Below are 144,179 nucleotides of genomic sequence, written 5' to 3'. Positions count from 1 at the left end.
TTCTCAATCATTCGTTTGGTTTATTTACGTTGAAACATATTCCAACTAGAAGACAGTTATAATTTTCTATGATCAATGTAATTTCAACATCGAAACATTGTTATTTTAGTTCGACAATGTATTTATTCATGTATTTTGACTTCTGATATATTTGATACGTCTCTCACTCAAACATATTCGTCGTAGAACTTCACGAAAACAAAATTCAATTTACTTTACCTGATACCTATGCTTCATCCAATGGTGTCAAAATCAGACACGACCCGCCAACACGAAACTGTTCAACCCGAAAAAATCAGGTTTGAGTTTGAGTTTTTCATGTTCGGGTAAGATCGGATTAGACCCGATAGCTGACCAAAAAAAAATGATCGGGTTGGATTGGGTTCGTCGGGTCGACACGAAAATTTTAATTTTTATAAAAAAATTAAAATTAAAAAAATATTACCTACATTTTTATATATTGCACGTCTGAAAAAATATTTATTGTATCTTTATATCATATAATTTAGTATTTATTTTGAACATTTTTTATTTTTTAAAAATTTGTTTATTTGATTTCGTAAATATACTTTATTTTTATATAATTAGACTTTCAAATTTAAATCATATACGAGAGAGATTTTGTTATTATGTATTTATATTAAAATATTATTATTATTTTTTAATTTTCTTTTAAAAAAATTAAAAAAAAATCAAAATCGAGTTAATCGGGTTGATCGTGTTGATTCGAGTTCAGGTTCGGGTTGAGAGTTTTCGTGTTAGCTCGGGTTCGGGTTGAACAATTTTTGAATAGTATTATTGCTCAACCCGATCCAACCCACGTAATTCACTCGAATTGACACCCCAACTCCATCTGGTACGAAAGGAAAGGAAATCATTGAATGTTTCTGTAGTCTTATTTCATCGAATTTTTTAACCAAATTGTGCAATTAACTACTTTTTAAAAAAAAATATAAAATATACATTTTCCCCCCGAAATACGTCTCTCCATAACACAATATTTTATTGGAATAATTTTTCAAATGAGCTTAAGGCGTTTTTGTTACATTTATTTTTTATTATGAGTTGGAAGAGAGATTTTTTTTTTTATATTTGAGTGTTAAAACAGAAAATTCGTTCTAAATCCGAGATTATGATATCAAATATATTATAAGCATTCTATAAAAAATATATATATATATACAATTTTGATTTGTTGTTCACTAACCGTGCTCAATGTCTATGTCAATAGACGATGTGATATAACCTATTGGACATATATATAAATATCATCTCATTAATATAGACAAAAAAATGATTAAAATTGAAAAACATGTCAAAAAATATATATATCTATACTATATTTTTAAGTTTGAGATATCTAGACTTTTAAGCATAGTTTGTTACACATGATAGAATAAACATGTGATATATAATATAATGATAAGTTAATGATAAATAAGATGTGTGATATTACATTTAATGTTTGATATGATTTTAATAAGAGTGATTAAATTTATATATTAGATTGTAATGACAAAATTAACCTTATCATAATAAATTTTATAATTTCAAAATTGTTGCTTGAGTTCATATTTTTTAACTGTTCATGCGTCGATAGTGCTTGCATTATTTATTTATTTTTACCTAATTTTATATATTATATAATATGATAATTGAGCCCTTGATTTTGTGAGTCAAGTCAAATATCAATTTTTAAGGTTAATCGAGTGATACTAATAATTTTATTGATATTTATAAAATTATTTATTAAATTATCTCGAATCCATTTATATAATATATAAAAATAAATAAAAATATTTATTTGATTTTAATTTCTAACTACTAGCATAAATTTATAAAAATCATTTATAAATTGAGGGCAATTAAATCATTTGTAATGTATTTTATCATTAAATTAAAATTATCACACATAATAGAAGTGACATTTTATCTTTCTAAAAAATTATTTATCAAGGGCTTTTTAAAAAGGTACCAAACATGGGATAAGGAGGATTATTTATCAATCTCTCCCTTATCCATGTACCAAACTATGTCTTAGTGTCATGATCTGTTTAATAATTTTATATATAAATAAAGTGTTAAAATTTTAAAACAAGTAATATGTAACTCAATGGATAGATCATTAATTTTCTTAGCATTAGGTTGTATATTCAATTTTTACTAGAATCTTTTTTTCTTTTTTTTGTAGCATAGTTTCTCACTATTTTCTATAATTATATTTTAATTCTCATTTAAATACAAATAAAATAAATTATAAAAAATATTATATAAACACAAATATCAAAATACTAATATATATAATTAATGAGATAAGTGACGGGCCCGGAAATTAATGTAGGTCCATCTTAGGAACAACGACATACAATTCAATATATCTATATTATATTATTAAGTTGACAAAAACTTATGTGAAACGGTCTCACGGGTCATATTATCTGAGACGAATATCTTATTTGAGTCATCCATGAAAAAATATTAATTTTTATGCTAAGAGTATTACGTTTTATTGTAAATATCGGTAAGGTTAACCCGTCTCATAAATAAATATTCGTGAGACCGTCTCACAAGAGACTTACTCTATTAAATTTGAAACATTTAAAATAACTAATTTTTGGTGTCATACTCTCTTTTAATAATTAGATATATTAATAAAGCGTTATAACTTTAATATAAATCACATGCAGCTCAACGGCTATAGTTTTTGCTTCTTAAATATCAAGTTGTAGGTTCAATTCTTACTTGAATTTTTTTCTTTCTTTTTCTCATTTATTTTTTTAATTTATATATCAAAATTATAGTATGATCTCTCACTATTTCTTTTAATTACGTTTTGATCTTTATTTAAATATAAACCAAATGAATTATAAAAAATATTATACAAACACACAATGCGTACATCAATATAATAGTACAACTAAAAGAATTTACAATTACTAAAATAAAAATAATATAGTTTATTTTTAATTGATTTCAGTTTTTTATAATATAATAATTTTAAATGAGATTTGATATGATCATTTGATTTGGATACAATTTCAAGAAAATTCAAATAATTTGTTTGTTGTTAAATTTACGAAACATTGGATATTAAATAAAATAAAGATGAATTTGATATCGAAGAAAAAATTACACACATTATTATCAGTAAATTCACTGACATCTGAGGTTTGGTTACTATTATTCTTCTTCAAATTATTATTATTAAATTAATAAAAACATGAATAAATTCGATAAAACTTATTTAGACAGACTATAATGTACATGGGAACATAATCCATACTCGTGATCTAAGTGAAATATGCGGCTTCTAGTTCCCTGGCTTTCTTGCCACATCCTTCAGCTTCTTCTCCCTTTCCCAACATTAAAAAAGCCTTCTCCTATATCACGAAATCGACGACGATAGAAGATAGCACATGTTTAAAGGAACTAAATGCGAAAACGTCACAGACGACACATACCAAGAGGCACCACAAGAATGGCGCGCCTTCCCGCCGCTTCAATTGTTTTTCAATAGCTTGGATTGCTACAAGGAACACAAGTAAACCAGTCAGGGGCGTAATCAGGAGTTTAGAAACGGATGAGGAAGAAGGTTGAAATGATATTTCAAGTACATGTTATTTCTTTTATGGAGTCAAGCTCTCAACTCGTACCTTTCGTGGGTTCCCCGGTATTAAGTAGCAAACTGATATATACTTCAGTGAATACCTCAAGCTGTTCATCAGACGCCCCGATTATCTAGCACAACAATGATCGATTGATATCTTCCCAACCGGGATACATTAGAATATGGCGAAAAATAAGAATTCAGATGCATTTGTCATGCTACCTTAAAGTTCACAGCATCGAATTCATGTCCAAGGGATTCCCGTGCCTGCTCATAGTCTCCCTTCCCATACTTAAAGAGACATTCTGCAAGCTAAAAAGGTGTGTTTATATCATCAAGACTCTCCATTTAAGACGAGTATTCAAAGTTCAAAGCTAGCTCAAGATGTCTAAACAATCGTTCATCAAGTCAATGTCGAATTGAAAATAGATAGTTAGCAAGAAACAACTACTGATTGCAATTTTCAGGGCAGTGTAGAATTGGACGCGTTTCAAATGCACAAAAAAAAGAGAAACGAACCGAGAGTCCCCTCAGCATTAATTGTCGTTTCTTCTCACTCATCACAGAAATTCTACACAAAGAAGTGCACATCAAATCAGATACTAGATTTCTGTGCAACAAAAACCATGGGAGAGAACAATAAGATCTCCGCACCTCGAATTCAGGCCCTTGAGAAGATCTTCAGCTTTGGTGAATTCTCCAGTAAATGATAGAGCCCACAGTGCCAAGATATCGAAGTGCCAGTCCAAAAACCAAAATGCCTAAACCGATCATGTTCGAATAATCAGACTATCAGAGTACCATATCCGACTTACTTATATGATGAAGTCTCAAATACAAAGCATGATTAGCGACTTCTGTCCAAAAAGTGCAGGGGACAAGCCTCTTTTGTTTCACCCTTCTCTTCCATTGATGCCTTGTATTTTTTCCCCCAATGAAAAACTAACTAATTTGTACAGTTTTTCAAATGAAAGAGAGAAAACGAGAGACAAGAAGATAATGGCAACTGGTTACTCACTTGATTTGTTAGATTATTGGCTAAAACCCTTAGGCGGTCACCAAATGCATGAAGCTCACCACGGACATATACACGCAGTAACAGGCCAACAGCGTTTAAGTAGACCTGCAAGAATCGAACACAATTGTATATTCTAAACGACGAAAAAATAAACTGCGATAAAAGAAAAGCATGATGTATACCTCAGCAGCCACGGCATCACTTCTTTCCAGTTCTTTCAAGATACAATGATCATAAACATCTCGTATTTTAGTCATAGGAGCCTTGCCTTCTAAATAGCATAGAGCAACATGCCACCAGTTGTGTGTCAACCTAATAAAAATGCATCTTTAAAATCTGAATGGAATAAATAGAAAGTAACAATGCCGTTTTTTGTGAATATCTACAAACATAAAAGACGATAAAGAACTCCATGATCTTGCACAGTCCTCCATGAATTCCACCGCTTCCTTGAAGCGACAATCAAACTGGTAAACATGGCAAAGCTGCATAAAGAAAATACCACGATCATGTAAGAGTCCATCAAAGTACAAAGCTTTTATTGGACAATCAAGCAATTATTTACTTCTTGCCACCAGTAAAATTTATCAATGCACGAATGTCACACTCCACATACAAAAGCTAATAACGCTTCAAGTTGAGCCACAAAGTATGAAAACTGGTGCATTAGGAAAGCCAAAAGAATTTTCAATGACCATGATTAAATAATGTATCCAAAGAAAATTGGAATCTCATGTTAAAATGAAAAAATCATTCTATACTAAAAGGCTTTCTTTTTTTTAAAAAAAAAAAAAGTTAAAACGAGGATAAGTGATGATGCATTCTAAATTTAGTGCTATAAACTGAATAAAAGAATATGAATCCAGGCAAACTTACGGCATGTTGTGACCAAGGGTCATCCTTGTTGATCTCATATCCCTTCTTTCCAGCTTTCTCTGCATCTTCCATTCTGCCAAGCTCTAATAAAGGAAAGGCAAGCATGCTATATATATAATTTTCATTCCCGTTAATTGGCAGGACCTGTTCCAAGAACATATTTTTCAAATCTAGGAGGTTCGATTTTCATCTCTTATTTATCTGTTTCTGAAACAGTTGTCATTATACACAAGAAGATAATCTTTGAAATACTGTCACGGAAATGTAAAAGCCATGACGAAATCATAACTTGCAAAGAAGTCACACACGAGATTTGTTCAACCACAACTTCAGTAAGTACCTGTTCTACAAGTTTCAGAGATAGATCCGGTTGGCCCATATAAAAACATAGAATTTGAGCTCTCTTAAGTGATACAAGATCTCTAGGAAAATCTTGTAAGAGCTGTAACAAAGCCAATAGAAAGAACCTTAAATCATGATCACAGAGTACATGCAAGATATTTAAAATTTTGAATTTCACCATCCATAGGAGTATGAAAACTTCAATAATGTTCCCACCATACTAATAATAAATTGAAAAAAATCTCAACAAAAGAAAAACAAGATATAAACTAGATCAAGAAAAGGAAACAGAGTGTCAAAATTGGGACTTGGACCTAACTCAACCCCAAAAATTAGCTCAAGGGGAGAAATGTCCAAGTCCATATATGTAACTCCCAGTGATTTTTATCCAACCGATTTGGCACAACTAACACATGACTTGAACCTAACTCAACCCAAAAAAGTTCAAAAGTGGAGGATTGTCCAAATCCATATATACAATTAGGATTTTTATCCAACCGGCGTGAGACAACTAACCCAGAGTAATCAATATTCAGTAGTAACCTTGGAATGCAACTCCACAGCTAGATCATCATCTCTATTAGGAGAAATGAAATACAGCACAACATCAAACACGGCCTTCTCATACGAACTAGCATGCTTCTGTCCAAATTCAAAAAATCCATCCATTGTCAAGAAGATAAAAGAAAGAATAGGCACCAGAAAGAAGGAGATGCTGAATTATAAGACCCTAAAACCGAACCCATTAATAATATTGAATCAACAAAATATATACGAGACAAGACTTGGCCGCATCAATGAACGGCGAAGCGCGAGATGAATCCCCGGAGCAGAGAAAATGAGCAGCCAAAATGTTTCCAAGAACACATTGTGGATCGCTTCTTGGAGCATCCAATATTACAGACCTTTTTCTGCCATAACTAAGCACCTAAGAAAACCGCAATTCAAGAACTCATTCATAGAAATCTATCAAGCAATCAAATAACAACACAATAAATAACATTTCAAAAAGTGAATTTCGAGGAATCCAAGAACTACACCACGAGTAGCATCTAGAAACCATCTTTCAAGAAACCAAAGAACTAAACAATAAACAAGAACCATAAAATATCTTCCAAGAAATTAAAGAACTATATATCAAACAACACTTAAGAAAATAACCCTCAAGTAATCAAAGAACCACACAACAAATAAAACATCATGAAAACATATCTCAAGAAATAAAAGAAGCCTACACTAACATTTTACCTGTTGATAGTATGAATCGATGGCAGACATACAAGCATCTGAACAAGTTCTAACTTCGTAACCCCACCTGTCTAATTTCATTTCAACTTCCATATCTCTAAATTAAATAATGGGTTTCGGTGAATGTCACTGGAAACCTGGGATTTGTTGATTAACTTTTACATAGTTGGAGCTCGAAAATGCAACATTCTTTCCCTTTCACGGGCTTAATAAAAAAAATTTTGGGCGTTTTCTCCAATTATCCAATTGACATAATTTATTCGAAGTCCAAATGCCACGTGGCCCGGGGCTCGAGAATTCCAAAACTAACTTTCTTTATTAATAAAATACTAATACACCGACGTTGTATTTATATAATATTTTTTATAATTTATTTAATTTATATTTAAATAAAATTAAAATATAATTATAAAAAATAGTAAAAAACAACATTGTCATTTTGATATATAAAATAAAAAAATAAATAAAAAAAAATTCAAATAAGAATATAAGCGGCAACTTAATATTTCAAAAATAAAGACTTTATCTATTGAGCTACCATAATTTACAATAAAATTTTAGCACTTTATATATATATATATATATATATATATATATATATATATATATATATAAATTATTAAAACAGACAATGGCACCAAAAATTAAGTATTTTTAATTGATCAAACTTAATAATATAGTATATATATTATCGCTTATGTCCTACAATTTTTTAATAAGACATAAAAATTTATATAAGACAATTTCGTTTTACTAAAAATTATACTTATTGTTGGGTACAATAATTGTTTATGTTTGGTAGAGCAATCGAACCGTGGTGCTTGAGCTGCTGTGCAGTTTAAAAGATTTGAGTTGCATCATTACTACTAGCTATAGGCTATAGCTTTTGGTAAAGCGGTAAGCACTCGATCCTACAATTGGTATCAGAGCCAAGATCACGGGTTCGATTCTCATGATTGCAAGGAGTGCGATTATTGGGAGGGAGATTGTTGGGTGCAATAATTGTCCTTGCTTGGTAGAGTAATCGAACCGTGGTGCTTGATCTGCTGTGCGGTTTAAAATATTTGATTTGCACCATTACTACTAGCTATAGCTTTTGGTAAAGCGGTAATCACTCGGTCCTACACTTATTAGTAATAGTGTAATTTAAATATTTTCAATTGTATAATAGTTGAAACATCAGGTTTCGATTATTTTATTCAACAAAGACAATTATTGTACACAATTATCTCTTAATAATTGTATTTTTTGCAATCAATGAAAATCGAATCCATGACATTGATTTTGATACCAATTGTAGGATCGAACACTTGTCACTTTATCAAAAGAGCCGGTGATAACAGTACAACTCAAATATATTTTAAATCGTATAACAGCTTACTAATCATGTTTCGATTGATATATATTCAGCATGAATAAAATTATTTTACCCAACAATTTCATTTGATCTTATCAATCGATTGGGATAATTTAAGTTAAGACAAAAACTTGTGTGAGACGATCTCACAGGTCGTACTTTGTGAGACAGATATCTTATTTGAGTCATCCATGAAAAAATATTACTTTTTATGCTAAGATTATTACTTTTTATTGTGAATATCGGTAGAGTTGACCCGTCTCACAGATAAAGACTCGTGAGACCGTCTCACAAAAGACCTACTCATAAGATAATAGTTTGATTGCTTATTATGATAACTTGATTACTATTTTTAAACATATTTCTCAGTTAATCTCGATTCTTTATTTATTTTTTAAATTTTGGATATCTGAACATGCTAAATGAATTGAATTTTTGATAAATATTTCCTTTACGTATTTTAATTATTGAATTTTTTCGAATTAACTTCTATGTAATAACAAATAAATTATCTAAACTTAATATTAATTTGATTATATTAATCTAGTCAATTGAAAATAATTAGTTATCATTTTTAATCTAAATATTAACAAATTTATAATATTTAAAATAAAATTTAATATAAAAAAGAAGTATGTAATTTCGTTTTTGTGTGACATTAATAAGAGAAGTAATATTTTTTATTATTTTGATGTGTAATAGGGAAACGACATGTGGTGAAATAAAGTGACATCTTCTTATCAACTTATTATATTCAAATAAAAACATATTTTAAACTAATTAGATGACGAATGAAGTTAATCTTCGTTCATTTATCCTCTTAATTCACTAGCCGAGGCCAAGATATCATTCATTATAATTCGCTATCCAACAGTATCAACATTCATAAAATTAAATCATGTTTTTATAATTGATTAAATCATGTGTTTTATAATTGCAATGCCTTGATAAACTTTTAGTTTGAAAATATCTTAAGTTTTGGTGATAATAAACAATATCGAGTTGTTTCGTGTTCTAACTATTATCAGCATATGTTTATAGGTATCTAGCTGGAATCTATGAAGTCAACTCGGGCGGCGTTCTCATCCAGTTCAAGATTGAACCGCCTTAGTCAAGCTGCAATAGAACTCTAACCGAACCGCATCAGAAGCTCAGTTCTAATTGCATTCGCCTAATCATAGAAAGACCATCTATTAGCATCGTCTCATGATTCCCTAGGTATCACTGTCTTTCAACTCATATATCTCGGTTGAATTTGCAATCAATGGTAAATCGAGAGTTGTAAATGAATTTGATAAAGATGTGATGTATGTTGAATAATCATAGTGCATTCATATGTGTAACTTGGGAAACACATTTCTTTAAAGCACATGTCTTATTCTAGCCAGTGATTTCTCGCACCTTTAAAGCACATGTTTTACTTTGGCCAGTGATTTCTTGCACTATTAACTCATCATATCATGTAGAATATCCATACCCATAAGGGAGCTGTCAATCCCCGACTACAATGCATCGGCTTCTAAGAATGTCGAAACTACACCCAACCTCACCACTGATGACGCTTGTAGAGTCGGTAAACGAATCAAAGTACAACACTAATATGAAGAGCCTCCATGTTTTCTTGGGTCAAATGACTAATGATGTACAACCATAACCATAGACATATATGTTCGATAAGTGATAACCATTTGAAAAGTACGAGGGAGAGTTGTTCAGTACAATCATCATATGATCACCTACAAATGATTGGACATTTTCATGCCATACCAATGAAACATTATTTTAACATCACATATGCTAGTCTCGAGCTCGAGCGGACTTTAACCTTATTTTAGGCGGCTGAATTGACTAAGAACGAGCTTAGAATATGCGGTACACGTCTAATGAATTTCATGATATACGCGACTTGTGGGCATCATGGTATTATAGTATATTTACGAACTTTATATATGCAGCTTGCATGGATATTCATACAAAGTAAATTCCACAGTTTGTATAAATACATAAAAAAATTATTAATAAAAGATTATTTTTAAACAAGAGTCAATAAAGTTCAAACAATAAGTTGACTTCCTGGGACATATTCTAACAATCTTTCACTTGCTCTATATCCTACTACTCGTTGATTCCAAACACATTGCTTCACTATACTTTTCAAATAATGGTCCTGTCAGGGGCTTCATTAGTGGATCAACAACGTTATCTGCAGACGTGTCTTTCTCAACCGATATGTCTCATTTTCCCAAAATCTCCCGGATGATATGGAACTTCCTCAATATATGTTTGGATAACTCATCGGACCTAGGCTTCTTTTCTTTCGCAAAAGCATCGATGTTGTCGCATTACATCGGGACCAGATCAAATCCATTAGGAATGACGCTCAACTCTTGGACGAAATTTCTCATCCAAACAACTTTATTTGTTTTAGCTGATGTATCTATGTATTCTGACTCAGTGTCTTTTTTGGAACTCTTCCAATAGACAACACCGTTGAGCAAGAATAAAAATCCATAGTTTGATTTTGAATTATTCACATATGATTGAAAGCTAGAATTAGTGTAGCATTCCAATTTTAATTCTCCACTCCCATATACCATGGACAAATGTTTTGTCCTCCTCAAATACTTAGGAGTATCCTTCACGGATTTTCAGTGAAATGGACTGAGGTTTGTCTAATACATGCTTGTAACAATCAGTGCAAAGGACATATCAGATATTGTAGATATCATACCACGCATTATACAACCAATGACAGACGCATAGGGAATGCGTGTCATGGTTTCAATCTCCTCATCACTCTTAAAGCACATAGACTTAGATAGAGTTACACCATAATACATTGGTAGAATTCCTCACTTGAACTACTCTATAGAGAATTTTCTTAATATTGTATCGATATAAGTGACTCGTGTGAGCCCTAACATCCTCTTTGATCTATCCTTATATATCTGCATTTCTAATAGATATGACGCTTTATTCATGTCCTTCAGAGAGAATTTACTTGCTAACCATACTTAAGTTGATTGCAACAATCTTACATAATTTTCAATTAGTAGTATATCATAAATATAAAACACTAGGAATGTCACTGCACACCCACTAACTTTTTTGTATACACGTGAATCCTCAGGATTCTTAACAAAATCAAACTCTTTGACAGTGTTATCAAATATGAGGTCCAAACTCCTAGATGTCTGTTTGAGACCATAAATCGATCTCTTAAGTTTGCATGCCTTACGTTCGCTTTCCACTGATTTGAATTCTTCAAGTTGAGACATGTAAATCTCTGCTTTAATTTCACTATTAAGGAACATTTGTTTTCACATCCATTTTCTTTGAATTTATCTTTTTGCTATCAATCTAACTTTGAAGGTCACCACCTTCCCATCCGCCCCAATATTTCTTTTATAAATTCATCTCGTTATATCCCTCATATGGATCTACTAAGTATCATACTTGGTTCGAATAATTAAGTCCATCCCAGAGTACATGTTTTCAATCCATTTGGATGAATTAACATAAGATAATAATTCTTCGAAGTTCATTGGATCACATCCAGGATTGAGGTCATCTTGGACCTCTTCAAGAAGCATGCTCATCCTCATAGATGACCTTGAGTTCCTTTCAAATCTCCTAAGAGCATGTATCTATTTGACTGGCTATTGGTGTATGGGTTCCACAATTTAAGGTGTGGATGTTTTTTGAATCTTCTCGAGATCTATCATCTTATATTTTCTATTTAACATAAACTCAATCTCGAAGAACGTATCATTATTAGAAACAAATATTTTTGTTTATTTGGGATCATAAAAGTAATATCCAACAGAATCTTTAGATATCCCACAAAATAATATAAAATAGATATAATATCAATTTGTCTTTTATTGTGTGCTTTACATAAGCAGGATAACCCCATAATTTTAGAAAAGAATATTTGAAGTGCTTTATCAACTATCTTTGTGTAGACATTGTTCAACAATATTGTAGAGATCTCAAGAGAAAATCATTAAAAGGATGACTTTGTGTAGACATTGTTCAACAATATTGTAGAGATCTCAAGAGAAAATCATTAAAATGATGACTACAATTCAATTTCGTTGTTTTTGTTGATTTCAATACTCGATATTGTATAATTAAAATAAGAAATTTATATATATATATATTTTTTTGAAAGAAGACACAACTTCTTGCAACATTTCCCTATTTTTTGAAGTACTTATCTTTAAATATTACTAAAAGTATTTTTATTTTCCAGAAAAGATAAGGAGAAATGGGAACAATTTGTCCCTGGTACAAATCAAATGTTGGAGTTAGACTAAAAATCATTAACTCATGTGCGAGCACTTGTTAGCATTATTTCATGTAGCAGATTCTAGTTTCATGGCCTTGAATTTCTTGAAAATCTCCAACAATGTCTTAGGATTCAACGTTTAAATGAATATAATTTATTCCTTAAGTATATTTTTCTTTTTGATAATAATTTGCATATTAAGTATAGAGTTTTGATTTTCTAGACTATTGAGATACTTGATAAACTCTAGATATGATAAATTTATTTAAAAGAGTTTATTTCCTAATGAAAATCTTGTTCTGATATCTCGTATGATTCTATTAAATGGATAAACTCTATGATAAAAGAAACTTATAAATAATCAAATACAAATATTGTGATTGACAGAGGAATATAGACATCGCAGGAGAGCAAACACGAGAGTTGATGATTTACTTCGAAGAGATCAAGTGCTCAAGATAAGGCGTATTGTTGTATTGTCGTGAATTGTTGAAGACAAGCATGCACAACACCTAATTCACATTGCTGATTAGAGAGTTGTCCATCAAACATAATTTCGGCTTCACAAACATTTTATTAGTAGTTTTGGTTATTTGGTTTGACGTGTTTTGGATGCGCTTTGCTCCATTATTTTGTTGAGGGAGTTAGCTTTTCTTTATTCACTAGTATTGTTTTTGTAAACTGACAAGTTTTTCTAGTGAATCTTTTACCCTGAGGCAACATACAAGTGCGTAACTTGTGCATTATTAATTATGTTTTATTTTATTAATCAAAGTTTAATTATGTGATAAATTATATTATTCCGCTGTATGTTGTGTTAAGGTGTTACAACACAACAATCGATGCCTACATCTGATTCACACAATCTCTATCTACTTAGTACTTTTGTGGGAAACAACTCTTTCAAACATAACATCCTTAACCAAATTCTCCGAATAAATCTTATCGATTCATCCCATCAAAAGCAAAGCCTTTACCTCGTCGAATATTATTTGTCCGATCAAAGTTTCTGCGAGCTTAACCCATCCGGCCATCCCACTTTGCTCCCTGATAAAATATCTAGATATCTCACATTTTCTCCTCCGAGAAAGGTTTCTCTTTGTTGCAATCATGGAAAGCTTTTTCCAACTGTTGATATACCGTTTTCTCGCACCCAAGATGCAATGAAAGTTTCAAAATTTTTGTTTTGACTTTCAAAGGTGTCATATGCTTTAAATATACATTTATAAGATGTTATGTTTAGTTATCATTGCGTATATAACACCGACTCAACTATTTCTGTTTTTAATAAGATATAACCCTTCTTAGAGCGAATCTCTTGCTTTGTTCGATCGTCTAGTCAGGTCCACGACCGGAGACTGGATTTCTCGTATAGATGTCACTAGAGATCTAAACAAAATTTGTGTCGAGATTGGATCGCCGAGATTTCATAAATCCAGGGCCGGTGCGGCGTCGTGGTGGAAAGATGGTTGTTGAAATTTTTTACCTCAAAATATGAGGTGGGCGAAATTTTGTGAGAAATAGATAAGAGAGTTTTTGGTGTAAAAGTTATGTTATGTAAAAGTTATGTTATTTCATATAACCATTAATGTAATATTTATAAGTTTTAATTTATGATCAAATCAGAAATCCTTCTTGAATCAGGGTATGCAATTCCATTATTCAAAATATATCATATATGTATTTTCTATTTTTGAAAATATCATTCATAATTAAATTATTATCAACTTTTGATAATACATTATATATCAATCCATACACATACACACAAGCACACACACACACACACATTTATTTATGCTTTAAATTAAATAACTTTTATTTAATTGTTCAATTAATCTATTCTAGACTCTTCTAGAATGTTTCATGAATTTTTTTCACTCAGTAGTCACCATTACTAATATTATTATTTAATTAGCATATTCTAAATTTATTAATTAAATAATGTGAACTCATTATAACCTCGATCAATAATCAAACAACGTCGATGTATCGAGGGTACAAATCTCGTTCATATATTGAAAAATGAAAACTCAAAATTTTCCACTGACCCATTTTTTACAACTGTCAGTTTTGTGAACTCCTTCGTTAAAACAAGGAGTTCCACTTTCTAACTTAATTAGCTGTTAAGAAAACTTCCACATCTTTTATTACATCGAATTAACTTATAAACTCCTATATAAGCAATATATTTGATCTCCATCAAACTACAATCGTCAAATTAAACTCTTTGAATCTGACTATCTCAACGGAAACACATAATCCAATACTTGTGTTATCCTTAATAGTTCAGAGATATAGCTAGCTATGGGTTCCGAACTTCATATGATTCAAAATAACATTTATTCTTAATCGATCTTACCCTAATTAGCCTTATTCTTTTCATCAACCCGTTGATCAAGAATGTCTTAACTCAATTCTGATTGCACCCATCAGATTCATGGTTAGAGCGTCTAGTAGCATCGTCACATGCTCTCCTAGGTATCACTGGTAGTCCTTGCAAGAAACTTAAATTATGGTTAGCATATAGTACGATCTCTTCAACTCATATATCTCGATCGAATCTGCATCTGAACACAAATTTATTGAGCATATGGGCCAAAGACTGCCTGAGACCATCCCTTGTTTTCTGTGATGGAGATTTAATAAAATTAAATTTATAAATCATGTGATTAAATACATATATCACAACATGCCATAAATTCATGTCAAATTATCAGATAATATAAATAACAATAAATACGTACCATAATCTATTGATAGATCTAGCGTCAGGGTTATGGCTCTTCCAAGGCAACAGATAATCGATGGTGTGCTGTCGTTGCCACCAAACTTAAATTCATATTGTCTAAGTAAAATGAGTGTAATATTGAGCAGGGCAGTCAAGGGAAGGGGAGATTATTTCTTTCAAGGAAAAATACATAACATGGGTGTTTTGTTGGATAAGATCAAAATAAAATATTAAAACTAAAATTATAAAGCAATAAAAAATAATAAATCTAAACGAGAATTAAATTACCAAACTCTAATTCGAGAGGGTTTTCAGTATTCAATTGTATCACTGTTTATCAGTTTAACATATTATTTATTCATGTAGTTACAAGTAATTACCCTTAAAATTATAAGGATAGCCGCTAAAATCCTTGTGTTTTCCTGATTTAATTGACCAAACCCAACATCCAGTTAAAACTTATTAATAACTAACGGGCACGATAGCGTTCCATATTAATTAAAAATAGCATTTCCGTTTTGTGAAAACAGTTAATTCTAAAATCTAACAACCGAGATATATGCAATTGATAGATCCAGTTTTGTTTATTTATTTAGACTAAATATGCTATGATAGCACAACATACTTAATCTATAGCTACTTAGGTACCGATCATTAATGATAATTACGGATCACTGAATTCATAGATAACAGTAAAAAATTATATATCAAATTAAATTGTCAGATTAACCGACATATAACTTTCATATAAATAAATTATAAACCAACAAATATTTGAACAAATAAGAATATTAAAGTGAAGCGCAAAAAGTCTCACTGTATAAATTGGAATACCAAAAATATCCATTGAATCAGAAATAAAATTTAGCCAAGAGTTGTGGAGAGAAGATGAAAAATTCCTACTACGCCTTCATCTTGTTCTTCACATTGAAGATGTAGAGGGAGAAGAGATAAATCTATATTTTCAATGGTGTGCCTCTTTCTTCTTTTGTACACGTAGTTCTTATTGGGCCAAGGAGAAAAGCCCACCAAAATTAAGGAAAACCTAATGTACAGAAAATTCTACAAAAAATATGATAGAATTTTTATGAAATAAAACTCTATCTTATATTTATCTCTCTCAATAAGAAAAATATATCTCCAGTTATTTTTCACAAATCAAATACCATAATTAAGAGTCTAAAATTTGATTTTATCTTTACAGTTTTTGAAATTCAGACTCAGTTGTGCCGACAGTTGAGGAGTAGTCACAAAGCATGATCACGTCTTGCAGAAAGTCTAATTCTGAAATTTTTCTGCTTCAAGTCCTCCACAAGGTTCACATTGAAAACTTTAATTGTGATATAAAATCGTCTTCTTTAGCCCACATTTATCTCAAGAGCAGAAAAAATCATCATACAACAAAATAACACAAAAGTGTACCAATTAAGCACGTAGGAAGTATCAACGATGGGAAATATGGCAACAAAAATATAAACTATTATAAGTTTATCAATCGACCACCTTATTCTTGCCTTAGATGGGAGAAAGAGAGAGATCTAGAATATGTGTGCCATATATATTTTGTGTTATTTTCTGTGCCTCGAGGACCAAAACCTTATCAGTCTTCAATCCATTATAGAAGACTTAATTGGGCTGAATTTCTACAAATAAGGTGGATCGTACCAATTTATTTAATATTTTTGAAACTCATAATTAATTAGATCACTTTATTGGGTTATTTATTAGATAGTTTGTTCATGTACAATTAATTAATTTATGTGAGCCCACAAAATCATTCCAACATTTTGCCCTACCCGCTGTGGCCAGCACAGTTTCGCGCACAAGCAGCGCATTGCCTTGCGCGAACAACCGAAAGTGTTCTGCCCAGAACCGTTCAGGGAATAACACGAATAAAATAATTTATTTTTTTGTTTTGAAAAACTTTTAGGGCTTCTGATTTTGGATCTGTTATCTGATTAGAAACAATTCATTCAACATGATTTAGTCAACAAAAATCGTACGATTGAGAAAAACTGGCTCTCGTACCACTCTTGGTGTATCATCTTCTCACACCCAAGACGCATTGAAAGTTTTAAAATTTTATTTTGACATTCAAATTTTCTTGGGCGTCATATGATTTATATAAATATTTATAGTGTGTTTAGTTTAATTTAAATTTACGTATATAACATCGGCTCCAACTATTCCAATTTTTAAGCAGATATAACTCTTATTAGAAATCCCTACAAACGGATATTATCCTATCTTTGATTGTCTAATCATGACCGGAGACTGGATTCATCGTATAGATCTTACTAGAGATCTAAACAAAATTTGCGTCAAGATTAGATCACTTGAATTTCATAAAATTCGACGTTGGGGCGGTGTCGCGGTGGAAAGATGGTGGCCGGAACAACAGATATCATACTTTCTTCGATCGTCTAATCATGTTCACGACCGGAGACTGGATTCATCGTATAGATTGTGCTAGGGATCTAAACAAAATTTACGTCGAGTTTGGATCACTGTAATTTCAGAAATCCGATGTCGGGGCGGCGTCGCGGTAGAAAGATGGTGGCCGGCATTTTTTCCTCCAAAATATGTGGTGGCCGAAATTTATTGATAAAGAGATAAGAGAGAAAATTTTGGTGATGTAAAAATTATGTTATTTCATATAACTCTTTATTAAATACTTATAATTTTTAGTCCTCATCAAATCAGGTATCAATTTTTATTTAATTAATTAATTAATCTATTCTATATCCTTTTAGAATGTTTCAAGAGAATTTTGCACTTAATAGGCATCAATATTAATTTTATTATTTAATAAGTAGACTCTAAATTTACTTAATAAATAATTGTGAACTTATTATAGCCCCCATAGACGATCAAACAACGTCGATGTGTCAATGACAAATCTCGTTCATATAATGAAAAATGAAAATTTCGAATGACAAAATTTTTCTTTGATTCTTGGTAGCTGCCAGTTTTGTGAATCTCTCACTAAAATAGACAATTCATTATTGTCACTTAACTAGATATTAAGTCAACTTTCACATTTTCCATTACATGAAATCACCTTATAAAACTCCTTTATAATCAAATTTTTTTATCTTCATCAAACTACAGTTGTCGATTCAATTTTTGAATTTGACTATCTCAACGGGAACACATAATTCAATACTTATGTGACTCTCAATAGTTCAAAGATACAACTAGTCGTGATTCCACACTTGATCTATGTACCGAACAATGATAAGAGATTCACATATCGATTTATCGCCATGGATAAGAACCGGAATTTTCTTGTGTACGGGATTGGCTTTAGCAAGGATATCACTTTTTTCGTGTGGATTAATTTCAACAAACTCATAATCAATGTATTTAATTTTCAAAGCCAATACAACAATGTTAACATATGGGCTTGGAAGTGCTCCTAAAAGCTTTACACCACTTGTTTCTGTTGAGTGAAGATTGATGTATCTCAAAATAGTTGCTACAGATGATAAGTCAATGAGAGTCACAAAACCGTTGATTTGGCAACAAGTTGGGTTCTGTTAGTTGAGGGAGTTAGGAGCCGTTATGATAGGAAGTTGGATGAGCTGGAAATAAAAGCATGCAAGTCAGCTCCTGCTATACATAAGAGAAAAAAGAGAATTACAAGAGGCAAATGCACCAGAGAAAGAAAAGGTCAAGGAGATTAGGCTTGATCTGTAAAATTCTAGTGTGCAGTTCATATTTCTGTAAGTTGTAAAACTCCTTGGTGGTTAATAAAAGAGTTGGTCGTCTTTCTCCCCGTGTATGTAGGCTATTCAAGGCTGAACCACGTAAACTCGTGTGTTGGTTTATTCTTTATTCCATTTTCGTGAGTGCTGGTACATCAGAGAGTGAAGTAGGAATGCTTTTTCCATCAATCTTGATTGTTTTGAAACCGACTATTAACAAGTGGCGCCGTCCGTGGGAAGCAATCAACAAAACGATAGTCAAATAAAGAAAACGGGCTCCATGAAATATGACATCGAGAAATTCACAGGGAACAATGACTTTGGGCTATGGAGAATCATGATGCGTGCTATTCAGATTCAACAAGGGATAGTTGAAGCTCTGAAAGGTGGAGAACCAACAACAGAAGATTCAAAAGAACATGTAGTCATTGCAGCGAAGGCTCAAAGTGCCATAACCCTATGCTTAGGGGACAAACCACTTCGCGAGGTCTCCAGAGAAACCACTGCAGCTGCCATGTGGTGCAAACTTGAGAAGCTGTATACGACCAAGTCTCTAGCCAATAGGTTATACCTGAAACAGAGATTATACTCATTCAAGATTGGTGAAGGCAAGGGGATCCCTGATCAGATAGATGACTTCATCAAGATTCTTGATGATCTTGAAAATATCGAAGTGAAGTTGGAAGAAGATGACAAGGCTCTGATACTGTTGAATTCCCTCCCAAGTTCTTATGAACATTTCATAGACGCTTTATTGTATGGAAGAGAACAATCCATCACCCTTGAAGAGGTCCAATCTGCCATCAAATCCAAAGAATTACAGAAAAGCATTCAGTCTCAAGGGCACTTTCATGGTGAGAGTCTAAACACTTGAGGAAGGACTGAAAGAAAACAATACAAGGATAAAAGAGGCCGATCAAGATCCAAAAGCCATACCAAATATAAGTGTTTTATATGCCACAGAGAAGGGCATTTTAAACGTGACTGTCCAAAAAGGAAGAAAAAAGGTCCTGAAAGAACAAATTATGATGGTGAAGCATCAGTGGCCTATGATGGGTATGGATCGACTGAAGCCCTTACCATTTCAGAACAAGATACAATGAACGAGTGGATTCTAGACTCAGGGTGCACATTTCACATGTGCCCTTCAAAGTCTTGGTTTGAATCCCTGCAAGAATCAGACTCAGTACTGGTTATCTTAGGCAACAACAACTCATGTAGAGTCAAGGGTATTGGAACTGTAAGGCTAAGGATGCATGATGGTGCGGACATAATATTGCAGCAAGTAAGGTATGTTCCTGAACTCAAGAGGAACCTCATATCACTAGGCACTCTTGAATCAAATGGACATGCTTTCAAATCTGACAATGGGAACATGAAAGTACTTAAAGGGTCTCTGGTTGTCATGAGAGCTGTTAGAAAGAACTCCTTGTACACTCTATTAGGAAATACAGTGCTAGGAGGATCTTCATATATTGAAAAACAAGATATCAAGTCTAAACTTTGGCATTTAAGACTTGGGCACATAAGTGAGCAAGGATTAGTTGAACTGTCCAGACAAAATCTTCTCTGTGGTGACCATATACAAAGTCTGGAAACATGTGAATTCTGTATATTGGGAAAGGCAAAACGAGTGAGTTTTTGAATAGGGAGTCACACTACAACTCAACCTTTTGAGTATGTACATTCAGATGTGTGGGGACCTTCAAGAACAGTCACACATGGAGGTGGGAGGTACTTTATGACTATATTGGATGATTACTCAAGAAGGCTGTGGGTGTATGTATTGAATTCCAAGGACGAAGCATTCTTAAAGTTTAAAGAATGGGTGATAATGACAGAAAATCAGCTAGAAAAAGGGCTCAAATACCTTAGGACTGACAATGGCCTTGAATATTGTTCTGAACAATTCAAAGAATTTTGTAGAAACAAGGGGATTATAAGGCACAAGCCTGCTCCTGGAACTCCACAACAAAATGGATTGGCAGAGAAAATGAACAGAACTTTCCTTGAAAGGGTAAGGTCCATGATACTAAATGCTGGTCTACCAAAAACCTTCTGGGGAGAGGCAGTAGCTACTACCTGTTACTTGATCAACAGAAGTTCATCAAGTGCTTTGAAGTTCAAGACACCTATGGAGTACTGGTATGGTAAACCAGCTGATTACTCAAGCCTAAAGGTATTCGGGTGCCTGGCATATGCATATGTCAAGCAAGATAAACTAGAAGCAAGAGCTCTCAGGTGTATATTCATTGGCTATCCCTCGGATGTTAAGGGTATAAGGTATGGAACCTAGAACCAGTTGGCCCAAGGTGTATCATCACAAGGGATATAACTTTTGATGAAACCAAGATGGGATACTCCCATATCAGGGGTAGCACTACTATAAACCAAGAGGAATTCCCCTCTCTGCTTCCAAAGTTGAGGTGGAGAATTATCTGGGACTCTGTGAGATTACCTCAGGACCAAAGTGAAACATATAAAAGAGTAACAGATCTGGAACAAGAATCTGAATATGAGGCCGATGAAGACCAATACATGTTATCCAGAGACAGAAAAAGAAGACAGATCAAACCACCTCAGAGATATGCTCAAGCAGATATGATATCCTATGCACTTACAATAGCCGAGCAGGTGGATACCACTGAACTTACAACATTCAAGGAAGCCATGAGGTGCAAAGACAGAAATAAATGGTTGGAAGCAATAAATGAGGAAATGGAATCTTTGAATAAAAACAAAACATGGGACCTAGTTGACAGACCAAAAAGGCAGAGGGTAGTAGGATGTAAATGGATTTATAAGGTGAAGGAAGGCGGAACAATAGACAATTCTAATGCAAGATATAAGGCAAGACAAGTGGCAAAGGGCTATACACAACTAGAAGGAATTGATTTTAATGAAATCTTCTCTCCAGTTGTTAAACATGGTTCCATTATACTCATGTTAGACCTTGTCACTCATTTGAACCTAGAATTGGAACAACTTGATGTTAAACCGCCTTCCTTCATGGTGAACTTGAGGAAACAATATTCATGGACCAACCTGAAGGATACTCAAGGGAAATAAACAAAGTGTGCTTGTTGAAGAAGTCCCTATATGGTCTCAAGCAGAGCCCGAGGCAATGGTATAGGAGGTTTGATGAGTTTATGTCACATATACATTTCACAAGAAGCAAATTTGATAGCTGCCAATATATGAATGAAGATGGTCCTCAACCAAATACATTCTTGTTGATATACGTTGATGACATGTTAATAGCAAGCAAGAAAAGAGGAGATCTGGAATCTCTTAAAGTGTTGCTGAGTTCTGAGTTTGACATGAAGGAATTGGGCGAAGCAAAGAAAATGCTTCGAATGAAATAAACAGGGACCAAGAAAGGGAAACACTCTTTCTGAGTCAAAATCTGTACATCAAAATGGTACTCAAATGGTTCAGAATGCATGGAGCTAAGAGAGTTAACACTCCATTAGGACAACACTACAAACTATCAAGTGATCAGTCTCCAACAGATAATGAAGGGAAGAGTCTCATGGAGAGTGTGCCTTATGCTAGTGGGGTGGGCAGCTTGATGTATGGGATGGTCTATACTAGACCGGATCTGTCATATGCCATGAGTGTGGTTTCAAGATTCATGTCAAATCCTGGGAGCACACATTGGTAAGCCTTAAAGTGGATTATGAGATATTTAAAGGGACTGCCAAATCAAGGATTGCTGTTCAAGAGAATAAATGAATTAACTCAGCCCTTGGTCGGTTTTGTTGACTCTGACTACGCTGGAAACCTAGATACAAGGAAATCCATGACTGGACTCATCTTTACCTTGTATGGAACTGCCGTAAGCTGGAAAGCCTCACTTCAGTCTGTGGTGGCTTTGTCCACTACCGAAGCTGAATATATAGCTTTAACTGAAGGAGTAAAGGAGGCAATGTGGCTGAGGGGAATTCTGACAGAGCTTGGAGTTAAACAAGAGACTGTATCAGTGCATTGTGATAGCCAAAGTACAATACACCTAACCAAACATCAAGTGTATCACGAAAGGTGTAAACATATTGATGTAAAGTTACATTTTATACTGGATGTCATTGCAGAGGGGCATATTAAGGTGGAGAAGATTTCAACACATGACAATCCGGCTGACATGTTGACAAAAGGTCTGCCACAAGCCAAGTTCAAGAAATGTTTGGACTTGGTAAGCTTGGTGACAATGGATTAATCCCATAGGGGGGAGGAAGGAAGATGACATGCTCTTTTGTGAGACAAGGTGGAGATTGTTGAGTGAAGATTGATGTCTCTCAAAATAGTTGCTACAGATGATAAGTCAATGGGAGTCACAAAACCGTTGATTTGGCAACAAGTTGGGTTCTATTAGTTGAGGGAGTTAGGAGCCATTATGATAGGAAGTTGGATGAGTTGGAAATAAAAGCATGCAAGTCAGCTTCTGCTATACATAAGGTAACTCTCGGATACATAAGAGAAAAAAGAGAATTACAAGAGGCAAATGCACCAGAGGAAAGAAAAGGTCAAGGAGATTAGGCTTGATCTGTAAAATTCTAGTGTGCAGTTCATATCTCTGTAATTTGTAAAACTCCCCGGTGGTTAATAAAAGAGTTGGTCGTCTTTCTCCCCGTGGATGTAGGCTATTCAAGGCTAAACCACGTAAACTCGTGTGTTGGTTTATTCTTTATTCCATTTTCGTGAGTGTTGGTACATCAGGGAATGAAGCAGGAACGCTTTTTCCATCAATCTTGATTGTTTTGAAACCAACTATTAACAGTTTCCATGGCCGAAATACTCAACAGCCTATAAATTAAAGGGCATTATTAATTGTTTTTCTTTTTTGATAATATGAAAAACTTAGGTTAAGGTTGGATTGATAAATTTCAAATATATTTTTGTTGTTTAGAGAAATAAGACCATAAACTTAAAAAATTAAGAAATATTTCACTCAATAATGATTTCATGCTAATTAAGAAGTATTTCAATTTCACTCGATAATGATTTCATTTTAAATACATTCTACTTTGTATTATTAATGTACAAAAAATTAAGGTGTTGATTTAAAATTCTATCTATCGTTTAATTACAAACAAATAAAACTAAAATCTATCGATTCAAATACAACATTAAAGTTTGATTACTACGAATGATTATTATATGGGCTTGCAGAAAATGTTTTATACTTTTATAACTTGAAATTATCGCACAAGTACCATTATTTGGCCGGCTGACAGATGAATAAAATAATCGGATCATACAAGTTATCTTTAAATTAAAAACTTTATGGTAAAATAAATTATAATGAATGCTTATGGTGTCTAGTGAACTTCTTTACAAAACCAAGGCAGGAAAGCATCTTATAGCTTCGCAATTCATGGAAAAATAGTAAAAGGTTCCACTTTGACTATCTTTAATATTGTAAATATTTAAATTTGAGTTTTGATTCTATTGTGGGATGTGAGATAGAAAAATGTTGATGTAGCTTTGAAAAGTCCGAAAAATGCTGATGTAACTCCAAAAATGCTGTAAATTATAGGTTAACTAAAACTTAGATACCAAACTACTTTTTACTTTGAGACTTCGAGTCTCACCCTTCTATTACAATACGATAGGATGTAAATGATTCGAGCCAAACCGAACAATATAATGCTCGAGATCGGCGCATTTAAGGTATATGTAGGCTCGAGCTCGATTCGAGCTTTTATAATGAGGCTCGAGTTTGGCTCATTTTAAAATTATCGAGCTCGCAAATAGCTCGAGCTCGGCTAGTTAATAATTTGTTTTTGATGTTTAACGAGTCTGGCTCAGGCTCATTTTGTTAAGAGAGCTCGTTAGCCAAAGGAGCGACAGAGATATGATAATTTAAGTGGTATGTTACTCAGTTTATATTCTTTCAATTACTTTCCATACACTCAAATTTCTATGTGAGATAATGCAAGTTATTATTGTATACTCAAATCCCAACAAATAGTCGAGCTCGAGCTCGATCTATATAAACGAGCCAAGGTTGAGCTCACGAGCATGCGAGCCGAATATCCTTAAGCTTGATCAGTTCAAATCGATAAAATTGCCGAGCTTGACAGCGTAACGAACAATCAAGATCTGAATCAATCTCAATGTATCTCAACTCCAAACTAATCAACTTGTTGGAATCAATCAGCTCGACTAATGATTTAATTTAGTTGCCCGAAATTTTCGCTCAGATGATGTAATTTTACATTGAACATAATATTAAAATGGGCAACTGAAGTATTATTAATTATAAATTATGAGAGTGGTAAATGCTAGTAACTTGAGCTATAATTTTGTATAGCGCTTAAGAATCATAAGTTTTTGTATCTCAACCAAATATTTTCTCGTGTAATTCTCATAAGTTGAACGAAGAAATTTTGTCATTTTGGTGCAAAACAAACACTAAAATAGAATTATCGGTTGAAGATATCCTCAGATATTACAACACTGAATTGTCGACAAGAACATTAAATGAAGTTTGACAAACTTTGTGAGTTGGCAAATTGGACAGAAATAACAAGTGGTGGTTGGCTATTTGTACAGAGAAAGTTTCGGACAATTCAAAGAATGCGTTTTTCTTACGCGGTTTCACACTCGAAATTCGACTATAAATAGGTGCCACATTCCTTCATTTCAAATCATCTCTTCTTCGAGTTTTCTCTCATCTTATAAGCATTTGAGTGCTTAGTTCTATAATATTTGTGAGGTGTTTTGTTCTCCTTTATTAAGAGAGTGTGTGATCTCTTTGGAAAGACAGTGAGTGAGTTGTACACCACAAAATATTATATTGAAATTCTTTTCATCTTGCCCTTGGTTTTTACCCTAATAATTTTTAGGGGTTTTTCACATAAATCTCGGTGTCCAGTTTATTCTTTATTTTCGGGTTTTATTATCTCAAATTCCACACGTGAGACCAACAAGTGGTATCAGAGCCTTGGTTTAAAATTTCTTAAAATTCTGAGTATGCTCTGTGGTTGCAACCTAGACAGATCTTCCACATCAGAAAAGATTTTTTGAGATTTTTTATTTAAGGCGGGATTATTTTGTCCAGTCTACTAAAATTGTTGTACACATAATGGCGGGAAGGTACGAGATAGCAAAGTTCAATGGAAGCAATTTTATGCTATGGAAAATAAAGATACAAGCAGTTTTAAGAAAGGAGAATTGCTTGGCGGCTATTGGAGATAGACCGGTGGAGATTACAGATGATGGAAAGTGGAATGAGATGAATGATAATGATGTTGCCAATTTACACTTGGCTATAGCAGATGAAGTTTTGTCAAGTATCTCTGAGATAAAAACAGCCAAAGTTATCTGGAATACTCTGACAAAGATGTACGAGGTCAAGTCGCTACACAACATGATTTTCCTAAAGAGAAAGCTTTATACTCTTCGGATGGTGGAATCTTCATCGATGACCGACCATATAAACACAGTAAATACTCTATTTGCCCAACTCACTTCAATGGGGCATAAAATAGGGGAAAATGAACGTGTGGAGCTTCTACTTCAAAGTCTATCAGATTCATATGATCAACCTATCATCAACATTACCAACAATATTCTTATGAGCTTTCTAAAATTCGACGATGTCTTAACTGCGGTTCTCGGAGAAGAAAGTCGGCGCAAGAATAAGGAAGATAGGTTGGTAACATCAAAGCAGGCAGAGGCTTTGCCGATGGTAAGAGGAAGATTTATGGACCGTGACTCCAGTGGGAGCCAAAGGCGAGGTAGATCAAAGTCAAGAAGTAAGAAGAAAAATATTTACTGCTTTAAATGTGGTGGTAAAGGGCACTTCAAGAAAGAGTGTACGAGTATCGATAAAAGTTCTCAAGGAAATGTGGCCAGTACTTCAGGCAGTGATGAAATATTATTCAGCGAAGCAGCAAAGTGGCAGAAGGCAGGAAAAAATTTATTGACACATGGATTATGGATTCAGGAGCGACGTGGCACATGACGTCTCGGAGAGAATGGTTTGATCATTATGAACCAGTCTCAGGAGGATCTGTATTCATGGGAAATGATCATACCTTGGAAATCGCTGGTGTAACGCCCCGAAAATTTAAAGGTCCACGCGAACCACATGCATGCAATTATTAAATTCTCTTGTATTTTAATTAAATGTTTTCATTGCATGAATTTATTATATTGTGCATATTTGCATGTTTAAAATATATTTTTCTACATGGTTGCATTAAAATGTATTTTTAAAGGTTATTCGAGTTGCGATCGAGGAACGGAGACCGAGGGCTGAAAAATAGAAAACATTTTTATTGGTTAATTGTTTTTAATTATTTAAATTAAGGGTGATGCTTTTTAAGTATTTTTGAAAATAAAGGGTTTTGAGGTGATTTTATACGCCGGGACGTAAATTTCATCGGTGTTGGTTTTTCAACTAAAATACGAGCTTTTTGGAAACCCGGCTAATAAATTCACATATTTAAAGAAAAAACTTTGTTAATATTTTATTTAAATCTTAATTAGACTAATGGGCTTAATTTGGAGGCTTAATAGGCCTAAAAGCCTTGAGGTTGATTAATTAGTATTTAAAGTATCAATTAATCAAAAACCCTATTCTAGAAACCAAAAACAATCGGCCACTCTCTTTCAAAAATAGGAAAACTCTCCCCACCCCTCTCTCATACGCACACACGGCACATATACAATTTGGGAAGGATTTTCAAAGGTGCTAGCAAGTTCAAGCCAAGGTGTCCCTCCGTTCTTCGTCGTCAACGTTTATTCGAGCGTATATAATGCAAAGGCACGCCATAATTCTTCCTTTTCTCATCTTTCACACCATAGTATTTTATTTAATTGAATTTTTGCATGAAAAACAAGTACAACATGAAACAATTTCGTTTTTATAATATATATGAATTTTTGAGGCATGAAATTGTTGCAAAAATTATGTTAAACATGTGTTAAGGGGCTGCCATGATTAGGTAAGGTTTATGGGTTGTTATATGAATAATTATTGATTAAAATATGATACAACTTGTTAAGAAAAGAAACTGGAACAGCCGAGAGATACAAAAGGGGGCCGAGAGAGGTTTATGTGCATGTGAGGGACAAGTGGTTCGGTCCTTGTGCATGGGGTCAAGGGGCTCGATCAGGGTCAGGGGTGGTCTTGTTCTAGGGCTGGGTTGGGTCCTAGGGTGGCTAGGGTTCGAGGTTGGGGCTGGGGAAGAGTCCACGTGAAGTGGGACTCTCCCCCATGAGCTGATCACGACCAGCTGATGTACAAGAGGTTTGTGGCTCGGTTTGGGGCTGGGCTAGGGGTCCATCGGGGTCTTAGGATGAGGGTCAGTGGTCGGGCTAGGGGCTGGAGTGGCTTGGTCGCTGCTGGTTGAACAAAAGTGAGGAAGCGCAGGGCAGCAAAAGGTAGCGCGCAGGTTGCTGTCCAACTTCAGGCGGCTCGTGCGCGGGGTACAGGGCTTGGGCTGGTCTCAGCATGGTCTGGTCGTGGCACAGGGAGGGTTAGGGTGTGCTGGGTTCGGTAGTGGCTCAGCTGGTAGAGTCCTAGGATAACTAGGAGTCCTAGAGCAACTATGAAACTCACACACACATGTACAGATTTTGGGTCAAGTTTCAGGAAGGTTTTGAGCGGGCCAGGGGTTGTTTTACGGGCTGGGCTTGCACAGTAGGGTCCCTAGATGGGTTGGCTAAGTTTTGGCTCAAGGTGGCTCGGGCGTGGCTCGGGTAAATTAGGAGATGGCTCGGTGTGTTCGATAAGGTGTCAAAAACGAAATTAATAAAGCTAAAAATTGATCCAAGGGTCCACGGGGGTGGCTCATGACTTGGAAGGGTATAATAAATTTTAAAAATGTTATGTTTAAAATTTGAGATCAAAATAACGAGTTTTAGATTTATTCGAGATTTAATCACCGCACGAAACACTAATTAACGAGTCAATCGAAACGTCTAGTTTTTAAGCTTTATAAAATTATGAAAAATTAGGTTTAAGCTTAAATAATTATTTTAAGTCTAAGTTCTTAATTTGGGAATTTTATAGTAAGGTTTGGTTTAATTCGTGATTAAAACGCATTAATATGTTACATTTAAAGATTAATTTAAAAGTCATCGAATTATGCTAAATAAAAATATGAGAAAATTCATGTAAGCTTAAATAATTATTTGGGACATGTTAGAGTCAATGAAATTAAGAAAATGTCAAAACCGGGAAATTTTACATCCAGGGGTAAAACGGTCTTTTTACACTTAGAAATTAGTAAACGTCATGGCAGTGTCCTAAATGCTATTTTATATGCTAATATGATTATTTTCCATGATTATGGATTTTTATGAATTTTTATATGATAATATGTCAATTTTAAATGGTTATGAATTTTTAAGATGTTAAAACGTTTATTTTAAATGCTCATGGATTTTTATGGTTTAATCTTTGACATTTAAAAGATATGTTGCATGCTTGATTTCAAAAATAAAACGATATGCATGTACATGATTTTTATTAAGTGGTGATAACATGTTGAAGGACGTGAAGGGATTGTGACTACTACATGTTGGAAATATCGTGAGGGTTATGGTCCCAGTTGGAGCCCGACGATCGTGTTTCCTTGGATACGGATACGAATACGAATACATGATACGGATACGAATATGTTAATACGTAGGCCATGGCCCAGTTGACCGGTGAGAGTGTTGCTGGTGTCCCCGCCGCCCAGTACTGTGGTTTTCTCTAGATGGATCCATCGCCCAATACGTTTAAGAATACGAGTCACAATCACGATCTGAATTCAACAAACACGAACATGAATATGAATACGAATATGAATATGGATACGAATATGGATATGCATACGAATATGAATATGAATATGTTTATGTTTTTATGAAAATGTTTTTATGCATCATGAAAATGTTTACGAAAATGTTTATGTTTATGCATCTTCATGAAAATGATATTTTAAGTACAAGTATTTTTCACTGTTATATGTTAACTGTATTACGTATTACTCGTTATCAAGGATATGACGTGTTGAGTCTTTAGACTCACTAGGTGTGATTGATGCAGGTAATATTGATTATGAATATGATAATGGAGGTCTTGATGGTTGATCTGACCGGACTGGAGGTGCACATAACCCGAGGACCGACGCTAGTTTTCCGCACTAGTTATTATTTATGATTTTAAGTAATGTTAAAGATATTTTTACGTCTTTTACTTATGTTATGAAAGATTTTGAGAGGTTATAGTATGAGCTATACTTTTCGAATAATGTTTTTAGGTTGGTAAAATATTTGACGATTTTATGCTTTAAAATATTTTCCTTTGGATTTTTAAATGGCAGTTGGATGTTTATTTTTAAAATGATGTCAAAAATATTTTATGGTTCGGCCGGTGCTAAGTGAGGTTCTTAAAAAAAAAATTTCTAGCACGTTTTAAGAAAACGAATAGCAGACGTCTCAGCTGGGGTCGGTACTATCAAAATTAAAATGTTTGATTGCACCATTCGCACCATACAGGAGCTATGACATGTGAAAGGACTGACAAAAAATCTTTTGTCCTTGAGGCAATTGGATGACATCAGGTGCAAAACACGTATCGAGAACGGGATCATGAAAATTGTGAAGGGTGCGCTTGTGGTTATGAAGGCGGAAAAGGTTGCTGCAAATATATATGTACTTTTGGGAGAAACACACAAAGAGACAGAACTAGCTGTTGCATCAACTGGTTCAGAAGAATTAACAGTGTTATGGCATAGAAAGCTCGGGCATATGTCAGAACGGGGGTTGAAAATTCTCTCAGAACGGAAGCTGCTGCCAGGACTTACAAAAGTGTCACTACCCTTTTGTGAGTATTGTGTTACCAGTAAACAACACAGATTAAAGTTTGGCACTTCTATTGCCAGGAGTAAAAGTATATTGGAGCTGATTCATTCGGATGTTTGGCAAGCACCGGTTGTATCCCTAGGAGGAGCGAGATACTTTGTCTCGTTCATTGATGATTTCTCTAGGAGATGTTGGGTGTATCCAATCAAGAAGAAATCAGATGTTTTCCAGATCTTCAAAGATTTCAAAGCGTGGGTTGAACTTAATTCATAAAAGAAAATCAAGTGTCTGAGGACTGACAATGGAGGAGAATATACCAGTGACGAGTTTGATGCATTTTGTCAACATGAAGGCATCAAAATACAATTCACGACGACTTACACACCTCAATAGAATGGAATGGCGGAGCGGATGAACAGAACCTTGTTGGACAGAACAAGAACTATGTTGAGGACTGCAGGTCTAGAAAAGTCATTTTGGGCAGAAACAGTCAAAACCGCTTGTTATATTATCAATCGTTCTCCTTCAGTGGCGATTGATCTGAAGACTCTGATGGAGATGTGGGCCGGGAAGCCGACAGATTATTCTCATTTGCATACTTTTGGAAGTCCGGTGTACGTTCTGTACAATGAGCAAGAAAGATCGAAGTTGATTCGAAATCCAGATAATGTATCTTCTTGGGATATGCTGATGGAGTAAAGGGGTTTCGCTTGTGGGATCCTACTGTTCACAAGCTTATCATCAGCAGGGATGTTATCTTCGAGGAAGATAAAATAAAGGGAGACAAAGCCACACCGAATTCAGAAACTACTATTTTTTAGGTGGAAAATAAGACAGACGAAGATCAAGTTTCTTGTGAAGCAGTACGAGAGCACGAAGAACAAGAACATGTTGAGTCTGAGGTTTCCAATGTGAGGCATAAACTCGAGACAGAAGACCATCAGGTTGGTTTTCAGATTATGTCACTGAAAGTAACATTGCACATTGTCTATTATCAGAAGATGGTGAGCCATCTAGTTTCCACGAGGCTACTCAAAGCTCGGATGTATCTTTGTGGATGATAGCAATGCAAGAAGAGTTGGAGGCACTAGATAGGAATAAAACTTGGGATCTTGTTACACTACCACGAGGGAGGAAAGCCATTGAAAACAGATGGGTCTATAAGATCAAGCGTGATGGCAATAACCAAGTAGAGCGGTATCGTGCTAGATTGGTGGTAAAAGGGTATGCTCAGAAAGAAGGCATTGACTTCAATGAGATATTTTCTCCTCTGGTTTGGCTTACAACAGTCAGAGTAGTGTTGGCATTGTGTGCAGTGTTTGACATACATCTAGAACAGCTAGATGTGAAAGCGTTTCTTCATGGAGATCTTGAAGAAGAAATCTATATGCTCCAGCCAGAAGGTTTTGCGGAAAAATGCAAAGAGAACTTGGTTTGCAGGTTGAACAAATCTCTGTACGGTCTCAAACAGGCGCCGAGGTGTTGGTACAAGAGATTTGATTCCTATATCATGAGCCTTGGATACAACAGACTGAGTGCAGACCCTTGTACGTATTTCAAGAGATCTGGTGATAATTATATCATTTTGCTGTTGTTTGTGGACGACATGTTGGTAGCAGGCCCCAACAAAGATCAGGTCCAAGGATTGAAGGCACAGTTGGCTAGAGAATTTGATATGAAAGACTTGTGACCAGCAAACAAGATTCTAGGGATGCAAGTTCACCAAGATAGAAGTAACAGAAAGATTTGGCTTTCACAGAGAAATTATTTGAAGAAAGTCTTGCAACGCTTCAACATGCAAGATAGTAAGCCAATCTCAACCCCTCTTCCTGTTAACTTCAAGTTATCCTCCGAGATGTGTCCTAGCAGTGAAGCAGAGAGGATAGAGATGTCTCGAGTACCATATGCATCAGCAGTGGGAAGTTTGATGTTCGCCATGATCTGTACAAGACCGGACATTGCTCAAGCAGTGGGAGCAGTTAGTCAGTATATGGCGAATCCTGAACGAGAGCATTGGAGCACTGTTAAGAGGATCCTTCGATACATTAAAGGTACCTTGAATGCTGCATTATGTTATGGAGGATCGGATTTTACACTCAGGGGCTATGTCGATTCAGATTATGCAGGTGATCCTGATAAGAGGAAATCTACTACAGGTTATGTGTTTACACTTGCAGGGGGAGTAGTAAGCTGGGTTTCAAAACTGCAGACAGTTGTGGCATTATCTACAACAGAGGCAGAAAACATGGCAGCTACTCAAGCTTACAAGGAGGCAATATGGATTAAAAGGTTATTGGAGGAGATCAGACACAAACAAGAGAATGTTCCTTTGTTTTGTGACAGTCAGAGTGCCTTGCACATCGTAAGGAATCCAGCCTTTCATTCCAGGACTAAACACATTGGAGTCCAATTTCACTTTGTACGGGAAGTAGTAGAAGAAGGAAGCGTGGATATGCAGAATATCCATACGAAGGACAACATAGCTGATGTTCTGACCAAGCCAGTGAACATCGAAAAGTTTGAGTGGTGTAGATCCTCAGTGGTCTAGCAGAAACGTAAGCAGCAGGAAAATGCAAGATTGAAAAGATGTGTGGAGATATGTTTGATTCTCAATCTAATATCCAAGTGGGAGAAATGTCGACAAGAACATTAAGTGAAGTTTGACAAAACTTTGTGGGTTGGCAAATTGGACGGAAATAACAAGTGGTGGTTGGCTATTTGTATAGAGAAAGTTTCGGACAATTCAAAGAACGCGTTTTTCTTACGCGGTTTCACACTCGAAATTCGACTATAAATAGGTGCCACATTCCTTCATTTCAAATCATCCCTTCTTCGAGTTTTCTCTCATCTTATAAGCATTTGAGTGCTTAGTTCTATAATATTTGTGAGGTGTTTTGTTCTCCTTTATTAAGAGAGTGTGTGATCTCTTTGGAAACACAGTGAGTGAGTTGTACACCGCTAAATATTATATTGGAATTCTTTTCATCTTGCCCGTGGTTTTTACCCTAATAATTTTTAGGGGTTTTTCACGTAAATCTCGGTGTCAAGTTTATTCTTTATTTTTGGATTTTATTATCTCAAATTCCGGACGTGAGACCAACATGAATATCCTCATTGCATGGTTATGGCCGCGATTACGTCTACACCGACCTTCCTTGTGGCATCGCATCGCATCACATCGATTTCATCCCTCAACACTCAATGGTGGGGCATTTTCAGATAGCTCATGTTAGCTGTGTCTGTATCCTTTTTTGGTCCTTAAATTTCACTTCAAGTTTAATAATTTGAATTTCAACATCAATCTCGATTGCAGTTGGCAGCATATCTCACATCAAACTTTTCAACAACTCAACCATTATATAATTAAAATCTTGCTTTTTGTTCAATTGGAACAAAGAAAAATTGTTTGTGGGTATAGGAAGAAAATATATTTAAAAGTCTACATGTATAATGTTTCCAAAAATTAAAATTTGTTTATTTTTCGAACATATTAAATCTTACGCTCCTTCCATCGCGACCGTATTCGAAAAATGCTTAAAATAGTCGCCAATTTTTTGTGATATATACACTTTTGAATAATATTAAATAAAATAATAAACTTTATAACATCTTAAATAGGGTCAGTAATAATATGTAGGCAAAAACTTGTGTGAGACGATCTCACGAGTCGTATTTTGTGAGACGAATCTCTTATTTGGGTCATCCATGAAAAATATTACTTATTATTACTTTTTATTTGAATATCGGTATGATTGACTCGTCTCACAAATAAAGATTCGTGAGACCGTCTCACAATAAACCTTACTCTAATATATAAATGCATATACAACTTTGTAGTTGAAGTTAATTTGTTAGATGCAGGTACAAAGCCGTACTTCGTGTAGCGGAAGAACGGTTCGTTCGATCTTGGGTGTGGGGGCAGTGCCCACACCCCATATGAATGGTTGGGATTCCACTTCATGGGAAAAAAAAATTGGGCCACAAAAATTCCGGCCCTTGGTTGTACCCTTGCAGACAGTGCCTGCAGAGGTGGATGGAATAATCCCGGAAGAACTATATTCCAACCGTTTGATCCTTTGATGGGACTGCTAAATCCTCTCTCTTTCAATTTATTTTTTTTTAAAAAAAAAAATATATAATGATAATAATGATGATAATGATTTTTTAAAAACAAGAGTCTATTTTAATAAAGTTTTTTTGATAAATCTTTTATAATTCTCAATTAATCCCTCACATTTTCTTGAAAAAGTTGGAACTAATAGAAACTACTTAAAAACCACCTACAAAAGCTACCTACCCAGAATTTAAACTCATGATTTATTTTGAATTTTGAAACATAAATTTAGCATTAATTATTGAAAAATTTTATAATTAAAAAAATATTGTAGATTTATTTGAAATAACACGTATTATGCACATGTGATGTATGCGTATGCTCCGACGGCTAATTTTATGTATAAAGTGTGATATTTTTAATAATATGAATTAGTAATTAACACCAACTGAATTTTACAAACATGTCCCAATTAACTTAGAAAATTAAAATATAAAAAAAAAACTTAGAAAAGTAATCTTTCGTGATTATTAATAAAACAAATACTACAAAACATATTATAATAAATATATAACTTACACACAAACAGTGACGGAGCCAGAAATATGGCTTTGTCCAGACTGAAATTATAAACTCTAAAATCTTTTAATATTTTAAATTGATTTACCCGGGTTAATATCATATTATTTCAAATTTATACAAAATTTACATATATATTTAAAAAAAAATTTGGGTCATCCGAGCTAAAGCCCGAGTAAAGAATCATATGGCTCCGCCTCTGCACACAAACATAATGATCATATTTTATCACTCTTCGAAATTCAAAGATTCATGTATTATCCATGCAAATTACAAGTAATATATTTGTATAATGATTTTTATTTAAATTATCACACATTATTCAGCGAATAATTTAAAACTCTAACAAAATAATCATAAATAATTTCATACAATTTCTTTTAGAAATTAACTAAACTTTAAAAACAATTACACAAAAGAAATCAATTGTACAAGTGTACAACACATCCATAATGACACTAACATGTTCGTTTGTAATTCACACACTGTATAATTTAATGAAATATAGCTTTCAATTTCCTTATTGCCTCATCACTTTCACGATGTTATTATGTCACGCTTTATGTTGCCGTATCTCCTTCGAGATAGCATTTACCGTTGAGCTGTATCTCTTTCGAGATAAGCTATATCTTGTGGGGCCGCTCAGTCCTGTCTTTTGGATGCATGGACACCGAGAGTACACAGTGACCGACGGGTCAGGAGGGCTTCGGTGACCCGGGATATTTCAGGTCCACGTCTGATCTTGTAGTGGATGTAGTGACCCAGAGTAGTACCGCGCGGCACTACTTGGCGCCTCTAGACTAAGTATGTTGAGATCTTTTGTGATTCCTGTTTCTTGACTACCCTGATATTATATCATATCATAGCATGTGCATGTCATATAGGTTTGTATACTCATGCTTTGGTACTGGGCGTTTTTATCGCGCACGTCCTCGTTTTTGTTTATATCTTGGACACCTCATTCCCACGGGGCATGCCTCATGTTGGATGGCTCAAGAGGAGGAGGAGGACGTTGAGTAGCCGGTTGATTTAGTTTATCAGTACTATGTTGATTCGATATGGTTGTACCGTATATTTTGGTTTAAATTATTATGGACTTCAATTGGGTTGTATAACTATTGTTTATTCATCGTTTTCGCAATTATATCTGATTATTGTTATTTAGGTTAATTGCATGCTTAGCTCTTGTTTAGTAGGTGATTCTAGAACGAGTCACTACATTTGTGATATCAGATGGTATTTAAGCATCATCATATTTTTGTTATAAAAAAATTAAAATATTTACGAACTCATGTAAGACAAACACTTACTATTTTACTAAAAATTATAGATCACGTTAAACATAGAAATTATATTTTTTAAAATCATCTAGCAGCTCAAAAACTACATACCCGGCCACTTTTTAGCTTGGATAAATATTACTTTCCAAACACGGCTCAATTTTGAGTAGAGAATTGATTATCAAATAATCAAAACAGGTGAAACTTCCAGATCCATTTTGTTGCTTCCAGATCCCAATTCGACGGAAAGACAATTTTCCCCCGTTCATGTTCTTGGTGGTTAAATAAACCGACATATGACTAACTACAAAAATGAAAATCATGCAGCAACTTAAAGAAATTGTATGTAAAAATCAAGATTTATGTAAACAAAATGATTAGTTATTCTAATTTTAGCCGAGTCTGTTGTCGGGATCGTGATGAAATAAACATAGTTTTTTTATTTTTTTATCGATGATATGTATTATTTTATGAAGAATGCGAATGTAAAACGGTTAATTTTGCTATTCTAATATGTCGATTTTTAATACCCAAAGTGTCTATGTTTCAATAACTATTTCATGGAACAATAATTTACTATACAATCATAGGTTGTTTGGTGTGTTTTGTTTGACTTGTTTGATAAGATCTTCATTGATTACTCAACCCATATTTAATATAAACGTCGATATTATATAATAATCACACTACGTAAATTATATATATTTATTGATTTTTTTATCGCTAATATTATTTATCGATATTATTCGATCATCTCATATCACGTACCAAACAATACTTAAAATGATAAATTAATCATACGATTAAAAGTAATTGTATCTAATTATAAACGATTAAGCAATTATTGAAGGACTTGTTTGGCAATGCATACTATTTTGGTGCCACTCCAAAACTCACTCAACTTCAGAACTATCATTATCACTAACCTTTCTACCAAATTGCTTCCTTAATCATAATCAAGACATCATTAAACAAAGACAACTTTAATCCAACAGTGCTTAATTACTATCCTGAGCAAACCAATCAAAGAAAGCAATTGATGTCTCCCATCCAATATGTTCTCAGACATGACTTCTTGTTTTAGGAGCAATAATTATATTCTTTTGCGTGGATTATATTTAATTTGTAGTTTAAGTTTGTCCTTTATTAATTCATCCGTTTATCATTTATAAAAACACTCAATTTTAAGTTTTTATATAAATAAGCGTTTAATACAAGTGAGGGTAATGTTTGTTTTCTAGGATTTTTTAAATCATTTTCTAAAACTGAAAAAAATTATTAGTACAAAAATCGTGCATTTTCTGACAACATCGATAAAAATAAAAATGTTCAAGTTGCATAAACAAACTATATATGACAGGATAAACTCACACAAAATTCGAAACTTCGTAATAAAATACGGCAAAAACTTGTGTGAGACGGTCTCATATTTTGGTCATCCATGAAAATGTATTAGTTTTTATGCTAAGAGTATTAATTTTTTATTGTAAATATCGGTAGGATTGACTCGTCTCACAGATAAAGATTCGTGATATCGTCTCACAAGAGATCTACTCATAAAATACATAATTATAAAACAAAAAATAGCTATTTCATTCACGTATTTAGTTATGGAACGTTTTTATCATAAATAGATGTTATATTATATGTTATCACTAGTGCCTTGTGCAAATAATACAATGGGTTTTTTGTGATAGTTATTTTTAGATTTAAGTCAATTTTTATATGAAAATATTTATTGTTAAAGAATAATGAAGGTGATTTAGCGGACTACAATGGTTAGGGAGGAGGGAAAGTGACTTCAGCAATAACAGTTACTAGCGAATTGAATACACGTATTTTGTTTTTCAAATTTTGATTTAGTAGTTATATTTTTTAAATTAAATATGAGATTTAATAAAAAAAATTCAATAATCGTGTAATAAGAAATATTAAGCAAACTCTATTATACTAAATAAATAATAATAATTTAATAAATACAATGCTTTTGTTTTTTTTAAGAGTCAAATTCAAGAAAAATATTAGCGTATGTCTCTTGTGAGACGGTCTCACGAATCTTTATCTGTGAGACAGATCAACTCTACCGATATTCAAAAAAAAAGTAATACTCTTAGCATAAAAAATAATATTTTTTTTATGGATGACCCACATAAGAGATCTGTCTCACAAAATACAACATGTGAGACCCTCTCACACAAGTATTTACCAAAATATTATATACATTAGAGTAAAATGTACGAGGTTAATTTTGGAACTAAAAAAAATTTCAAAAAAGTCGGTGAAATATCAATGTCTCTCACTTAATAATATACTGACCTTTATGTGCACGTGTTGTTTCAGTCTTTTTTTTTTTTGTAAGTACTCTTTTTACAAAAATGAAATTAACTGAAAAATAGAAAAAAATTAAAATTTTCGATTTTAATAAAATTTTTAGTTTTTTTCCACATAATGTAATTTTTCATGCGAATAACAAAAACAAAAATACGGGGCTAAAAAACGTAAAGGGACTTTGTGATCTTTTAAAATTATATAAAGATACTATTTTGTTTTTACTATAGCTAAAATATTATATATAATATTGATATATAAGTTATGAATATGTCTCTTGTGCAACAGTCATATAATTATATCTGTGACACGATCAGACCAAATTCATATCTTTTACATAAAAAGTAATATTTTCTACTCAAACAAACATTGTTATACAATATATTTTTGACATATAATTTTCACTCAAATTAGAGTATATTATGTAATATTTCTTCGTAACAAAAAAAATTTTACTTTTATATAAAAATAATACTTTAATATAAAAAAAATATCGAATATATGTGAAAATTGAAGTTCAGATGAGTTTTTGTGATAAAGTATTAGCTTAATTTGTATGTTTACTGGGACTGATCCGAACAGTTTGGTCCACGCGAGCCCGCCGCAGAGGAAAATACTCGGCTTGCTGAAGGCATCAGCGCTGGACGCTCCGTATAAATCTCGAAGTCACTTCCAAGATCTCTCTCTCTCCCCTGCTACTGAATGCTGCCGGTGCTTGCAATTGTACGCCACTGTGCGCATTACGCACCCCCCACCAAACTCCACTGTTGAAGGGTGGGGAGATCCACTGCTTTCCTGCCCCTTTACACGCTCCTCTCCTGTGAATGATCTTCCGTTTTGCGTGATTCCGGCCGGGAAATAGGAGGGAATGATAAGCGGGGGAGGAGTTTACTACTCGGACATCTGGCCGGGCTTCCAGATGAATGCCGATGCCGCGCAGTATGACTTGGATCCGATGGTGGTGGACCACGTTCCGTCCAGCCATAATTCGAGGAAGCGCCGCGAGGAGGATGAGTGTGGGAGAGGAGGAGCTTCCACCAGCAACTGCTTTGGCAACAACAATGATCTTTCGGTAGTGTTTCAGATGAATATGAAATCGTTATTGCAAATGTAGATTTTATAGTGAGGGTGATTGTGTTTTGCTATGTAATTTAGGGATTATTCATCTTTCTGTGGCTTTGATTAGCTAATTCGGATGCTGTATTTTTTGCTTTCAATATATTCCGGCAACAGAAAAATACTCCGAAATGGCTATATCCCTGCCAAAATCCTTTGATTAAACCATGATATTTCTTGTTTCGGTTTGTGTTTGACTGTGGTATACTTTTGGCATTGAGCAGTATGACAGTGAGAGTAAAAGGCATAAGGCTGAGAGATCAAACGAGGATAATGAAGACAGAGTAGATACAGAGGGAAATTCAGGAAAAGCAGCCGATCAACCTCCGAAACCAGCTGAGCAGCCGAAGCAAGACTACATCCATGTGCGAGCAAGACGGGGGCAAGCTACTGATAGTCATAGTCTGGCTGAAAGAGTAATGATTTTATTGTAAATGAATTGGGTTTATATGTAGAGATTTTGTCTTTCCTGGATTTCTCAGCATATGACATTATTAGTGAAAAGTAAATAATAATATTTCCATTGTTTCTTTTGCCTTTGTATGCAGGCTAGGAGAGAAAAGATTAGCGAGAGGATGAAGATTCTCCAAGATTTAGTGCCTGGTTGCCATAAAGTGAGTATTGGCATCCTTTAAAATTCATTACTACAGAAAAGTATCTGATTATTTTTTCATCTAATATTGCAAAAGTGAACTTGCTGTTTCCTGCAATGCCTAAAGTTTCATCTGAATAGACATTTTGAAGGGTGGAAAGCTGAAACATAAATCTGAGTTTTTAAATGAGCTGCTTGTATTTACCATATAGATGCTTGACAATTCCATTTTTAACTCTTTTTCTTGGAACTTGGAAGTAGTGCATGCTAATTTTTATGTAACTTTATAGGCCAAAAGGTGCATATGCTGTAATCATAGTTCCGGGCTTCCGGCTCATGTAGTAGAATGCATGGCCTGTGGTGTAAGGCCTCGATACGCCAATATGCCAATTCGCTCCACAATCTAATAAGGACCAAAATGTTGAGGTGACAACTTATCCCGACATCCAAAACGCATTGTCCCACGGAATGGTGATACTTTAAAAAATACTAGGTCACCAACTTGGAACTCTAATGCTTAATTTGGGAGTTTGGAAATGGAAGGAAAAGAAAAGGTTTGGGTGGAAAAATTTTAAAATTTTTTGTTTGAGAGTTTTTTAAGGAAGAGAAAAGAAAGTAAATGGTGGGAAAAATTTCCTTCTCCGCATTCAATATTATTTCCTTCCAAACATGGGAGGAAACACTTAACAAAAAAAAAGTTTTCAAAGAAATAGAGCTTATTTTCTTCCTTTTTTTTCTCCAACTCGGAAACAAAAAAATAAATTATTTCTCCTCTTCTTTTTTATTTTCTCATCCTTTATTTTCCACTCCAACATCCAAACCAAGCCATAATGGTCTTCTCCTCTTGTTGGCATAGTTGGCTTACCCGTCCTGAACTGCTGTCATTCTTTTTCTAAACAATTCAGCTCTTTTCATTCGTTTATTCTACAAACTCAGGCTATGCCACCTGTTTTCCTCCAATCTCATTCCAACATGTTGGTGATCGACACCTTCTGCTACACAAAGCCTCGAATAATGCCATTCCAATAGTCATTTGGCAACTGTTATTATGAGAAATCAATTGTTTATTATAAAAGTTAATATATTTTTTATGTAGTTTAACCTCGGTTTTGTAAAATGACATCGGAAGGCGGGAATGGAAAGGAACAGTACAAGAATCTGGAGCTAGCGGTCTAACAACTAATCATGGGCCACTGAATTTTGAGAACGTAGGCGTGGTGGTCATGCAAGGCCGGCACCCCAAAATGTTGAAGTGGAGGTTAAACAGTTAGCTCAACAAACAAACGACATGGAATTGGTAGTGGTCTGATTTCAAAAGTTGCATCCGTCAAAGTTCTCTGGTACTGAAGGAAGCAAGTGAGTTGAAGGATGGTTGAAACACATGAATTCTGTTAAAAATTACCAGCTGCGAGATGGTGTATGGCGGCAGGTTGCTTCTAGAGTCTTGCATGAAACTGTTAGGCCAATCAATTGTGAAGTTTTTCGTGATCATTTCATACAAGAATACTCCTCGCCATCCTATCCAGCCAAGGAATCAGTATATAATCGATTGGTTCAGAATAATATGACTGCTAAAGTATATCCTCGAGAACTCTCTTATCTCTTTGCCTATGCACCGCATGTGGCCGTGAGTAACAAGACCAAACTCTCAAAATTTATGTAAGGGTTGGACTATCCGATTTACCTTTTGGTCACGGTTAGTTCGTTTACAGCTTACGCCGAGGCCGTGGATAAAGTGATATGGTCGAGGGGTATAAGGTGGTCTATTCAGTCGAAGTCCTACCTCGATCCCCATTGCCTTATCCAAGGCCTCGACGTAAGCGGTAGGCAAACCAACTCTTCCATAAACTTTGAGAGTTTGGCGTCGTCTCTCACGTCCAAATGTAGTACATAGGTAAGGAGAGAAGAGAGTGGTTGAACATATTCTTCACTAGTCATTTTGCCATGAACCAATCGGTTAAATTCTGACTCGCTGGTTGTATAGTAAGATGGCGAGGAGTAATCTAGTATGAAATGATTACGAAAAAGCTTACCAAGTGATTGTTGTATCTGTTTAATGCAAGGCTCTAGAAGTAGCCTCCCACCAACGTTGTGCACTTGTGCACTATCTCGCAGCTGGAAAACTCCCAATTTCAACTTTCTTTCTGAATTATTAGTTACCAAATTAAAGAGATAGTCCAAACGTTTCAACCATCCTTCACCTCATTCGCTTCCTTCAGTACCAGTGAACTTTGATGGATGCATATTCTGAAATCTAGCCACTACCAACTTCATCTCGTCCACTTGATGAGCTAACTGTTCTACCTATACTTCAACATTTCTGGGATGCCCCACCTACTTTATCTTCCAGTCTCTTGGTGACACTTTACGAAACCAAGGTTAAATTTCCAAAATAATATATTAAACTCAATAAAATCCAAAGCACTAAAATAAAACCCAAATCAATAATTATTCTTAATTTTTGCTAAATACTGGGGACTTAGGTACATGTGGTTTGCTTCTGAATCGAATTATGTAATTTACTTACTCTTTTGGGGCCATGTCTTCTTTCTCTGATCCCATGCTTGTCGAGATAATTCTGTTTCCTGATTTTAGTGTTAATCACCATCTATTCCGACTTATCTACTCCTGAATTTATTTTTTTTCCCTTTCTGGAATAGCAAATTGAATGAATGGTTCATTGGGCTTCAGGTTATTGGTAAAGCACTGGTACTTGATGAGATAATTAATTATATCCAATCATTACAACACCAGGTCGAGGTAAATTTCCTCCTCTCCTCTCCCCAACTCCCCCTTTCCCCAGTAGACGCAGTGTACATGCACATTTTTACCCCATATTTTTTTTATAAATAATTGCTCTTTGAATCGCATTTAATCATATACAATTGATGGTGTCTCACAGTTCCTGTCAATGAAACTGGAAGCAGTTAATTCAAGAGTAGGCCTTGACGGGTATCCTTCAAAAGATGTAAGTTTTTGAAATGCAATTATCAACTCCCAATGTTCTTACTGAATGATGTTCGGAAAACCTTTATCCATGTATTAAAGTTTCCAACTTGTGTTGTATCCTTTTCGACTTTGCAGTTTGCTCAGCAAACTTTTGATGCTCCTGTTATGACATATGATTCCCAAGGTGCAAGAGAATATGGAAGGAGTTTGTCTCAGGAATGGCTGCATATGCAGACCGGTGGCAGATTTGAACGAACATCATGAAATCAATTCCAAACGCTGTGTATCTTCCTCAAACTGCAACAGTATACTGATTACTTGAATCATAATATAATTCCATAAACAAAAACCATTAACAGTGTGGAAGATGGGTTACATCTTATAAGCAGGCTTCGCCTTCTCGTCCGGTAGATTAGAAGATTCCAAGAATCAGGGACCTGGTGTAAAGCCTCTGCCAAATTCATGCTTGCGGTATGTCTCTGTCAAAGCTATTTGTTGTAATTGGGATGTATTTGACGTCCAGTAAAGTTCAAGCTTTATTTGCAGTTCTGTTCATCCGTTGATATTGATCAAAGCTGATGTTGATCCGAGTTTATGAAAAATTCGAGACAACCATCTAATAGACTCGTTGATTCTATCATTAATATTTGAGAGAATTGCGCCAAATATAACTATGAAATTTTCGATGAGCTAATATTCTCTCTATAACGAGTTGAGTGTTCCATTCTTTCTCTTATAATTTTTTTGAGCATGCAGATTTTGTCCGTATGATTGTGAATACACGAGCTAAAAGATGCAACTTGTTATGTTCAATTTTCACATTTCGATTTTGAGCATGCAGATTTTGTCCGTATGATTGTGAATGCACGAGCTAAAAGATGCAACTTGTTATGTTCAATTTTCACATTTCGATTTTTCTCTTCAATCCCCGGTGTCAATTCAGATGAGTTCGAGTCAAGTTGAACTGTTGAAGCAAAAGTATTACAAAAAATCTCAACCCCAACCCAAAACAACACAACATGAAAACTCTAATCTTGAACCCGAAATCAAGCAACCCGCCAATCCGGTTTTATTTTATCAATAATTTTAAAAATAATAAAATAAAACTTTAAAAATTCAAACGATATAATCATAATAAAAATTAGATTTAATCACATTATAATATAATTATATATATAAATATGATAATCATGTTTCATGTGTTTAAATATTAAATTTAGTAGTCCAATTGTCTAAATGATTATTTACTCCAAAAATAATAACTGTTCAGAAAATTAAAATATTTCACAAAATAAATATTATACGTTTAAAAGTTTTTGATTTATGATATTAATATACAATAAAAGATCTTCAAACATAAAAAAATAAATTAATTTGATCTAGCATCGTAATTCATGGAATTTTTATTTTATTTTATTTGGGTCCAACCAGTAAGATTTGTCTGCATTGATGTATGAACTCGTCAGTATCATTTGATCTAAGCTTACTTTTAATTTATTCGTATTTGCAAAAATCTTGTGACTCTCGTGTTCTAAACTAACCATTGTTCAAATGGAGCTCACTCTCCCCAAAGTTCTTAGATTGGAGAGTTCAATTTTCAGGGACTTAAAAATCCATTTCATTTTCCGAGAATGGAGAGAGATTATGGTTAAATGAAGGACTTTTTCGTTTTTCAATAAATCCATCAGACGAAAAATAAATTTCGGGGAGAAAAAATATTAGAGAAAGACTGAGATTTTCAAATTCGTTACTGATAAATGTATTTGCTCATCTAGAATTTTACTGGGATATTTGACGCCTTTTTCTCCTAATATTTTTTTTGATATACTATATGTGTAACATTGACATAGAAAATCAATTAAATAAAAGAATAGGTAATTCTGTAAATGAAGTTGGATTCACGAGTGACGAATTTACATATTGATTTAATTTTTAACATTTACCACTTTTCCCGTTAATCCAACCACGTTGCTTTGTCTTTTACCGTCTTAATTAAAAATACAAAATATAAATAACTGGCTGATCTTATTAATAAAAAATACAAAAGGAGTTCCAAGAAAAAAAAACGTGTGTTACACGTCTAATAATGATATAAATCTACATCAATGCTGATATCTCGGAAAGAGCTTGGATCATTATAGAACTCAAGCAGGATGATAGATCGGGATGATGAGGGAAGCGGGGGTAAAAACCAGCACGGGTAAAAGAAGTGCTCTTTTGTAGAATATACATGAGTTTGCAGCAATTAGGAACGCTGACCACGAACAAGCCTAAACTATCAGCTTAACCCGAGCTCTCAGCTTATCCCGAACATTATAAGAAGACTCAGTGAATCGTGTACCCTGTCTGTGTCCTCACATCGAAATCACTACTCAAGCACTTCGGAACATGCGTCAATCCTGGACCCACATGCATGGAGGGCCATACTCCGATATCATTGGCATATCACTCAGCGCACGTATAGATGGTATGAAAAGACTAGGGACAATATGAGTTGTCAGTAGTGACGATGCCAGGAGGGTAGGGCATGAGCAACCACTTGATCACGAGGAATAGCCGAACACTGAAAACAAGGTCATAATTACTTTTTCCAGTATAAATACTCATGTTTACTTAATCATAAACAATCAATTTCACTTAACATTTTCTACAAACACTCAACATATACTCTCTATACTACACTTTTTTTTGCATAAACACTTGAGTGACTTGAGCGTTAGAGTGACCACACGAGAAAACCCTTCAGCACCTCACTAGCGTTCTTTGCTCTTAAAGTGTGCAGTTTATTCAGCTTGGGTATCATCAGTCCTGTCTCCAGTGTGCCCAAGAAGAACTTACCCGGCCCCGTAAATCGCCCACACAACTCACCCGATTTACTTGGCCATCATCATTGGCGCCATTTGTGGGGAGTCAGATCTGTAGACGTAGATATTGTTTCCACTCGAAAATCCGTTCGAAGGGATGATTCCGGAAGGGAGACCACATAATCAGAGTTCCCCCAAGGAAATCCACCCTTTCATCAAACTTTTTCAATCGATCCAGAGCAGCTGACCCAGTGGATAACAGTGGCTATAACTTAATGTATTTACATAAAGTATTTGTGTACTAAAATATTTATTCCGCTGTATGTTGTGTTAGATATTACAACATCGCACACAACATCTATATCTCAAACACACAATTCTCATGTTATTTAGTACTTATATGTTAAACAATTCTTTCAATTGGTACCAGAGCGAACATTTGACGTTACTAAGTGATATTATTTTATTTTTGCTTAACAAAAAAAGTACTGTGGATGTGCCACTTGTCAACAATGCATTACAGCTATCAATTCGGATGTATCCAACTACGCTATGTGAAATCAACAAGGCGTGAGACATCACTAAGCTTGGACCGGATGCCTTGATAAGTTCCCTTTTAACATTTGAGATGAACTTGGACCTCAGAAGAAGGAGAAAGATAATATTATCGCATTTCAAGTTCTCTAACGGCTCTTACAATGATCTATTTCAACTTTCTCAGGAAGTCAATGAGTCTGACCTGTGTGAAGACTCCATCTCATTGATCACAAAACAGTTTGGAGACTACCTGAATAACATAAGAGACAAAAAGAAAACTGGCAGCAACCCAAACCTCCAAGTATAGCTGCTCGAAAACTCATAGGATGTTACCCACTCAAGGAAAGTTTCAGTCGAGGAATGAATGAATCAGTTAGATGCCAAGATTTCGACTTTGTACAATGCAGAGAATGCAATGATTTTGGACATTATTCAAATGAGTGTCCAAACAGATTTTTTAAAAACAAAGGAATGAATGTTTCCTTAAATGATAGAGAATCTGACGAAGAAAAAAAATCCGGTGAAGAGAAAAACCATACCTTCTTGTTTGCACTATTGGAGGAGAAAAGTTGGATGCAAGTTAGCCCATTGAGTGTTGCGTCGGGGATTGCAGCACCTGGTAGAAACATTTATCCAAACTCATCGAGCCTAATATGCCTCAACGCAACAACCTCTGTTGATACAAGTAATTTGGAAACCCAGGGAGTAGATGAAAAAAAGTCACATTGGAAAATGTACAAAAATTACATGATGAACTATATGTTGATTGGATCAAAAAAAATAAACTAAACTCGAAAAGAGAATATCGAGTTGAAAGGTTATGTGGCCAGACTTAAGGTGATCCTAAGTAAGAAGGACTTGGAGATCATGTGCAAGATCAAGGTTGAACTTAAAAAGGCAAAACAAACCCTTGCTAATTTCAACTCGAGCTCAACTAAACTTGACTCCATACTGATGATGGGAAAGAAAAGAAAACTGGTATGACATTCAACAACGATGTGTTTGAAATTGAAGAATTGTCCCACTCTATATCACAATCAATTGCATTCATGAAAGAGAGTATTGATTCATCTATCTCACCAACATCAGCCCTTACGGTCAAGAGCCGTTTAATAGAGAGGCAATATTATGTGCAAAAACCGAAACAAAGGAGACTTCGCTTTGTATGTTACTAATGTTTTAAACCCGGTCACATCAAACCTTACTATTTCAAGCCGAGAGAATATTACATGAGCTGGAAGGCTAATCGGATGCTGCACGAAGTGTAATACAACATCAACCGCAAAACCTCCAACAAGAAACTTTCAGTATAGAAGATTTGTGTACCTAAGGCTGAAGTTCATTACACTGTTATCTCTAACTCTTTAAAAACTAACATTGTAGGTCTTTGGTATTTCGATATTGGGTGCTCACATCACATGAAAGTTTTGAAAGAACACCTCACCGATTATGTTGAACAAAAATTTTGTCGAGTCACTTATGGAGGTGATGCGAAAGGAAAAATTGTTAGTAAATGGACAATGAATGTGGATGGACTTCCAAAGATTCACAACGTGCTTCATGTCGAGGGACTCAACTCCAACTTAATAAGCATTAGTCAATTATGTGATGATGACTTGCAAGTTAAGTTTGACACAAAAAATACTTGTGAAGTATTTGATAAAGCTAACACATGTGTTATGAAAAGTACAATATATGTCGACAACTACTATCAACTGGGAGACAAACACGCCTGTAGACATACGAAAGTAAGCGAACTAGATTTGTGGCATAAAAATTTGGAACATGCCAAATTCAAGACATTGAAGAATTTGGAAAGATATGATGTGCAAGGTATGCCTAATCAGAACTCAAAAATATTGTATGCTTATCATACATGTCAAAAAAGCAAGCAAACTCGGGTGCCACATCAAGTGTTGCGTCACTTTGGCACAAAAATGCTACCTTGAAATCTTACATATGGATATTATGAGTCCAATGAAAGTGGAGAACTTGAAAGATATTATGAGTCCAATGAAAGAGAAAGTGGATTACCGAAAGATGATTTGTTAGTATGCATGACTTCCGCATACTTACATGTAATACATTCATGCTTTGTTTCCAACATTGAACCAAAAAACATTAATAAAGTCTTAAAGGATGAATTATGGATTAATGCTATACATGATGAACTCGAACAATTTTTCCGAAATAATATGTGGTATTTAGTTCCACGACCTGAACATGGTAATGTTATTGAACCAAATGGACTTTTACGAACAAAACCGATGAGTTAGGGAATATTGTCATAAATAAAGCTCGGTTTGTTTCTCAAGGGTATATACAGGTTGAGAGGGTTGATTATGATAAAACCTTCACTTCTATAGCCCACATTGAGTCATTCCGGCTGCTACTTGTTATTGCATGTCACATGTGAATTAAGCTTTATCAAATAGATGCAAAAAGTGTATTTTAAAATGGCATTTTAGATGAGGAAGTGTATTTGAAACAACCAATATGATTTGAAGATCCACATCACTTGGACTATGTTTACAAGCTAAAGAAGCCACTATACAGAATGAAGTATGCCCCACGTGCGTGGTATGGTAGATTGACTGAATATCTACTCAAGATAGGCTTCAAACAAGGTGAGGTCGATAAAACCTTTTTCATTCAGAGGTTGAAGGATGATATAGTTATATTCAAATCTATGTGGATGATATCATTTTTGGTGTCTCATCGCAGAAACATGTTGATAACTTTGTTGAATATATGTCTTCCACGTTTGAAATAGTATTGTTAGGGAATTAAGTTTCTTTCTTGGACTAAAAATCAAACAATTGCAAGATAAATTTTTTATGTCAAAACAAGTATGCAAAAGTTCTAGTAAAGAAATTTGGCAATAAAATGAAAACTCCCTCGGGGTCTAGTGAAAAATTGGGTTAGCAACCAAATACAACAATATGTATATATCAGTTCTCTTCTGATAATCTTACCTCTGATCAAGAATTGGTTCTGATTCAATCTCAATAATACACATTACCATATCAAAGTCAGATAATCAGGTAAACATATATTAAAGCAGTAAATCATGCTAGCAATCAAAAGCAAGGAAGAAGAACCCATTCTACCCCGCTCACTAGCTTCTATCTCAATATAAAGGATCTATCGCTCTGATACCACCTGTTGTGGGGACCCGGACGCTAATCATATTCTTAATCATCATTGGGACAATTCAATTCATTATAATAAACAGGGTCTAAATTTTTTTTTTTTTAAATGCGAAATGTAATGGAATTCAATTTAATATACATATTAGTATAAAGGTACAAGTCTTGTACAACAAGCATCAAACTCAAACTAAGGTTCAACAACTAAATGTCAAGTGTTGAATCCTATTTACAGCAAAGTCAAAGTCCGTAGTCTCCACTCTAATCACGATCACTCATCATCTCCTCGACCCTGATCATGTCCCACCTGTTGCCATGCACACATACAAACACGACAACAGCCGGATAACTCCGGTGAGAATAAAATCCCAGTATAAATCAATGAAACATGCAATCATATAAACAATGTAAAAGCATGTAAAAATATCAGTAATATGTATCAAATCTGAAAACATAATCAATATAAAACTGTCAATCAGACTCGTGACTCTACGTCTCAGACTAGATTTATTCCTAGTCTAGGGATCCCGGTTTCCAGACGTTGGTATTCCATATCGAATATCAGTAATAGAAGAAACTCCAATTCTATCCACTTCGATATAACCAAACATCCGGCGTCTTGACCTATCCGTCACAGACTTTGGCACTCTCGCCACATCACTATCCTGTGACAATGTGCAATGTGCCAGTGACGATTCCATCACTATCCGGCACCTATGTCACAAGATCACTCATCTAATACTCGTCTAATACATGCTTTCTATAAATCAATAGAGCAAGCATACCAATTCAAATCAATACACATAATAACAATAAGTATGTGATTTAGGGAAACTCAAGTATATCCTACACGAGTCGTTCTCCCGGTACCATATTGACTTATACCTTTCTTTCTGTAAATCTGATTTTGTCGAAGTCTCGAATTCAAAGTCAGTCAATACTCAATCTGGCAATGACATATCAAGAAGTATAATATCAATATACTGCTCAAATCAATACCAAATCTAATCAATCTGAATCTAACTCAAAATCAACGGCATAACGCAACAATCTGAATATCCCCGTCAATACAATATCAACAGATATCAATTATCCCAACTCATAATCAATAACAACACCAATCTGATATCAATCTCAATCAAATCAACTCAGAAAATCATAACAATTCTATACGGTATCCGTTCTTTAATCCGGTTTCGATTATACGATGTCTAACATATCGAGAACACCATATATGAATCATATCTGATTCTGACAATATCATAATTTCAAGACATAACAAAACTTAATAAAACTTACGTCCAGTTGAAGCCTGCGTCGATAGGAACACAGTACTGAAGTCGGATTCAAAATCTAACGGGCGGATTGAAATATAAAGGCGTAAGGATTTCTGAAATATTCTCGATTCCTTCTTTCTTCGTTTCCTTCCAAATCTGAAGAAGGAACTTATATATATATATAAATATCCTAATGTATGTTAAGGCAACGTGTCAAACCTTTCTTCAATCTTGGTTGGCGCTCGGGCGGACATAAATTTCCGCCCGGGCGCGAAATGTTCGGCCCTCGCATAATAGACAATCGCGCTCGAGCGGACAAAAACTTCCGCCCGGGCGCAAAACCTTCAGCCCTCTTCTTTTATCATGTGGCGCTCGGGCGGACAAAAACTTCCGCCCGGGCGCAGAACTTTCGGCCTAACTCTTCTCTTCTTCTTTTTAATTCCTATACTTTGTCCAATATGATCTCGGAATGGCCCAGCTATAATAATATCAATTCAAAATCAATAATTTCAGATTAACAGAATCAAAATCTCGGGCATTACAGAAGGTGTTGACAATACCTTGTATAGCAGCATCATTAGCAGTCTTCTCTATTTAACCCACCAGTCATCCTGACATAATATTTAGTATATGTTTATGTGCAAGGTATCGAGCAAATCCTAAGATCACTCACTTGAAGACAGTGAATCGAATCTTGAAGTACATAGCAGGAACTTTAGATCTAGGATTGTGGTACACTAAGAAAACAAACACCAACTTAGTAAGGTTTAGTGATGCCATTTACCGGAGAGTTAGATGATAGGAAAAACACCAGCGGAGGACGCTTTTACTTAAGAAATAACTCGGTGTCATGGTACTATAGAAAACAAAACTATGTGTCTCTCTCAACTATTGAATCAGAGTATGTGACAGCTGAGAGTTATCAAATGGTATAGGACTACATCTTTCATAATGAGATATCGTTGTATGTTGTTACAATTCGAGTTCGATTGATATTTCAAAGAACTCAGTACAACACTCTCCCACAAAATACATTGACATTATCCATACAATACTATCTCACAAAATACATTGATATTAGACATCATTTATTCAAGATTTGTTTGAGAAGAGAATAATCCACATGGAATTTGGCCCGCTCACAAAGAAAAATATAAATACCTCGTAATTTGTAAGGACCGACCCCGAAGCCAAAACAGTTCAACCTCTACAAACCATGCATTGATGGTATGAATTATAGTTACGTCTACAATTTCGTAGCTTTACATGTTTGATCCACTTAGTGGTTAGTTCTCTATTATTATTCTTTTAAAATAAAAAATATTGAAAATAGTAGGTTTGTCACTTTCCTATTTTGAATATAAATATGATGTGAAATTTTAATCTTAATTTATTGTATTTGTTTATTTGTTTTTATAATTTTGGTTATTTTTTCGATTTGACCTTTATGTGTGTAGTGCCATATTAATACTTTCAACAAAAAAAAACGACGTAAATTATAAAAATTTTAGAAATACAATATCAAAACCCAATTGGATAACTTATAAAACCAGAATTACAAGAAGGTAAACATATACAATGAAATTACCCAAAACTATATTCAATAAATAAGTTCTAATAGTTTTTGGATATGACTTTTCCCGAACATCAATCAATAGGATTGTTCGTTTTGACTTTTCAAACTCAAAATGTCCTTATAAATTTTTCCGAGCACACACTTCACAATAATTCTTCAATAAGATGACATTTGAAGGAAACAAGGCATATCGGCAAGGAGACATTTAAAAAAATACGTCATTTCGATAAATATTACTTTAGAATGGTTATACGCTAAATGCTTAGGCAGTAATAATATTTGACTAAATAATAAATTCATGTTGATCGAATATACTAATACAAAAATATGATGATGATATAGAGAAAATTATAGTTTTAGTTTTTTAAGTTTATACGTTTTTGGTTTTAGTCTTGTAACTTATCAATACTTGATTTTCATCAAATAACTTGTAAATCTTTCGGGTTTTGGTCTATTTTCGTCCGAAAACAGTAAATATATCAAATATTTTTTATTTAAAATGATGTCTCCAACACGACTCATTTAACAAGCACAAAACTTATACATACACGTTGAAATATTGTGTATTGTTTTACTTCATATTTTTTTACCCTTTTTATATTTATTTTGATATATGTAATACATCCAGGTATTTACTTCAAAAAAATATCCAGCGTTATATTCATAGTTAGCACATTCATCATACTTAGCAGTTCCAACTCCGCATCTTTTTTGCCGAGAAAATTTGTCTTTTTCAACATTGGATTTTCGTTGAAAGACGTTTCTTTTATGTAGGATCTCTATCTTTTTTTTATTAAAAGTTTGTTTCTCTCTATGCTCACCCTCGTCCCACATCCAAATGTAGTCCATAGTGGTCGATACCTCAGGAAGGAATTACATTCACATCAACATGTTATGTTCACGTAGTGATATATCTATATATACGAAAATGATACACTGCTCACCCCTTGGTGAGCGTTCGTGAGCGACAGCCCATGTGGCTGTACACCTGGAAATTTTTTTTTTTTTAATTTTTTAACTTTCTGTGTGGACATTAATATACTATATCCCAGCACAGAAAAAGCAATTCCCAAAATAAACTCATCGCGAAGCCTTAATTTTTGTGGGCGATTCACCAACCCTGTTCGGGTTACTCCACCGGACATCCGACGCCAACACCGGACGTGAGAGTGCCACCATTTGCCGACGCCAGAAAAGGGGATCCCAGGAAAATCGTGCGGTGTCACAACATTCAATGGTATTCTGAATTTTTTCAAATTTTTTTTTTCAAACTTTATACAATTATTGTTTTAAAATGAGTTTGTTAGTTTGTAATTGATGTTCGGATGGCAACAATTTGAATGTAATTCTGTGATTTGTGTTGTTTTGTGTACAATTGGGATGGACTTGCTGAGCCACTGTGTAAAGAGAGATTTCGACGAGTTGGGGAATATAAAGCGAGCAATTAAATTAATTATGGGCTTCTAGTGCTGACTATAGACCTATACAATTGCTCATCCTTTACAATCTTTAAAATTTTCGTCTCAGCAGTCACATTACGGAGCTAATAATTTGTAGACATTTGTGCCAGCATCCTTCGCATTCAAATTGCTTGCCATAGCGTACTCTTATGATACACAGAGAATGAAGATTGACTTAAAACTTCCATTTTTTCAAGGGAATGGTGGAGGACCATGAAAAACCCAACTAGTCTTTATTGTCATTGGCTACTTTGATTATTAGATCTCCTGAGAAGTTTAAGTTGTGGCAGAGATCTCATGTTATGGAGTCTGTTAATTCTTGGTCAAGAATTGAAATAATATAATTTTTGGTTTAGTTTATTTGTATTCACATTCTCTGTTTTTGAAACAATTTGCGTTACAATGTAGGGCAAAACATACTGTTGTATTTGTTGGGCGTACATATGGCATTTATGACATGTGGGCAGAAGCAAGCTCTAATGTTATCGGGTATAAGGGTGCTGTCCACCAATCATTCAGAACCAGAGAGGAGGCCGAGAAAGCTTACAATGCCGCATCGGTGAAACAATCTACGTCGACGTCCTCCCAAAATACAATAAATGAAAGTTCAAGTGCAGGTTCAAGTTCAAGAGGCGAAGTATCCCAGACCGAAAAATTAGATGAAATATTGAAGTGCTTGGAGGTGATACAAGAAAATTTGAAAGCACTAAAATTGAATAAAGATGATTAGATAAATAATTGTAATTTATTGACAGTAGTTGCAACCGTTGTATTTGTTTTGGTGAAGATAATATTTGACAGATGATTGTATTGCAATTCAAAAAATTTATTGTGCAGTTTATAATATTTGATGAATGTTAGTTGTATTGTTATTCAAATAGTTAATATGAGTTATTCAATTTAAGTCAAAAATTTTGTATCCTTTGTTATTCTGGAAATGGCTTCGTCTCCATAGTTTGAACTAGTCGGTTCTTTTTGTGGTGTATGTATCGATGAATTAAATGTCCTGTTAAAAGCAATCTCCATTTTGTTGTCTTCCTATTTAGTTTCCAAGCATGTCATTTAGACAATGTAGTGGAAGATTTAAAAAGCAAAAGCTATCTCCATTTTTTCTATGCGCATGGCTACTAAGTTCTGAGTAACCTTGCTCCATTTAAATTCTGCAATCTGTTATGCAGACTAAGAAATTAGTGGCAAGCAGCATACAAATTTTAAGTGGCAAGCAGCATACAAGCAGCATATCTGTCATGGACTCCTGAAAAAACCTTACATTGTAGATGTCTACTGTATTACATTCAATTGTTTGTATTTTTAAACACCCAAGAAAACAGTAATCAACTTGGAACTGAACTTCTTATGCTTTGTTCATTTGCCATTGAGATATTCTCCAGTGAGATGACATTGGCGTGTGCTTGGATCCATTTGTTGACTGTAGAATTTTTTTGCAGCAAGGTTACTTCTATCTTCGACACAGATATGAAAAATCAGAAATATGAAACCAAAAAGAGAAAACGCAGATATATAAAAACCATATATATCAAACAAAACACCGAAAACACAGATATATGAAATTTCATATATATCAAACCAAACACTGAAAACACAGATATGGGAACTCAGATTTATGAATATTTATATATATGAAACAAAGCACTATAAAATGGTTACCCCTTCGCAGATATACAACTTGATAAAATAATAACCTTTATCAAATCCAGTTGTTAGAACCTACAAAATTCAAAACAGTTATTAATAAAATAAATATTGATGATTAACCACATATATTTAGAGATTTAAATTAGCATATATCGATCCAAAATCTTCGTCATCTGAGCTTTCTTCTTCGTTTTTATTATTAATAGTTGACCTGAAGAACGTTGAGTATGCCAACATATATTAATTTTGATGATTAACCAAATATATACAAAAATACTAAAAATATACATTGGTGATAAACACATACCCGTCTTGCAAATTTGGACAGTTACGCTTGTCATGCTGCACACCTCGGCGTCCACACCCACAACATTTTCTTCCCTGTTTGGTTGTCTTCTCATTTGATGACTTTAATCTCTTCCCACATCCCTTTGTTCTAATTTTTTGAGGATCAATGATATCAATAGTCCTATCTGTGGCTCTTCTACATTGACTTCAACCGCTTACTGTTGTAGTGATATTCAAATCTTTCATTTTGTTGTCAATATAATCAAACTGTGCATTCAAGAAATTTGTTCCCTCAACAGTCAATGATGCAATATCAACTAATGCAGAAGCTTTATAGGATAACCTCAAATGTCTTGACATCAAACATCTTTCTGGAGTTTCAACCACATTTTGCTCATCTGTAGGAAAAAATTCTACATTCTTTGCAGCTTGCGTCCAACGTTTCTGTATATATTTATCAGGCAAATGAAAGACTTGGTTTATACGAAAAAATGCTAACATATGCCTGCATGGAATGCCCTCAAACTGAAATTTCATACAACTGCACAATATATCATCCCCTTGTATGACATGTGTAAGCACTTTTGGTTTCGAAGAAGAAGAAACTTGAAAATTCATCACCTTGTAAATCCCAAACTCATTTCCCACAGATTCTGGTTGCACGTAATAACCATGACTCTGACTCATTTCTTCTTGAAACTCCAACCATTTCTTTTTCGTGTAAACCTTCACCATCTGAGATTCCATTGGCCATTTGGACTGTAGCTTGGGACGCTCATTCATATCAATATGATCTGCAACTAACTCATTGTGTCTTTGGTGCCGAAGTGCCTTATTAAAACGAATGATAAAATCCATCAATGAGTTCTTGCTAGATATATATCTCTTGAAAAAAGCATGTGAACTTTCGGACCGCTGGCTACTTGACATACCTGCAGAAAATACATGATAAAAATATGTTGGTACCCATTTATGTCGCAACTCAAACATCAACGACAGCCAATCATGTTGTTCCAAGTTAGCATTATACATAGCAGCTTCCCAGGAACTCTCAAATTCCTCATGTGTTGAGGAATGTAGAATGGCATTCCTTATGCTTTCGTAGTGATCACGGAAAGTCACTGGGTTTAATTTATCAGAGAATTTGTTCAGTATATGCCACAAACAATATCGGTGTGTTGTTCGAGGAAAAACTTGTGATATGGCTTTCGTCATAGCAGGATCTTGGTCAGTGATAATCAAGTTTGGGGCACCTTGACACATGGCTTCTAGGAATTTATTAAGCAACCAAACAAAAGAATCCGTTTTTTCGTCAATCAACAATCCACAACCAAAAAGAATGGTATGATGATGATGATTAACTCCTACAAATGGTGCGAAAATCATCCCATATTTGTTGGTGTTGTATGTAGTATCAAACACAACTACGTCACCAAAAGGCAGTGTATGCCCTTCTTGACACATGATCAGTCCAAAAACACCTGGTAAATCTGTTGTCCGAGTCAGTCTCATAATCAAAAAAGAACAATGAATTCTTCGCTTTCCCAGATTCGAAGAAATCGACCAATGTTTCTGCATCAATACCCTTATGCTCATCCCTAACACTTTTCTCATAGTTTCTCATATCTCTTTCTATGAAACCTACATGTTCAGGCCCTCCAGACTCTATCTCAAATAATCTCATTTGTTGACAAGTTGACACATTGGCTTCTACAAATTGTTGACTCAACATTTTTTTTGATGCAGAAATACCACGATGCGAGCGTAACAAATGCACCTTCGACGGAGTCGATAATGGATGATTATGACTTTCAATGAAGGTACTGACAACCCAACCTGGACCTGTTTGTTCCTTCACAACTGAAATCTTGGACAAACATCCGGTTCTAGTCTCACCACGAGCTCTTTCTTTTCTTGGTTGATCATTTTTTGTGTGTTTGCTCCATCGAATATCATCTGTATGCCCTTCTTTAAAGCATACAAATTTCTTCCATATAATTTCGTTCGTTTTCTTACTTTTCTTACTATTACTCATTCTCGCGCTAAAACCGGATTCTCGGGCATATTGGTTGTAGAATGAGAATGCATCCTCTAACGAATCGAATCTCATACCAATCTGGGGTTTCTGATCATCACCGACTTGGGGGATGTACGATTGTTCATCTCCACTATATTGATCCATTTCATCTACAGTGGCGCTAGGCAGATGTGGGGTGGTGCTCGAAAATCTTTGCGGGCGGTAAGGTGATGGCGAGGATTGTCTGGGTATTATCCGAGCACGGTGGTGTCGAGGGCTTACTTTGGCCACGCTAGGACTATTGTGCAGGCAGTTCGGTGAATCTACGTAGATCTGGGGTGATTTTCTGTTTCAGTTGGTCGGAGAATGATGCACGATATTCACCTGGAAATATTTGGAAGAAGATGGAAATTTAATTTTCAATTAAATCGCAGGCCCACACACACAAAATTATTCAATTTAAAAAATCAAAACACAAATTCCAGGCTGGTAGCCTTTAATATATCACAGGCCACACATGAAGTTAAAAAATTTAAAAAAAATAAACAAATTCCAAGTGTACACAGCCACATGGGCTGTCGCTCACGAAAGCTATATATATATAAGCAGAGTTTTTGCCAAAAATAGTAATTTCCCGTCAAAATGTCATTTCTAAAAAAGAAAAGATTTACATGAATATTGACACATGTGTACTGCAATAAATGATCACTTCAATTATTATTTTCATTGATTACATCAATTCATTTAATTCAATTTTGAATTCAATTAATTTTTATATTAATTCAAATTTAATTTATGTATTATATGTTTTTTATTTTTTTTTACTCAAATTAAAACTAAACTCTATTAAAAACATAAACTATATTAAACATTTTGCATTGGTTATATCAATCAATTTAATTAAAAACTGTATATATAAATTTAAAATATAAATGATTACAATGTTCAGTATCACTCATGAGATAAATTATTCAAAAATAAATTTTTCTATTTTAAGTAATTTCATGCCCAAATTACTTGCTAAAAAAGAAATACAATATTTTATTAGTTTATTTAATTTTTCTAAAAATAAAATTGGTTGAGCGTAAAAGTTATCACTACAACAAGGTTTCCAATGAACATTAATTTATCATTTAATAATCATAAATTTTTTTATCCCAAAGATATATTATTTCGAAATTACCTTAATTTGAAAGAATTAATGCGTTGTAGTTTTCTTCCAAAACTATATGTATATTGTATATCTTGAATTGTCTTCTTAAAAATTAAAATAAGAGAGCACAAAAAAATTAAAAGATATATATTCAAAAGAGTTTTAAATGGACATTAACTTACTCTCAATAAACATGTACATTATCCCTCAATAATCAGAAATGTTTGACACTCAATGCATGCAATTCGGGATTTCCATAATTTGAAAGAGTTAATGTATGGTATAATTTTGTCAAAAGCATACAATGTATAATTTTTGTCCCTTGAGATGTCTTATTTGAATTTTAAATTATAAATAATGCAATATTGCATATTATATTAGAAGTCAATTTTAATCTATTTATCTTACTAAATTTATCTACTCCAAAATTGGATTCTGAAATGACTCCTCTTTTCAGCACCATATATGAGTTGAATCCTTCCAAGATATAATGTTCGATTTGTTAGTTGTTATGAACTACCTACATATGGAAACAACGAGAACAACGAGACATTAAGTTTGAAATATGTCTTTCATGATCGAGAGTAAAAAATATTATTCATCTATTTGTACAAAATTTTAATTATTACGTATTACTAATGCGATAATTTTCTTCTGTATTACAAAGTTCATGGATACATGATAGTATAAAATTTCTCGTATGGAAATGATTAAACCAATTCTAAAGAAAGTAAGCATCTTATTAGAAGACACGTTATAAAATTTATTGACATTGTTTTGGAATACATAATAAATGTGAATTAAATAACTTTTCTGATTTATGCATAATTTACTTAGGATCACATGTTTCATTTTTCTTTGAGAATAATAGGTTGTTGTGTATATTATGAAGAAATTTTGTAAATAAAATCACAACCTATTTGGAAAAAGATATTGATGAAACAATTATTGTTATCATTCAAATGTGTCAAACATGTGTCATATCACAAAATTAGTTTGTGAATATGGATTTAGACGAAATTACTGAATTTTTTAAAAAATATTTCTCAGTTAATTTTATTGAATATGATTTAAAAATATTTTTTTATCAAATGTTAAAAATATAATAATATATAACTTCTCGAAAATTAAAAAATTAAATATGTTTTAAGATTGGTGGCCGACATCAATACACTAAACACGATAAGCATCATGTCATTGCCTTAAACTAACACAATCTAAAATTTTGATATATGATAGTGATTATTAGCAAAAAAAATTATCGACATGCGTTGTATTAAGAATTTTTTTGTAAATAATCGAAAAAATAGTTTTTATTTTTATTTTTAATATTATATTATTTTTTTCAATTTAAATATCTATTCATTTTTTACTAATTTTTAATTTAAATACTAGTTATTTTACAAGAGGACTACTTGCTTATCGTTTTTCTTCATATGATTTTGGAATGCTCGATTTTACGAAGATCTCATCGTATTTCGGAAGCTCTCTGTCCCATTGTAAGGAATCCTCGAGAATAGGGCAGGGTAAAGAGGAGTGCCACCCCACTCCGGAAGAAAACAATGTCCGCCTATTTTCAGTCTACTTTTTTTTTTTATTTCCTTTAATTTCTTTAGGTAGTATAACTAATCCTCTTTGGTGTGTTTGGTATAAGTGATGAGATAAATAAATGATTGATTGTGCTATAGATAACAAAGTTGATATATTATTAATCAAACATTATGTGATACTATTAAGATTGTTTGGTTCAACATTTTGAATATGTAATTAGCTTTTACATATTAATAAATTTACTATTATACTCTTGATAAGTTTATTTATTTGTTGTACACATCTAGAAGCAATACATAATATTAGATAATAATAATAATAATGTTAATATAAAGATATTAATAATCTTTGAATTAATAAGTGTAGATATCATAAAATTAAATATAATAAAAATAAAAATATTAATGATAAGGATAACCAACATTAAAATTTAGTTTTTATTATTTTATTAAAATATATATAAATAAATTATTTTTTCAAAATAAAAATATATATTTATATTTTTTAAAGTTTAAATCAAATTAAATAATAATCGTATATATTAAATATCAGGATCGACATACAAATAAATTATTTTTTCAAAATAAAAATATATTTTATATTTTTTAAAGTTTAAATCAAATTAAATAATAATAATATATATTAAATATCAAGATCGACATCTAACGTACAACACTCTAAAATAAACTTTGTATTCAATAAATAACTTAACACTCTAAGAAATAAGTGGAGAAAAATGTAATTTATTGAGTTTTGATAGTGTATCCCACTTGATTATTTAGATTAATAATCAAATAGTTATCCACAAAATTGGATCTTAAATCGGGTCAAATGATTATTAAAATATCTTAAAATTTTAACCAAACGTTGGATAAGTGTTTGACTATTAATCTCATTATTTAATCCACTCAATCAAACACACCATGCTTACTTAGCGAACACTTGGATACACTTGGTAACTTCTTAATATTATTTTACATCCAAGATAACACACAATTTTACTATTACAAATTTTATATGTTGTGCACATATTATGATATTATATATATAAATCAAATATTATAAAAATATTATTACATCATATAAGCACACATAATATTATTATTTTTTGGAGTGTTTTAATTGTCTCTGCTAAAAAAAATCGAAAAAAATGATGTTTGACTTGGCGTACGATTTAAAAATTAGAGTTTGGTTGTTACCATTAATTATAACTTGTGACAAAACAACAAACGTTTGATCTTACAATTGATATCAGTGTTAAGGTTAGGATTTCAATTCACATTGATAACAAGAAATATAAATATTGAAATGAAATTATTAAAGTGCAATAATTGTCCTGGTAGGAAGTAGGACTACTCAAATCTTAAGATCAAGGTTGTTCGTTACCAACGACTATAAATACATGAAATAAATATAAAACATAAAAATATAGTAATTTAAATTAAAATTTTATAAAATATTATGTCCCAAATTTCTTAAGTAAATGCCCGCACAAAACACACACTGGGCGTGAAATAAAATAGCTAGAGAACTCCGACTTTATCATCTTTGCATTTCGTTTTGAGTTACATTTGGCATTTTACCATTTCTTCTCTCATTTTATTCCCTCCGCCAAGTTTTACCGCACGTAATATCGGCTGAAAATTTTCTCCAAGTTTTATCAATAATTCTATAGATTATGGAGGATTGATTCTTCTATGATAGAGACGAATCTCGATTACTGAGACCGATGATGAAGTTTTGTCATAATCTCTCAAATCTAGATCTGCGGTGATCTGGAGTCCTTTTTTGTGTTTGTATTTTTTAAAAATTTGAATTCAGTTCAAGCTCAATTTTCAGATCTAAGGGTTTGAAATTCGAGCAACGGAAACGAAGTCTGTGTTTTTTTATAATAATTATACAGGAAAAATGCCGGGTCATGGGGATTTGGATAGGCAAATAGAACAGTTGATGGAGTGCAAGCCGCTATCGGAGGCGGATGTGAGGACTCTGTGCGAGCAAGCTCGAGCAATTTTGGTGGAGGAATGGAATGTGCAGCCGGTGAAATGCCCCGTGACAGTGTGTGGCGATATTCACGGGCAGTTTTACGATCTGATCGAGCTTTTTCGAATAGGTGGAAACGCTCCCGACACCAATTACCTCTTCATGGGGGACTATGTTGGTGAGATTTACATGGATTGTGCTATTTTATGGAAGAGAAGCTTATTTTGGCTTGTGTTATTTGTTTGATCCATATGAACTGGATCTGGAGGAAGTTTTAGCTAATGTTTGTAATTTGGATGAATAGTAGATGAGTTTCTTCTTGTTTGTAATTGTCCATCTTCGGTATTTTGGGGAGATGAGTAGTTTTTTTTACTTCATACTTGATGTTTCTAGTCTGGGCCAGAAGAAGGAATTGGATAATTTGTATATTTGATTGTGGGAAGTGAACTGAATTATGGGCATTAATTGTGATGCCTAGTTTATTCCGGGGATATATATTCTGGAAGAAAAACCAATGAGGTGTGAACGAGAGCTGATTCCTTGGCACATTTTACCGAACTTCACCTTGCTTTACTACAGCTCTTTAATATAGACTGAAATTTTTAACACCTATCCTCGTCAACATGTCCTTTGTTAGGCATTTGAATTTTCTGAAAATTATTGAATCATGCTTCACTAATGTCTAATAATGGATTCTGTCTTGTGTGTCCCTGTGGTATCTCTTGCATCTTATTGATCCTTCGCACTGTGCAATATTTATGATTTCTTTAGATAATATATAGTTTTATTGATTAGCTGGCCTGTTAGAAAGGGCATCTTAGCAGTTCTCTGATAATGCATTTCTTGTACTGCAGACCGTGGGTACTACTCAGTGGAGACCGTTACACTTTTAGTTGCTTTAAAAGTTCGTTATAGAGATAGGATTACTATTCTTAGAGGGAATCATGAAAGTCGGCAAATCACTCAAGTGTAAGACCTCTACTTTCTTTCATATGCTCTTACTGATTGATATCCTTTGAAGTGGCATAAATTATCCTCATCTGCGAACCAGTTTGCTACATTGTCTTTTGCTTGTACTGGATATAATATGTTACTAACACAGTAGTGCTGTATGAAGCACATTGTTCATCCTTTCTGTATGTTAAAAAGACACTGCCAAATATTATCTGTATCATTAGCAAAATATGTTAAATGCTTCAGTTGGTATTAACACATAAAAACCTAATGAAAAGCTGCACAGTTCGGACTATAACCCAAATTGATGGATAAAATGGGGCATCATTTTAGAGATCTTAGATGAAAAGAACTTTTTCTTTGATATCAGATTTGCTCATGGAATGTTTTTAGATGGAAAATTAAACTTATCTATGTTCTCGAGCATTTCCAAATTTTGAAGACTATATTCCTCTTAGTTTGATCACTCCCAGGTTTACTTATTCACCTCTTTTGCTTGCTAGATATGGTTTCTATGATGAATGCTTGAGAAAGTATGGCAATGCCAACGTCTGGAAGTATTTCACGGATCTTTTTGATTATCTACCCTTGACTGCACTAATTGAGAGTCAGGTGTGGATTATAAGTTGCCATACTCCTCTATTTTGATTTTGTCAATGGAATAACTTTATGTCTGATGTCTTGCATTGCTTCCTTCCTTGTAGATATTTTGTTTGCATGGAGGTCTCTCGCCATCTCTTGATACACTAGACAATATCCGAGCTTTGGACCGTATACAGGAGGTACAGTGTCTTTTTCTTGTCGTTTGCCTTTTTATGTTTCTCTGATACATCATACATGTATTGTATTTCCTGTTTTTAGTATATCTTGTCCTTGCTTGTACGAGGCGATGGGGTGATTTGGGTTGGAGTTGATATTTTGTGAGCTCATGGTGCCTTCTCCTTAGCTGTATTGCTATTTTTGTTCTTAGCTAAGAGAATGCCTCTGTATCGTCTTTATGCTCCTGTGTATTGTGTCTCATTTACCAAAACATGTTATTGATCAACGTGCTTGTTGATTGGCTTGTAGGTTCCACATGAAGGACCAATGTGCGATCTCTTATGGTCTGATCCGGATGATCGCTGTGGTTGGGGCATCTCACCACGTGGCGCTGGATACACTTTTGGACAAGATATTGCAGCTCAATTCAACCACACCAATGGTCTCTCCCTAATTTCAAGAGCTCATCAGCTTGTCATGGAGGGCTTCAATTGGTGCCAGGTATGCTAATAATCTGAATCACAGAAGCACATCACCCTTCATTTCTAACAACTGTTTCATCACTAGTTTATCTCTTTCATGTATTTGTAGGAGAAGAACGTAGTAACAGTCTTTAGCGCTCCAAACTATTGTTATCGTTGTGGAAATATGGCTGCCATACTCGAAATTGGGGAGAACATGGATAAGAATTTTCTCCAGTTTGACCCAGCTCCTCGGCAGATTGAACCTGATATGGCTCGCAAAACTCCAGATTATTTTTTGTGAACCTGAGACCTCTTTTCAGCCATCTGTAACGCTCATTTGCAGTTATGTCACTGTTGATGCACGTTAAGAGACTAGTAATTGTATTTTGGGGAGTGATTTTCTTCATCATTCTTCTATCGGGAGTTCACTCGAGTACCTCCACTCCAGAGAAGTAATGGTGGCAGGGGATTTTTTGGGCTGTATATTCCTTTCTTTCCCCCTCAGAAAATAGAAGCAAAAAATGACATCATGATAATATTGCCGTGTTGTGTAATTTAAAAGGATGGAGGAAGTAGTTTCCCATTTTATTCTGACGACTGATCATAATTTCATTGAACTGAATTTGTGCCCTTAGACATTTAGACTTGACTTCTTTGGGTTAGACTAGAATTGATAGCACTAATTATTTTGTTGTCCAACTTATTTCATTCTTATTTTTTTGACCCTAATTGATTATAGTTAGGGATGTCAACGGTCTAGGTATAATGGGTATGCGACTTAGTTAGCATTGAAGTTATTTTGTAAATTATAAATTGATTGAAAAAAATATTTGGCATAAATGTTTATAAATTTTTTTTTTGACGGGAAAGCTCGCAATTTTATTATTTTAGGTCATCTATTATAAGCCTATCCAATCAAGAAGGAAACTCGACATTCACCCAAATAAAGGATGAAGCGGATGAATAAGCAAAATGAGCAATATTATGAGCTACTCTATTGGTGTATCTACAAACATGTACAATCTCTGAAACCACTGGCTGCTTTAGCATTGGCATAATTTCTGCATGCACAAGCTCCAGTATAGCCATGGTTCTCTCGGTCGGAAGTGACTGCCTTGCACTGCCAAAAGAAAGTCTGTTGCCACCTGCACATCTCTAAATTCATTTCGTAAAGGAGACTGACTCCCTCCCTAATTGCCAAAAGTTCGCCATGTACCACAGAGGATGGTTGATTAATTTGCTTGCCAAAAGCCATCATCAACCGACCTTGCTTGTCCCGGCCAATTCCCCCTACGCTATATTGACTAAATTCGGCATTTACCGTTGTATCTACGTTAAGTTTTAAAGTGCTAGCAATCGACGGTACCCAAGACTTCTCCAGCTTGCCCCTCTCATTCTTCCTGCATAGCTTTCCTTATTCTCTTGTTTTACGAAAGTCGGCAAGGAAGGTTGAGCTCCAACCCACATCCATACTAATCGAGCCCCTTCTGTCACCATGCAGAAATTTTTGTTTAACTTTCCAGACAGCCCAAGCTTGCGCTAGCAAAATTCTCAAATTGCTCTTTAGATAGTTGTTCTTGCATCCACAAACAGAGATCCATAGTACAAGCCCACTACCCAGCTCTCAGCAGATACACAAATGCAGTGTTCTTCCAGAGGGGTTTAATATAAGCACAGTAAAATAAAGAGTGACACGTTGAATCATAAGAGAAATTGCATAAGTCACATGCTGCTTCATTTACCGGGACATGCTGTCTAGCCAAATTCAATTTGGTACCGATGCAATCATGGGAGATATTCCACCAGAAAAGTCGAATCTTGGGCGGCAGCGAGAGACCTAGAGAAATGCCCACCATTTTCGTTAGAAGGCACCGATTGGTGCTCCGGCAGTGAGTAAAGACCACGTTGCAGCCGACAACCATCGCGCACTGAGTACTTACCTTTAGGGTCAAAACGCCAGAAAAGCGAGTCTCGTATATTAGAATGAGGAAGTGGAACTTTGAGAATTTCACCAGCTATATACGGATTAAAGCTGGCATAGATTAAGTCAGCATCCCAGGCACCATCTTTGATTAAGGCACTCACGGTTACCTCGCGAACCCAAGGCACCAGCGGGGGCTCAATTTTAGACTGAATACTTGGTACCCATTTATCTGCAAAAATATTAATTGAATGCCCATCTCGAACTCTCCAAATCAGCCCACTGGACAGGAGGTATTTGCTCCATAACGATGATCTCCATATGTAAGATGGATTACTCCCCAGACCTGCTTCCAACACTGACCCATATCGAAAGTATCTGCCCTTAAGAATTCGGCTAACCAGTGAGTCCGGATATTGAATGAGGCGCCACAACTGTTTGGCGAGAAGCGAGCGGTTAAATTCAACCAGTTTTCGGAAGCCCAGTCCGCCCCTCCGTTTAGGTTGACAAAGAAAGTTTTAGGTTCGCCAATGCATTTTTCGTTTGCCATTTTCCAGCCCCCACTAGAAGCTTGCACATTCACTTTCAATCTCATCACAAACAAGATCAGGAATTTTAAAGCATGACATAGCAAAGGAAGGGATTGCTTGCAACACTGATTTGATGAGAACCTCCTTGCCACCTGTAGAGAACCACCTATTTCCCCACCCTTGGATACGCTTCACCACTTTCTCTACCAGATATTTAAATTGGAGCTTTTTACTTCTCATGGACACCGCTGGGATTCCCAAATACAAATCATGACACTGTATCACTGGAATAGTTAAAATTGTTTTCACTGTCTCCCTCAGCATCGTATTGGTATTCGGGCTAAATGATAAAGCTGACTTATCATAGTTTATGAGTTGCCCAGACGCCTTCTCGTAAGTATTGAGGCATTCTTTTACTCGAACCCCGTCTTCCATAGTCTCTCTGAAGAAAACCAGACTGTCGTCTGCGAAAAATAAATGGGATATTGAAGGACAAGTACTCGCAATTTTTGCCCTCTTAAAGAGACCCCTTGCCTCATTAAATTTGAGAAGGGCCGAGAGTCCCTGGGCACATAAGACAAAGAGATATGGGGACAACGGGTCTCCTTGACGTAGTCCTTTGCTCGGTATGATTGGACCTGCTACTTCCTGATTCACTCGAAAAGAATAAGAGACAGAGCTAACACAGTTCATGACCTGATTTATCCATCTGTTGTCAAAACCCAACTGTCCCAAAAGTGCTAGGAGGAAGTCTCATTCCACGCGATCATAAGCTTTACTCATATCCAATTTTAACGCGGCATACCCACTCCTTCAAGTTCTCTTATTTCTCATCCAATGTAATATTTCAAAACCCACAATGATGTTGTCAATAATTAGCCGGCCCGGAATGAAGGCGCTCTGAGTATCCTATATAATCTTAGTTAGGACTTGACGGAGTCGGTTAGTGAGGGCTCGAGCAACTCTTTTGTAGAACACGTTGCATAGGATGATTGGTCTAAAATCCTATAGCATCATCGGGTCCTTGACTTTAGGAGTCAAGGTAACAATGGTCTCATTCCAGTCTTTGAGAGAAGCCCCCTCATTAAGTACTCGAAGTACCGCGGCGGTGACAGCTAGACTAAGCCGGTTATGGCGTTCATGTTTTTGCGCTGCGAGGCTCTTGAATGAGAGTAACGAGTATTTCGATCACCCTCTTTTAGCCAGGTTACTCTGCTCCTTTGCCTCCAATAAATTTCTTCCTGCGTTGTCAGTTTTTCGACTTCGCCTTCCAGAAACTTAATACGTTCCCTACTCCACCACTGTGAACTTGTTTTGAGGCTGTTGAGAAGCTCTCACTTAGACTTGAGGAGCTTGGGAATACGATGGAATCTAGATTGATTCCACTACATAAGCGCCGCTTTGCAAGAAGAGATGCACTCACCTAGTGTCCTCGGTTGATCCTGCGATCCCCAACCTCGTTCTACCACCTCCGTACATCCTTCATCCAACAACCGACACCTTTCAAATCAAAATACCGACTCCTGGGTTTTACGTCCTCGTCGGTTGTGGTCATGGGCCCCACCTAATGTCAACCAAATTGGCCTTTAATCTGAGTGATAAAATTCTAGAGAAATTACTGTTGCTGTTGGGAACAACATTCACCAGCCCAGATTGCCCACAAACCTATCTAGCCTCTCAAAAATAGCATGGCTCGAGTCCCTCCTGTTAACCCATGTGAAGAACTCCCCCGTGCAATGAAGATCTTGGATTTCACATAATTCAAGGGTATCTCTGAAAGCTTGCAATCTGGCCGGGGCTCTTTTATTGCCACCAAGTTTCTCATTGTCAAAGCAAGTTTCATTGAAGTCACCTCCCACCAACAAGGTAGATCTCTGAATTCCGACATAACTTTCGACCGATGCAATAGATACCATGATAAATGACGTAAAGATTATTTTTGTAATTTTTAAATGTTTATAATTTTTAAATATTAACCGATCTTTATTTTTGTAGATGTTTGAAGATTATTTTATAAAAATTATTAAAATAAACGTTAATAAAAAATATAGTCGGTCATCGAATTTTTAATTTATAAATAAATGTAAACTTTTTCACAATTTAACCAACTCAACCTAAAGGCTAGCATTCTTACCTCTAAGGTAGTTATGATGATAGATAGACGGATACATCTATAAAGTTTGTGTTCAAATTTTTTTTAGTGTTCTTTTTATCTAATCGACGTAAATTTTGAGTTTATCCCAAACACAAAAAAAATAATTAATATTACCATCGATCTGATTTGCAGAGTATTATATAATCTTTTTTAAATTTATTCATGTTATACTAAAAAATATATATTAATGGATTTCAAGATTAAAATAATAATAAAAATAAAAACAGCATTCGCCGAGAGAGATATATACTGGTATCTCTCTAAGGTCATCTCCAACCCATATCCTCTATTTTTCATCCTCTATCCTCTAAAATAGAGATCCGTGGATTCTATTTTTAAAAACTTTCTCCAACCCACATCCTCATAAAATATTACAACATACTTCATTTCTTTTTTTTTTTTCATTTTCAAAAACACAGATATAATTATATAATTGCATTATGTATTATATAACCGAACTCAATTAATTCGATAAATATAATACAATAAAAAATCGACGTTTAACTTTATTGTTGTTTGTGTTTTTTAAATTGTTGGTGATGTCATTTAGTATTGTCTATTGTTTATCATTTAAAAAAATCGCATGTTTATCAAGTTAAATAAATTAAATAGACAATAAGTGTTTCTAATAAATTATGTTATTAATTTTTGTGATCATTATCTTGTTTATTATTTTCATTTCATTTCATGATTATTATAAACAATATATTTATAATTAATTCATGAAAATAATAAAATAATTAAAATAAATTAATCAAGTATAAAAATTATTTAACATTAAAATTAATTAATTAAATAATTTAAAATATAAAATTATAAAATGAAGCAAAACAAATAGGTAAAAATACAAAAGGATTATTACGCGGTTGCGGTTTATGATGGCAGTTCAGTAATTTGGAGATGCTTTTGATGGAAGCGAAACTCTCCGTTCGGTTACTCCGGCAAACCTACTACTACACCGTTTCACAGCTCGCCGCTGCTCAACCATGGCTTCCCTCATCCCACAGGTACTCTTTCCACAATTCAATTGTTTCCAAATTTTAGCTCATAGAATGATTTTTGAAATTTTTTATCGCAATTCTTTTGTAAAACTGCAGGGAAGCTATAGAGGGCCGAAGGAGAAGAGGGAATGGGTGATGGGTTGGGTGTTAAAAAACGACGAACTTGTGCGGAGCTTCCCGATATACGTTGGTGGCATTTCTATAGTGGCCGTGCTTTTCAACCGAACTGTATCGGGCATTGCTCCTGTTGCTGATGCCAGAAGGTAGTACATTAACCTATCAGATTCAGTATGGTTTGCTGTCGGCTGTTTTTTCTTTCTAAGAAGTAATGTGGAAAGGAAGTAGGTTTTTTGACTTCTTATAAGTTTTGTTGAGAATTGACACAGGATTTGATTGGTGATATTTTAGGATGAATATGATTGAGCCAGATTTTCTAGACTTGCCAATTGTGTTCAACGGCACAGCATTGAGATATGGGTATGGTTGAGGCCAAGGATGAGATTCACAAACTTGAATATGGCAATAGGATGAGAGCTGGGATTTGCGGACAAAACTAGGGATACTTAGGGAATATTCGTGTAAATTGTTGAAGTTAGACTTTGAGGGCATGACCCATTATTTGAGAAGAGCAAGTCCAGTCAAGCCAAAAAAGTTATATGAAATATTTCCGAAAAATTTATGTTATTATTGGTGTGGCATGCATGTTTCATGAAAATATTCAAAAAGATGTATTTAGATAATGTGTTGTATGTTTGATTTTATTGTGAAAACAGAAACACTTAGAAATGATACACCCATCTATTGCCTACATTTCTGCCTAGTGCCCCCTAAAAGGTATTAGTTCCCACCAAGCGATAAGGAATACGTGACATGACAAATTCTTCAATTTGAAACTTTCAGCTTTTCTTTTGACAATTAATTGCCCTTTACTAGTGACGTTTGCCAGGTTCAAAAAAGTTTCTACCTGGTCAGAATTTGTCATAGAATGAGCATGGTATTTCCATTTGTATGCAGGGAAATGTGCATGGGATTTTACTAAATGCTGACATATTTACAACTTAAATTTGAGAAACAAGTAAATGAAAAAAAAATTAGAAAAGAGATGGCTTTGTGGAAGAACCAAGGTTATGGAGAAATAGATGGTGGGGAATTTCCCTCTCTACTCTCTGCAGTCAACTAATATTTGACATACATTATAGAATTAAGACACCTATGCTTCTGAATCATTTATTACAGCTTGAGTATGAATGTTGTGGATATAGCTTGTAGCCATTTTTTCTGTATCTGGCAGTTCACAATCTAGAGCAGATCTGCTGGCACTTGGCTGGCCGTGACCACTATTTTGAACGGCCTCATATGGCTCTCAATTCGTCCTAAATATATATCTGTGGTAAAGAAACATTTTATGCATGATGTTGTTTATACACTTTTATCTGGAATTGTTTTTTTGAGAATAAGTTTTGAATGAAGGAAGCACATTTCTCTCATGATATTTTGATTATAGGTAAATCCGGATGGGGTAGAGTGCCGAAGAATGTTGAATCATCTTCCTGATTCTATTGTTTCTGAGTTACTCTGGTATTGATCTTTAAGCAACTAGCAGACTCCATGAGGATATGTCTTCTCTCCATCTTTCAGCTTTTTTAAGTAAATGTTTAATGAAAGTTTTACTTGATTATTATTTTTCCCAGATACTTGATGCTCTCTCTGTTTTAGAGTGGATACCATCACTTTAATTGATGTTTTTAATCAACAATTAAAATACACACCCTTTGTTTGGCAGCCTAGGATTTGGTGGGACTTGAGGAAATCTGGAATGTTAAATTACCGATGTAACAGTTTGGCAAAATGGAATTTGGATTTGATGGGATTTCATTTAACTCATTGGAGTTCTTTCTTTTAAAGATGGTTGAATTTGAAAATATTGTAATTTAGAAAAAAGAAAAACAAAAAAGCATTATTTGCCATCCTTACCCTCTTTGAATCCTTCATTCCTCATTTCATTTTTAAAAAGCATTTTTTCATCAAAATCTACATTATTGTTAAAAATAAAAATTTACGGTAAAAAATAAAATCTCAGACTCACAAAATATATTAAACTACACACTTTATAAAATTATCTCCACTCAATTATGTATCTTATTCACAAATTGAGAGACCTATTTATAGAATCTCTTTGAAAATAATCAAAAATAATTACATCATCACACACTAATTTTCAATATTTACAACTTTTATTTTCAACACTTTCTTTTGTGATGATGATCATGATACAATGATCGTCTTCATTACGTGTTTTTATACTGCATCGTTAAAAATCTTACTAGGAAAAACGCATTGGGATAAAAACCATAGTAAAAAAAAGAGTGTAGTCATGTAAACTCCCCCTCATTTTAACACCAACGATTCTTCACAAATTTCGTAGATTGCGCGTCCTAATATTATATATATGCTTTCTGAATATTGTCGTAGGAAGTGCCTTTGTGAAGAGATCTGATGAGTTTTCACTTGATTGAATGGAACGAATATCAATATCTTTATTTTATCAAGCTCTTGGGTGAATGCGAAGAACTTAGGAGGAATATGTTTAGTATTGTCGCTTTTTATGTATCTTTCTTTCATTTGAGTAACACATGCAACATTATCTTCTTATAGTGTCACATGCTTCTTGTCGAATAATAATCTGCATGAGATTTGGATATGTTGGGTCATTGATTTTAGTCACACACATTCACGGCTTGCTTCATGTAGTGCAATAATCTCGGCGTGATTTGATGAAATTGTTACGAGTGTTTGTTTTTGTGAACGCCAAGAAATTGTAGTGCCTCCACGAGTAAATACATATCCGGTTTGGGAACGTGCCTCATGTGGATCAGATAAGTACCCAACATCAGCATAACCAATTATATTTTGATTGGTATATTTTGAATACAAAAGTTCCAAGTCTGTCGTTCCTCGTAGATAACAGAATATATGTTTAATTCCGTTCCAGTGTCTCTTTGTTGGATATGAGCTAAATCTTACCAATAAATTTACAGCAAAATATATATTTGATCTTGTACAATTTGCAAGATACATAAGAGCACCAATAGCACTTAGATATGATACTTCTGGATCTAGAATAACTTCATCATCTTCACATGGACGGAATAGATTCTTCTCAGTGTTTAATGATCTATCAATCATTGAAGTAGTTAAAGGATTTGATTTATCCATATTAAAACGTTTAAATACCATTTCTGTATAATTTGACTGGTGAACAAATATTCCACATTCTTTTTGTTCAATTTGCTAACTCAGACAATACTTTGTTTTTCAAAGTCCTTCATTTCAAATTCTTCCTTCAAGTACAACACAACTTCTTGAATTCCTTATTCGTTCAAATGATATTTAAATCATTAACATATACAACAATAATTACGCATCTAGATGTTGTTTTCTTAATGAAAACACAAAGGCATATTGAATTGTTTACATATCCTTTTTTCATTAAGTGTTCACTTAGCTGATTATACCACATTCGGCCGAATTGCTTTAACTCATATAATGATATTTGCAATTTCACAGAATAATATTATTTGGGTTTTGAACTTTGTGTTTCAGACATCTTAAATCCTTCAGGGATTTTCATACATATATATTACTATCGAGTGATCTGTGTAAGTAAGCTGTGACAACATCCATAAGACACAATTTTTAAATTTTCAGATACCACCAAACTAATCAAATACCGAAACGTAATTGTATCCATAACGGGAGAATACATTTCTTCATAATCAATTTCAGGCTTTAAGAAAAATCTTGTGCAACAAGCCGAGTTTTATATCTTACTATTTCATTTTTCTCATTTCGCTTTCGAATAAAAACCTATTTGTACCCAATAGGTCTTACACCTTCAGGTGTAGGGACAATAGGTCCAAAAACGTTACGTTTATTTAGCGAATCCAATTCGACCTGGATGGCGTCTTTCCGTGTTATTAAGTCTTGTCGATTTTTACATTCACCAAAAGATTTTGGTTCATGATCTTCATTGTCATTTATGATGTCAAATGTCACATTGTAAGAAAATATGTCATCAATTTTTTTTATATCTTTTCGGTTCCATATTTTTCCAGTATTAGTATAATTGAAAAATCTCGTCAGTTTGTGGTTCTAACAGAATATTTTCATCATCATGTGTTTCTGCCGGAATATCATTATCTATTTTGTGATCGTCGTGTTTCTCTATGCATTTTCTTTTTCGAGGATTTTTATCATTGGTACCGATTGACCTTCCATGTTTCAATCGTTTTATAACATCACGAGTGTCTTGAATTTGTTTATTTGGAATTTCAATTCGAGCAGGGGCATTTACAGCACATATATATGATTTAGATAGAGCTTTTGTGTCTGCAAATGCATCTGGTATTTGATTGGCTATTCTTTGCAAGTGCACAATTTGCTGTATATCTTTTTCACATTGTTTAGTTCTTGGATCCAAATGTGACAAAGATGATACATATCATGTAATTTTCTTTTCGATATTGGGAAGATTTCCTCATTAAAATGACAATCAGCAAAACGCGCTGTAAACACGTCGCTTGTCTGAGGCTCAAGACATCGAATTATTGATGGGCTATCATAACCGATATAAATTCTGATATTTTATTTGAGGTCCCATTTTTGTTCGTTGAGGCGGTGCAATAGACACATGTACCATAAATCCAAAAATTCTCAGATGAGAAATGTCTGGTTCTTTACCAATGCAAGCTGCAATAAGGAGTATTTATGATATGCACTTGGTCTGATGCGAATTAATGCAGCAGCATGTAAAATTGTATGTCCACATATAGAAATAGAGAGATTTTTTTCATAATCATTGGTCTAGCAATCAGTTATAGACGTTTAATCAATGATTCAGCTAATCCATTTTGTATATGTACATGAGCAACAAGATGCTCAACAGCGATTCCCATTCACATACAATATTCATTGAAAGTTTGGGAAATAAATTCACCAGCATTACCAATTCTATTTTTCTTGATTGTATAATCGGGAAATTGATTCAGCGATTTTATTATTTGAGCAAGTAATATTGCAAATGCCACAATCCGAGTTGATAAACATAAATGTGACCATCTGCTGAAGGTATCAATCAATACCATAAAATATCTAAATGGTCCGGTCCACATGGTGGATGAATTGACCCATAAATATCACCTTATATTCAAGAAACATGGGTGATTCAGTTTGGATTTTAGCTGTTGATGGTCTTATAACAAGTTTTCCAAGAGAACATGCTTTACATTGAAACTTATTATTTTGAAATCTTGTCTTTCAACGGATGACCATGTGTATTTTCTATAAATTTTCGCATCATTATTGAACTAGGATGGCCTAATTGATAATGTCAATTAATTAATATTGAAGAATTATAAACTACCATGTTTGATTAAATTGGACTTGTATGTGTATAATGCAATCTAGTGGAGAGTATTGGTAGTTTTTCAACTACATATTTCTTTCCTGATTTATAAGTGGTAAGATACATATATTTCGTATTTCATTCATTTATTGTCTGAGTATCATACCCATTAGAATATATGTCATTAAAACTAAACAAATTTCTTTTCGATTGCGGTGAATACAAATCATCATTTATCAGAAATTTTGAACAATTAGTTAACAAAAAATGTGCTTTACCACAACCTTTAATCAAGTCTACAGGACCTGATATTGTATTCACGTTGTTTTTGTTTGTTTTAGTTTCAAGAAATATCTTTTATCTCGGAGAATAGTGTGTGTTGTACCACCATCAGGTATGCAAACTTCGAAGGGATTAGTTCATTGTTTAGCTTTGTTCATAACATTTTTCATATTTAAACTTCAATAAAAATATGCAATGAAAAAAATTACTGACAATAGCAGCTCGTTGTTCTTTTCTCCCACAAGAAGACATGCGATAAGTTCAGAATATCTCGCAAATCTACGCATTCTATATTGTTGTTGTAGTGGAAAAAGTTTTTCAAGCATTTCCGATTCCGTAATCTCATGTCCACAAAATTTTAATTGCGAGATTATTCGATATATTGTCAAGTTGTAATCACTGACTTTCTTAAAATCTTGAAATCTTAACGTATTCCATTTATCACGAGCTGTCGGAAGTATAACTTCCGTTATATATTCAAATCTTTCTTTTAATCTTTTCCATAAATCCATGAGATCTTTTTCAATGAGATATTCATATTTTAATCCTTCATCAAGATGTCGACGCAAAAATATCATATCTTTTGCTTTTTCTTGTGATGCTGAGATACTATTTTCTTTAATGGTCTCATTTAGACCTAATGACTCAAGATGTATTTCTACATCGAGAGTCAATGACATATAATTTTTTCCAATAATTTCAAGCGCAACGAATTTGAGTTTTGTCAAATTTGACACGGTGGTACTAGAAAAAAAATAACAATACATTTTATTAGTTAAGTTCTAAATCTATTAATATGACAATACAAAGTAACCGATAAATTATAAGTACAAGCATACTTAAATATAAAGAAAAACTGTGAGGTGAATATTATCCAATAAATACAAGACTAGTGAGTATAATAATCAAAATAATTTTATACAAAATAACCTTGAAGGAACCATCTTCTTCTTCGAAAAATTGATGAAGAAATTTTTTTAAGGAGGAAGAGTAAGCTTGTAGTGATTGAATGTGTTTGTGAAATCATATTTATAGGGCAAAAACTAGTCGTTTATGACCGTTTATACAAATAAAAAATCTTAAAAAAATAAATGTATGTATATGCATAATTTTATGGTAATAATATGATTATACAATGTTAATCATGTTTAAATAATTATGTATATCACATTACATTATTATAATGAGGTGTCAGTGACTCCTTTTATGTAATACTGTGATATTATTCAAATATATATATATATATATAATTATTATATAACACAAGAAAAATATATAAACAATGAAATAATCACATCACATTATTATAATGAGGTATCATAGAATTTTTTTATATAATAACATAACCTTTTTCGTTTTGAAGTTTGGAAAAATATGGAGAACCTTAGAGTTTCTTGCTGATAACGTGTTAAAAACAAAAATTTATGGTAATAAATAAACAAATTAACAAAATATATTAAACTACACACTTTATAAAATATTTTCAACTCAATTGTGTATCTTCTTCACAAATTGAGAAACCTATTTATAGAATCTATTTGAAAATAATCCAACAATAATTACATCATCACACACTAATTTTCAATATTTCAAACTCTTATTTTCAACAATTATCAATTATTCCGATGTTAGTACTTTATTATTATTAATTTTTTCCTTAATAGTTTTCTATTGTACACTATCAATTCAATTAAAACATGCCAGCAAAGTCATTTTTTGTTGCTGGACTAGATAGGAGATATACTACATAAGCTTTCCGTTGCTGATCTGATTCTACTTCGGCTATTAACTATATTAAAATAATTGGTTTTATAAACTGTCACGCCCCGAGACCGGGGTTAGTTGACACCGGACGTTGTTTTACAACCACACAATTGAAAACAACAAGTCTCGTAGTACAATATAAACCAAAAGCCAATTTATTACTCATAATCAATCAAAAGATTGTCTTTACAACGTAGATTCTTAAAATGATAAAAATAATATGCGGAAGCTTTTACAACTTACTAAGCCAAAACTAAAATAAACTTCTTGAATCGTCTTATTATCAGCCCCAAAACTGGTCTTGCTCATCCTCCTCGATTTTTTTTTCTGATTTATCTGGGGAGAGTAAAGTAAAGGGTGAGTATTTTGGGAAATACTCAGCAAGTGGGGGTCGTTCGAGCACAATATAACAACATGCATAATTTCGAAAATCACATGACTTGCACTTACATAACATCATTCATATCACATGCATAACATTTACCAGCACTGAGATTCATCCACTTTCTATGGTTTACTGATATCAGTCCCTAATTTTTACTCCTCTAAGGGGGCGAGGCCGTATAGCGGTTATGTCCCCCACCGCGTAAGGGTACGTCATGGTTGGGATTCCCACCCATATACAGTCGAATCCTCACAGTGCCCAAAATCGTATGACAACCAACACAAGAACGGAGTAGAAGAAGAACGTACTCGACCGTATTTTCAAAAAACGAAATAAATATGCATAAACGAAAGTTTAATCTTTAAAACAAGCCCACTTACCTTAGACCGGAAGAAAACGTGAAGAACTCTAAAACTATAGAAGAATCATGCAACCAACCCCTCGAAAACGCAGCAGCATATCTACCGAAAAATCAGCCGTCTTGAAAAATTCATTGCGCCTTATTTCACTGTTGGATCGGACTCAAAATTTTACAGTACGTTCACAAGTACGTTAAATATATTATGAACGGTGGAGATCGGGTTTGGAAGTCGTTTAGGCTTGTTCATACAGAAAAACCGTAGGTAAGCTGAATTCCCGCCTAAAATCTGAGCAGTTTTCTTTCAAAGGCTATAAACGAAAAACTGACCGTTGGATTTTGCTGAAATTTGGATATGTTATGCGAAACATACTGAAGCATATTCTGAACGGTGGAGATCAGATTCCAAGCACCCGAGTGAGAGAAATGAATTTCTGAACTTGAACAGAATTTTGATGACTCGTGCAGAATTTTAGGAGCAAAATTTCGAAAATTTGGGGAGGAACTCGAAAAATTCATGTAAATTCTGAATGAGAGGGTCCTCCTATTTGTAAGGGTGATGTAAAAATCCTACCATAATTCGATTGATATTTCTTTCATAATTTCGAGATAATTATTCCATAATTATCGAGATACTCATTCCTTAAATATTAGGATGCTACCTTGTTGAGAAAATCTACCTTGTGTGTAATATTTTCTTCCAAATTTAGTAGATGTCCAGCCTTAATTTATCGTGTATCTTGCACCGGATTTCGATTTCCATGTATTATTTATATTTTTGAATTTGTTATAACTCGAAAATAAATTCTTATACATGTCTATATTTAATTAATTACGTGTCCAAAAATTTGGGTTTTCACATCCCTCCCTTCCTTATTGGAAGTTTCGTCCTCGAAACTTGAGTCGGCTTGACCTTGGAAAAGGTAGGGGTATTGTTTGCACATTTTCCATTCAAACTCCCATGTACTTTTCTTGTTCTGTGTAGTTTGACCATTGCACCTTGACGTAGGGAATGATACGTCGTCTCAGTACTTGGTCCCTGGTGTCCATCATATGAATATAGACATCTTTATATTTCAGCTCTTTCCCCAAGTTACCTTTGATCGTGAGCGGTTTAATTTCCACAACATGACTTGGGTTTGGGATGTATTTTCTTAGTTTGGACTTGTGGAATACATTGTAGATTCTAGATATATCTGGTGGCAATGCTATTATGTAAGCCAATGTGCCAATCTCTCCAGAATTTTGAATGGTCCTATGTACCGAGGATTCACTTTTTCAACTTTACTGAATCTAATGATTCTTTCATTAGTGAGACCCATATATAAGTTGTTTCACCAAATGTGAATTCCATTGGTCTCCTTTTAAGATTAGACTAACTCTTTTGTTGGTCTTATGTAGCCTTGAGTCTGTCTTTGATGGCGACCACTTTTCCATTGTCTATTGGATTAGTTCTGGCCCAGCTATGGCTATCTTCACTATTTTGTCCTAGTATAGTGGTGATCGATACTTTCGTCCGTAAAAGCTTCAAATATAGTCATTCCAATATTTCCGTGATAACTGTTATTGTAGGAGAATTCTATCAGGAATATATCTTCACTTCAATTACTACTGAAGTCTATGGCACATGCCCTTATCAAACCCTCTAGGGTTTGAATCATTCTCTCTGTTTTGCCATCAGTTTGAGGGTGATAAGCCGTACTAAGAGTAACTTTTGTTCTCATGGCTTCTTGAAAGCTCTACCACAAACGTGACACAGATCTTGGATCTCTATCCGACATTATGATTGTAGGCACTTTATGTAGCCGTATAATGTTATCCATGTATAGAGTAGCCAACTTGTCAATATTATAATTTCTTTGGACGAGTACAAAGTACGCATATTTTATGAGTCTATCTACGATTATACGTACCCTGTCGTGACTCTGTATTGACTTTGACAATTCTACAACGAAATCTATGGAAATATGTTCTCATTTCCATTCTAGGATTCTAAGGGTTGCAGTAGTCCTTCTAGTCGTTGATACTCGACTTTCACTTATTGGCATACTTGTCACTTAAATATAACCTTAACGACATCTATATTCATTATGTTTCGCCAGAAACTTTCTTTCAAATCTTTATACATCCTTGTACTGACTGGATAGATCTGGAATGTTGACTTATGCGCCTCTTACATCACTTCTTATCGAATATTGTCGATGTCTGGCACACACAATCGTCCTCTCATCCCTAGGATTCCGTCTGGATCCACTTGAAAATCTGACTACTTTATTTCCTTGACTTGTTCACTGAACTTTTCTAGTGTCATGTCTCAACTCTGATTTAACTTGACTGCTTCCCGAAGGCATTGTTTCGCGGAGAGTGATGTTATGTTATCTTACCCATGTTTGAATCAAAGCATCGGCTACCTTATTTGCCTTGCTGGCGTGGTAGCTTATTGTGAAGTCAATGTCGGCCTTGAGTAACTCTATCCACCTTCTTTGCCTCATTTTTAATTCTTTTTTCATGCACAAATACTCGAGGCTTGGTGGTTTGTGAATATTTCACACTTAGCATCGTAGAGATAGCGTTTCCAAATTTTCAAAGCAACGATCACTGCTGCCAGCTCGAGATCGTGAGTAGCATAGGTTTGCTCATGCGGCTTCAGTTGACTCGCCTGTCTCGCATGAGTACGCATCTGATATCTTCCTTTGATGCTTTACTGTAGATGGTAAAATCGTTGTCCTAAGTACATAATACCAAAATTGGTGTAGATGCTAGCTTCTCCTTTAATGTTTGAAAGCTCTTTCACATCTTTCTCTTCAGTTGAATTCATAGTTCTTTTTGCGAGTCTCTCAGTGATACGCCTACTGAAGAGAAGCCATCGACGAATTTCAGCTAATAGCATGGTAATCCAAAGAAACTTCTAATTTCTGTTGCATTCTTATGTTTCGGATAACTTAGAATTTCATCTACTTTCTTTGTTCCACTGATGACCTTATTTTGAATGCTGACATTAGGATGTCTTCTGCTCTGACCTTTAGCTGCTTATAGCTTGACCTCAGGTCGAGTTTGGAGAAGACTGTAGCTCATTTAAGTTGATCGAAAAGACCGTCTATTATTGGAAGAATATATTTATCTTGATTGTGATCTTATAGAGTTCTCTATAATCTATACACAATCTCATACTTTAATAATGCTTCTTTACAAATAGGACCGGGGCTCCCCAAAGAGATGCATTTGGCCTAATCCATTTTTTTTTGTCTAACAACTATTGGAGTTATTATTTTAGCTCCTTGAGTTCATCTGGAGCCATTCGGTACAGTTTATTGGAGATTAATGCATCACTGGTACCAAATTTATCTCGAACTCTACTTCTTAGTCCGAGAACATTCCAAGAAGTCTTTCTGGAAAAACGTCTGAAAATTTTCGTATTACTTGAATATCTTCATATTTCAGCTTATCTCCTTCTTGCACTTTGTTCACCATTGCTAGGTAAACTTCTTCTCCCGATATTATGGCTTTCCAATTCTGGGTAACAGAAAAAATGCATTTCTGTTCCTTGGCATCGCCATGGTATCTGATTTCTTCTTGGTTTGGGGTTCAGAGTTTGACATTTTTACTCTGGCCATCTACTATCGCACGGCTCTTAGCTAATCAGTTCATCCTTAGGATGGCGTCGAAATCTACCGAAGTGAGTTGAATTAAGTCGGCACTGAATATATGCGAATTGATACTAATTTTATCTTATCTTGAAATTACCCCAATTATTATCTCAAAACTTAAAACCCATATAGAATATTGAAACTTAACTCAATATTGATCTATAGCTTATTGACTTAAATCCCGAAAATTATAACCTAGTTGTTACCTCAAATAATTATTCTTTTACTAAATCTTATTTTCATCAAGATCACGAGTCCTATCACGCTCTAAAACAAAGGAGTTCATTGAATGTCATTCTCTTTGAATCATTCTTAGTACCATAAAAGTCAAAACTTATTGTACTATACTTTCCTTGATACCCATCAATATCTCATAACTTACTTGTTTTTTTTTTTTTTACGTAAGGTCGTAGCCTACTTGTTATCCCAAAATAATATAAATTCCTTAACCTGATGATATTTTCTCACAAGATATTCCAATGTTCTACATATTTAAAGTTAGCGCTTAATATTCTTAATAACCCAAACATATTGCTCACACAATTAACTATCGACACAAAATCAACTTCTATAGTATAGTACCCAAAACTTATGATATAATCCTTATATCAACTTTTCTCATATTAGTTATCATAAATAACTTATCATCCTCGAGTCAATTTTTTTTCCTTAAATCAGAAGCTTAAGTCAACTTATCTCTGATAGATATATTCTTAAAATAAATACAAATACTAATTGTTCTCATAATAAACTTTCAAAAAAATCGACAAGTAGTTCAAGAAACACGTTGAACGAGATTTTCGAGAAAGTTTTCAAAAGTAGAAAGTTTGGACATTGACCCATGGATAGAAAGAATACGTCGAGAGGATTCTAGAACAGTCGACGGAATTAAATTCTGAGTTTCCTATAAAAAGTTAGGAATTCTACGAAACTTTCCTAAAATAGCAAAAAACGCGATTTCGGAGGTCTAAACGAAAGATTTTCTTGTTTTCGACCACACCTCACATCAAAGTTGTGAATAATACTTGTTGGGAGTTCCGAAAGGGACTGCATCAGCCTTTTGCCATAACCTGACAAATTTTTTTTCTCAACTGGATTATGAACCTGGCGGCTCTGATACCACTTAAATGTCACGCCCCGAGACCGGGGTTAGTTGACACCGGCGTTGTTTTACAACCACACAATTGAAAACAACAAGCCTCGTAGTACAATATAAACCAAAAACCAGTTTATTACTCATAATCAATCAAAAGATTGTCTTTACAACGTAGATTCTTAAAATGATAAAAATAATATGCGGAAGCTTTTACAACTTACTAAGCCAAAACTAAAATAAACTTCTTGAATCATCTTATTATCAGCCCCAAAACTGGTCTTGCTCATCCTTCTCGATTTTCTTTTCTGATTTATCTGGGGAGAGTAAAGTAAGGGGTGAGTATTTTGGGAAATACTCAGCAAGTGGGGGCCGTTCGAGCACAATATAACAACATGCATAATTTCGAAAATCACATGACTTGCACTTACATAACATCATTCATATCAGATACATAACATTTACCAGCAATGAGATTCATCCACTTTCTATGGTTTACTGATATCAGTCCCTAATTTTTACTCCTCTAAGGGGGCGAGGCCGTATAGCGGTTATGTCCCCCAGCGCGTAAGGGTACGTCATGGTTGGGATTCCCACCCATATACAGTCGAATCCTCACAGTGCCCAAAATCGTATGACAACCAACACAAGAACGGAGTAGAAGAAGAATGTACTCGACCGTATTTTCAAAAAACGAAATAAATATGCATAAACGAAAGTTTAATCTTTAAAACAAGCCCACTTACCTTAGACCGGAAGAAAACGTGAAGAACTCTAAAACTATAGAAGAATCATGCAACCAACCCCTCGAAAACGCAGCAGCACATCTACCGAAAAATCAGCCGTCTTGAAAAATTCATTGCGCCTTATTTCACCGTTGGATCGGACTCAAAATTTTACAGTACGTTCACAAGTACGTTAAATATATTATGAACGGTGGAGATCGGGTTTGGAAGTCGTTTAGGCCTGTTCATACAGAAAAACCGTAGGTATGCTGAATTCCCGCCTAAAATCTGAGCAGTTTTCTTTCAAAGGCTATAAACGAAAAACTGACCGTTGGATTTTGCTGAAATTTGGATATGTTATGTGAAACATACTGAAGCATATTCTGAACGGTGGAGATCAGATTCCAAGCACCCGAGTGAGAGAAACGAATTTCTGAACTTGAACAGAATTTTGATGACTCGTGCAGAATTTTAGGAGCAAAATTTCGAAAATTTGGGGAGGAACTCGAAAAATTCATGTAAATTCTGAATGAGAGGGTCCTCCTATTTATAAGGGTGATGTAAAAATCCTACCATAATTCGATTGATATTTCTTTCATAATTTCGAGATAATTATTCCATAATTATCGAGATACTCATTCCTTAAATATTAGGATGCTACCTTGTTGAGAAAATCTACCTTGTGTGTAATATTTTCTTCCAAATTTAGTAGATGTCCAGCCTTAATTTATCGTGTATCTTGCACCGGATTTCGATTTCCATGTATTATTTATATTTTTGAATTTGTTATAACTCGAAAATAAATTCTTATACATGTCTATATTTAATTAATTACGTGTCAAAAAATTTGGGTTCTCACATAAACAGTGTGCTACTTTTGGACTTTACAATTTATACGTTGAAAGCCATATTCTATGTTATCACGCTTTGTTTTCCTGATTTCGCTAAATCTTATATTGCTATATGAAACATTTGTATTTGTAATTGTTCATAAATTCTTGTAAGAATTATCTGTTAGAGTAAATGGTTGGCTAAAAATTTATCGACTCATTTGTAATTAACAGTCTTTATTTTAATATAATTTACATTTTATAGTTTCGTTTTGCTTTATCTGTATACTTATGCAATCGACATAGATAAAGACTTTGATTATATTTTAATACAAATTAATTGTAATTCGATCTTGAAATTCATTTGTAAACACTGTATATTCTAAATTCGTTCCTAGTCGATTCAGCCGCCTAAAAACAAGGATAAAAGCCGCTTGAGCTTGAGATTAACATCTGTGATGTTGTGTACCGTATTTCATGGTAAGGGCATAGAGATGTCCACTCATGCAGATGTGTAATCATATGATGATTGTACCGAACAACCCTCTCTTGGACTTTCCAAGTGGTTATCATTCATCTAGAGAAAAGTTTGTGGTTGTGATTGTACATCATTAGTTCTTACGACCCGGGACAACACTGATGCTCTACATACTAGGATTGTGCTTTGACTCGTTTACCAACTCCGTGAAGGTCACAAAGTGGCGAGGTTAGGTGCAATTACGACATGTGTAGGAGCCATTGCATTGTAGTGGGGAATCCACCGCTGACCTACAAGTGTGGATTTCCTATGTGATTTAACGAAATAGTAGTGCATGAAATCTCTGGCCAGAGTGTAAGATGTACATTAGAGACAATGGTTCTCTCGTTGTGCATGCGAGACACTATGAATATTTCATGAATGTATCACATAGCTATCGAATCTAATATGGAACTCTCAATGAACCAATGCTTGCAGATTCGATCGGGATATATGAGATGAAGACCTTACTGTACATTAATCACAACCGATTGATTTTTGCAGGCACTATCAGTGATACCTAGGGAATCATGGGGCGATGTTACCTGGAAGCTCTTACCATGATTCGATGAGATTAATTAGAAAATGATTTATGACATTCTCATGATCAAATGTTGGTGCATGGAATGTGGCAAATTAGGGTAAGCCCGAATAAAAGAAAATGTCCTAAATCACAAAGAGTTGTGAACTCACGGCTAGCTGTATCCCTGAACCATTGAGGGTCACACAAGCACTGGATCATTTGTTTCCGTTGAGACAATAAATTCAAGAAGTCGGATTATATAAAATTATGAGTAGTAAATTCAACTCGTTGAATTTATGATAATTAAAATTTGGAGAGAATAAATTCAAGGAGTTGAATTTATAAAATTTGAGAATTTAAAATATTAAATTCAAAGGTTGAGTTTATGAAAGATTTAATTAAATGTAATGGGGTATGCATAATAGGCTTGTAGGATTACAAGTCTAACATGCTAATTAATTAAAGTTCTTAACGGACTTTAATGTATTAATTAATTAAACTAGTTGGACTAGTCAAATTAATTAACTAATTCCATTAAGTAAGGAATCCTTAACCAGAGAACTAGGTTAAAGGCTCATGTTTTAAATAGGAGACACAAACCCTAGCCTCTGCTTGATGAAAATTTCGAAGTTCTCTCCCTCAAAGCACTCCAAAATTTCGGCCACCTCTAAAAAGTTTAAGGGTTTCAGCCGTCTTTTGGTTTTTGCTCTCAAATGAAAAAAAATTCTTCTAAAGTTTCTAGTGCAAGTTAGAAGAGGATCAAACGTTCTAATCGTGGACTCGATTGGAGAAAGAAAATTTCATGAAGATCGTTCGTAGGGAATACTTCAAGTGCTATTTCCACTAATCTTGAATAGTTGATTCATAGTGATTTATTCACTAAAGGTAAATTCATAAACACCCGATGAATGATTAAATTTTGTTTAAATCACACGAGTGTTCAAATGCATTATTTGAATGTCAAATAAATTTTTTAAAACTTCATCATCTTTAAGGTTTGCTCTCAATTCACTAAGAACCTATGGTGCATTAAGAATAAGATTACTATTAGGACACAAAGATAGTATATTTTCATTTTTCATAGATGCTGTAAAATAGAATCTAATCATAAAAAGTTATGTTTACCTTTGAGCTGAAAATAAATATTGTTTGCTATATTCAGAAAATAAGATTGATGTTATAGATTCTTATATCATTATCAGGGCGTGGGAGTCTGTATCAGATGTTACATGCTGCAGGTCATTAGTTGTCATTTATGATGGCATTTCATTTTTATCACGTGAGATTTTTTAACACCTTTGCTTTCTAGTTTTGGTTGATTTAGTTTTGAAATGACAAACATTTTTTTGTACATTTCAGAAAGTTACTTGGCCAACTTATCTCTATATCCTGGGAAGTCTGAGCTTCCATTTCTACCTTCAAACACGTAGGTGCGTTTGTTTTAATTAGAAATCGATCAGCCCTTCTATAGAGTCGATATGTGATATTTAGTATCAACTTTTAATATGGTCTTAACAAATCATCAACTCTTTATATTGTTTTTAGTATCAACTTTTAATATGGTCTTAACAAATCATCAACTCTTTTTATATTGTTTTAGTAAAAAAAAAATAGAGGGGGGGACCAGGATTTTTAATGGCTATTCAGCTGTAAAGAAACATTCCTCCCAACCCACATACTCAAACAGAAAAGGTATACACTGGCTGTTTTATCTAATAAACCATTAATTTGTTACTCAGCATAGAGGGGGGGGGTCCAGGATTTTAACCTGAGATGTTAATATATTTGTGGGAAAGAATATCGTTCTTGGAAAGATTGTACATCAAGGGGCCAACTACTCCTCCTCTCCCTTTACCGGTCTCCCATCTTCTTGTAAACCATCCCCAAAGTTTTTTTCCCAGCTGTTTGCAAAGTTGTCTATTCAGAAGGTATGCACGATCAATATTTATACATTTACTCTTATATAGAACTTCATTATTACATTTTACGTTAGTTCATATCATTATTTTCTGTGTGATATCCAGTTTTACGGAAATAATGTGTTGGGAAATTGTTATGCTGTTAGGCGGTTATCTTGCAACCTCTTGGAGACAAAGGACTTGCAGTAGTTGGAGGCGACACGATCCGGGGATTCACTATATCTGACCAGGTTTCTTTCTTAAAATAAATGCCTATTTCTGTTGTCTATATTTCTTTCCAATTTTTTTGTATTTCTGAATGCATCTCTTTCTCGAGAATTTATTTATTCGATTCATACAACTTGCCCTTGTTTTATTCCATTAGTTTCAATCTGTGAACTGATTGAATTTATGTCTCATCCTTGATGAATTTCAGGCATGGATCACTTTAATTGGAGAGAAGTTAGATGCTACACTTTGTCGAGCGAGACACCATTAACAGTACAACTGAAAAGTTAAAACAATCACCATAGCACCTAATTCCATGTCTACATATGATGCCTGATACTCACATTCAAGGTACTTCATTCCATCAGTTATAATTCAAACCTGTGCCACAACTGTAGGATTCACGAGATCGTATAATAAGAACACTCATCTAGAGCTAGAAAATTTCAAAAAATGGAAACGCCAGTTGTTGTATGCTTATTGTTTGTACCCATGACATTTTTACTATTCTACAATTATACGAGAGTAATTACAAATAAATCGTCTATTGTAGCCGACTACTTGTCCAATATAGCAAGCCATACCATCTTAGTGAGTAGGTCTGGATATCGTCTATTGCTATTTCACTGCGGCTCTGCTTGTGAGCACAGTTTGATCTTGATTCTTGATTTATAGATTGCAATAAAATACTATAGCAATAACGTTTTACTTTCAAATTCTCTGTCCATCTAGGGTTGATTTAATGTGATGGGAAAAGTGGATTTTTAGAAATATATGTTCAATATTTTCAGGTTCGCAGCCGCTGCTCGGCTGTAAGGCTGTAATCAAGGACCTATGGCGATAACCAAGAGTGGCTCGACGACTCACTAGGTCTGCACAACTCCTAGATTTTCTAGTTGATGCAACTGTAAATAGCCGATTTGCGTATCCATGGAACAATCTTGTTTGAAATGCAAAGCTATGAGATTTCACTCAATACTTCTGTCTCTTGAGGGGAAATGATGAAGAAAATGGAATACCTTGGCCTTATGGTGTCTTGTGATTTTCAGTTTTGATACGTTGGAAAGGTGTGCGTCTCATGCTTGAGTTAAAGCAATGAATATAAATATTATTGAATTATCCTACGTTTTAAATTATTTGATTATAAATAATCATGTGCTATTATTATTTTACAATATTCCAACTTGTGTTCTTTATATTTCTACCAATTAAAATTATGATCATCATAACATGCTATAAATTTGTTCAATATATTTTTATTTTCGTGGTGTTTAGAAAAAGAAAAAATCGTCGATTAAGCATGATTAAATACGAAACATGCACAAAAGATTTAGTTCGAGCAAAAACATGGAAAACATATAACCTAAATTTGACCACATTGATTGTGAAAAAACATGTTTAAGCATGAGCTGCTTACATGTTATTTTTTAAAAAAAATTAAGTAAAAACTTGTGTGAGACGGTCTCACGGATCGTATTTTGTGAGACGGATTTCTTATTTGAGTCATCCATGAAAAAATATTACTTTTTATGCTAAGAGTATTACTTTTTATTGTGAATATCGGTTGCGTTGACCTGTCTTACAGATAAAGATTCGTGAAACCGTCTCACAAAAAACCTGCTCAAAAATTTAAAGTTAGAGCAAACATCGAATTATTCTCCAATAGCGCTGCGCAGCCCCTCTTCCTTGGCGCAGAGCTATTTTTTTTTTTTTTGGTTTTTTTTATTATAAATATTTGTTAAATGATTTTTTTATATAATAATATTATATAATTTATGAGGAAGTCAAATTAAACGGAGTTTTTAATAAACATTCAAACACAAAAAAATAATTATAATTATATTGTTAAATTTATAAATAGATTTCTAGTTTTTAATTTAAATTTTTATGTTTTTAATTCTTGATAAAAGATTTGATTTAGCAACTACACAATTTTTAACTAAAAATTACAACAAATAATTAAAATACAAATACGAATAATAGAACCTTGTTTTTTCAGAATTTAATGTCACATTCCATAACTACATAAGAATCATCATAGCCAATTGTTTTTATTTTTACTACGTAAATCTGTTGTCCGTAGCAACCGTTTTTCAGTCTCAAAATAGCTAATAAATTTGCTCCAAACTTGAAACCAAATTCTTTGGAAGCACTAGAGCAAAAACTAATCACCCTCGTCAGATCATGTAAAACCCTCAAGCAACTCCGACAAATTCAATCCCAGATCATATCAAATGCCGTTGATTCCAGAACTCACCTCGTTACCTCCCATTTTCTGCACAAGTCTTCTTCGTTCCAGGAACTGTGTTACGCCCGGAAAGTGTTCGACAAATTGACCAGTCCAAGATTTACGTCTCTTTGGAATGTGATGTCAAAAGGGTATCTCGACAATGATGCGTACAGGGAAGTGATAGCGTTGTTTGGTGATATGATGAGGGAGAATGTGAAGCCCAACTGCTACACATTTCCTGTGGTCTTGAAGTCATGCTGCAAGTTATTGGCTTTCAGAGAAGGCGAGGAAATGCATTGCCTTTCTTTGAAGTTTGGTTTCAAGACGAATACGTACGTAGGAACTACTTTAATTGAGTTTTATTCCGACGGGGGTTCTGTAGCTTGTGCTTATAGAGTGTTTATTGAGATGGTATTGAGGAATGTCGTATCTTGGACTGCAATGATACTTGGGTATGTTGCAAATGGTGATTTGGTATCAGGGAGGAGGCTATTTGATTTGGCACCTGAAAGGGATGTTGTGCTTTGGAACAGGATTGTTTCAGCATACATAGAGTGTGGAAATATGGTGGAAGCTAAGAGGCTTTTCGAACTCATGCCTGATAAAGATTTGATCTCATGGAATACTTTGTTGAATGGATATGCGAAGAATGGGGATGTTGAAGGATGTGAGAGGTTGTTTGAGGAGATGCAGGATAGGAATATTTTCTCTTGGAATGGATTGATCGGTGGGTATGCTCATAATGGGCGTTTCGTTGAGGTTCTTGGTCTGTTTGAAAGGATGCTGAAGGAGAATGATGTGCAGCCCAATGACACGACGCTTGTTAATGTGTTAACTGCTTGTGCGAGATTAGGAGCTCTTGATTTTGGTAAATGGGTGCATATATATGCCGAGAACAACGGGTACAAAACGAATATTTATGTCTGTAATGGTTTGATCGAAATGTATGCAAAATGTGGGTTGGTAAGAAGTGCAGTTGACGTGTTTAGGGGAATGATTGAGAAAGATTTAGTATCATGGAACACGATAATTAATTGTTTAGCCGTGCACAGTCATGGAGCTGATGCATTGAGCCTTTTCAATGAGATGAAATATCGTGGAGAAAAACCAGATGGAATCACTTTCATAGGCATATTATGCGCTTGTTCTCACATGGGATTTGTTAAAGATGGATTAAACTATTTTCAGTCAATGATCAATGAATATTCAATCATACCTCAAATTGAACATTTTGGATGCATGGTTGATCTCTTGGCGCGTGCTGGTGTTTTGGAGCATGCTGTGGAGTTTGTGCAAAAGATGCCTATCAAACCAGATAGTGTCATTTGGAGCACCTTACTTGCAGCTTCTCGACTTCACAAGAATATAAAATTTGCAGAATTGTCTCTTCAGAAACTCATTGAACTTGATCCACAAAACCCTGCAAACTATGTTATGTTGTCAAATGTATATGGGGAAGCAAAGAAGTGGGAAGACTTGGCTCGGTTAAAAGTTGTGTTGAGGGATATGGGATCCAAGAAACAGCCGGGTTGCAGTTTGATTGAGACCGAAGATGAAATCTTCGAGTTCTGTGCATTCGATGAAAGGCATTCAAGAACAGAAGAAATATATAGCACCCTGAGAGGTTTAACAAAGTTGTCAAGATTATCAGGACGCCATCCAGATTACACAGAAATCCTCCTAGAAACTTGAACAGCGCGAATCTGGATGGGGACGAGCAAGGGCTCTCTAACACCTCTCCTGAATAGATTGTTAGGGCAACCATGATATTGTTCTGACAGAATACTATGGCCTTTATCGACCTTTTGATGAATTTGATTGATATATATTTTAGGGAGGGTGATTAATCCCATCGACTCTCCCTCGGGTCGCCTTTGTACAATTCCTGAGGTGATCTTCCATGTTCAATGCCAGTGTGTGTGGAAAACTCTTAGGGAGTTTAGGTGCCATCGACTAGCCTTTTATATATACGAAAGTTCATAAGAAAAGTTCGATTTTGTTCTGCACTTGAGATCAACCTATGCTTTTCATTATTAAAAGATGTTTATGTCACTGCATCAAATACATAATGACCAAATTTGAAAATTAAGCAAAAGAAGGAAATAAAAGGAATGTTGCAGCAAGAATGTGTAACATAATTAGTAGTCAACTGGGAAAAAATTTGTTAAATTTCATTATATAGGGGTATTGACTTATTTGATGCTTGGCAGGGAAGCCCTATAGGCCCCCCACTATATATCCGACCGTTCATAGGGGGCCAATTGTATTTTCCATGTGGTCTCACGTTTGGACGCATATGAAAAAAATATATGTGGAATATTGTATACCATTATCGTGGTTAATAAGATGCTACGGTATGAATATGAGAATATCAGCTCACCATTATCACTGTTGTAATCGCATGGTCAATGTTAATCTCACATGGAAAATATTTTTGGCAAACGGTGGCCATTAGATCTATCTTGAAGACAATATCATGATAGGTTAAACTCAACCATTTAATAGAGTCGGTAAATATTGTTGGAAATTTGAATCAAATTTAGAGTTTGAAGAAAAGTTATGACTCGTGAATGTAAGAGTGTCATTTGGTTCTCCACTGTCTTGAGTTAGTCGTGACTCATGATTGTATAAGTGTCTTTTGATTTTCCAATTGAAGACTTTTGACTCTATATATTATTGAGTTAATTGCAAGATTAATTGAGTTATTTAATATTGTATAACTTTTGGGTTGATTTTTGTTTTGCATTTGGAACTTATAAATAGTGTGTACATTTCCTCAATCCAAAAATATCAAAAACATATTTTACAAAAGCACTCATAATCTCACTCAAGCATTCTCTTGCATTTTATATTGTTAGCTTTTCATCCGGTCTCCGTTAAGTTTTGGTGTATTTACTTCGTGCTAAGTTGTTGCATGGTTTTGTCGTTGTATCCTAGGAACCAGTTGTCCGTCCTGATCCTCGAAGCACATTTAGAGGAGACAAATATGTTTTAAAGAAACTATACTTCGTACAAGTTTCTGTTTGATTTACTGTTTTAGTTTTGCCTGATGTATTTTTTCACAAAATTGTTATTGGTTTCTGTTCAAATTTATGTATCTTTTACATGTTTATCGTACTTTATTTCTCTTTCGAGAACTACGACATTTGTTTAACAGCCTTAAAACATGGGTTTTTTTAAAAGTAATTTAAATTTAAAATTTTTTTTCAAAAATAATTTAAGTAAAAAAAAACATTGCAGTTCTACGGCAATTCGCGCTTACCAATGGGAGAATGGGAGAATGAGAGAGCAAAGATAAGAGGAAAGAAGAAGAGGAGGAAAAAAAGAAGGAATCGGACTATAGATAAGGATTGGACGAATGGAATAGTGACACGTGGGAGGTGGAGCAACGTCCGCGCTTACCAAGCGCGGATGGTCCTCCACATGAGCACCGTCCGCGCTTGGTAAGTGTGGATTGCCGTAGAACTGCAATGTTTTTTTTAAATTATTTTTGAAAAAAATTTTAAATTTAAATTACTTTTTAAAAAAACCCTTTATATTAAAGAAACCACGTAATGAGGATATCATATATGTTTTAATATGGCTTCTGAAACGAACGTTCAACGGGAAACTAATCATGTTATCCCTCATGTCACTTTTCTTGTTACACCTCAAGTTGTTCCTCATATTGTCCGACGTGCTGTTGCAATTTTTGTACCGTCCGATCATGGAGAAAAACCAAAGAAGTTCACTGGTGTGGACTTGAAAGGTGGCAGCAAAAAATATTGTTTTAAATAAAGACGTTGAGCCTAGCCAGATTCTCATTTAAGAATGCTCCTAAAATCAAAGAGGGTGAGGGAGATGTTGAGTCCATCATCACTCTGGAGGCATGAAATCATTCTGATTTCCTATATCGAAATTATGTATTGAATGGATTGGCTGATTCTCTTTCTAATGTGTTTTGCGAAAAGAAAACGACTAAAGAGCTATGAGAATCTCTTGACAAAAAGTACAAAATTGAGAATGTCGGGGCCAAGAAATTTCTTGTAGGTTGCTTTCTGGATTTTAAAATGGTGGATTCTAAGCCGTTTATCAGCCAAGTTCAAGAAATCCAAGTGATTTTTCATGAGATTCACACTGAGGGGATGACTTTGAGCGAATTCTTTCCAATTGAATGCTATTGTTCAGAAGCTACCTCCAGCCGGGAAGGATTTCAAAAACTATTCGAAACTCAAGGAATGATATGAATGTTGAAGAGCTCATTATTCGACTTCGCATCGAGGAAGACAACAAGAGTTCTGAAAGACGATTGCTTTCTCCAGTTGCGGTCAAGGCAAATGTTGTCGAGCAAGGTCAAGGCTCGAAAATTAAAAACTTTTCTCCTTCAAACAAAAAGATGAATCTGGGACCCCAAATGAGACATTAAAAAAAAAGTTCTCCGGAAAATACCTATAACTATGATGTCACAGGTCACAAGACCTCTGAGGGTAAGAAGTCGAAGAGAAACAGAGAGGTGAATGTGGGAGAACATATCTCAAGAAGTTTCAAACATGAATCTTTGTGTTAAAATCTTTGAAGTTAATCTGGTGGTTTCAAACCCAATGAAGTGGTGGTGACACTGGTGCCACTCGCCATGTTTGCTATGACAAGAAGATGTTTGCAAATCTCGAGGAATCTGAGAATGGAAAAAAGTTACTCACGAGAAATTCTGCTACTTCTGAAATCAAGGTCAAGGAAAAGTTGTACTAAAGACGACATTTTGAAAAGAGCTGACTATGAACAATGTGTTGCATGTGCCAGACATTCGTAAGAATTTGGTGTCCGGGTCTTTTCTTAACAAGCATGTTTTTCGCATTGTCTATGAGCGAGATGAGGTTGTTTTGTCTAAAAATGTGGAATGTTTGTTGGCAAAAACTATGTAAGTAATAGCATGTTCAAACTCAATGTAATGACTATTAAGCATGTGATTAATAAAGTTAATATTTTTGCTTACTTGCTTGAGTATTCTCATTTGTGGTATGGTGGACTTGGACACATTAATTATGATACAATTTGTAGACTAATTAACATGAGAAACATTCCTACATTTCAAATTGATAAACAATACAAATGCGAAACTTGTGTTTAGGCAAAACTAACAAGATCACCTTTTCGAACTATTGAAAAAATCAGTGAACCACTTGATCTAATTCATAGTTATATATGTGATTTAAAAGAAGTGCAAAGACGTGGTAGAAATATATACTTCATTACTTTTGTTGACGATGATGCAAATTTTTTTATGTGTATCTGCTTAAAAGTAAAGATGAAGCAATTAAAAATTTTGTCAACTACAAGAGTGAAGTTGAAAAACAACTTAGCAAGAAAATTAAGTTACTAAAAAGTGATCGTGGAGGTGAATATGAATCGTTTACTGAGTTTTGTATTCAACATAGTATCAAACACGAAAAAACCACGCCTTATTCTCCTCAGGCAAAATGTCATTGCAGAGAGAATGAATAGCACCTTGAAAGAAATGATGAATGCATTGTTATTAAGTTCTGGTTTATCACAGAATATGTAGGGAGAAGTTGTTCTAATAGCAAATTACTTTTTAAATAAGGTGTCCCGAAAAAAGTAAGATAAAATTTCATACGAGTTATGGAAAGAAAGAACTATTTCCTACCAATACTTACGTGTGTGGAGGTATCTCGCCAAGGTAGCAGTAATCAATCTGAAGAAAGTAAAAAGATATGACCAAAAACTGGTGATTGCATTTTCATTGGATATGTACAAAACAATAACACTTATCGTTTCTTGTACATGAATATCAAATATAAAAAATATATTTTACAAATGTACTCAAAATCTCGCTCAAGCATTCTCTTATATTTCATATTGTTAGGTTTTCATTTGGCCTACGTTAAGTTTTGGTGATAAAGTGAATGTATGTTTTCAGTTCATCGGTGTAGTTACTTCGGGGTAATTTACTACATGATTTTGTCGTTGTATCATGTGAAACAGTTATCTGTCCTGATCCTCGAAACACATTCGGACTGAGACAAAAATATTATAAAGAAGCTATCATTGCAAATTATCTAAACTTATGTATTATTTTGTCGCTTCACACCGTCACATTTATGGAATTTATGTTGGTTTAAAACTTTTTTCGTGCTACATTGGAAGAAGAGAATTCCATGTAATATTTATTATATGTCATACATATGTTATATTCATATTTTATGTATAAATTATGCATCAAACATTTTATATTCTACAGGAAATGTGCTTTCTCTTGATACATCATGAACTTGACTTCAATATGTAAAATTTTCAAATAGCAAGTAATTAGCTGTTTCACTCAACATGTAAAAGGGACTGAATTCCTGGAATCAAACAAGACTACCATGAAACCAAAGAAAAGAACAACTAAACACCATTGACTTATTTGAATAATTACATGTCAGTTTCACGAAAGTTTTTGTGATTAGAAAAACATCTGATTCTATTACTATACTCATAGGTATAGCTTGGTACACTGGATAAGAGAGAGGGATTGATAAATAATCATCATTATCCCACGTTTGATATTTTTTTAGAAAGCCCATGATATTGATAAATAATTTTATAGAAAGATAAAATATCTCTTTTATGATATGCAATAATTTTAATTTAATGATAAAAAACACCACAAATGACTAATCTTAAACCCTATATATGATCAAGTTCTAAATTAGTATCACTAGATGATAATTATATAAATGATTTTTCATAAATCTCTGCTAGTAGGTAGAAATTAAAATCAAATAAATATTTTTATTTATTTTTATATATTATATAATATGATAATTATATAAATGAACTCGAGATAATTATATAAATGATTTTTATAAATCTCAATAAAATTATTAGTATCACTCGATTAACCTTAAAAATTGATATTTGACTTGATTCACAAAATCAATGGACTCAATTATCATATTTATGTAATATATAAAATTAGGTAAAAATAAATAAATCATGCAAGCACTGTCGTCGCATGAACAAATAAGAAATATGAACTCAGACAACAACTTTGAAATTATAAAATTTATTATGATAATGTTAAATTTGTCATTACAATCTATTATATAAATTTAATCACTCTTATTAAAATCATAACAAATATTAAATATAATATCATACATCTTATTTGTTCTTAATTTATCCTTATATTATATATGTGTCTATACTTCTATACTAGCTATATTATATCTATACTATATTATTAAGTGTGAGGAGATTATAATAACTACCTAGAGAGGACACCATCTTTCTCTTCCAATTTTACCCTTATATGATACTAATATTAAACTTTTGTTTTTTGTTTTTTTTGTTTTTTCAATTTCAACACACAATCTTCCAATTTTACCCTTATATGATAATAATATTACTACTTTTGTTTTTTGTTTTAATTTCAACACACACTTTTATTTTTATTTTTTTATTTCAATAATTCAAATATCAATTTAGTCCCTCCATAATTTGTCAAATTTCACTTTAAGTCCATCGATAGTGATAAAAAAAATTGTATACATACGCATAGCGTGTGCAGAGTAACTAATATCAAACTATGCCTCAGAGAAAGTAGTAGATTAACCAAATGAACTAGAGAATTTTTCACAGTTTATATCAACTTTTTACTTGGTGTGTTGTTATTTTTTTAATTTTTCAATAATTACTCATTTATATTTTGAGCGCCCACACGTGCCCCCTTATCCCTCCATGATTGAACTACGAGATCTGGCACGTGCGATGCCGTTTTCATGTTTCAATTTCTTCACTGGATTTAACTTCACTCTCCCTTCCAGTGGGCCTTCGAACACATCTCTATCCACTCTGTAATCATCATTACCTTAACAATTCTTCAAGTAAAAAACTCGTTTTCCCTTCAAATTAGTCAATTCGGTACTTAATCAGTATTAACCCTTCAATTATTTGGTTAGCAGTGGCATTCGTTTGAAGTTTTTCTCCACTTAACCCGTTAAATATGGCGCTGAATGTTCTTTGCAGGCTCAAAGATTGCAAAAGATCAAGTTTTACTCATTTTATAAAGTGGGTTTTCAGTGTAAAAGGTGAGAGGCAAAAGGAACACCTTTTTTAGTTCCTGATCTGTGTATTGTTATGCAAATCTTTGTACGTTCTTTTAGATTTTTATTGCACATTTTGTGTGCCGATGATTGAGGTTATTATGACAGGTGTTTACATTAGAACTTGGAACGTACAACTGTGTGTGCAGCTGTAAAAAGTTGCAATTTTTTTGACACTTAGTTGGGTAAGAAACACAGCAGATGGGTGTTGTTTTCAACTGCAGCTTATTCATTGTCTTCAACTTGTCTTGATTGTGACCTCTTTTTTTAGTTCTTTGAAACAATGTTGTGCCCATTCTTGCTTCAACCGAGGTAGCTTTCTGATTAATCATCCTTGAGAATGGATAGAATTTTAGTTCTTTGAAATATATATTATAATGGTGGTCCACTTAGTTACAGTTTGATTCTTTCTGTGTTTGTTGTGGAGTCTAGATGAATCACACAAAATTGAAGAGTCCCCTTGCTTGCGCTTGTGTTGTTGGGAGTTTTAATTCTTGAGGTCCATTAACTTTTGACTCAGATAAAGATCTTTATTTATAGGGAGCAGATGGATGAGCCGGTGAGACCTGATTCTAGGCTTGAAGTGTCAGTTTCATTTGGTAGGTTTGAGAATGATGCACTTTCTTGGGAGAAGTGGTCATCTTTCTCTCCCAATAAGTATTTGGATGAAGCTGGAAGTTTATCAACTCCTGGATCTGTAGCCCAGAAAAAAGCATACTTTGAAGCCCACTACAAGAAGATTGCTACTAAAAAATCCGAGCAATTTGAGCAAGAAAACCAAATGGAACCTGTTGCTTCTAGTCGAGATGAGCCAACCATTGATGATCATAATGAAAGTTCATCTGGGATGCATGCTAACTTTGAATCATGCAATGGGGAGAAATCAAATGGCGTAGTTGCCCGTGAAGTGATGGTCGATGAGGCAAAAGATGAAGATACATCAACTGTAGTGGTTGAGCAGGGAGCCTGCAGTAATGGCTTCACAGATATGGCCATTTTGGAAGAGGAAAAGGAGGAAGCTTCTACTGCTGTGGAGGATCTAAACCCCATGGATGAGGAAGCTAAGAAAGAGACCAATGTTCTAGTGGCTGAGGACGGGTGGAACGGAGAAGAAGCTGTACCAGTTGAGGAAGAGACTCCTTTAAAGGATCCTGAACATGCAGAACATCCACCTGAAAGCAAGAATACATTAAAACAAATAATCGAACTGAGGAAACAAAGTTCCAAGCTCAATGCAGGAAATATAAATCAAAAGGTTATACATTTTTACTGCCTGCTCGTTCTTGTATAAGTAACCATGTTATTAGTGCCAACAACTAAATTGATCTGGTTTTATGTTTAATTGTGTATGGTGGCTAGGTGACCCAAACTAAAATGGAGAGAAATTTGACTGGTACAAAAATTAAAGTTGCGTCACCTGCTGTCAAGCATTCACAGGCTTCTACTCCTAAATATTCAAAGCCATCTTTAATTTCCACACCCACCTCTGCCTCCCTGTCCGGAAAGAAGAAGTTGAACCGATCAATGGTGGTAGAAAGCAAGAGAGTTGCTCCAACATCCCTGCACATGTCTCTTAGCTTGGGGCCTGCAAAATCTTCAACTCCTTTTGGAATGACTCGGAAGTCTCTGATAATGGAGAAAATGGGGGATAAGGATATTGTTAGGCGAGCTTTTAAGAGTTTCCAGAGTCAAATAAATGGACATCCCACCGATGGAAAATCTAGTACATTAAAGCAGGTTTGTATGTTATTATAGGATTGCTACTTTCCGTCAGTGAGTCATGTATTTATGTCTGCGTTTTGTTTTTGGCGTGGTATATATGTAAACTTGATTTTTTAACAATGTATTTGGCCAGGTTAAGGTATCATCAACAGCATCTGAAATGATCTCCTCTTCTCTAACTCCTCGAAAGGAAAATAAAGGGTAATCAATTTTCCCTGTTTCTCATCTATCTGCTGGCACAAAATTTCCTCTTTTTTTCCTTCTAATCTCCTTTCAATTTATGCAACAAAAGCCCTTGCAATGGACATTCCTTATTGGTCTATTGAATTTTTGTTTTTAGTGGGAAATCAACAATTTGTTTTCCCTTCTCTTTCCTTCACTGCTTTAGGCTTTGTATGTGGAATTGATTTATCATTTCGACTGTAGACTTAGAAATGCTGCAGAAAAGACGGTGAATCGAAGGAATCAGTCGGATCAGCAATCAAAGCCTTTGCTCTGGGGGTAAGATTTCTTATATCTGATTTATATACTATTTGCATGGGTGAGTGATATAGATTTGTTCCTTGTTATATTTTCTTGAAAGATCTTTCAAATCATCCATTCTTGAAGCCGACCTAGCTTCTCGTTCTTTATAAATTAGTGGAATGTGCAGACGTCTTTCTTTTCCGACGGTATGGGTAACTAGTGGATCCTTTCCTTCATTTAACCCATCTTTTTAAAACATTTAGTTAAATGATTATTAAAATCCAAAGTTGTGAGGAGGAAAGGAACTTACAACATGACTAACTTAACTTTTTGCTGATTTTCAAATACTTTTGGTAAACTTTATGATTATCTAGGTTGTGTAAAAAATTTCCATGCTAGGATCTTATCCTTGAATTGACCCTCTTTCTACAGCAGATCACATAAAAATTCTGGACTGCACAAAAAGAATACAATAGATGTCTCTCCGTCTGTAGGCTTGAAAGGTGACGAAAAAGATGAGAAACGAAAAGAGGTATTTCTACCCAACCTATCCTTCTTTAGCATCTGTTACGTGTTGATTTGGTGCTTTGATTGATGAATCTTGTTACTGATTTGCTTCATTTGTGCCGCTGGTATTGATCTTGAAGCAGTTTCTGTGCAATTTAAAGGCAAAATCAATTGCCAGAGAGGCAGAAAATGCACAACTTAGTGCAAAATCAAAGGTATGTTTTATTTACATGAATGGATTGAGAAGAATACTCCATTTCGATATATTAGGCCCTTTACCAGTTGATGTCACCCCATTTACATATCAACTATGACTCAACAAGATACATTTGATCCAGGAAGAAAAAACGCCTGAGATTAGAAATTTGCGACAATCTCACAACTTTAAGGCTAATCCTCTGCCATCTTTTTATAGACGTGGAAAAGATCACCAAGAAAAGGTATATTCATCCCTCAACATCAAAATTGTTGGAACTTATGCATTAAAGTATAATAGATATCACCTTCATGAGAGCTGATTTTTGTTCGTCTATAATGTGATGTCGCTGTTACCATGTGAAGGTGTGATCTTAGGGCGTGAGAGAGAAATAATTGCTTGTTATTTAATGTTTGGTTGGCCTCTGAAACTCACAAAAAGCATACAGTGTTGACTATTTGCCTAAAAAGTTTCCCTCAGATTTGTTATTAGAGTTTGCATTTGCCATAATATCCTGTAAACCAAATATGAAAAACATACGTCATAATGAATGGGATAGTGGCATAGTGCTAAAAATTGTCACCACCAAATCGAATATTTCTTGGATGATACTTGGATGATGAGGTTGGGTATGTCTATGGGATTCGATAGAAGCATCTGTCAAATCAAAAACGCGGATACCATATACTACATGATAAATGGTTATGTTTTGACTGCATTCTACGCTGTTAAAGATCCTATTCTGACTAAATCGTATACAATGTTGGCTTTTTTAGAAAGTCAGGGAAAATAGTTATAAGAAACTAAGAAAGACCGGAGTTTTGAAATGATGTATTGTATTCTAATCCATTGGTGGTGATGTATTCAAAAAGGCGTGGGGACCATTCTCAGCTTCCCAAAGTGATGATTATTTTGTGTATCTATGTTTTTTTAAGTTCTCAGCTTCCCATTGGTGATGTGCATTTGTCGAGACACTATTCAAATATTGTGTTATTTACATTGCCATTTTTGAGTGGAGTTACATCTACATTTCTCATGCTGAACCGGTTACTCTGATGTGATTTTGCAGGAGAGTGCTGGTAATAAGACGGCACATCGTAGACCTGCTGCTGCATCATCAAATAGGTGAAACTGCATCATTGGCTACAAAATATCGATTATCAACTTCAAGCAGCAGCCATCGTTGGAGATGTAAGAGTATGCATTTGATGTTCATCTGCATCGCTGCAGAGAGACATTGGTTGAGCTTTGAGCGTATATAGAAACGAACTCTCGTCTTCTATCCATGTCGGAAGGATCGTATGTAGTTATGTCGTAAGGATAATCAGACAGCCCTTTCAGATGGTTTACCAGGTTATGTAGAAAAAATGTTGTCCGGGAAAAAAAATAATGTTAATTATGGGTCTTTTGAGTTTATTATCTAAATACTTTAGAGAAACGTAATCTATGTCACGGTACATCTTCGTAGTATATTTATTTTATTCAAATAAATATATGGCAATGTGTCATCGCCTGAACGGTACAAATTAAAGTTCTTTGTTTTGAGTAGGTCTCTGTGAGACGTTATCACGAATTTTTATAGAATTTTTATAAGTGAGACGGGTGAATTCTATTGATATTCACAATAAAAAGTAATACTCTTAGCATAAAAACTAATATTTTTTTAAGATATTAGTTTCACAAAATATGATCCGTGAGATCGTTTCACACAAATTTTTGCAAATTTGTTTTTGGTTTGATCGAATGGAGAAATCTATTGCTATTTATTAAGAATTTTTATAGCAGAAACAAAATGACATCATGATATTTGTTATTATCTTTTTTTTCATTTCATTGTTTTAAATTGCAGTTTAGTCTTTGTGTCTTTTTCTTTAATTTTATTATTTCAAATTGTAATTTAATCTCTTTAGTTTTTACAATTATGATATGACATCTATTTAAAGGAAAAAATTTGTGTGAGACAGTCTCACGAGTCGTATTTTGTGAGAAGTATCTCTTATTTGAATCATCCATGAAAAATTATTATTTTTTATTCTAAGAATACTATTTTTTTATTGTGAATATCGATAGAGTTGATCCGACTCACATATAAAGATTCGTGAGACCGTCTCACAAGAGACATACTCTTATTTAAATATAATAATTTTCAAATTATAATAAAACTTTTTATTACCTTTTACTATTATAATATTATTCTATTTTAATATAAATCGAAATAATTATATAAAAGATTCTACAAATACACAATGACTCATGCATATTAGTTTCGAATGAGAGGACGAAATGAGGGAAGCTTGTGGCTTCACCTTTTTTTTGTGTTTGGGCTAATAAATCTGAAAATATGGCTAGCCTTATTTGACTGCTCTCCAAAAGAACTATACAACATAGGCCCAATTAATTAGTTGGATCGTCCAACTATTGAGCCCGTCAGGCCCAACATCATCCAAATACAATAGAAATCGCATTGCGGTCCAGCGATTTTCATTTGAACAATTAAAAAGCCGGGGACGCAGAATGGAATGCGCCGGAAGGGGAAGCCGGACCCCATGTTCCGGCCCGCCCACCAGACGCTGCCACCGTTGCCGCGCTGTTTCCTATTGCTCCGTCTCTCATCAGGTACCTATACATACCCGCTTATGTACGTATTTGCGCGCGTTTTTAGCTTTTCATGCTCCATGGATTATTGTTAAGCTTTCGCTGTGTTGTTAATCAACGATTTTAGGTTTCGCACTGGACCGAGCATAGAAAAGAGTGCGGAAGGTTTCAACAGCAAATGAAGTGTGCTGATGTTCTGAATGATTTTCCATTTTCCTTTTCTCAGGACGCTGCTCAAATTCAGGTTAATTTTTGTACTTGCTATTGATTTCATTTTATTCTGGTCACATGCGAATTTGGATTAATTGTCTAGTTTTGGCATTAGAAGACGCGGTGTTCGTTTTTTATAAAACATGGAGTTCACCGAGTAGGAATGTGGAAGTGTGAATGTAGTTGCGGAACGTCAGCTAGTAGTTTCGATCAATCAAGGTATTTGAGCTAACCGATTGAATGACAATTTTACCATAATTTTGTGGGTTCACTAATTTGAATGGGAAAATATGATTTTGTTTTAGTCATTTGGGTATTCTGGAACTGGAGATGAAATCATGTACCAACACAGTTGGTATATGAAAATAAGATTTAGACCTTAATTTTTTAAATGTCTATAAATTATGGTTCATTTTATTAATGATTAACCCGACATCGTAAGGCATTGGAGAATAGGTGAGTTTGAGATGCTCTCCTATCTCTTAGAATTCTCACGTGTTTGTTTTTAGGTTGATTCGCCTTTGGAATCTTGGTAGCCCGTTGTGCCCCTGTAAAGGTATTGGTTTTCGCTGGTTGAGCGGTTGTAATAAGCTTTAATGCATGTGATTACTAGAATTGGTTTCATGTGATAGTTCAGGTCCTCTCTCTCCAATTACCCGACAATTGACTAGCTGGAAGGAGTACTATGAGTGGAGGTGCATCCCGCTAGATTCTCCGGCAGCTGTACTTCTTCATTGGGTATGTTATTTTGTATCTTTGAAAATAACTGGCCTGACCAAAAATAGATTTTATGCATTTTTAATTGTTCATTATGATTGTTACTTACACATGCAACACTTGTAAGAAATGAATATATGCGACCTCCCGTCGATTCATTGGTTTAAATGCCTGTAAATTTCTCCAATAAGTACGGAATTTCCCTAAGGTCTCAACCTCTAGAGTCTGAACATGTGGAGATTGGTGGCTTTATCTCTCGAGTATGCATCCCTGCATCTCTTCCTGAATTTATTTTATTGATTGCGGACTATAAATGCTTTCTCTTGTCATTTCACTTGTTCCAGCCACTCACAATATATTGGGCTGTTCAACTTGTTGCTCTTGAAAGCATGAATTCTGAAACCAGCAATGAACTGCGCATACATTACTTAGGTATTTGTCTTTGCAAATTCAACATGGTTTTGTTTGACGTGATTTTGGGCATTTTTAAATTTTCCCTTTTAGCTTTTGGTGAGTTTTAAATCCTTCTACAGACTCGCAATATATTTTAGCATTTAAGCCACCTTGGTCCCTGAAACTAGCCATTCTAGAGCCGTAGTTCTACCTCAACTTATATATTAAGATCTTTGGATTAATAGTACCATCTGAAACAGGTTAAGTGCATTTGACTATTTCCTGTAGCTTAAGAAAACAGTGAATTCATTTCTGTGTTTCTGTACAAATTACATTCACAATTACTGTAGCTAGTGGTACGCCATGTATAATCTTTATTTTCTGACGTGCAGATTATGCTCTTGAATTATCTACTGGTTGCATATTATAATAGTTATTTCTACTATGGAACTTGGAAATTACATATGATTTGGAATCACAAAGTAGATATATTATACACCCTTATGGATGAAATACCAAATAATGAAACATTTGGTTCTGCCTAACCAATTAGAATAATTTGCCTATTCTATCGATGAGAGCACTTGTGAGGTCTTTTGGTTCTTTTATTTAAGATAAATATTATTAAATATTATTTTATGATGTCTCTCACATAACATTTTCATTCCACCTGATATCTTGTCTTAATAGTATAAATTGCTTTCCTTTAAATGTTTATAGGATAAATATTTAAATTAAAAGAAAAGCGACAGGGATTCTGAAAGAGATCTAATCACCTCCATAAATCAAGTTAGTCACCTCCCTCAAACAGAGAAGTGATTATTGATATTATAATGAATATGATATATAAGTGCATATATTAAAAAAAAAAGGACACCAGAGCCTGAATTGTGGAGGAGACATCACACGTCAACCACCTCTGTAAAACAGGGAGGTGAAGCGTTATGATATGACTAATTTATGTACATAAATGCTATATGTATATATGGATTATATAGGAAATAAAATGAGATATAATCTTATATATATATATAGTAAAAGGGATAGAATTATCTCTTCCACATCAAACATCCATCACCTCCCTCGAAAGAGGGAAGTGAATTATTATTATTGATATAATTAATGTATTTATATGATATGCATATTGAATACACAAAAGATGGAAATTTTACGAATTTAGAATTCTTAAAAATCAAATCAATGAAAATATATTTCTCTTTTATCAAGTGTTGAGGATTAAAATATATATTGGTTCATAATCAAAGATAGGTAATTTCGACTATTCTCTTTAATCATATCTTTTTCTTTGAAGCTTTTAATAAATTTCCTGAAGCAAGGGAGTCTCATTAATACTCTAATAAATATTATATTTATGATCTAATAATCAATTAAGCGTACTTATTATTCAAGTCCTGAATCTAATACTTGGAACCATTTATCTGACTTCTTTGCGTAGGAATCGAATGGATTTCATCTTGTATATAAATTCATAGCAATTTATTTTATTGTTTATCCAAATTACTGGAAAAATTGACACTAACTGTATTTGTGTCGTTGCTATGTCAAAAGATACAATGTAACAAATAAGAGTCTATTGATTACTCAGAATTGAGATATAGGTCCAAAATTAATTGTGCTTTTGTCCCATATAATCAAATTATATAAAGCACTTTTATTACAACTTACAAGAGTCTCATGGTTACCAATCTGGATAGGATGGTTTCATTCAATGAACAATGCAAGAAATTTTAAATTAAAGATCCCGGCTTTAATTTCTACTTACGAACGAAATTAGATAATTATATTTTAAGTATTACCCCCTGTATATGAAACTTTCATACGATATTTAAAGTCACATAATAATTGTTGGTGTTGACTTCATGTTTTTATTTGTGAAAAAAACCTCGAAGGGCCAGAAAAAGAGATGCTTCAATTGGCGGTAGTTTGGAGAATTGCGTGCACTTTTTCCAGGAGTAAATGTGCATTTAGACTTTGTTGGTCCCGAAATTCCGCATCATAGGTCAGGTGTTTGTGCAGATGTTTTTGACTAGTTTTGCTTTCTAACTCTAATTTCAATACAATTTAACATTTTCAAATTTAAAAACATTTCATATACTTGTATTGTAGGGATGGTGAAAAAGTTGATCTTTACTCCTATGCTGAATGTGATCTGATAGATTGTCAATGCAAATGTCCCATCGAAAAAGATAGCAAGGGCAGAACATCACACAATTCGCAAGCAATTACATTACAGCTTCACGCAGGTTGTTACCATGACCATTTCGAAGAATTGGTGAAGGTTATCCCACTCTTTGAAAGGTGTATTACTTGTTTTCACTATGTTCATATCTGATTAGGTTGGTTTGATTGGTAGGATTCATTTCCTCATATAATCATTGCCCCAAATGCTGGTATTGCTGCCTACATGAGCTGGTTGCCAACTCTTGTGAGTTACGAATTCCCCCCCATTAGCTCCAAACCCTGACTAATTCGACTAAACTTTTGGATTTTCCCCTCAGCGGGATAGCGTTTAATCATTTTTATGTGTACTAGTTGTTGTCTAGAAGCTAATTTGTGTGTTTTGACCATCTCTATATCTAATTTAGAATCTAATCAAGGATATCAAAGTTCCAGCCGTTTTTTCTGATTACTGTGAAGAGGCTTCTCATTTGGCAGCTCGTTGCATAACCTCTGCCACCGGCAGAGCTCCAAAAGTCCCTGTGTGTTTCTTTACATTTTATGCTCCAAATATTCTGCATACGGACATCTCCAAACTTCATATGAAAATTCATATTTTTTCTTCTGCAGATTCAGCTAAATCCATTCAGGCAGCCTCTTCAAGTGGAAGGAAGCGCGCTGTTTCTTCCTTGCTATTCTAATTGCTTTCTCTTTGGGATGTGATATATACAAAACCCATACATTTGACCTTTTTGGTGTTTAAATGATGGGTATGTGGCCTTGTGTTCCAGTATAGTTGAAGACTCCCGCTTTCAGACAGAGGGAAATGGTAATACGAATCTTTTCAACTAGTCTAAGTTACTTTTCGTTTTTCTTGTCACAAAATCCTGAAGGAATGTATGCCAAGGTATAGCTATGTAAATTGTCGAAACTATAGGCGACAGCAATTTCAAGTTAAAAGTGGCTCAAATAGAAAAGCCGCTGTTACATTCTGCGTTCGGTATGACAAACGTTTCCCATGTATTTCTTTTTCTTTTTTTATTTATTTATGAAATTAGCATCCATAAAAAAGAAGGTAAAAAGGGTTTTGTACAAGTATACTCGACATATCCAGATGATAACGAACATCCAACCAAGAAAAGTTCAACCGGGAGGCCAACTATAACCACCCATGGTGCTAGGAACAAGATAGGATAGTCATATCCATGCAATACAGAAGCAAAAGCTCATACAATCACGGGCTTATATTCAAATAACTAGGTGTACATGGTAGGGTAAAGATCTTGACTTTCTTAATAATGCTCTCGGTACAAGGCAAGTCATCTTCAAAGAGTGTTCGATTGCTGTGTTCTAAATGTTGTAGATACACACACCGCTTAGGCAGTACATCCCATCTTGGACAGCGTAGAATTACCTCTAAAAACATCTCGAAATGTTTTCAAAACTGAGGTTGCAAAACCCATGATCTTGCGCATTCCAAGTCATTACCTAATACCCTTCCGAATTTGCTTCGAGACAACACAAGCGAAGAAGAGATGAGCATCAGATATCTTCCAAGAGTGTTAGATTGTGTGCATTCCAAATGTTGCAGACACCTGCTTGGGCAGTACATCTCACCTTTGACAGTGCAGAATTACCTATGAAAACATCTCGAATTCTTTCAAAACTGAGGTTGCAGAACCCATGATCTTGCGCATGCCAAGTCATTCCCTAATACCCTTCCAAATTTGCTTCGAGACAACCCAAGCAAAGAAGAGATGAGCATCAGATATTCGAGACAACACAAGCAAAGAAGAGATGAGCATCGGATATCTTCGAAGAGTGTTCGATTGCGTGCATTCCAAATGTTGCAGACACGCTGCTTGGGCAGTACATCTCACCTTTGACAGTGCAGAATTACCTCTGAAAACATCTCGAATTCTTTCAAAAATGAGGTTGCAGAACCCATGATCTTGCGCATGTCAAGTCATTCCTTAATACCCTTTCAAATTTGCTTCGAGACAACCCAAGAACTTCGAAGAGTGTTCGATTGCGTGCATTCCAAATGTTGCAGACACGCTGCTTGGGCAGTACATCTCACCTTTGACGGTGCAGAATTATCTCTGAAAACATCTCGAATTCTTTCAAAACTGAGGTTGCAGAACCTATGATCTTGCGCATGCCAAGTCATTCCCTAATACCCTTCCAAATTTGCTTCGAGACAACCCAAGCAAAGAAGAGATGAGCATCAGATATTCGAGACAACACAAGCAAAGAAGAGATGAGCATCAGATATCTTTGAAGAGTGTTCGATTGCGTGCATTCCAAATGTCCAGACACGCTGCTTGGGCAGCACATCTCATCTTTGACAGTGCAAAATTACCTCTGAAAACATCTCGAATTCTTTCAAAACTGAGGTTGCAGAACCCATGATCTTGCGCATTCCAAGCCATTCCCTAATACCCTTCTAAATTTGCTTCGAGACAACACAAGCAAAAAAGAGATGAGCGCAGATTCTTCATGTTCATTACACAACAGACAAATCTTTTTCTCAATGTAGTATTGTTTATCTGTAATAGGGAACTTACCATGTTCAAACAACCACATGGCAAATCGATGCCTGGGCAGAATGCATGGTTTCCAAATGAGAGGTTTCCAAGGATAACGCCCCTCTTTCTGGACAAAGAAATAGTAAGCTCTAGCAAGGCCACCAGCACAGCTTAACCAAATCTCCAGCAAGATCGCCGCACTCTTGGCTGATATAAGAACAGCTCAGATCCTCAATATTTATTTAATCAAAGGTGACTTATCCTTATTCAAATTTCATTCCCAAACACTACCAAAATAGTACATGAATCTCGTTAACCTATTTCACCCAAGAGGTTATCCTTCTTCATATAGACTAGTATTTCACTAGTAAAATGTACAAAATGTTATTTTGTTTAATTAATTATTAAAATTAGCAAGTATTAGTGTTTGAATAATTATTTAAAATTATTGATAGAATATAATGAATATGTTATTTTATTTAATTAATTATTAAAATTAGCAAGTATTAGTGTTTGAATAATTATTTAAAATTATTGATAGAATATACTGAATATATTTAAAATTTAAGTATTATTATATACAAATATTTATGTCATTTGAGATATCGTTTAAATGAGGGTAAATACTTATTTATCTTAGTTGAATGAAATTGTTACTAAAAAATATATATATTATTTTGTTTATCAAAAATTTTAATAGTTAATAAATATTTTTCAAAAAGCCAAATTTTTTATTTTTTAGATGCATAAATTTTGAATAAAAATTAATTTTTGAGAAAATTCTAAAAAATATTTATATTAAATTTTTTAATAAGATACATGAGGATGATGATGATAATGACAATTTACGGACAACCAATATATGAAAAATTCACGAAGAAATTCTTTTTAAAAATTGGAATACGTAACATTACATAAAAAATTATATTTTATTTAATATGATAGAAATTAGTGAGAGTTAAATATATAAATGTTAAGCATCGGGTTAGATTTTAGAGGGATGAAATTTTTTTAAAAAAATATATTTTAAACACTGTCAAATAGTACAGTCGGTCTTTATGTTGTTAAATATCAAGACCAGATTTTCTCAACTTCTTAAGAAACGATCGGACCACAAATTGTGCGAAAACGGTCAAATGAATCTTATAAATAATTTATACTCAAATAAGACAATTTAAATAATATAAATAAATGTAATAAGGAAATAATACAAGTGATGTTTATAGATATTCGGAGATTTGACCTCTTAACGTCACTTTTTCTTCTACTCGTGGAAGGATTTCACTAGAAGACTTTGGTTTTACAAAAATTGTAATAATCCGCTTCAATCTTAAAACTTATCGACTATCTAAATTGAAACTTCTTATAACAGCTGAGATACTAACAATTAATATAGAATTAAGATGATGAATCCTTCGACTTAAACTATCTAGAAATTTCTCAAAAGTCTTTTTAAGAATGCAAGCTTGAATCGTCTATCTGTTTTCTCTTCTTTGACATTCTCTATATATATTATTTTATGTATTTTTTTCCCTTCAACGTTCGGCCGTAACTCATTAAATGATCATTAATGCAAAGACATTGTCGTTGTCCTCCTTTCTTTCTTTATCTTATCTTTCATTTAATTCGCGGATAGACCTATACAAAATGTGATAGAAAACGACCACTGACGACATAAAAAAGCTAGTTCTGGATGTAGACTTTTGTGGAAAGCAATCTGATCTTCTGATAGCTTGTTTATTGGGAATGGTCAGTCTACCAACATTTCTGAAAAAGTAGGTAAGATCCTTGTATGATGCGTTGACTCGACTATCTATAGATATTCTTGGATACAATGAGCGGAAGAGTAGTTTGCCACAAGCTAATGCGTAGGAGGCGGCTGAGTAGCTTAGTATTGCGAGAACGTTTGAAAGGATATTGAAGCGGTTGAGTGCCTGTAGTACAGAGCAAATGGTAGGTTGATAAAATACACTAAGTTATTGTTTCTCGTCACTATAACTAAGGGATCTAACAATAAAAGTAAAACAAAACTCAAAACCATAACCATAATTAAATGAAATTGTATAATAAATGCAAACATTTAAATGTATTTATATTTTCAAGATATATCAAATTAAAATTTGAATTTTAAAATATAAACGAAAAAGACTTCACATTTAATTACTTATTTATTTCTAACATTTAACACGGTATGTAAACGGATTAATACTGATAAGTATTTCTTTATATAAAAAATTTTTTTGCAGAAAATTTACGAATATGACAAAAAAAATATATACACACACACTAATCGATTCAATTTTCTACGCATATGATAGTGAGTGTCTCGTCCAGGATGTCGGCAATTGTGCATTAATTGCAGCAGACAAGTTTGACAAAAGAAAATATGGTTGGCTGAATAAAAACGTGGGTTTGATTATTAATTCAGAAGACGAAAGACACGTATAAAACGCGTATTCACACGGACAAGGGGCTCTATAAATAGAGTTCCCCCTTCATTCTGAAATCATCCCTTCTTCGAGTTTTCTCGTCATCCTATTAGTTCTATAATATTTATGATGTGTTTGTTCTCCTGTATTAAGATAGTGTTCTCTTTGGAAGTCCTGTGTACGTTCTGTACAATGAGCAAGAAAGATCGAAGTTGGATTCGAAATCCAGAAAATGTATCTTCTTGGGCTATGCTGATGGAGTTAAGGGGTTTCGTTTGTGGGATCCTATTGTCCACAAGCTTGTCATCAGCAGGGATGTTATCTTCGAGAAAGATAAAGTAAAGGAAGACAAAGGCACACAAAATTCAGAAACTACTATTTTTCAGGTGGAAAATAAAACGGATGAAGGTCAAGTTTCTTGTGAAGCAATACCTAGAGCACGAAGAACAAGAACATGTTAAGTCTGAATTTTCCAATGTGAGGCAGTCAACTCGAGACAGAAGACCACAATGTTGGCTTTCAGATTATGTCACTGAAAGCAACATTGCATATTGTCTATTATCAGAGAATGATGAGCCATCGAGTTTCCACGAGGCTACTCAAAGCTCGGATGTATCCTTGTGGATGATAGCAATGCAAGAAGAATTGGAGGCATTAGACAGGAATAAAACTTGGGATCTTGTTACGCTACCACGAGGGAGGAAAGCCATTGGAAACCAATGGGTCTATAAGATCAAGCGTAATGGCAATAACCAAGTGGAGCGATATCGTGCTAGATTGGTGGTAAAAAGGTATGCTAAAAAAGAAGGCAATGACTTCAATGAGAGTAGTGTTGTCATTATATGCGGTGTTTGACCTATATCTAGAACATCTAGATTTGAAAAAAGCGTTTCTTTCATGGAGATCTTGAAGAAGAAATCTATATGCTCCAGCCAGAAGGTTTTGTGGAAAAATGCAAAGAGAACTTGGTTTGCAGGTTGAACAAATCTCTGTACGGTCTCAAATAGGCGCCGAGATATTGGTACAAGAGATTTGATTCCTATATCATGAGACTTGGATACAACAGACTGAGTGCAGACCCTTGTACGTATTTCAAGAGGTCTGGTGATGATTATATTATTTTGCTGTTGTATGTGGACGACATGTTGGTAGCAGGACCCAACAAAGATCATGTCCAAGGATTGAAGGAACAGTTGGCTATGGAATTTGATATGAAAGACTTGGGACCAGCAAACAAGATTCTAGGGATGCAAGTTCTCCGAGACAGAAGTAACAGAAAGATTTGGCTTTCCCAGAAAAATTATTTAAAGAAAGTCTTGCAACGCTTCAACATGCAAGATAGCAAGTCAATATCGACCCCTCTTCCTGTTAACTTCAAGTTATCCTCCGAGATGTGTCCTAGCAATGAAGCAGAGAGGATGGAGATGTCTCGAGTACCATATGTATCAGTAGTGGGAAGTTTGATGTTCGCCATGATATGTACACGATCGGACATTGCTCAAGCAGTGGGAGCAGTTAGTCGGTATATGGCGAATCCTGGACAAGAACATTGGAGCACTGTTAAGAGGATCCTTAGATACATTAAGGGTACCTCAAATGCTGCATTATGTTATGGAGGATCAGATTTTACACTCAGGGGCTATGTCGATTCAGATTATGCAGGTGATCCTGATAAGAGAAAATCTACTACTGGTTATGTGTTTACACTTGCAGGGGGAGCAGTAAGCTGGGTTTCATAACTGCAGACAGTTGTGGCGTTATCTACAAAAGAGGCAGAATATATGGCAGCTACTCAAGCTTGCAAGGAGGCAATATGGATGAAAATGTTATTGGAGGATATCAGACACAAACAAGAGAATGTTCCCTTGTTTTGTGATAGTCAGAGTGCCTTACACATCGCAAAGAATCCAGCCTTTCATTCCAGTACGAAACACATCGGAGTACAATTTCACTTTATGCGGGAAGTAGTTGAAGAAGGAAGCGTGGATATGCAGAAGATCCATACAAAAGATAACATAGGTGATTTTGTGACCATGCCAGTGAATATTGATAAGTTTGAGTGGTGTAGATCCTCAAGTGGTCTAGCGAAAACGTAAGCAGGAGGGGAATGGCAAGATTGAAAGGATGTGTGGAGATGTGTTTGATTTTCAATCAAATCTCTAAGTGGGAGAAATGTCGGCAATTGTGCATTAATTGCAGCAGACAAGTTTGACAAAAGAAAATATGGTTGGCTGAATAAAAACGTGGGTTATATTAATAATTCAGAAGACGGAAAACGCGTATAAAACACATCTTCACACGGACAAGGGGCTCTATAAATAGAGTTCTCCCTTCATTCTGAAATCATCTCTTCTTCGAGTTTTCTCTCATCCTATTAGTTCTATAATATTTGTAAGGTGTTTGTTCTCCTGTATTAATAGAGTGTGTGTTCTCTTTGAAAACACATTGAGTGAGTTGTACACCACAAAATATTATACTGAAATTCTTTTCATCTTGCCCGTGGTTTTTTACCTTAATAATTTTTAGGGGTTTTCCACATAAATCTCGGTGTCCAGTTTATTCTTTATTTTCGGATTTTATTATCTCAAATTCCGCACGTGGGACGAACACAGGAGCTGATCTTTGATCTAATATCATCCTAAAGTAGGCTATAGTCTAATATACGCAGTCTCTGTGATGCAAGAGGGATAAAAGTACCGAAATAGAAGGTGGCCAACATTAAAACATGTGATAGCCAAGATAGCTCTCACCCCCTCCTTCATGTCGGCCATGTATATATGCTAGACTTCATGAAATTCACTCTCATCCCCACCACATTACCAAAGTGATTCAAGCAATCAAAATTGATAATCACTTCTTATTGTGATGGAATGTGTATTGTGTGTAATTATGATATATTACATACCCTACCAATATTTCAACACAACCCTAATATTTATGACCGACATAAAAGGAATAAATTAAATATAGATTATAATAACAAAATGGGTTTTTATAATTAATTTTAGAAGGAAAATAAAGTTTCAAAAATACAGTAAAATATGGCGTTTTGCTAAATTACCGTAAAACAGTACTGAAGATGGCGGAAGTTGCAACACGATTATCGGCAATCTGTTTTGCGCGATTCTTGACTTTTTATTCTGGACATTTTAAAATTTATACATCTTTGATGTAAAGATTCTTACTTCTTCGTACATTTCATATCGGTTTAATAAATTTTACATCTCTATTTTCCAGTTCCACGTTATTTTCTCTCTAAAAATTTAAATATTTTATTCTATATTTTCAATTTTTCCAATCGGTTTCATTGAAAAAATTGGTGTTCTATTATACATGAAAAATATGACTATATATTAGAATATTTTTAAAAAGCTATGTTATGATATCAGTTCTTGTTGATCCCACGTGCGAAATTTGAGATAATAAAACATGAAAATAAAGAATAAACTGGACACCGAGATTTACGTGGAAAAACCCCTAAAAATTATTATAGTAAAAACAATGGGCAAGATGAAAAGAATTCCACTATAATATTTTGTGGTGTACAACTCACTCACTGTGTTTCCAAAGAGAACACACACTCTCTTAATACAGGAGAACAAACACCTCACAAATATTATATAACTAATAGAATGAGAGAAAACTCGAAAAGGGATTATTTCAGAATGAAGGAAGGAGCTCTATTTATAGAGCCTCTTGTCCGTGTGAAAACGCGTTATTTCCGTCAAATTTATTTAGTCAATTATGACAACTCATAGTTGTCAAATTTAATGCACGTATTGCTGTCTTTCTTGACCATTCTTTGCCGACATTTCTCCCACTTGGAGATTTGATTGAGAATCAAACACATCTCCATACGTCCTTTCAATCTTGTCATTCCCTGCTGCTTACATTTCTGCTAGGCCACTTTAAGGATCTGCACCACTCAAACTTATCAGTGTTCACTGGCTTGGTCAGAAAATCAGCTATGTTATCTTTTGTATGGATCTTCTGCATATCCACACTTCCTTCTTCTACTACTTCTCGCACAAAGTGAAATTGGACTCCAATGTGTTTAGTCATGTAATGAAAGATTCCTTGCAATGTGTAAGGCACTCTGACTGTCACAAAACAAAGGAACATTCTCTTGTTTGTGCCCGATCTCCTCCAATAACAATTTAATCCATATTGCCTCCTTGCAAGCTTGAGTAGCTGTCATGTATTATGTCTCTGTTGTAGATAATTCCACAACTTTCTGCAGTTTTGAAACCCATCTTACTGCTCCTCCTGCAAGTGTAAACACATAACCAGTAGTAGATTTCCTCTTATCAAGATCACCTGCATAATCTGAATCGACATAGCCCCTGAGTGTAAAATCCGATCCTCCATAACATAATGCAGCATTTGAGGTATCCTTAATGTATCTAATGATCTTCTTGACAGTGCTCCAATGCTCTCATCCAGGATTCGCCATATACCGACTAATTGCTCCCACTACTTGAGCAATGTCCGGTCTTGTACAGATCATGGCGAACATTAAACTTCCAACTGCTGATGCATATGGTACTCGAGACATCTCCATCCTCTCTGCTTCACTGCTAGGACACATCTCGGAGGATAACTTGAAGTTAACAGGAAGAAGGGTCGATATTGACTTGCTATCTTGCATGTTGAAGCGTTGCAAAACTTTCTTCAAATAATTTTTCTGGAAAGCCAAATCTTTCTGTTAATTTTGTCTCGGTGAACTTGCATCCCTAGAATCTTGTTTGTTGGTCTCAAGTCTTTCATATCAAATTTCCTAGCCAACTGTGCCTTCAATCCTTGGACTTGATCTTTGTTGGGGCCTGCTACCAACATGTCGTCCACATGCAACAACAAAATGATATAATCATCATCAGACCTCTTGAAATTTGTACAAGGGTCTACACTCAATCTGTTGTATCCAAGGCTCATGATATAGGAATCAAATCTCTTGTACCAACACCTCGGTGCCTGTTTGAGACCGTACAGAGATTTGTTCCACATGCAAACCAAGTTCTCTTTTCTTTTTTCCGCAAAACCTTCTGGCTGGAGCATATAGATTTTTTCTTCAAGATCTCCATGAAGAAACACTGTTTTTACATCTAGCTGTTCTAGATGTAGGTCAAACACCGCACACAATGCCAACACTACTCTGACTGTTGTAAATCGAACCACCGGTGAAAATATTTCATTGAATTCAATGCCTTCTTTTTGAGAATAACCTTTTACCACCAACCTAGCACGATACCGCTCCACTTGGTTATTGCCATCACGCTTGATCTTATAGACCCATATGTTTTCAATGGCTTTTCTCCCTTGTGGTAGTGTAACAAGATCCCAAGTTTTATTCATGTCTAATACCTCTAATTCTTCTTGAATTGCTATCATCCACAAGGATACATCCGAGCTTTGAGTAGCCTCGTGGAAACTCCAAAGCTCACCATCATCTGATAATAGACAATATGCAATATTGCTTTCAGTGACATAATCTGAAAGCCAAACTGGTGGTCTTCTGTCTCGAGTTGACTACCTCACATTGGAAACCTCAGACTCAACATGTTCTTGTTCTTCGTGCTCTGGTACTACTTCACAAGAAACTTGACCTTCGTCCATCTTATTTTCCACCTGAAATATAGTAGTTTCTGAATTCAATGTGCCTTTGTCTCCCTTTACTTTATCTTCCTCGAAGATAACATCCCTGCTGATGACAAGCTTGTGAACAATAGGATCCCACAAGCGATACCCCTTTACTCCATCAGCATAACCCAAGAAGATACATTTTCTGGATTTCGAATCCAACTTCGATCTTTCTTGCTCATTGTACAGAACGTACAGAGGACTTCCAAATGTATGTAAATGAAAATAATCTTTCGGCTTCCCAATCCACATCTCCATCGGAATCTTCAGATCAATTGCCACGGAAGGAGAACGATTGATAATATAACAAGCGGTTTTAACTGCTTCGGCCCAAAATGACTTTTATATACCTGCAGTACTCAACATAGCTCTTGTTATGTCCAACAAGGTTCTGTTCATCCGCTCCGTCACTCCATTCTGTTGAGGTGTGTAAGCCGTCATAAACTGTCTTTTGATGCCCTCATGTTGACAATACGCATCAAATTCGTCACTGGTATATTCTTCTCCATTGTCAGTCCTCAAACACTTGATTTTCTTTTCAGAATCAAGTTCAACCCACGCTTTGAAATCTTTGAAGACTTAGAAAACATCTAATTTCTTCTTGATTGGATACACTCAACATTTCCTAGAGAAATCATCAATTAACGAGACAAAGTATCTCGCTCCTCCTAGTGATACAACCGGTGCTTGCCAAACATTCGAATTAATCAGCTCCAATATGCTTTTGCTCCTGGCAGTAGAAGTGTCAAACTTTAATCTGTGTTGTTTACTGATAACACAGTGCTCACAAAAGGGTAGTGACACTTTTGTCAGTCCCGGCAGCAGCTTCTGTTTTGAGAGAATTTTCAACCCTCGTTCTGACATATGCCCGAGCTTTCTATGCCATAACACCGTTAATTCTTCTCCTGAACCAATTGATGCAACAACTAGTTCTTTCTCTTTGTGTGTTTCTCCCAAAAGTACATACAGATTTGCAGCAACATTTTCCGCATTCATAACCACAAGCGCGCCCTTCACAATTTTCAGGATCCCGTTCTCGATACGAGTTTTGCACCTAATGTCATCCAATTGCCCCAAGGACAAAAGATTCTTTGTCAGTCCTTTCACATGTCGTACCTTCTGTGTGGTGCGAATGGTGTCATCAAACATTTTAATTTTTATAGTACCGACCCCAGCGATTTCCAAGGCATGATCATTTCCCATGAATACAGACCTCCTGAGACTGATTCCTAATGATCAAACCATTCTCTCCGAAATGTCATGTGCCACGTCGCTCCTGAATCCATAATCCATGTGTCACAAAATTTGTGTCTGCCTTCTGGAACTGTTATTGCTTCGTTGAATAATATATCATCACTGCCTGACGTACTGGCCACATTTCCTTGAGTACTTTTATCGATACTCGTACACTCTTTCTTGAAGTGCCCTTTACCGTCACATTTAAAGCAGTAAATATTTTTTTTCTTACTTCTCGACTTTGATCTACCTTGCATTTGGCTCCCACTGGAGTCACGGTCCATAAATCTTCCTCTTATCATCGGTAAAGCCTCTGCTTGATTCGATGTTACCAACATATCTTCCTTATTCTTGCGTCGACTTTCTTCTCCGAGAACCGCAGTTAAGACATCGTCGAATTTTAGAAAGCCCATAAGAATATTGTTGGTTATGTTGATGATAAGTTGATCATATGAATCTGGTAGACTTTGAAATAGAAGCTCCGCACATTTATTTTCCCCTATTTTATGTCTCATGGAAGTGAGTTGGGCAAGTAGAGTATTTAGTGTGTTGATATAGTCGGTCATCGATGAGGATTCCGCCATCCGAAGAGTAAAAAAGCTTCTCTTTAGGAAAATCATGTTGTGTAGCGACTTGACCTCGTACATCTTTGTCAGAGTATCCCAGATAACTTTGGCCGTTTTTGTCTCAGAGATACTTGATAGTACTTCGTCTGCTATAGCCAAGTGTAAATTGGCATAATCATTGTCATTCATCTCATTCCACTTTTCATCGTCCGTAATTTCCACCGGTCTATCTCCAATAGCTGCCAAGCAATTTTTCTTTCTTAAAACTGCTTGTATCTTTATTTTCCACAGCATAAAATTGATTCCGTTAAACTTTGTTATCTCGTACTTGCCCGTCATTATGTCTACAACAATTTTGTAGACTGGACAAAATAATCCCGCCTCAAAAAATCTTTTCTAATGTGGAAAATCAGTCTAGGCTGCAACCACAGAGCATACTAGAATTTTAAGAAATTTTAAACCAAGGCTCTGATATCACTTGTTGGTCCCACGTGCGGAATTTGAGATAATAAAACCCAAAAATAAAGAATAAACTAGACACCGAGATTTACGTGGAAAACCCATAAAAATTATTAGGGTAAAAACCATGGGCAAGATGAAAAGAATTCCATTATAATATTTTGTGGTGTACAACTCACTCAATGTGTTTCCAAAGAGAACACACACTCTCTTAATACAGGAGAACAAACACCTCACAAATATTATAAAACTAATAGAATGAGAGAAAACTCGAAGAAGAGATGATTTCAGAATGAAGGAATGAGCTCTATAAATAGAGCTCCTTGTCTGTGTGAAAACACATTATTTTCGTCAAATTTATTTAGTCAATTATGACAACTCGCAGTTGTCAAATTTAATGCACGTATTGTTGTCTTTCTTGACCTTTCTTTGCCGACAGTTTTCAAATATTATCATGCACATAGGGAGCAACTGAAATTATTTCAGGTTACCAACATTCCCAACATGAGATATACTTTGTCTGCTAGGGTTAACAAATTTAATCATGCACATGTTTCATATATGTCAATAATAATAAATAAAATTTTAAATAAGCTAAAAAAATATGTTAAATAATAAAAAAAATATTATATATACCTGCAGGATTAAAGACGCAGCTATATTAGATTTTTCTATACGAATAGCATTGCATAACTCATGATATAGAAAAGCTAAAATTGCACTACCCTAATTGTAGGAGTTTACTCGATTGATATCCCGGAATAGTTGCAAAAAAAAAAAAAAAAAAAAAACCTAAGTGTCACTCTTTCATAACTGGAAGCATTATTCCTCCGATTATCGTCAACGCCACACATCGAGTATATTTAATGACATCAACTTCCACGCTTTCATTATCAATAATAGTGAATTCACAATGAACATGTAAAGATGTAATAGACAAGTAACCGCCTTTAAAATGTGACTACCTCACATTGGAAACCTCAGACTCAACATGTTCTTGTTCTTCGTGCTCTGGTACTACTTCACAAGAAACTTGACATTCGTCCATCTTATTTTCCACCTGAAATATAGTAGTTTCTGAATTCAATGTGCCTTTGTCTCCCTTTACTTTATCTTCCTCGAAGATAACATCCCTGCTGATGACAAGCTTGTGAACAGTAGGATCCCACAAGCGATACCCCTTTACTCCATCAGCATAACCCAAGAAGATACATTTTCTGGATTTCGAATCCAACTTCGATCTTTCTTGCTCATTGTACAGAACGTACAGATGACTTCCAAATGTATGTAAATGAAAATAATCTTTCGGCTTCCCAATACACATCTCCATCGGAATCTTCAGATCATTCGCCACGGAAGGAGAACGATTGATAATATAACAAGCGGTTTTAACTGCTTCGGCCCAAAATGACTTTTATATACCTGCAGTACTCAACATAGCTCTTGTTCTGTCCAACAAGGTTCTGTTCATCCGCTCCGTCACTCCATTCTGTTGAGGTGTGTAAGCCGTCATAAACTGTCTTTTGATGCCCTCATGTTGACAATATGCATCAAATTCGTCACTGGTATATTCTTCTCCATTGTCAGTCCTCAAACACTTGATTTTCTTTTCAGAATCAAGTTCAACCCACGCTTTGAAATCTTTGAAGACTTGTAAAACATCTAATTTCTTCTTGATTGGATACACTCAACATTTCCTAGAGAAATCATCAATTAACGAGACAAAGTATCTCGCTCCTCCTAGTGATACAACCGGTGCTCGCCAAACATTCGAATTAATCAGCTCCAATATGCTTTTGCTCCTGGCAGTAGAAGTGTCAAACTTTAATCTGTGTTGTTTACTGATAACACAGTGTTCACAAAAGGGTGGTGACACTTTTGTCAGTCCCGGCAGCAGCTTCTGTTTTGAGAGAATTTTCAACCCTCGTTCTGACATATGCCCGAGCTTTCTATGCCATAACACCGTTAATTCTTCTCCTGAACCAATTGATGCAACAGCTAGTTCTTTCTCTTTGTGTGTTTCTCCCAAAAGTACATACAGATTTGCAGCAACCTTTTCCGCATTCATAACCACAAGCGCGCCCTTCACAATTTTCAGGATCCCGTTCTCGATACGAGTTTTGCACCTATTGTCATCCAATTGCCCCGAGGACAAAAGATTCTTTGTCAGTCCTTTCACATGTCGTACCTCCTGTGTGGTGCGAATGGTGCTATCAAACATTTTAATTTTGATATTACCGACCCCAGCGATTTCCAAGGCATGATCATTTCCCATGAATTCAGATCCTCTGAGACTGATTCCTAATGATCAAACCATTCTCTCCGAAATGTCATGTGCCACGTCGCTCCTGAATCCATAATCCATGTGTCACAAAATTTGTGTCTGCCTTCTGAAACTGTTATTGCTTCGTTGAATAATATATCATCACTGCCTGACGTACTGGCCACATTTCCTTGAGTACTTTTATCGATACTCGTACACTCTTTCTTGAAGTGCCCTTTACCGTCACATTTAAAGCAGTAAATATTTTTTTTCTTACTTCTCGACTTTGATCTACCTTGCATTTGGCTCCCACTGGAGTCACGGTCCATAAATCTTCCTCTTATCATCGGTAAAGCCTCTGCTTGATTCGATGTTATCAACATATCTTCCTTATTCTTGCGTCGACTTTCTTCTCCGAGAACCGCAGTTAAGACATCGTCGAATTTTAGAAAGCCCATAAGAATATTGTTGGTTATGTTGATGATAAGTTGATCATATGAATCTGGTAGACTTTGAAATAGAAGCTCCGCACATTCATTTTCCCCTATTTTATGTCCCATGGAAGTGAGTTGGGCAAGTAGAGTATTTAGTGTGTTGATATAGTCGGTCATCGATGAGGATTCCGCCATCCGAAGAGTAAAAAAGCTTCTCTTTAGGAAAATCATGTTGTGTAGCGACTTGACCTCGTACATCTTTGTCAGAGTATCCCAGATAACTTTGGCCGTTTTTGTCTCAGAGATACTTGATAGTACTTCGTCTGCTATAGCTAAATGTAAATTGGCATAATCATTGTCATTCATCTCATTCCACTTTTCATCGTCCGTAATTTCCACCGGTCTATCTCCAATAGCTGCCAAGCAATTTTTCTTTCTTAAAACTGCTTGTATCTTTATTTTCCACAGCATAAAATTGATTCCGTTGAACTTTGTTATCTCGTACTTGCCCGTCATTATGTCTACAACAATTTTGTAGACTGGACAAAATAATCCCGCCTCAAAAAATCTTTTATAATGTGGAAAATCAGTCTAGGCTGCAACCACAGAGCATACTAGAATTTTAAGAAATTTTAAACCAAGGCTCTGATACCTACTTGTTGGTCCCACGTGCGGAATTTGAGATAATAAAACCCAAAAATAAAGAATAAACTAGACACCGAGATTTACGTGGAAAACCCATAAAAATTATTAGGGTAAAAACCATGGGCAAGATGAAAAGAATTCCAGTATAATATTTTGTGGTGTACAACTCACTCAATGTGTTTCCAAAGAGAACACACACTCTCTTAATACAGGAGAACAAACACCTCACAAATATTATAAAACTAATAGAATGAGAGAAAACTCGAAGAAGAGATGATTTCAGAATGAAGGAAGGAGGAGCTCCTTGTCCGTGTGAAAACACATTATTTTCGTCAAATTTATTTAGTCAATTATGACAACTCGCAGTTGTCAAATTTAATGCACGTATTGTTGTCTTTCTTGACCATTCTTTGCCGACAGTTTTCAAATATTATCATGCACATAGGGAGCAACTGAAATTATTTCAGGTTACCAACATTCCCAACAAGAGATATACTTTGTCTGTTAGGGTTAACAAATTTAATCATGCACATGTTTCATATATGTCAATAATAATAAATAAAATTTTAAATAAGCTAAAAAAATATGTTAAATAATAAAAAAAATATTATATATACCTGCAGGATTAAAGACCCAGCTATATTAGATTTTTCTATACGAATAGCATTGCATAACTCATGATATAGAAAAGCTAAAATTGCACTACCCTAATTGTAGGAGTTTACTCGATTGATATCCCGGAATAGTTGCAAAAAAAAAAAAAAACCTAAGTGACACTCTTTCATAACTGGAAACATTATTCCTCCGATTATCGTCAACGCCACACATCGAGTATATTTAATGACATCAACTTCCACGCTTTCATTATCAATAATAGTGAATTCACAATGAACATGTAAAGATGTAATAGACAAGTAACCGCCTTTAAAATGTGATGGTATATGTTCATATCCCAGCAAATCGAGACATATATGTTGACATTCAGTAATTTTATGTGAATAATCTACTCCAATCACCGGCTTTCCGTCAATTTTAGACCCCTAATAACAGAAACATCTTGGAAGGTAATTGTACCCTCACCATATTTAAAGTGAAATTTATATGTCTCATGACACCATCGTTCAACGAGAGCAGTAATAAGATGATTATCATTTAAATGGAAGTCACATTGTAGAACACCATATAACATCATCTGACTTAAATATGCCAACACACAATTGTGTATATTATTTCCAAGTAATAACACTTAGATAAGATCATCTGAACGCTTAACTCACACAATATGATCAACAATTCAAAAGAAATCGTTGATGAGATATGCGTCGATTGCAAATACAAAACACCACGATCTTTCGGACCTCGATTAGCAGTCATCATGCAACAAATAACAAAAATCATAAATCAGTATTTAAAATATACTAATATTAAATAAATATAATAAAAATATCAACAATTAAAATATAATATAATACTAAATACGTTTTATATATATAAAAAAAATAAAGAAAAAATCAACGTTTTACCTTCTTCAAATTTGAAAATTGAAAATGAAATTTAAGCAGATGTTTGTAGTATGTTGCTGAACGTGAATTTTTAATGTGTTGCTCAACGTGAATAAAATGAGTATGAATCTCAACGAAATATATAAAGACACAAAACTTATTACATTTAAACTATATATATATATATATATACACACACACACACACACACCGATATAAATATTGAATCACGTCCACAAATAAATGGATCAGCAGACATAAAATCTGAACACTTGAATTTGCATTTGTCTACAAATTCGCAGCTGAACCAAAAAATTGATCCACAAGGCACTGCAATCGCAGCGTCCGATATCTCATAGACATGCGAGTTTGCATATATAAGCATGTTGCTTAAAAAAACACGTAATTAATTTAATTTTTTAAAGTGTTTATATATATATATATACAGAAGTGGTTGTGATGTCGATAAATATTGAATTTTTTATTTTCAAATAAAAGTGAAAGTCTAAAAGTCAAAAAAAAAAATTATAAGTTAAAATTCTTGTGGGTCATACATTTTTTTCAAAGCTCACGATAGCCACTTGGCTTATAAATTGTAAAGGTCGTCAAATATCAATTTTATTCTTATATGTATTGTGTTTTGACATTTTCAGTTCTGTCGTTTGTTGAATAAATTGTTGTTTTGTAATTATGTTTTTGATGATAAATTGTAGTCTCTTTTTTTTTCTAAAAGTTGCATAATTAAATTACTATAATCATTGTTAAATTTTAGTACTTTTATTGTAAACCACGAGAATTTTTTTAAACTAACTAATTATAAAATCAATAATTTAACTACATGATTTTGAGGAGAATGGCCAAAATTGATTGTCGTTGCATGGTTATAAGACCATAATTGATTCAACAAAATATATAAGACTAAAAATGTCACAACGCATAGATCTAAGATTAAAATTGACATTTTGTCATTTTATAAATTACAAAACAAAGAATATAGCAGAAGATATTTCATGAGCACACATACCTTCCACATTAAGCACCTAATACTTTTAAAATTCGACGTCCTATAGATTTTTGTCCTTGTTAAAAATTGGGTCGTAGTTGTTCGAATAAGTTTGTTCTTTTTCACTTTTGGTTTTCTTTTATCGAAGTATTGATATGATGTCGGACAACTTAGAGTCATCTCAGACTAGAAACCACCCAAGTTAAATGACCAAAACTCTTTTTTAACTAATAAAATAATCGGAAAACCAAAATTTATTATTTTACGGTAAAATTAACATAATGAGAACATACGAGCAACGAAAAATGAACCAAATACCAATGACTAACCTGCATCTCACAGATGAACAATCTCCCCCACCCGTTGGACGAAAATCCCGCACGATGGACACCTCATCCAACCCTCCAGCGCCACCGGCCTTCTCAAATTCTCATTCAACTTTTTATCAATTTGGTCTCATATTTTCTCAAATTTCAGTATTTAACGTACTAAAACTGAAATTTGACAAAATAAATTACTAAAATCATAAAAAAGAAACGTATTTGACCAAAATTACAGTTTTATATTAATTGATTGTATAATTTGAGCTTCAGTAACAAGCCGTCTCGTTGATTTTGTCAAACAGATTACGCTGCAAAGTCCAAACAAAAATTTTGAAAACGTCTAGAAAAATTCTTCCCAAAAAAATTATTTCCTCTCTAAAAATATATATATATATAATCAATTACTATTCTTTAACACAATAACCTGCAAAAAAAATCCATGTTTTTTCAAATATATATTTTTTATATTCTTGATGCAATGCCCTGCAATACAAGTTAGTTAAGACAATCTCGCTGAAAAAAATGTTGATAAAGAAAATCGAACTTATGTCAAGCGTTTGTCAAGCGTTTATCTATTTCATCAACTATGCACGAGAAGTCACTGTTACGTCCATATAGGACCCCAGAAGGGTTCATTGGATACCACCACTGTGGACATTACTCTCATCCATTCATATTTTGCCATGTATCAATGTTTTTTTTTTTAAAAATTTGACCAACCTGCTCAACCTTGGTTTCGTAAGTTCAAAATAGAATTTACTTCCCACGTGTCAATCATCGGCTGGTTCAAACAGTGCCCTTACAGCCAGCTTCGACCGAATCCCCGAGAAGTTATGTGACAAACTTTTTTTAAAATTAATCAAACCGACCACCCCTTGCAGTTCGGGCATGTCGACCGCCCCAAGTTCCCACCACATTCTTTTAAAATCAGAGCATTGCAATCTCTATGCGGGCAATAGCATGTTTAATAACCCATAACCGCCCCCTCGCAGAGTACGTCGCACCATTGCAAAAAGAAGGATCGGCCGACGAGCGGGGGTAAACTGATCCTCGAGCTTGAAGCGGATTTTTAGCGCTTGTGAGATGTTTTTTAAAAATTTATAAGTTTCAGCCAATAATAATTAAATAAAATGTTGGAATAAATGAGAGAACCTGGAAGGAAATGGTGTTGGGGAATCATTTAATAATACATGTTGAATTTTCAAATAGACTCGGTCTGTCTTCTCTCTCTCTCTCTCTCACACGGTTAAATCAGCACCATTAATCTGCTGTCCTCCGTACCATATTTCTCTTGAAAACTCGATCATCTCCATTTTCATTGCAGAAATTTTCATCCGCTTTCTCTCACTCGCGAGGAAGATGAAGTTCCCGTTGCTGATAATCTCTCTGCTGATCTTTGTCGTCAATCCAGCTCCGATTTCGGCGCATTTCTTCCCCAATATCACATCAATCCCGGCATCGTTGATCCCCAATGGCACAGGTTGGGATGCGTTTAACAATCTTGTGGGCTGCGGACATGGGATGAAAGTCGATGGGTTAGCTAAGCTCAAGAAATACTTCCAGTATTTTGGGTACCTTAATTCTTCTTACGCTGATTTCTCCGACGAATTCGACGACCCCTTCGAGTCCGCCGTCAAAATCTACCAGCTCAACTTCAACCTCGACACCACCGGAGTGATAGATGCGCCGACTTTGAAGTACATCGTGCAGCCACGATGCGGCAACCCCGATATGGTCAACGGGACTTCCACAATGCGTTTCGGGAAACCACCAAGCACAAATTCTACGATCCACACGATTGCCCATTACTCGTTCTTCCCCAACCGACCCCGCTGGCCGGCCAGCAAGAGTGAGCTCACGTACGCCTTCTCTCCGGAGAATCAGGTGCCGCCGAACGTCCAGAGCCTGTTCACACGCGCGTTCGACCGGTGGTCGGAGGTGACCACGTTGAGTTTCACGCAGATTACATCGTTCCGGCAGGCGGACATCAAGATCGGGTTCTTCAGCGGCGACCACGGCGACGGCGAGCCGTTCGACGGGGTCCTGGGCACGCTGGCGCACGCGTTCGCGCCGACGGTTGGGAGGCTGCATCTGGACAACGACGAGAACTGGGTGATCGACGGCGACTTCATCAACGCCGCCCCGCTGTCGGCGGTGGACCTCGAATCGGTGGCGGTTCACGAGATCGGGCATTTACTCGGGTTGGGTCACAGCTCGGTCGAAGAAGCGATAATGTACCCGAGTATTCCATCGGGTGTGAGGAAAGTGGAGCTAGCAAACGATGATATTACGGGTATTCAAGAGCTATACGGGTCGAACCCGAACTTCAATGGGTCGGGCCCTGTTTTGACTCCGCGACAGGATAGGGATTCCAATTCGGGTCATTCGTTGTCGGGTCGTGGGGTTCTCCTTATTGTTGTTGGATTATTTTCTTTATTATTTGTTTGATTTTTTAAAATATATTTTTTACTGTGGAGATAGCTATTATTTTTCCTATTGTTGTAATATTCGTATATATGTCGGAATTTTTATAATTGAAATCCTTCTTCATTTTTTGGGTTCAACTTTGCAAGTGCACTGCTCAAGCAGGATTAAAATTTAGAAAATGGCACATTTTTTAATGACAAAAACTTGTGTGAGACGATCTCACGGGTCGTATTTTGTGAGACGGATCTCTTATTTTGGTCATCCATGAAAAATTATTATTTTTTATGCTTAGAGTATTATTTTTTTATTGTGAATATCGTTAGTGTTGACCCGTCTCACGGATAAAGATTTGTGAGACCGTCTCACAAGAAACCTACTCGTTTTTAATATGTTTTCAAGAAATTTTTGCATAGCGAATAGTGACTAGTTTGATTAAATTATAAATCAATTTTCAAAATTTTCTTTTCTAAGGTGTTTGTCAGAAGTTTGGAGTCTGTTCGATTACAAAAACTGTTTTAAAAAACACATAAAAAAAAACTTCTTTGCAAGCTAAAATTTCTGGATATTGGATTTTTGTTATATTTTTATTTTTAAATTTAAATAAAAACATTTTTCAACATTTTTTCAATCTTCAAACACTTTTCCATTGTTTTTTAATAAGAACACTTTAAAACGCTGAACTTATTTCAACTTTTTAAAACTACAGTTTCTGCATTCAAAATTGCCCATAATTAGTTTTAGAAAAATTTTAATTTATTCAAACATACTAATGTTCTCTATTGTATCTTTAACCCTTTCTTTGTAGTTTTAAGAATTATCTAGAATATTTGGAAAGAGAGAAACAATCTAGTTGGTAAAATGTTCAACAAAACTTATTTTTATCATTAGATGATGATCATGATTTTAACCGTCGATTATAATTCACGAGTACTATAAAATAAGATATGGTCTTCATTTGTGATCACCAAGTTATCTACCAACTAATACAATTCATTGTCTTTCTCAAATTCTTTCAAGTTTCCTTAATATTTTGTTTAATAACTTTTGCACCCCAGATCATTTTTTAATTCTGAGGCGACTTTGCTAGTTTTAATAGCGGCAAAATTGAGGAGTTGAGGCCATAGCCCATATGTGAGCTTCAGAGGGCTGATTTTCATGAGAATGTTATTGATCAGTATTGATACAAGACAATATCAATAAAAATTCGCTCTGATTTCTCTCACTTTCTTAGCAAGGAAAACACATGAATTGTGAGTTTGGTTTGTTCGTGCACAGTTCAAATAGCCGATATGTAACGTCTCGAAAATTTGAAAGTCTACGGTAAACACATGCATGCAAGTTATTAAATTTCTTTGGTATTTTATTAAATTCTTTTAAAGTATAAAACGCATGTTTATTTTATTAATTGGCGTTTAATTATTTTTATGCATTCTATGCATAATTATTGCATGATAGAATTTATTTAATGAAATTTTAAAAGTTCATGCATTAGGGTTTCTAGATGCATTTCACGCCCGAACGAGGAACGGAGACCGGAGAATTTTAAGAAAAATTATTTTATTATACGATTTATTTTTATAAATTAATATGAGGTGTTTTTAAGTATGGTTTTTTTCAAAAATGAGAATTTTTAGGTATTTTTACCCGCAAGATTTTATTTTTAACGGCACGCAAATTTTATCGATTCGAGAGACTTTTTAAGGGTTCGGCTAATATTTTCAAAAATTTTCAACACGAAACATTTTTCGGGAGCACGTTTGGATTTAATGGGTCTACTTTTAGCTTGTTGGGTTTAAAACCTTTTTAAAACTTTTAAAATTCAAATTATGGCCCATAAAATAATATTTTACCTATATAATTAAGCTAGTAAGTATTGTTTAACCTAAACCTAAGAGTGTTCAGCCGACACCCTCCTACCCAGCTGCATTCCTCCCTCGAGTTCAGAGCTTTTCTTTGAAGAAAATCTTCTGTGGTCTCTTGTTCTTGCATTTTAAAAGTTTTAAAAGGGTTTTAAGCCCAACAAGCTTAAAAGTAGACTCATTAAATCCAAACGTGCTCCCGAAAAATGTTTCGTGATGAAAAATTTTGAAAATATTAGCCGAACCCTTAAAAAGTCTCACGAATCGATAAAATTTGCGTGCCGTTAAAAATAAAATCTTGCAGGTAAAAATACCTAAAAATTCTCATTTTTGAAAAAAATACACTTTAAAACACCTCATATTAATTTATAAAAATAAATCATATAATAAAATAATTTTTCTGAAAATTCTCCGGTCTCCGTTCCTCGTTCGAGCGTGAAATGCATCTAGAAACCCTAATGCATTAACTTTTAAAATTTCATGAAGTAAATTCTATCATGCAATAATTATGCATAGAATGCATAAGAATAATTAAACGCCAATTAATAAAATAAACATGCATTTTATGCTTTAAAAGAATTTAATAAAATACCAATGAAATATAATAACTTGCATGCATGTGGTTCTCGTGGACTTTCAAATTTTCGGGACGTTACACGACATGTTTCTCTTTTGATAAAATAAGAGATTCTTTTTTTCTAAACATTGCATCTTTACTTTCACTCAACTATTAACATTTGGTACCAGAGCCTCGAGGGGCCCGACTACCGTTGGAAGCAGCGGTCTTCAAAAATATGACGCTCGAAGGTTCATTTGTCCTTACAGATGCACAATGAAAGCACATTGAAGATCAAAAGCTGAAAGAAGGTGAAAATCTAACTATTTCGAGCATTGGATCGTTCAGTCCAGAAAACGATCGTTCGCACAGATACATTAAAGAACATATGGGACTCTATAAAGCAAAAATATCGAGGAACAACTCGAGTCAAGTGTTCCATGTTGCAAATATTTCGAAAGGAATTTGAAATACTCCATACGAAGGAAGGAGAATCAGTGAACGAGTATATTTTTCTCGGACTCTTACTATCGTAAATAAGATAAAAGTGAATGGTAAGAATAGAGGAGATGTTGATGTCATTCAAAGATTTTGAGATCCATGATTCCCAAATTTGATTATGTTGTGTGTTCAATTGAGGAGTCTAGGGATATAGACACCTTAACCATTGATGAGTTACAAAGTAGCCTGCTGGTACATGAACAACATATGAGGCATCATGCTAGAGAAGAACAAGCTCTGAAGATCACTCATGGAGATCAATCTAAAGGCAGGGGTCGACTATGGAAATTTTAGAGGATGAGGACGGAGACGAAACAGACAAAGCTTCGATAAAACCACAGTGGAATGTTACCACTATCATAAGCGTGGACATTTTCAATGGCGGTGTCCAAACAAGGAGGAAGCACATTATGCAGAAACTCAAGAAGAGATGTTGAAGGCACGCATAGACATGAACCAAGCCAGCAGTGAAGATTTATGGTTCTTTGACTTCAGATGCAACAATCATATGTGTGGAAGAAAAGAATATTTTTCATACTTAGATGAAAATCTCAGTGATTCAGTCAATCTTGGCAACAACTCTAGTATGACAGTATTAGGAAAAGGAAACGTCAGGCTACAAAATGGAATAACATATGTTATCACTGGAATTTTTTATGTACCGAAGTTAAAAAGTAATATATTAACAGTGTATTTGGCAATCATGATTTGGGATGATTTCATGGGATTTGGATTTCAAAATTCTATTTTTACTATTTAGCAACGTGATTCAAAAAAAAATTCGGATTTGTTTAAAATTTTATTGGATTTCAATGAGTATATCCAAATCCCATCAAATTTGATAAGATTTGGTGGGATTTTATCAAATTTGATGGGATTTGGATTTGAAAAACATACAATTACTTTTTTTTTTTAATCTAAATCTCATCAAATTTTATTTATGTTTAGATGATTTCTAAGGGTAACTTAGTAAAATTTTAAAATTCCAAATTCGAATCCTTTTTTCTCCAAACAAGAAATGGATTTGTAAATACCATTTTTAAATTTTAAACCAAACACCAAATGGAATTTGAAATATTTGAATTTCCAAATCCAAATCCAAAACCAAATTCATGTTTCGAAAGAACCAAACACACTGTAAGCATTGGACAATTCCAGGAAAAGGGATTTGCTATTTTGTTTCAACATGATCGGCGTTCGGTGTTTCACCATGTGAGACCCTTTAACTCCTAATCGTTATTACAATGCAATCTGATTAGGGTTAATTAATTACAACAGAAAACGAGTGAAAAGTTTCTTTACAATGAGCCCAAAATCGTGTTAACTATAATTATGATACTAAAAATAGTATATAATAAAGTCTCGTCTAAACATATCACATTAGAAAATATGTCCACACACAATCAAAAGCAACTACATACAACTCATATCCTCGGGACATGCCTCAGTATATATATACATATATACACTGGGATAGACCACTAAACTTCGACTCAGATGTGACTTCTTCCAGAAGTACCCTCTCCGGTCTCCTGATAACCTGGAGCACCTGTCATGGTCCACACACAAAGACAACAATAGGCCCCCTTGAGGATGAGAAAAGCTCCGTATGGAACAACCATAATATATACAACATGTGTCTACACAATGATATATGATATACAATGCATGCATGTCGTGGGGAATCATGTCAAATGCCCATCCACTGAGCATATATCAGAATCAATTGAATCGCTATCAAATCAATGCTCGAGCTGACGCACTGACCTCAATCAAGTATAAGGGATGATCGTAGCGTCGGCAAAGCACCATCAAATCTCAAATCTCAAATCTCAATCAATCAATCATCGGGGTCACAAATGACTATGTTTTAAGGGCCACAAAATGCCAAACATAGCATCGTGCTAACAAACTCCATAATCAAATCCAATTGATGTAAAGGTATCCAAGGATCATAGCTCAACGTGCATGTCATGTATCAATTTATGAATAAAATGATGTGTGTTAACAAAAATTTATGTTATACATCGATATCCAATCATGAATGTCATGTATGCCACCTCAACTCAACAAATAAGGCATATATAAACATATTCTCAGTCAAATCAATCAAACGTATATAATATGACAGATACATATCGTATTTTACTCGCTAACAACATAACTCAATTCTTTTTCTCCAGTCAATGTAGGTTTAAAATTTCAGTATAGAAACACTATCTACATAGTCAACATCTTCATTTCACTCAATGAATTCAATGAAAATCAACAATTTCAAGTTCCAAAAATTCTTGAAATTTCGAAAATTCATATCAAATTGAAATCATAACATAATTCAATTCCAACTTTGTAAAGTAATTTCTTGTCAGTAATTTTATCGCATATATTGAATTCAACTTCAAATACATAATATTTCAGTGATTCAAGAAATAAAGATGCTAAAACCAAAAGAAACTTACCTCAAAAGGAACGCTCTCGACGCGAGGATTTCGAATATATAATTAGTTTCGAGTTTTAACAACGTTTCGAGGTAGATTCGGTGAATTCCAATCTTTTTCCTTCGAATTTCAAAGAAAATGAACGAATCTTGTCTGAAATTTCATTCTTATCGACATTTAAATACTGGTGTGCGCGTTGTGGCGGTCAAGTAATGGCGCCCTAGCGCGCTGAGCTCTGCCTGGAGCGGTTGTATCCTGCCGCGCTGGGGCGGTCAAGTATTTGAGCCCTAGCACGCCGGGTTCTGTCTAACATGTGTTTCACTGCCGCGCTGGGGCGGTCAAACTATGGTGCCCTAGCGCGCCATGTTCTGTCCGGAATGCTAGGTGTTGAATGAGCAAAAGTGGTCAACATGAAAGTTGTAGATCTATGTCTTAGATTTCATTTACCACTGATTTCACTCAATTTGGATATCAGACGCGAGAGTTATGCTCATTTTTCTAAAATGTGTCAGTGCAAGAACTGCAATGCACACGATACACTTCGGGATGATTTTACCCCTATTTCCAAATGGATTTGGACAAAAATCAAAACATAAAGGTTCCAGATCTATATATTAGTTTTTTAATGAAATTGGTTTCATTTCATTTGAAATAATGCTCAGATACTTATGTTGAAAATCGGAACATGTGTCACTTTTCTATTGTGGTTTAGCATATTCGTCAAACACAAATAAAAAACTACTACAATTATTCATTAACAAAACATATTTTCTCTAACAACATGACAATCTCATGAATTATCGATAATCAAAGTATGATTTACGATAATACAATACACAGTCTTTACACACCACGAGAAAAGTTTGATTATGGATATAAAGATGACTGAAATAACGTGTTTGTGCTACATACTATATCACAGCCATGCCAAATCTGTTTGTTTCAAAAAAAATTCTGAGGATTTGGGGCAGCTTTGGCATTGCAGATATGGACACTTGAGTTTTATAGGATTGGAAAGTCTAAAACAAAAGTACATGGTAAATGATTTACCTTCACTAAAGTCTCCTTGGAAAGCAAAAACGAGAATCATTTTCAAAGAAAGGCGTGTGAAGAGCTTCACAAACTCTTTAACTAGTCCATGCTGATATTTGTAGACAAATTAACTTAGTTCCAACAACAACAAAAAGGTAGATGCTTACTTTTACAAATGATTTTAGTAGAAAAACATGGGTTTTGTTTTTGACAAAATAATAGAAGCCTTTGATGCTTTCCAAAGATCTAAGGTTCGTGTTGAAAAAGAGACAAACACATCCATTTGAGGCTTATGCACTGATCGAGGAAAAGAGTTTACATCACAAGAATTTAATAACTTTTTTGATGTGAATGGTATACAGAGATAATTGATAGCCGCATACGCCCTACAACAAAATGAGGTCGCGGAGCACAAAAACAGAACCATTATGGACATAGTATGGAGTATGTTTTCAGAAACGAAAGTTCCCAAAACTTTCTGGCCTGATGAAGTAAATTGGACTGTGTATTTCTTGCATCCAAGTCCAACAATGGCTGTACAAAATAAGACTCCAGAAGAAGCTTGGTGTGGCATCGAACCTTTTGATTCATATTTCAGAGTTTTTAGTTGTATCTCGTACGTTCATGTATCGGTTAGCAAAAGAATTAAGTTAGCTGATAAAAGCATGAATTGTGTTATGCTGGGAGTTACCGAGGAATCCAAGGCTTACAGACTTTATGATCATACCTCACAAAAGATCATAAAAACTCGGGTTTTTGTGTTTGAGGAAGACAAGAGCTAGGATTGCGATAAGAAGCATGAAGAAGCAATTGGGTGCATTTTTGAATGAGGTGATCAAGAGGAGGAAGCTGATGTTTTTTATAATGGCAAAGAAAGAAATAAATATGTCCATGATACAGAAGAAGATGCGGAGAACATTTCTTCTCTCTCTTTGGTCGAAGGTTTAACTAGTTCTAACGAAGGGAGGACTAGGAGACCGCCAGTTTGGATGCAAGAGTATGAGACGGGAGAAGGTCTCTCTGAAGAAGATGATGAAATTCAAATGGTTATGTTTGCAAGTGCTGATCTAAGCCATGGATGTTGAGATTGAGGCAATAAGAAGGAATGACACAAGGAAATTAGTGGAATTACCGAAAGGAGAGAAAAAGGTTGGAGTAAATTGGGTCTACAAAACAAAATTATATGAAAATGGATAGATCGATAAGTACAAAGAAAGGCTTGTAATGAAGGGATACTCTCAACAATACGGGGTAAGTTATACAGAGGTTTGTGTAGTTGTGGCACATATGGAAACAGTTCGGTTGGTGGAGGCGATTGCAGTTCAACGAGGATGGGCTATCTATCAACTTACGTAAAGTCTGAATTCTTCTACGATGAGCTAAAAGAAGACGTTTTTGTGAAACAACGGTGTGGATATGTGCAAAAAGGTCAGGAACGCAAGGTTTATAAATTATAAAAGGTATTTTATGGGCTTAAGCAAGCATCTCGTGCTTGATACATTCGTATATAGGCATATTTCATGAAGTAAGGCTTTGAAACGAGCATACTTTTTTCCTTAAGACACGAAAAGAATGAGGGGTTTTGATAATCAGAGGTGCTGAAAAGGTTTGGGATGGATAGAAGCATTTCTGTTCAAAATCCAATTCTTCCAGGTTGTAAATTGATATGGAGAATCCCACCGAGCTTCATGAACAAATGACAAAAAGGGTGTTGCGAGATTTGAAGGGAACACTTGACTTTGGAATGTTTACATAAAGGAGGTGAAATTATAGCTTACACGGACAGTGATTATGCTGTAAATTTTAAGATAGAAAAAGCACCTCGGGTTATATGTTCTTGTTGAGTTTAGGGGTGGTATCTTGGCTATCAAAGAAGCAACAAGTAGTGAGTTTATCTACCACCGATGTAGAATTTACTGGTGCTGCTTCATGTGCTTGTCAAACCATATGACTGAAAAGAGTATGGGAAAAATTGGATATGAATTGAATCAAGGCAAGACAACAATTACTTATAACTTCTGTCGTATTATCCTTTTAGTCTGGGTGAAAGGATAATGCCATATTTATCTGCAATTGGTTGTGTTGATATTCCCAGGTGATGTGATAGATTGAATTGATTAATGTTATACGATTGAGCTGTACTATTTTCTACAAGAACAACTCAAAAAAAAAAGAAGTTAAAAATGAATAAATAAACACAAGATACATGATTTCAGGTGTTTCGGCCAAAAGTAAACAACTTACATCCATCAGAGACACTATTACAATCAATTTACATATGAGATACAAGAAAATATCTTGATACAAATTCACTTTGTTTTCTTTCTCAAGAAAACACTCTTAAAATTTCTACATCAAGTCAATCTCATCAAATAGATTGCCCCCTAGATTTTAGGGAGTTCATTAACCTATATCAATATTTTATTAAGATTGAGTGATTTAGAGTAACTAACTTTGACGGACGGATAATACATTTTTATGTCCACCTAGTTTTCACTTTTTTTCTAATTATGTCTCTCAAACTTTTCACAAGTCTTTTATACCCCTTATTCCCTATTTTGGATGCCTCAGCTCCAGCGGCCGACATCGTCAGAAAAAATTTAATTCAAGAGCTAGGCATCTCAGCGCCTGCTTAGAGATGGCCGTGTGCCAAAAGGAGAGGCGCTTCAGCACCTAAGCTAGGAAAAAATATTTTACGGGATTTTTAATTATGCGTCTCACCTCTTGACGTACATAAAAAATGTTAGGCTGTAATTTTAATTCCTTTTCATTTTCAAGAAGAACAGACGACAGTCTCACAAATCTTTATCTGCGAGACGAGTAACTTACCGATATTCACAATAAAAAATTAATATTCTTAACATAAAAAGTAATACTTTCGCATGGATAACCCAAATAAGAGATCTGTCTAACAAAATACGATCCGTGAGACCGTCTCACACAAGTTTTTACTTTTCAAGAATTAAATTTTTAAAAAAATATCTCTTTGTCTCCAAAAGATTATTTCATTTTTACGACATTATGAAAAAATATTTTACTTATTTACTATTCATTATTAGTTATGATGAGGCTTATTTCGAAAAAAAAAATTGCTAATTCCGCCTGAATACGTACGTCCGCGTAAAATTATGAATAAGGATTCCTAAATCATGTTCAATATATTATATATGGGTATTTACTATTTAGTAATGGGAGAATGTATCAGATTGTGTTGATATCTGAATTGTTGTGATATTAAATTGGGGGTGTGATAATGTATATAATTTTTTCTTCAATTTAACTCTTTTTTTAAAAAAAATTGAGTGTGTTTTATTTATTAAATTATTATTTGTTTATATTTTTATTTCATATCATAAAATGTTGTTAAATTTTCATATTTCATAATCTTTTGAAATTTATTTTTTTTAATGTCATGTCATATTTACTTTTATAAATATCATAACTAAATTTGAGAAATAAATATTCACAATATATAATATTTATATATTATATTACACGTTTGTCACCAGTTCTTAGTTTAAAGTCGATGGAGCCATCTTAATTACACCACTCTAGGATATTTATCCATTTTAATCATCCATCCTAGTGTTCGGTGTTAGAATAACTTTCCTTATTAAATATTTAGATATGATATAAAAAAAATTATTATTAATTTGAGTGTAATAAAAGTTACTGAGTTGATATTTACGCTTCATTTCATGTTATTTGCATTCCATTTTTGGAAAAAATTAACATATATTTTTCACTTCATATATTTTACACTTGAAGTGAAGTATAGATAAAAAAAAATAGTGTAAATATCAATTCGCTAAAATAATCATAATCAGAGACATTTGTTCAATTTTTAAATTGTAAATATATACTCGCTAAAAGTAATCATGATTTTTAAAAAGTGGATATATATCACGTGATTTTTTAAAAATCTATACCTAATTTATGACCAGCCACCATAATTATATCCTCTCGTGAACAGGACATTCGTTCAATTTTCACGTGCTATTTTTTTGCACTATTTTTTTGAATTTATTACATTTTAATATCTTTACATGCATATGATGTATGAAACGAGGATAAACTATAATTAACTTTATTTATTGTGTGGTTTAAATTCCTCTATGAAAAAAATAGTTAAAACATTCAAATAAAAAAGTTAATTAAATAAAATCTCTCGTTTGTTTGTTACATTTTTTTATTAAAAAAATTACAGTCACTGTTTATGCTCACACTAAAAAAAATACTTGTTTAGCAATGGTTTTTTGTAAATCATGAAAAAATTAACATATTTTTTTTTTAAAATCGTGGTATATAGCTACGAATGAACTTAAACCGTTGTATATTTTTTGTCGCTATGATAACAACAAAATATTCAAAGTGTCGCCAATAATTACACAGTGAAGAAAATTTTATAAATTCCGTCATTAATTGTGACAGAATTTTTAAATTAAATTCCATCTCCAATTTGAATTTTGATATCCCGATTCTAATTAGCGACGATTTTTACTAGTTGGCTATATATACTCCCCCTTCCTTTCATTTTTCAGTGATTTTCGTCTTTTCTATCTGATATGATCGAGTTGTTTTCCTTTCTTTTTTTGCCAAATTCATGCATTTTAATTACTATAACTTGTGTTTTTGTCTAATTTTATCTCAGTTAGTTCGAATGTTATCTATGCTAAATATTAGTCACGAGATTGAGCCGATGAAAAACAAAAACAACAATAAGCTCAGTCTGACTAGTTCTAGTATTTTAGTCATGTCTCTCAACTCGATTATTCAAATGGAACGATTTAGTATGTGATACTAAGCTAAGAGAATGAACTACAAATTTTCACGAGTCAAAGTTTGAATCGGGTTAGAAGAGGCTAATAAACCACGACGAATTTGATGGTTCTATGCTAAATGAAAAACAAATTCCAAATTGAGGATAGTCTGATCTGTCAAGCATATCTGTCACGCCCCGGGACGGGGGTGGGTTGACACCGGCGTTGTTCTCAAATTTACATTCGACAACAACAAGCCTCAGAGTACAGAATTCAGAAACCAGTCTTTTATTCATAATACGAAATAAATCAATTGTCTGTTACAACTTGGATACTGATGTTTTACAGCGGAAATGTAAAACCAGACACAACATTGCCTTAACAGATACAGCGGAATTAACATAACATAACATAAACTGAAAACAATAATCTTCTTCACTAGCCCCAGAACTGGATCTGCTCTTTCTCCTCTAATATTTCTTCCTCGTTCTTATCTGATATGGGTTTAGTGGGTGAGTGATATGGTTGTCACTCAGTAAGCAGGGGCGAGAATAACTCCCAGTTTTCGAAACCATTTTCAACAAAAACAGTAATACAATAATATACAGAAACTCATCTTTTCAGAACAGAAATCAGAATTCAGATATCACAGGTTTCAGAACAAAAATCAGAATTAGTAAGCACTGAGCACGTTAGTGAATTTCATGGCTAAACTGATATCAGTCCCCTATATGTTCTCTCCTCTAAGGGGTGAGGCCAGAATCAGAATCAGAATCAGAATTCAGAAATGTTCAGAATATATATTCCCACCATTAGTTCACTAGGGAGTTTCAGTGCTTCAAAATCATATATCAGAAATACACATACAGAAACTGTACTTTAAAACAGAATTATCAAACTGATTTCAAGATATTTATATATAAGCCCACTTACAGTAATTTGCTAGAATTTCGGTTGAAGTCTACTGGAATTTGGGTGCTCTCGCTACTGGATTTTACTGTTTGACAAAGGCACTCTCTCTTAACTCGAAAATTTAAGTGATAATCTCAAAGCTTGTGTAACCCATTTCAGAGACTTGAGGGTGATATTTATAGGTGAAATTCTGACTGTTAGCCTCCCAATTAAGGCCATAATCTGACATTAACAATCTTTATTTCGTGTTAAATGCTTCAGTTACAAGCTATGGTCTGAATTAATAACTGTCTGCTGGGATTTCGTGCTGCTGTTGCTGGATTTTATTTGTTGTCTGCTGCTGGATTCCAATCTGCTGGAAAAATATCAGCTTCTGAAATATTAGCTTCTGCTGGAATTTTTAGCTTCTGCTGAAATTTGCTAGCTGCTGCTACTGCTGGAATTTCAGGTTCTCATAATATCTCTCTCATAAAAACTTGGAATCGAGTGATCCTTAATTTCATGAAAAACAAAGAAAAAGAGCTACAACTTTTATGTTTATCACTTTGCTTAGAAATCGATTAATCAATAGTTATAATCAAAAGAAAAAAAAAACAGATAACTTGGAACAAAGATCAAACCAACGACTAAAGCTAATCAGAACAGCTCAGTTTCAAAAAATGACCAGAAATAAGAATTTTTACTATTATAATGTCAGAATCCGTACACAACCAATTGTCATATTCTTTTTATCTAACGTCTACTTCATTATTGGACGATATAAATACAATTTATTGAAGATCAAATACGAGATTTGGAAAGAGATTCAAAACATGGGTAGCATACATGAAAAAATTATTTAGAATGAGAGCAAGTCTCGGTGTGAGGATACATTTGATAAATACATATACTTTAAAAATCCTCGCACACAATCTCTCACACATATAAATGAGAGTTGAGTTTCAATGTTTAGATGAGTGAATTTTCATACAAAGACATTAAAGATTGTATTTGTAGTTTGGCTTAGAAGAAATTAAACATTATGCATATTGTGAAGTTACGACATACAATCGAGTATGCTGGGAGTTTCAATTAGACAATAAATAAGTTCTAATTTGATAAATTAAAATCTTTTGGCGATATCTTTTTAGGTAGAAAAAAAGAGTGACATATGAGTTGTTAATCTCCGAACATATATACACAAACAAATTTGCGTTTATTTACTTATTGCATTTAATTATTATTGTTGTTTTTTAGATACATTATCGAAAAATTTTATGTGTTATTCAAAACAAAAACATTATATACATAGTATTTGATAAAATATTTTAATCAAAACGTTTTTACTCATTCAACTTGTACATATTTTAAATATTTTTAAAAATATTTAATCGGTTTTTACGATAAATTATTTTAAGCATTTTTCACATTGTTTTAAAATCAAACCGAATTTGATTTTTAGGTATTCAATATCTCAAAAATAAAGTTATTGTAGCTCAATATTTATTCTCCAATTGATCTTATCCGCGAGCATGGTATATATTTTGTAATTAAATATTATATAGTATAAAAGTTCCATGTCATATAATAATTTTATTGTTAAAGTAGTATATTTTTATATGAAATTTTTTATGTTATATTATTTAATTTATTGTACTATATAATTGTATTTTAGATTTAACTAATATATATATAGATATATGCATGTGTTATAGTATATTTCTTTATATATTTTAATTTGATAATATTTATATAAATTTACATTTACTATGTAGCAAGATATATATATACACATACATATATATATATATATATATATATAATTATATTAATAATAATTATTTTCAGTAGTTCACTAATATATTAACATTAAAAAATACAATTTAAAATATAACAAAATTATATTATATAATTAAAAAAATATTATTCATTAATTATAGAAATTATAAATATTATTTTTGTATTAAAAAATTCTAAATGCAGAGATTTGATATTGTTAATGGTTTTCAATGTCAAATGATTTTATCCTTAAATACACGACATTTCCAATGTTATATTATTTAAAACAATCATCTTTTATATTATCAACCGACAATTATGCAAAATATACAATGCGTCCTTGTATTGTTTGTAGATATGGAATGTGACAATAAAATCTTTTGGATACTAACCAAAATCAACAATCAACGACTATTTAACCCTGATCAATGAGAGATTAAAGACTGCAATAGACTCTAATTTGTCTTTGTTTTAGGATATTGTCAATAATATCTGAATAATCTGACTGATGTACAATCAATGTACCCGACTGACTGATAATGATAATAGGCAACAAAAATGCGAAACATTAGATAAATTTATTATACCAGTATATTATTTTCGTTTCAGATTTGATGATCATCGTTTGATCTAAATACGTGATATTTACATTTGACTTTACATTAAAAAAGTAGTGAGAACTATTTGATCCACTCTTGGGATAGATTAAACTCAACCCTCAAAATCCTGTGTGACTGGAAGTTATTATAAAATGAGATTCATGATGACAGCATGCCTATTTGGAATTTTTCTTTTAAGAAATAAAAATATTCATCTTTCATTTATTGGTGGAATAGAGTCTA

The 144,179-nt window shown here is 34.3% G+C and overlaps 8 protein-coding genes and 1 pseudogene across 20 annotated transcripts; 7 read left to right on the top strand and 2 right to left on the bottom strand.

Moving 5' to 3' along the window:
- Positions 1 to 3,095: 3,095 nt before the first annotated feature.
- Positions 3,096 to 7,314, bottom strand: LOC142522678 (uncharacterized). 2 transcript variants are annotated; one of them, XM_075626211.1, is made up of 14 exons: positions 7,092 to 7,313; positions 6,619 to 6,771; positions 6,387 to 6,485; positions 5,842 to 5,943; positions 5,502 to 5,645; positions 5,016 to 5,110; positions 4,808 to 4,937; positions 4,626 to 4,730; positions 4,262 to 4,368; positions 4,127 to 4,178; positions 3,830 to 3,919; positions 3,654 to 3,738; positions 3,462 to 3,526; positions 3,096 to 3,380 (listed from the first exon to the last, which is right to left on the bottom strand). In XM_075626211.1, the coding sequence occupies exons 1-14, from the start codon at positions 7,182 to 7,184 to the stop codon at positions 3,291 to 3,293; spliced, it is 1,410 nt and encodes a 469-aa protein (XP_075482326.1). In that variant the 5' UTR covers positions 7,185 to 7,313; the 3' UTR covers positions 3,096 to 3,290. The 2 variants fall into 2 exon arrangements, with proteins under 2 accessions (XP_075482326.1, XP_075482327.1); XM_075626212.1 differs by lacking the exons at positions 3,096 to 3,380; positions 3,462 to 3,526 and having other exon boundaries at positions 3,830 to 3,912; positions 7,092 to 7,314.
- Positions 7,315 to 39,888: 32,574 nt separating this feature from the next.
- Positions 39,889 to 44,528, top strand: LOC142522904 (transcription factor BHLH089-like). 2 transcript variants are annotated; one of them, XM_075626483.1, is made up of 6 exons: positions 39,889 to 40,295; positions 40,564 to 40,755; positions 40,888 to 40,953; positions 43,623 to 43,691; positions 43,834 to 43,899; positions 44,065 to 44,528. In XM_075626483.1, the coding sequence occupies exons 1-6, from the start codon at positions 40,092 to 40,094 to the stop codon at positions 44,200 to 44,202; spliced, it is 735 nt and encodes a 244-aa protein (XP_075482598.1). In that variant the 5' UTR covers positions 39,889 to 40,091; the 3' UTR covers positions 44,203 to 44,528. The 2 variants fall into 2 exon arrangements, with proteins under 2 accessions (XP_075482598.1, XP_075482599.1); XM_075626484.1 differs by having other exon boundaries at positions 39,890 to 40,295; positions 44,016 to 44,528.
- Positions 44,529 to 58,056: 13,528 nt separating this feature from the next.
- LOC142521985 (protein FAR1-RELATED SEQUENCE 5-like) lies at positions 58,057 to 58,809 on the bottom strand. The gene has a single exon (XM_075625159.1). It carries the CDS (start codon positions 58,807 to 58,809, stop codon positions 58,057 to 58,059), a length of 753 nt encoding a protein of 250 aa, XP_075481274.1.
- A 4,083-nt stretch (positions 58,810 to 62,892) lies between these two features.
- On the top strand, positions 62,893 to 66,144 carry LOC142522520 (serine/threonine-protein phosphatase PP2A-2 catalytic subunit-like). The gene is made up of 6 exons (XM_075625959.1): positions 62,893 to 63,509; positions 64,186 to 64,300; positions 64,789 to 64,897; positions 64,990 to 65,067; positions 65,354 to 65,545; positions 65,636 to 66,144. Exons 1-6 carry the CDS (start codon positions 63,257 to 63,259, stop codon positions 65,807 to 65,809), a joined length of 921 nt encoding a protein of 306 aa, XP_075482074.1. The 5' UTR covers positions 62,893 to 63,256; the 3' UTR covers positions 65,810 to 66,144.
- Positions 66,145 to 71,028: 4,884 nt separating this feature from the next.
- On the top strand, positions 71,029 to 89,902 carry LOC142522898 (protein COFACTOR ASSEMBLY OF COMPLEX C SUBUNIT B CCB4, chloroplastic-like; annotated as a pseudogene).
- A 912-nt stretch (positions 89,903 to 90,814) lies between these two features.
- On the top strand, positions 90,815 to 93,005 carry LOC142523136 (pentatricopeptide repeat-containing protein At2g20540-like). The gene has a single exon (XM_075626783.1). The coding sequence runs from the start codon at positions 91,138 to 91,140 to the stop codon at positions 92,689 to 92,691; it is 1,554 nt and encodes a 517-aa protein (XP_075482898.1). The 5' UTR covers positions 90,815 to 91,137; the 3' UTR covers positions 92,692 to 93,005.
- A 5,763-nt stretch (positions 93,006 to 98,768) lies between these two features.
- Positions 98,769 to 103,489, top strand: LOC142522379 (uncharacterized). 11 transcript variants are annotated; one of them, XM_075625738.1, is made up of 11 exons: positions 98,769 to 98,867; positions 99,010 to 99,071; positions 99,195 to 99,271; positions 99,627 to 100,341; positions 100,446 to 100,823; positions 100,942 to 101,009; positions 101,235 to 101,309; positions 101,706 to 101,805; positions 101,921 to 101,995; positions 102,119 to 102,220; positions 103,046 to 103,489. In XM_075625738.1, the coding sequence occupies exons 4-11, from the start codon at positions 99,634 to 99,636 to the stop codon at positions 103,103 to 103,105; spliced, it is 1,566 nt and encodes a 521-aa protein (XP_075481853.1). In that variant the 5' UTR covers positions 98,769 to 98,867; positions 99,010 to 99,071; positions 99,195 to 99,271; positions 99,627 to 99,633; the 3' UTR covers positions 103,106 to 103,489. The 11 variants fall into 11 exon arrangements, with proteins under 11 accessions (XP_075481853.1, XP_075481848.1, XP_075481851.1 ...); XM_075625736.1 differs by having other exon boundaries at positions 98,771 to 98,904; XM_075625733.1 differs by lacking the exon at positions 99,195 to 99,271 and having other exon boundaries at positions 98,770 to 98,867.
- Positions 103,490 to 104,430: 941 nt separating this feature from the next.
- Positions 104,431 to 108,930, top strand: LOC142522956 (uncharacterized). Its single transcript, XM_075626567.1, is given in 12 exon segments — positions 104,431 to 104,592; positions 104,699 to 104,815; positions 104,897 to 105,000; positions 105,291 to 105,337; positions 105,419 to 105,519; positions 105,843 to 105,930; positions 107,802 to 107,833; positions 107,835 to 107,911; positions 108,019 to 108,190; positions 108,266 to 108,337; positions 108,498 to 108,611; positions 108,700 to 108,930. Coding segments are annotated over 12 exon segments (1,119 nt in total). The 5' UTR covers positions 104,431 to 104,490; the 3' UTR covers positions 108,793 to 108,930.
- A 19,280-nt stretch (positions 108,931 to 128,210) lies between these two features.
- LOC142523129 (metalloendoproteinase 2-MMP-like) lies at positions 128,211 to 129,658 on the top strand. The gene has a single exon (XM_075626776.1). It carries the CDS (start codon positions 128,454 to 128,456, stop codon positions 129,540 to 129,542), a length of 1,089 nt encoding a protein of 362 aa, XP_075482891.1. The 5' UTR covers positions 128,211 to 128,453; the 3' UTR covers positions 129,543 to 129,658.
- The last annotated feature ends 14,521 nt before the right edge of the window (positions 129,659 to 144,179 follow it).

The sequence above is a fragment of the Primulina tabacum genome, chromosome 13 (genome assembly GCF_025594145.1).
Source record: "Primulina tabacum isolate GXHZ01 chromosome 13, ASM2559414v2, whole genome shotgun sequence".
NCBI classification, from domain to species: Eukaryota; Viridiplantae; Streptophyta; class Magnoliopsida; order Lamiales; family Gesneriaceae; genus Primulina; species Primulina tabacum.
This window is presented reverse-complemented; position numbering and strand designations above follow the sequence as displayed.

Coding starts and splice junctions, on each gene's coding strand:
- LOC142522379 (XM_075625728.1), top strand. CDS start 99,370: ATGTTGTGCCCATTCTTGCTTCAACCGAG. Junction 101,310..101,705: donor TCAAAGCCTTTGCTCTGGGG/GTAAGATTTCTT, acceptor CTCTTTCTACAG/CAGATCACATAAAAATTCTG. Junction 102,221..103,045: donor GAAAAGATCACCAAGAAAAG/GTATATTCATCC, acceptor GTGATTTTGCAG/GAGAGTGCTGGTAATAAGAC.
- LOC142521985 (XM_075625159.1), bottom strand. CDS start 58,809: ATGGATCAATATAGTGGAGATGAACAATCGTACATCCCCCAAGTCGGT.
- LOC142522520 (XM_075625959.1), top strand. CDS start 63,257: ATGCCGGGTCATGGGGATTTGGATAGGCAAATAGAACAGTTGATGGAG. Junction 63,510..64,185: donor CTTCATGGGGGACTATGTTG/GTGAGATTTACA, acceptor CTTGTACTGCAG/ACCGTGGGTACTACTCAGTG. Junction 64,301..64,788: donor AGTCGGCAAATCACTCAAGT/GTAAGACCTCTA, acceptor TTTGCTTGCTAG/ATATGGTTTCTATGATGAAT.
- LOC142523129 (XM_075626776.1), top strand. CDS start 128,454: ATGAAGTTCCCGTTGCTGATAATCTCTCTGCTGATCTTTGTCGTCAAT.
- LOC142522678 (XM_075626211.1), bottom strand. CDS start 7,184: ATGGAAGTTGAAATGAAATTAGACAGGTGGGGTTACGAAGTTAGAACT. Junction 5,111..5,501: donor ACCCTTGGTCACAACATGCC/GTAAGTTTGCCT, acceptor TTCTTTATGCAG/CTTTGCCATGTTTACCAGTT. Junction 3,381..3,461: donor CATTCTTGTGGTGCCTCTTG/GTATGTGTCGTC, acceptor TTCGTGATATAG/GAGAAGGCTTTTTTAATGTT.
- LOC142523136 (XM_075626783.1), top strand. CDS start 91,138: ATGTCAAAAGGGTATCTCGACAATGATGCGTACAGGGAAGTGATAGCG.
- LOC142522904 (XM_075626483.1), top strand. CDS start 40,092: ATGATAAGCGGGGGAGGAGTTTACTACTCGGACATCTGGCCGGGCTTC. Junction 40,954..43,622: donor TAGTGCCTGGTTGCCATAAA/GTGAGTATTGGC, acceptor ATTGGGCTTCAG/GTTATTGGTAAAGCACTGGT. Junction 43,900..44,064: donor ACGGGTATCCTTCAAAAGAT/GTAAGTTTTTGA, acceptor ATGATTCCCAAG/GTGCAAGAGAATATGGAAGG.